Raw genomic sequence first — 124,010 nt, 5'->3', positions numbered from 1 at the left:
AAAACGGGGCACTTATCGGAGGGGAATAGGCCCTAGGACACCCATTACAAAGATGAGCATTTATCAGAGGTGAAAAGGAACACTTATGAGAAGATGGAAGAGATATGCATTATATGTTAAAGGACACCTATCTAGAGTAAAAAAGGGGCACTTTGAGACACTTGAAAAAGTGCCCTTTGCCATCCCGGGCGCGCCGCCCCTGCCCGGCTCATTCACACTGGTCCATAAAACGCCCCTGAATTCTTTCATCAGTCAATACTATCCTCAAGGAGAGCATCGTTTAATTTAAAAGCCATGGGCTGGATCATCAATTTAAAAATTCAATTTATTCACAAAATATTCACACAATGAAATATTAATAAAAAGAATCCCTAACATGAGACCGACCCGATGGAATATTCATCGCTGACAAAATAAAAGAAGAGCACAAGAAGAAAACGAAAGGATTGAATAATTGAAAAATGAATAGAAGAAGAATTGAAATGGGAAAGGGAGGAGGGGGCATCGACAACTACAAATTACACATTTTACATTAAACAAATAACGTTGCGGTATTTTACAATTCACGGTTGGATTATAAGCCCAAATATCGCCACTCATCAACTTCAAGACATAACTGTACTTCAAGATGTTGTGAACAAGAAGTTCTGCGAGTTATCAAAGGTTAATATTGTCATCAAGGTATCCAAATATATGATTTATTGTAGCTTAAGAAAATCATCATGATTATGAAGCTAATCCCATGAAAGCATTTAAGGTACTAATCAAATTACAATTAAAAAACATTTATACAAATATAAAAGAGATTAGAAAGAGTCTAAATCTAAAACCGGGGTCAAAGTTGAGTACCATAGCTTCCAGAACCCGGATGCACGCCAGGTTCGGATCGTGTGTACTGTAATGTGTATGAAGCGACGAGTCGAGTCCGGTCCGTCCTGCCGAATCTGCGATAGCAAAGTCCCCGAAATTGCTCGGCCGCGGCGCGGCATCATAGATCATGCATGCACCGTATACTATGCTAGCGCTATAGGCCTACACGTATCTTCTACCTGTTGTTGTTCAAATTCAATCGATCGTGTCATGGTCTTGAATTCAAGCCGTTTCACTCCATGACATGAGTCGTGTAAAGGAGCTGGAGGCAGACCCTAAATGACGCACGCAATGGGAAGGGTTCCCAATTAAATGGCAGCATCTTTTGGAATCCAAGAACAAAATTAAAATACCTGGGACTAGATTCTACGACGACTCACTTATGTTTATGAATATGGCTAGCTACGTGGATGTTGAGTGCCCGATAATGGAGTCAAACGCTTCCCTAGCCGCCGGGCCCCGACTGTAGTTAGCTGGCTGGCCGTTGGTGAAAGTTTTGCTGGAGTCTGACCAGTGGATTGCGGGCGCTGGATCTGGAGTCGATTAGGCCTAGAGGTCTATATCATTATCAAGTTGTTGAAAACACGGTAAATACTCTTTTGAGGTCTTCTTCAACTTACTTTACTTACTTTACTTTAATACACGATGTTGTAGGTCTAAGCCTGTTCATCGATCCAGGATTCTTCCATGATTAGGTCTAGATCTAGGCCTACTGCTATTTAATTTACTTTTACTTAGATGATGATGATGATGATGATGAACAGCATTTGTATAGCGCCATTTATCTAGTAGATCTAGATGTAGGTCTAGAGCTAGTCCTACTCTTTTCTATTCAATCATGGGCATTGCTTCATGCATGGTCATTTGTTTTTATAATTAATTTGTCTAGAAAGTGCGATATTGGATCTAGAAAAATTCTAGATTCTAGACCATGATTTCTCATAATTATTCTAGACCTAGGTCTACACAAAGTTTGGTCACACCGCCATACTAAGGAATTCATGGTCCCAGGCCAGGCCATACTGAATACTGATCTTGAGATAGTATTCTCTGTCATTCACTCTTGTTAATATCTGACTCTGACTTTTCTTAAACTTTTAAAATAGGAATTCGCAGAAGTTAAAGAAAATTCCAAATTACTTGCAAATCACATCAATAGGAATCCAGACGTTGTCTTAATTTCTAAACTCAAGTAGACTAGACGTCTAGATTCAGAGTAGAATTAGTGGAACGAAAACATGTATAAGTATGATTTATGAATAGGGGGGGGGGGGGTGTTGTCTAAATACATAACTTGCCTTTGGATTAGGTAAAAAAAAAAATATTCATCAAGAACACTAACTTTAACCATCATAAATATGTGTCCTCCATATACTTTAAATACTCTTTACTACTTAAGGAATAAGGTCCTGACTCCCAGAGAGCCAGAGAAGACGGGTGAATACAGGTGAAATGCAGCTTGTAAACTTCTGCAAATGTTTTTTCTTCTTTTTGAATGTTTTAAATTAACTGTCCAGATACACAACCTGTCCGGACACACATCATCTAGGTATAGAAGCTAAAAGACAAATTTCTAGTGACCTGGGTTGCAAGTATTACAGTAGATAAAAATGACCTTCTGATATGGGGAAATTCTTTAATAAAACTGGAAATTCAACATTTCTAAAGTTCATTTGTAAGAAAGGAGAAGCAAGGAGTGGCAAATATTTAAATAAATCTTACCAATAATTAGAGAGTTATGATTGTTTGAAATAACCAAGTCTATGCATGTTTCAAATTGTCAATTTAGTTTCATGCATGTCGTAATACTATATTAAAAATATGAGTTATAAAGAGATTTTGCAAGTTTGAATTCATTCTCAATTAAAAAAAACCCAACTGCTTTTTGAGTAGACTACTCAACGCATTCATATGCATTTGTATCAAATAGAGGTACAGAACCCACGTCTGAATTGGGTTCCATGTGCACCATTTTGTGTTCTTCTTTATTTTCTTCAAACTCCTTATCCGTTAGCCCATGCAGTAGATTGCGAGATGAAGTCTTTTGGGGTTGATTTTATACATTATAGCTGTTAATTTTTTAGGTGATTGATACTCTTTTAAATTTGGATTTTCAGAGTATGATATACATTTAGGAAGGCAATTTCAGGAAGCTGTGTGTTATAAAAGAGATCTATACATGTACATGTATGTAGTATATTAGTTGTATTGCAAACACAGGACAGGATATAATAAAGTAGATTAGAAGAGTGGGTCTTTGTTTTCCTGGTGGCAAAGTTGATGGATATAGTGATCTTCTTTATGAACACACCATATTCTTTTCAGCCACCACACCATATTCTTTACAGCCACCACACTGATCTTGAACAATCACTAAAGGATTGCATTTCAATGTATTTGTATTCTCTCCTTTAAAGATCACTTTTCACTTTAGAGACGGAATTGTAAGTGATTCTTCAACTTTCTTTGAGGTTTACAGACCTCTGACTCAAGTGTTGACTTAATGGTCACGCAGATTAAATATTTGGTTACTTGTCCAGTAAAAAGGGTGATCTAAAACCACTTTACGTTACTCCTCCACCAATCAAACAATCCAATTCAATTGATTGCGCTATCCTGGATTCCCATTCAATTCCCATTCAATTCCCAGCAATCTGAAGGACATGTGTTGTTTTTTAAAGCCAGCTGTGCATGCATGAATAGAGTCCATGGTTGCCAAGGTGACGATCAAGCTAGATATCGTAGTCTGAAAGGAATCCCTTTGTTTAGTTCGGTTACATTGTATTTATCTAGGGAGCTGGCAGGTTGTAGGTTTCCTTTTCAAAAAATTTCAGAGAAGTATTGACTTGCTGCCACTAATTTGTGTTTGATGAACTTCCCCGAAGGCATCTGACAAACTTTTACACTGTACTGTATTATTTGTCTCATTGCCTTTAAAATTTGAAAGAGCATATTATTAAAAAAAGAACAGGATCTTTTACTCAATATGTATTTGATTTAATGTATCTGTCATTACCCATCGTCATGTAGTTTCTTCGTGCATTGCAGAATCACTAGAGCTACATGTATAGGTCTTAATGAATAGTCGCTTTCCTCTGGAATCTTTTCTGTAAGATCTTAGAAATTGAGTATGTAATACCCCTTTCAAACTTGCCTGATTTTCATCGGATGCATCCGGATGCATCGGATGAAATAGCCACTATGAATGCTACAGAGAAAAAAAGCAGATTAAATAGCCACTGAAAAGAAGAGAAATAGGCGATTAAATTCTCATTCAATCGGTCAGACACCGATGAAACAGCTATTGTGAATGCGTTTGGGAGAAAACACCGATTAAAACACTGATTAAAATGGTCTAATGTCGCAGTGTACGTGAGCTTTATCGTAACCAGCTGTGTTTGTTGACTTTTTGTTGAACATGCTGCATGCCAGCTAGATGAGGCGTGGGCTTAATAATTTTGTAATAATTCTTCACTTCTGGCAAGGGGTCGCCACAGCGAGTGAATTTCACCGGCAGTATGAAAGCGACAGCAGGGAAAATGATGGTTTCACCTTTGTTTACATTTAAGGAAAATTCAATCGATATTTTCATCGGTGTAAATCCGAAAGAAGCCAGTTTGAAAGCAGTATAAGATAGATCTTAGTGGAAACTTCTGACAGATACCAGATGGAAAAGATGAGCTACATATACATTTTTGTAGATGCAATTTCTAGAATTCATCACCCAATATACAATCATCAAATTCTAAGTGTGCAGTATAGTTGTAGAAGAGCTAAGGGTTATAGAATTTAGAATCTATTTACCAATAGGATAGCATTGGAGAAAATTCTATCAGTTAAGCAAGGTCCTGGAATTGTGGAATAATTTGCCACATGCATTCAGAAATACAGAAACTCTTTCATCTTTGTTACATTAATTACATGTATGTACGCTACATCGGTTGGATGATAATCAGACTTTGTTTAGCGGATCTCATTATGCAACAACACCAGGCACTTTCAAATTATCATGGTGGAGCTTTTGCAGTTTTACCAACACATCTTTCAAGTATTTGATGAATTACAGTACACACATTGTATGTTAGTCTTTTCAGTGTACAATGAAACAGCGTATAAAGAATCATCATATAGTGTAAGGGGTGTACAGACTGGATAACAACATGAAACGTTGTATAAAGAAACTACCGGTAGTCTTTTCAGAGTACAATGAAACAGCGTTTAATAAAGAATCATCATATAGTGTAATCATTAGTGGACACTCATTTTAAGCCCTAACCAGTAAATAATATTTTTTTGTATGATACCAAGTCTAGAATTGAGTGAGAACCCAAGTCTTTATTGAGTTTTCGTTTGAAACGTTGCTCAAACGTGCGTTTCGCTACATGTACATGTATATGATGTTTCTGGCTGGTTCAAGTATCTACGATGTACATTGGTAAACATTAGTGAAATGTACAGTGTAAAATGTAAAATGAATAGTCCCCATCAGACCATCATGTAAAGCAGTCATTATCCCAGCCCCCAGGGCAGACAGGCACTCGATGTCCTCACTCATCCATTTATTCTTTGAATCACATTGTACTAGACTTGTAAAGTGTGCCTTCTAAGCCATACATTAGCTGGCCATTCTATTGATTATACCCACAATGATCAATGCTACGAGCCGAGCCACTAGCTCTTCTCATCTGCTCCATGTATTATTGAGCTAGCTCTGAAGGATATTGGACGATGAGGATTAATTTTGTTATTCACCTGAGCCTCAGAAGTCTACTACAATAGGGGAGGTGTCAGAGACAGACATGATATAACTGCATGTCCTGCCACAATGTACTTGTACATCTTGGCAATGCAGAGAAAATTGTCTACCGGTATTCGTTTTAATAATACTTTTTCAGATCATTACATGGATATCTTATATTATGAGTATTGTTACTTGTGAATGTTTTTGAGCCTCAGAAGTTGGCTAAAAAAGGGATGGTATCAGAGATAGACAAGATACCACTGTCTAGCCACAATATGCACACACATCTTGACAGTGCTGAGAATATGGACTTGAACATTTAGACTATTAGGAACTTGCATATATCTTGATTTTAAAGCAAAAGCTCTATATGCCTACAACAGTTCTTGGATCTTCACTTTTCCTGTCCATGAATTTTTATATATTACTTTTGACAATGAACCTGAATTTATGACTGATACAGATGTAATCAAAATGTATATGTTTCATTTGGAAATATGTTATGGTAGTCACATACTGTACACTATCTTAATGAAATAGATATACATTAGTACATCAACGAGCGATCTTAGAAATTGATGAAATTATGAAAATACAATGTAAAAGTAAGAGAAATTGAAAAGTAAAGTGAAAACAAACAAGTATTTATTGAAGTCACCCTCTTTCTGTTATCACCACCCTCTCTAATTTGTGTCATTTAGATCCGATTGTTATAAATATATTTAATACATGCACATATTAATGACTCATTTTTGTCCTTCTCTTTTCAGAAATGGAGTGATCATCTTTGGAGTTTCATCAAAGGGTGAAACCGTTTAACTCTGAAAGCTTCTCAACAACCGAGAATAAAGAAAGACACATCTGATAATCAAAGTATCCTCTAATATAGATGCAAACAATGATCCTGAGGCAGGAAACACTTCTTTAATCATTATATGAACAGTACAGTATCTTGAAACTACTTTTTAAAATGGAGGACAAGCAACAGCGCAATTTGCGCCACTACCACCACCAGGCACGGTTACTCTTGACCGAACGAGAGCGTGATCTCCTGCATGACATGCTGAAGGAGTACCAGAAGTACCACAATGCTCGGCAGTTCGTCTCCGATCTCCGCAGCATCCTCAACACGCCAGCCAAGATGGACCTACTCCGAGAGATCAGGAACCTGGTGCCTCCCACGTACCTGCAGGAGTTTGACACCTTGGCTCCGTACGATCGCATGGCCCATCCGATGGTCATGCATCTGATGCAGGATGCCCCTGTCTTTAAGAGGTCTCCTAGCTGGCATGGGAGAGCGTATGAAAGGACTTGTGATACGCAGAGTGAAGACTTGGGTAAGGAATCTTTGGTTTATAATGATAAAATGTCCATTTATTTAGCACAGAGCTTACAAATGTCTCTACTGCATTTAACATGGAGTATCATATTATTAGCCCAAATTTAGCAAAACTGCCTGGAGCTTCACTTGGGTGGCAATGGTAGATGAATGTCTTCCCAAAAGACATTTCTCCTGTGGCGAGACTCAAATCATGAACCTTTTGATCATACTGGTAGTTTGGTTATGCTGTGCTTGAAACTAACAGGTGACTAGTATAATTTCACCTGGGCGTCAAAATTCTAACTCCAGACCCCCAAATTCTAACTTCAGACTCCTAACTTTAAGAATGTTAACTTTGGGTCTATGATCCATACCAAGAAATTGTCAATTTGAACCCTCAGCCAAAGAAATACCTGTCTCAGTTTTGAGTTGCGATGTTCTGCTGTTTATATGAGTGTGGCCCAAAATTTGTTTCTTCCCAGAACACTAACGGTTGCAGTCAGTTGTAAAGATTGTTGCCAGAAAAGAAAGGTTGAATATTTAATGCAAAATTTAATGATTTTACTATAAAAAAATACCCCAAATTTTGTCTGTTTGGAGCTAGAAGGGCATTAATTCTGGCACCTATAAACATACTAGTAATATGGTAGGTGCATTAAAAATATACCTTATTATTATTATTGTTATTTTGTTATACAGTGTACTTAGATACATAAATGTATAGTCAATGCCCTGTAGGCTCCCTACAGTGTTAGGTGTTGGCTAATCGTTGCAGAAATTACAAATGTAAGAAAGCGTTTTAAGATTTGTTATGTCTTGTTGGTCTGACTTTAAAAAAAAAGTATTATAGAATCCGAAATCATCTTTCTTGGGCAGTGCAAAGACCCTCCCATTCGCTATTGATTTTTTACCAAATCCACCCAACCCAAACCAACAGAAGGTTATCGAACCAGAATGGACTCGCTTCTGTTTTTGTCTGAATTCTGATAATTTTCTTTTTTTACATCCTTACGCTGATATTCTTTAGAATCACTGGGGCATTAGCTCACCACAAGATATTGACTTCCAATAAAACCTTTGTTGCATTTGTGTAGTAATTGTTCTTAGATTGTACTATTTACGTCATTGAAGGGCTTGAAGGCTATCCATGCTACAAATGATTACATAAGGAGGGCCTGCTCATCAACTAATTACCGCATTCATGATCTGCTGAAGACATACATTTTAGCAACAAATTTCTAATGTGAATAGCATGAAGAATCACTGAAAAAATTAATTCATACATATTTTTCGGGGAAACAAAGTTTAGTGTTGTAATTATTGATGGAGTTGCAATGAGGGTGTGTTACGATATGGTTTTATTGAAATGGTGCATTTGAAAAAGTTCATTTTGTTGATGAAGTGTGGATTTAAATTTACATTTGATCAACTACATGTATGAGTAAATTACAACCCCAAATGAGCATGATGTACCTGAGTTGAGTCTGAAAGCCTCATTACAACACTCATACATGTACGATACTTATGGATAATGCCAGTTTTCAGGTCATGGCCTGATTTCAGGCCCTGACACATCTCTATTTCATTTTTTTTCTGACTTCATATTTTTTCTGGCTTCATATTGTACAGTACATATTGAACTCCAACATGTTTGGACCTCTTTTCTGGCTCATCGGGAAAAAAAAGTATTCCTTGAAAAAAGGATAGAAATTACAAGATACATGATGTAAACTCATGAAAGTAAACAATAAATGCGACGTACACTACAGTAGTTGCTTTGGTGACACTGCAACATGTCTACTAATAGTACATTTAGTTGATCAAATGTAAATTTGAATCCACTCTACGTCAACAAAATCGTCTCCTTCAGCTTTGCATAATAGCAATAACACCCTCATTGCTACCAAATCAATAATCAGTCTTTGCAGAGCGTTGCTTGCAAACAATAGCCGTTGTTAAGAGGTTAAAAGACATCCTGAAAAGGTTATCATTGTCAGTTCAATGAGGTTCATTAAGAGACCCTTCCAGGAGGGACATCTTGGGGTATTGTTGTCCTGTATCAAGAATGGCATTGACTTCCCATATGAGGGACAGGTCCTAATGTGCCTGGATCATTGTGTAGCTTAAATTGCAAAGATGATTTGTAGGGGGAATGACTGGTACAGACAGCCGGGTGATGAAATATTGACAGTTTTGGTCTTTAGGGTGCAGGGAGGATTCGTCTCGCCCATTGTCTTCAAGAATCTACTTTGCCTCAGGCTATGGTGTGGATGCACTTTGAAGTGGGTCTATGCCCTTATGTGCTATTGTTACAGGCTATTATGACTTGTTTTGCCAGTTAAGAGTTTTCTTAATGCCTACTTTGTTAAATGAGATCACGAATGCTTGAGCAGCCTTGAAGAAAATCATTTCTCACTTCCTCAAACTTACATGTACACTGTACAAATGTATATAAAGTTTGTGATCGGCTTAGCCACATGGCATACAATTGTTCAATTTCCAATTTTGTAAGCGCTTGCATTTAGAAGAAAGAAAGCATTGAGATCGAGAGAAATTAAGAGATACAAAAGATAGATAGATATAGATAGATAGATTGATAGAGTTAGTCGAGAGAGAGGTCGAGAGAGAGAGAGAGAGAGGTAGAGAGAGAGAAAGAACGAAAAAAGAGGGGTAGAGTGCCATGTCATAAAAGACTTCATTAATAATGATAGTATTCCACTTTTTATATAGTGCTTAACATTTACGATGTCTCTAAGCGCTTTACAGATATTATACCCCAGTCATTGCATTCAATACTTTTCCACTCCCTGGCGAGCATTCCAGCCAGGCGTTACTTGATGCTCAAAAACTGTTTGACCAACAATGACGGTCGCATCCTTTCATTGAGGAAATTAAGTTCACAGGGCATTAATAGTTAAAATCCTTCAGAGAGGACTAAATGGCATCAGTCCACTCACTTGCAAGATACTGTATGCAGGTTTTTTTCAATCGTCAAACCAAACCAAAAGTCTCCTCAGAAGATCCATCTCTCTTGATATTTTGACAGAATCATTTCTTATTCATCAGAGATTTTTGCACCTGCAAAGTCCTGTCTTTTGAAACTTGTTTTTCTTATTAATTGCTATAGAAGTACAGTATCTATGCCGCTATACATGCATGGGTGAACTCGCACCAAGTTGCCATTGAGGTGGGGGAAGTGAGCTCTGCATGTGAAGTCCGTTTTATTGATTTCTTTTGTATTGGGATTTTATAGGGTCTATGCAAGGTTACAGTTAGATGGTCATCAATTGGGTATTTAAAATAGCACCCTATAAAATATACTGTAGAATTGTGCACATCAGTAAAGTGTGTTTTATTTTCCCTTTTATTTTTTATTTTTGTATTATGATTACAGTTCAAATGTCATTTTATAGAAATTTTCTTGACTGTATGTAGCTAACTTTATGCATTCATAATTTCATACTACATAACAATGATTTTACACGTACAATGTATCTCAACTCTCACTGAAATATAATCCAGCCTCGGGCTTGTGTATGGATAGATTTATTTACTTAATGTCATGAATAGTTTGTACAAAATAGGGTGTTGCTATATATCCTAAAGGTTTATTAAAGTGCAACTAAAACAAAATAAACATTGTCTTTTGAAGTGAAAGTTTATAATAACTGTTTCTCTCTCTCTCTCTCTCTCTCTCTCTCTCTCTCTCTCTCTCTCTCTCTCTCTCTCATTTGGACCATGCAGATATGAATCACTATGTATCAACGGAACCCAGAGTTCTAAACATCACCAACAAGAATGAGGACCTGGGCTTCACTATCAAGGGAGGCTCAGAACAGGGTACTCCGGTCTCTGTGAGCAGGGTGGAGAAAGGATCAGAAGCAGGTTAGTGACTGAGAACAAACCTCTCTATAATGACCACACACCTCTATAGAGAACCGAAGCTGTGACAACATAAAAATCTATTTTGGGAATTTCTCAATTATTTCTTCATTTTCCCAAAGAGCATCAAAAATAATGTCCAAATGTCGAAAACCAATTGAATATGTTAAGTATTGGCTGAGATATGACCATCTGAATGAATATATTTCCAATATATAAAAACTCAGTGTTACATCGCTCTGGCTCGTAATGTTATGAACCAGAGCACTATAACACTGAGCTCCCATAGGAAATATGTTTATTCAGATGGTAATATTTCAGCCAATACTTAACCTATTCAATTGGTTTTCGACAATTGGACATTATTTTTTATGCTCTTTTGGAAAATGAAGAAAAAATTGGGAAATTCAATTTTTTTTTTTTTATGATGTCTCAGCTTTGGTACGCACCTCTTTAGAAAGGTCACCTGTCTTAGAAAGCAATGGAACAAGTGGCAGAAATGTTTCATTAACTTCCTAGGCAGTGTGTTCTAAGATAGTAATGATTTGATTACCTACAGTGTACATGTATTTTGATGTGAGGAGTCGTTTTAAATGGAATAATCGTGAAGTTTTGAGGGTCATTTACCTTTGAAGCCTGTTCATCCACATACGGTATCCCTTTTTTCTGTGTTTGGGGTTTTTAAAAGCTCCAAATAAGTGTTTGCTACTCTATAAATTCAATAGATTACATCTTTTTAATGCAATATTTAACAAATTAAATACACTAATGGGATGGGAAAAAATTTGTGTGATCCATTTTTGGTAAATAAAATACATGAAACCAAACAGACAAATGAATCTGTATAGCCCGATTTATACTATCACATTAACACTACAGTTCAATCAATGAAATAATTTCATATTCATTCATTACCATATTATTCTTCAAAAAGACTAATGAAGTATCATTGAAAGGGTGTACTCATTTCAATATGTGCAATACTTGTATTTTCCTCTTGATACAATTCACAGCATATTATACAAATGGAATAAACATATTGAAAAAGGCCTTGATAGACCATCGTATCATTAAGAACTGCATTTACGATACATCAATGCTACCATCTCTTTTAACTTAATTGGCTGCTGATATTGGAGCTTGTAATATGCCCAAACTCTATTAATAATCTCACATACTGTAGATATCAGTGCACGCCATTTACACTCTCCCTCTTCCTATATATATTTTAGCGCCCTTTCAATTTCAAAGGTACCAATTTACTGATTGACAAAGTGGAAAAGATAACGATGCTGCTACTGGTAGTACAATCTATTTTGACTGATACATGCCTAGAAAAGAGCCTGCTATTTTGACATCCTTAATTCATCTGCAGAAAGACCACCTGTCTATGAGTTCACTTTGTATGTGTCCATCGATACTACTTGTACACTGTTTATAGATTTTACTGAATTAAAAAAATTCACAGGAGCAGTGAGTTACATCACCTTCATGTATGTAGCTCTAGAATGCTCCAGATGAGCTTTGGAATATCAAAAAGGTGACAGTGCATTCACAGTTGCTGCTCCCAAACTTGAATAAACTACCCATATTTCTATGTAACTATCAATTTCTCAATCCTGAGAAAAAAAATCAATTAAAAAAATATTAATTAAAAAAAAATAAAAAAAATAAAATAAATCATCAAAGTCAAAATCAAAATCATCTTTTCTATAAATTGTAAAGCGCATTTGACCATGTACCGGTATACGGAAAGTGCGTTGTATACATTGTTTACAAATAATGTATTAATACATCAAGGTAACTGAGTAAATCTCAGTTTTGCGACAGTAAATCTCCTAAAGATCTCCTTCTAACCAATTTTTGTTTACACAATGTGACAAGTATGCATGTATGAACCCTTCTCAGTCACTACCGTATTTAGTCTGAATCAAACAATTAACATGAGTATTTTTCTCCATTTTCATTCAGAGAAAAATGGACTGGCAGTTGGGGATGAGATCTTAGAAGTGAACAACATTAATTTTGAGGAGATAGCCATCAGCAGTGCTATCCGAGTGTTACAGGGGTCTAAGAGGCTTCGAATGACAGTCCAGCACAACCCTGCACTAGCTCAACATTCACAAAGAAGACAATCAAAAGAGAAAACAAAATGGTGAGTAGCTAACCAGTGGGTGTTTCACGTAGACTAAGATCAACTTTAAGAGAGACCAAAGTGTGATGAAATGTGTGTGTTTGTATTTTTTCAAATTTTCTTTAGTCCTGAACCGTTTTTTCTCTTCCATTGCATTCCAACAGACTTGAAATTTGCTCATTTTGTATGTGCATGTTTTTATGTGATGGCTTTTAGTTGCAGTCTCCTTTTTAAAGGATGTACAGACAGACAGAATTAATTTTCCAAATTGCTAAAGCTTTGCAAGATAGGCCTTCATAAATTTGAGTTGTCAAACTCAGCATATTGTGCGACTATCTTATTCTTCAAAGGAAGACATAATGTGTACACCGTTGATCAAGCATCATTTACCCTCTAACCTGTCATGCACTTGTGGAGGCAGTCAAAATAAACACTGGAAATAATAATTTAGGTGTATTTCAGCAGAAAATAAACAGACATTTCTTAGAATGTAGATAAGGGTTATTTATTTGCCCCATCCCACAGGTTCCTGTCCCGGAAAAAAAGATTATTAATGAAAACACTGATAGTCTCTCTCTCTTTCTCTCTCTCTCTCTCTCTCTCTCTCTCTCTTTCTCTCTCTCTCTCTCTCTCTCTCTCTCTCTCTCTCTCTCTCTCTCTCTCTTTCTCTCTCTCTCTCTCTCTCTCTCTCTTTCTCTCTCTCTCTCTCTCTTTCTCTCTCTCTCTCTCTCTCTCTATTCCCTTTCATCGTCTCACTTTCTCTTTCTCTATAGGTAATTTGTCAATGAATGATAAAGAACATTTGTGCATAAAGTGAATCCTTTTACCTTAAATTAATTTTCAGATCTTTAATGATTACAATTTTTTTTTTTACTACGATCTCTCTTAATTTTGTAAAAATTAAGTATTCAAACATTTATAGACATGAATACATCTGGGACTCTAATCACCAGAGTATACAAAATGAGAAATTTCTTTGAAATTGTTACATTTTCCCATGTTATTTTCCCATGTGTTTAGGTTTGATACATACTCTCGATCAAGAGGCCCACCGGCAGGCCTCAATACATCTCCTCCTTCCTTGAACAGAGAGAGGAAAGTCATCATTCAGCTGGATGAAAAGCACAGGTTTATTGGCTTCAACATACGAGGGGGCAGCGAGTATGGTCTGGGAATATTTGTTTCCAAGTAAGTTTCTTGATTTATTTTCTCAGAGACGAGGATTCTGTCTCATCATTAAGGTGATAAGTTCATTCAAAGCAATTAGAGCTCCTTTTTCCATAATTTGTCAACATCAATAAGAAAAGAAATATAAAGGAAATTATCAAAAAGGAGTTGTCAAGGATTGCAAAAGTCTAGTGTTGTGATTCTATTATTATCGTTTATGAAACTTTTGTGAGTCTAGATCAATCTTCAAGGTTTCTGATAGTGTTACACTACAAGCCCTATTAAATCCTTTAAAGAAATGATCCAGTAAACCGCTTCTAAAAACAGCTGCAGCAAAATTTATAGTTTTATGTGTATAACAGGTTTATTTATGAATGGCAAGTTGGTTGAAAATAAAAGTACTTGTGCGCAACAAAGGGTTCCAAACCCATAGAGTCATTTTTACTTTCAAAGTCGTTTTTATTTTTCAAGGTTGTTAAAGGTATCATATTTGATCGACGCTTAATCATTCCATGTCTTTACTCTGACCTATTGCAGAGTACCAGAAGATATTAGTTTCTGGCTTTAAAGTGTTTCACTACAAACCCTATAATCATCTCTTGACTCCTTATCAACAGGACTGACAGGGGTGGTATGGCAGAGTACTACAAGATACAGGTTGGGGATCAGATCCTATCGGTGAACGGGACTAGCTGTGAGAACATCTCCCATGCTGCGGCCGTTGACCTCATCAGGGGTCAGAAGAGACTGGTCCTGATCGTACGTAGCATGGGACCAGACAATCTTAATCAAAGCCAAAACAGTAAGTCATGATGTGTTGGAGATCTTATATGTGCTATCATCTTTTTGATATATTGTCTGTTTGAACCCAGAAGGGCATTATAACTCCACCATATAGTCTAACACTTTATTCAATTCAATTCAAATTCAAATTCAATTTCGGTTTATTAATATCAACATATACAATGTACAATGCAGTAGTCCAGGGACCAATAATGCAATGTTTACATAAAATGTGCATAAAAACAGGAATGATCATATAAATGTATAATAAAAATGATAAAAGATAAAAAAAAAAAAAGTTAAAATCATTGTTCATACCTAAAGTTATATACATACATAAATGAATGATAATAGATGGATGATAATAAATGTTGAACCAGTTATTGCAAGTACAAATAATCTTTAAATTAAAAAATTATTAAAAAAAAAAAAAAAAAAAAAAAATATATATATATAGTGAGAGAGAGAGAGAGAGAGGAAATTATTATATTGCAATTATTTAATGCCCTTCTGGTTCTGAACAGATAATATGACAGATATTGTAACTCTGAAGTTGCCCTGTGATGGCTCAAAATAATATGTAGGTCTTGGAAAAAGTGCTACAAAGTATATAAATTATGACTAGCATCATTTTTCATGATTCCATTCAAATTCAATTCAATTCAATTCAATTCTGGTTTATTGTAAATAAAAACACAGAATAAAAAGTCTGGAGACTCATACAATGCAGTTTACAAATTATAAATACATACAAGAATAAAGAAATCAATACTTTTAGCAATATTTATATTAATTACTGATTCTAATGAACTAAACATGTAATATCAATCAATAGTTCTTGAAATCAGCTCTGATTAGTCCGAACATTGATAAACATATGAATCTGGGTAATATAGACACAGGCAGTAAACTTGCCCTGGGTCCTAAGATGTGGGATATGGGCGACTATTCAAGTGCACTTGAGTACACGTACTGCACACTAGGTCTACATGTAATACACAGAGAACTGTCATTTGTAGAACTTCAGCCCTGTCTTTTCATCCCCAAATCCTCTCATTGTGGTTGTTCTTACAAAATGTCTTTCCAGCATCTATTCAACCATTGAAAAAGAATCCCTTTGTTCTCTTGTTCTTTAACTACAGATACCCCTATCACTCCTTTCCACTTTTGTACTTGAGGCATCTCTTTGTTTTGTATTCAAGTATTTGATTGCCAACACATGTTAATCCTGCCTTCACAACCGTACCAATCACCAAAACATGTTTTGTTCTTGATGTACATGTAAAGGGTTCCCATTACTATACTGTAAAGATATTTCTTCTATAAAGAGACATTGCAGTTTAAATACACTCCCAATGTTTAACTATAAAACGTCTTGTTGCGTACGCACTTGCAAAGAATAGGGCAGGGCCGGAACCTTAGTCTGTGCGTGCCCTATATGCAGGGTTTTATGGGATCCTCAATTTTCTTCTTACTCCTCAACCGATTTTTATGCTCATTTTAAAGTGTTTAAAATAGAATGAATTAAATGTGTAGAACTTGATTATTTTGAGTTCTACAGGGTCAAAGAAAATATTGGCCTTTCCACATACGGTAGGAATTTCATAACTGAGTAAAGATCATTGATAAAATGTCCAAAATTCTTCATATCTTCCAATTATTGACATCCAATAATTGGAACTCACAGTGAGGGCTTTGATTTTCAGTTGCCATTTCTGTAAATGTACAAATGTACCAAGATGTAACTGATGTTTTTAGCATTCTTTGAGATATGTACAAAAATTGTACTTACTTCAGATGAGTAGAAACGACAAAAAAATCTTTCTCCAGCAATTTATGCCTCCTAGTTAATTTTGCATATCATTTGATCATCTCCTGCAAACGTGACACATGTTCCTTTCTTGGTGTGGAGATTGTTATCCCGAGTTCCACTTTATGAAGATTTAACAGCACAAAGCATTTTTCTTAAATACCACTGACAGCCTCGAAAGTCTCACACACTTCTTAAATATATCAGCTCATGACAGTTTCAAGATTCACAATTTTATTGTCCATATATAATATAGAAATTTGTTTTCCATTGGTGTAAAATGTAATATGTAAAACATAAGATGATTTGAATTATTAGAACATTTAAACGGAGAGTGTTTTCCTTCGTCACTGCCGTTAGGAGAGTTGCTTATATTCCGCTTATACAGGATTTGTATTTTCACCATGCTCCACATGCCCTCTCTTTATTATTCGATCGAAAAATCTTTTCTTACATTCTAAAACTTACCTTACGTTTGAAATCACACCGTGGTCATTTGTGCTTCCTGTTCTGTAAATCACAAAATTGATCATGAAGAGATCGAGGCAAAATGGCGATCCGTGTAGTCTTGTTATTTTAAGGAATATATGGTCATAGAGGAAGAGTCATGTCACATGCGAACATTACTATCGCCATTGCTATAATTTATATTAAAATGTAGGTCCCGATTGCGAGTTTGGTTTTCAAAGAATATCACAATATAGACGTTTTCAATATCATAACAGTGCAATGTACATGTAGTCTCTTTTCTCTATTCCTGGAAAAATGAGTTCTTCGTCGCAAGTTCTATTTTGAGTAAATGTTGCGAAATTATAAATAGTGAACATGATAATGGTTTACAGGAATTCCCCATCCGATAGTTCACCTCCTCTCCTTGAAATGTGAGGGCGGTAGATACCCAATCCACCTTTGATTTTTTAATGTGTAGGCGGAAGTGTGAATTATCTTTTCCTAATTATTGTATCATTCTTAGACAAAAAAATGCAACGTCGGAGATTGTACAAGCAATTTTCTACAGTATGGTAGTTACCTCTTTTATCGACGATACTGTGTCTGTGTTGTCAAACCTAGGTTTGCAAGAACTTAGAGCTAAAACATCTTAATTAGTCGTAGAGATTATCCCAGAAGATACTAAGTTTAAGCATTTTTGTCTTCTTCCTTCGAGTACAGGGTACAACCTAATATGTACTGTGTAATATTAATTTTAGTGGTCGTTTATGTTAATGTTAAAATCAAACATTCTTGAAACCAAGAGGATGGATCTATACTCAACACATGATACATCTAGACATAAATTTCAAATTGAAGGAAAACTCCTTTTACTCCGAACTTAATAAATTAAAAAAATGTTGTTCTCTCTAATTGAAACAGAATCACACAGGCCACAAAGCACCACTCCCTCCATGATTAGTGCAGATCAGCAACAACAGAAATCACCCCCATTTCCTAATGGACCGGTCCCTCCCATCCCTAAGCAGAACAAGGACTGGCTGACCAGAGCACCGGCTCACGGGGGTGTGCAACGTCTTGATGTGAAGGACATGAAAACCAAGCAATCTCTTGGAGAGAATGTTCCAGTTATAATGTCAGCAAGGCAGAATAACCAGGTTTGTTGACCTATCAAATATACATTCATTTTCCAGGAGTTTTCACATATGTTTGTCAGATTTGTTCTTATTTTCTTATCAAATGATTTGATTATAACAGGGCCCGTTGCACAAAACTTACCATTGATGGTAACTTTGCCATCAATGGCAACTACCATGGTTACAGGGCTCAACAGCCAATCAAAATCAAGGTTTCCATGGTGGTTACCATTGATGGCAAAGTTACCATCAATGGTAAGTTTTGTGCAACGAACCCCAGGTGTACAACTCAGAGAATATTTCTGTTCTGACCATCATTGTGTGATCAATGTTTTAGTATTTTGCTTGCATTATATCTTGACTGTATTACCAGACATTTATATATTTTCCAGACATTGCTTTACTATTTTATCCTCTTTAAAATTGTAATATATTCTCCTATGTTTCATGAGATAGATTCCTATTCCTTGTTAGTTCTTTACAAATCTTTTGTTGTTTCGAAGCTACATTTGTCATCTTATTCTGTCTTTCCCAATGCTCCTCTTTAATTTTCTCTCCCTCTGTAAAATTTTTAATAAATATTCTTTAATTATGAAATAGATTTAATCGTACCCTATGACATGATAGTTCTTCAAGAATCATTTGCTGATGTTTCAGAGCTAGATGTGCGATATTAATCTTTTCTACATCGTGGTATAGGCATCAACTACATGTACATTATCTCATTGCAAAGTGAACATGGCATGATACTACTGTGAACATTATTATATCTCTTGAACTGTTTACTTCCCATTACATCCAGGGAGGTCCTCATCTCAGTAACACCACAATCACGGACCATCTCCCCAGCCGCCCTCCCTCTGCCCAATCTCAGCAATCTACCCAGAGGACACAGCCATACCCCCAGCCACACCCCCAGGCACACCCCCAGGCACACCCCCAGGCACACCCCCAGGCACACCCCCAGCAGCAGCAGCAGCAGCAGCATCTCAGACAATCAACGCCCCGTCCACCCCAGCAGATGGTAGCGGGCAGGGGAGGGGACAGCGGGGGTAAGGAGAAGAAACGAGGCCTTGGCAGGTCTCTCAGTGTCAAACATCCAGGAGGTAAGAAATGAGATTGATCTTTGTTTGAATTCCATGCTGTTGGTTGAGATTCATATCTTTATACTTAGATTTACAGTTTTAAATTACAGTCATTTTTACAAAAGATAGTCTTTCAAGGGCGAGAAGTATAGAGAAAATAATACAATAGCCAATTTAGCTTGATGTTACCCAGTTTGTGTAGTAAAATATTCATGTGAACTACGAAGATACACCAAATAAAACAAACATTGAATTTAATTCAACACCACAATCTATCGTGTATTTTTTTTCAAATTTCAAAAAGCAACTCCTTATATGTGAATCTTTCAAGCTAATTGCTTGTATTTGAAGAAAAAAAGTGAAAGAATTGTGTATTTTTAAAAATCCCACATATAAAATTTTTGAATCATTTTTCATTTTTTGGTAACAGAGAGGAGACTTCCAGTGATGGAGCAGAGTCCCAAGTCCAAACAGGTCAAGGTCAAACGAAACAAGACATTCCGTGCCCTGTTTGGCCTCAAACCAAAGGTCAAAGGTCACGAGAAGGAGGAGCACCATGGAGGAGGAAACCGGAGGAGCCCTGAGAGGGAGATCCTTCCTCCTCCCTCACCGAAGAAGGTAATTGACCAGGAGATCCTGGCGGAGTCGTTTGAAGAGGATCTGGCTCGGGTGGATCCCATCGGCCAGGAGGCAGGAGCTAATGAAGAGGATCTAGGTGTGGTGGGGGTGGAGAAGGAGGGCAAGAGACATAGAAAAGGCAAGTTTATTTGGTTCACGTTATGACTGAAAAGTAATTGAAAACAAAATCTGTTTTTGTTTGTACCCAATTATGTGTACTGCGATTTGTTAGTGTATGTATTTACTATTTTACATTTTCAGGTAGAAAATAAGAAAAGAATTCAGTTGTATCATCAAAAAATAATCTACAAGATATACAAAACTAATTGTTGAGTTCTTAAAAAATCCTGATAACTTTCATTTCAGTTAAGTTATGGTTCTGATATCTCAGTAGCTATTACATGTAGGTATGCATCATAGTATTGATAAGTAGAATTGATAATGTACCATAGGTATAAAATTGCATTGAACTTCTTGGATTTAAAGCCCCACTGTACTACCTGTAGCTACTTGCTCCCTCTATATAGAAAACAATGCCTAAGCGGTGACCATTGGTCCCCAAAATCCTCTTTTTCTTATGTTAATTGAGAGATGAGTTGATGAGATAGCCACCTGTCAGTGACCACGCTAGGTGGTCTAATCCCTGTATGCCAAACTAGTATAGATGGGATTTAAATCTTGTTGATAAAGTGTATTAATAGAACTACCCACTGCAACGGATTTACAAAAAAGTGCCATTAGTCAAGAAACATCCTTCCTAAGCTTGTACATCTCTTGTTCTGTATTTCTCCAGGGAAGAGTAAGATGACCGGTATCATTGCAAGTTTCCGCAAGACCAGGCCGGAGGGCATCGTAAAGAAGCGTCACAACATTGCATTACCTCCTGATGAGGAACAAGAAAGACCGCCCTCTGCTGACCGTCCTGGATCAGCGACCAGCTGGGCTTCAAGGAAAGATAGTTTAGGGGAATCACTCAGTAATAGTAAGTCTTTGATATTTCTCATGTGTGCAGTACTAAAATGAAGTAGAGATTAAATTTCCTCCAGAATCATCTGAGAGAATCAAGTCTTAGTATTAAACTTGATTATACAGCAAAACGTGCTTTAGTAACCACCTGTATTGAAAGCCCACCAGCTTATAAATGTAATTTTTTTTGTTTTGCTTGAAATATGTTTCTCATTGAAACCTGTATTAAAGTTTACAGGAAACCTCCTCTTAGAGAGACAATATATTCATTTCTCTCCTTTAACTTGAGTAGTTTCACTGTCCATGTATGTAATTGGTGTCAAACATGTACATGTAATTATCTAATGGGGGAAACAGGCCTTTAACTCGAATTTAAATCGTGCAACTTTGACATTAATATTGATTTTACATCATAAATTTGAAGATACCATTATGTTTTTTAGCACTTCCATACCCCAACTTGTTATAGGGACTGTTGTTCGTTTTAATTTATTGATTTAAACTTGCCATAACCCCTCCTTTAAGCTTTGATGAGTCTCACAATTCACAATGTATATCGTCCTTTTTGCAGGCTCCCATGGCAGTCTTGGGAAGCAGAAGGGTGCTTTCATGGCCGGAGCAGGCACACAGATAATGCATGCCCATGCAGCCTCGGCTAGTCAGATGCCCATACTCTCAGAGGTTATCAAGAAAACACTCAATGAAGATGAGGCTGCTGCTGTTCACAGGCATATCAAAAGGGTGAGACATAATTTGGGCTGGAGTCTGTGTAAAATAAGTGTTGTATCACTATATTAATTGAGAGCTGAGTTGATGAGATAGCCACCTGTCAGTGGCCTCGCTGTGTGGTCTAATCCCTTCTGGCTGAACTAGTACAGATGGCCCTTAAAGGATGCTTGACCAGAAATTTCATGAATTTGTCAAGTGCAAGTACAGAGGGGGAAGTCTAAATACTATTCTACCAGCAAAATCCTTTTAAGAAGGGGGATATATCAGGGTAAGGAGCATATTTACAATGCAATGCTTTACATCCGATTAACATGATATTTTATTCGTTATCTTTAATTCTGTGTCATATGCACAAGTTAAGACACTGTATGACAGTTGATGCTTATAGAAGCAATCTACTTCCTACACAATTAAGGTTATTGTTCAAAGAAATTATGTAAGAGTGGGCAAGTTGGTATCCTAGTACCCAAAGACTCTACAAACTTATAGCTCGGGATATGATACATTTTGAAGAAAGGCAATTCATTTTCTAAATGTAGATGATGGAACTCTGGTAGGACAATTTTCAGATTCAGAATATTGAATGATAGCGATGTCTGTGCTGGTGTAATGCCCATTGCATTTGTGAAGAAGGGTACTGATAAGTCAAACAAAACTTGAATTAACGGTTATAGCGAAAGTCTCTTTCCGCTTTGAAAGTGCTTTGGAAACCAAGACTTCTTAATTTTCTTTATATTTTTTTAATTCACAGTATCATACAGAAGGTGATGTTGATTCTCTTGTCACTCCGCTGCTGGCAATCCTGGACAAACCAGAGAAGACGGTTCTCTTACGAGAAGTCAGGTCAGTAAACCAGTCTGTGTAAAAAATACTTCTGTGTATAATATTTGATTTTCTGTGTAAAATAGTCACAAAAGCGGATCCCAGGCCAAATTTGAAATGGATCTATAAAAGAGGCCTGGGTCAAATATTTCCTGGTACATACAAAGCTGAAAGCAAACCTGAAACCAATATATTAGAAAAAGCTTAATGTTCGAGGATGTTTTTCACGCTCTTGTACATATTGCTTTATATACAAATATAACTCACTTTCAGTATGGACTGGGTTAGTGGTTGCACAGTGCCACCCCTCCTAATGATAACTCTTAACTGCTTTTTGTTTGACAGGGGAGTGATAGCACCCTTAGACCTGGCTGTCTTTGACTCTATGGTGTCTAGGAGAGAGCTGGAAGCAAGGAATTACCTCAACGCCAAATCAGGTAGGTTAATTCACCTGATAGTCTAAATCTGCTTTAAAGATACTATGTCCCTTTTGCAGCCAGCATCAAATGCTGCAGAACTTTGCAGGAATTACGAATATGTCATGTATGTCCTTTCTGTAAAATTTAAACATTAGCAGTGTCCAAGTATTCAAATTATGCAAGGAAACCCGTTAACCTTCTAGACTTCACTGTCAGACACTATTAATGACTGACTGAAATATTTTTTTCTTTGGTAATAACATACATAAAATGAGCTGTTACAGGTACATGAGCATTTTTTTACATCAATAAAATTGAACTGATTGAATCTTTGTGCAGCACAAAACGTACGACCATTCGGTAAAAGGGTCTGAAAATCAGACTATTACTTAGATGATTGCAATCACTTAATTCGATTCGACAAAGACATTGCCAAACCCTTTCGTTTTGAGGGAAGTTCTAAGTTATTATTATCTTTCAAATGCAGGTGCAATTGAACTTTTCATTTTTTTGGGCTGGCAAATGGCAAATGGGACATAGTACCTTTAAATGACCACCTGTACAGAAAGGGCACCTGTCTGTGAGAAGAACATTCATAGTTTTTAAAATGAGACAAATCGATCAGATTGTGTGTAAAAGAAAGGGCAAGTGTCCATGATCAGGGAGTCACTTTACATGAAATTAAAGGTATTTCCATATTGTTATGGCCAAATCAGTGACTATTTTAACCTATTTTAGCTGTGAACTTAAAACCTGTTACTAGTATGCATCACTGTAGGGAGACAAATGATCATATTTTGAGAATGTTGGTTTAAATGTCAAGGGTTGTAGTGATCAATTGACATATGAGGCAAAGATACCCAATCCCTTTAAACATGTCTTCTTTATTTTCTTTTGATGTGCATTCTACAGGTTCTGTATCACCAAGGCTATCATACGACAGAAAGGCTGTCCATGATCAGCTTGATTCAAACCAAGCAGGTGAGAAAAGTACTTGAACACCACAAACTTTTACAACTTAAAATGTGAATGCACTACTTATAGCTACTTGCGCCCTCTATATAGCAAACCATGCCTAAGTGGTATCCGTTGGTCCCCCATGATCCCCTTTTTCTTATGTTTCTTGAGAGCTGATTTAATGAGATAACCACCTGTCAGTGACCATGCAGGGAGGTCTAATCCCTCCTGGTAAAACTAGTGCAGATAGGCTTTAAAACTTCTATGAAATTTATAGCATCTCGTCTTCTAGTAAAGAGGTCAAGAAATGCAATTTTTTTTCTGCACTATTCCTTTCTATATATAAATATATTCAATATTGTTAGGAAATAATAAAGGAACATAAAATACCTGAATGACAGAACTTATTTTTTATTGCTAAAGCCTCACCTTTATATACTTTGAGATACATTTTTGTTTAGAAAAAGACTTTGTGGCCCGAATTCACAAAGCAAGGTTTGAGCTCAGACCAAGGTTTGACCTCAAACCTCCTTTTGTTTCGCCAAACCTCCTTTTGTTATTTACAAACCTGGTTTGTAAATAACAAAGGGAGGTTTGGCGAAACAAAAGGAGGTTTGAGCTCAAACCTTGGTCTGAGCTCAAACCTTGCTTTGTGAATTCAGGGCCTATGAGATTAAAACAAAACAAACAAAAATCAGAAAAAAATCATCTTGAACAAGTTATATTGTTTAATATCAAGAACATTCATTTTTAAAGGTTGTATGAAAATCATCATTTATGTCTGAATTGAAGCAAATGTTTTGTGATTTTACAGGTCCCTCTAATAATAACGAAAGGAAAACAGATAAGCTGAAGAGACATCAAAATGAGTTAGACAGACTGAGAAAACAAAGACAGGAAGAGGTGAGACAGGCCAAGCTCACAGCCACCGGAAGATCCTTAGACGTTGACCCTTCACCCTACGGACAGATTGGTTACCCTGCGAACCAGAGTCGACATGGAAGCTTCGACACCTACTCCCAAGGAGAGAGGAGAGATCAAGCCCCATCCTCGTTCTCCACCTTCAAGGGGGGTGTGGCTAGTGGCAGTGGTTCTGGAGGGGGTAGTCCCGCAAGTAGCATCTCGGATGGAAGCCTCTCCAAGAAGACGGCCAAGAGGGTCCTCATCAACGCAGCTCCGCAGATCATCAGGACAAACTCCACCGGGGATGATGTCTCCCCGCGCAGTGACGAAGTAGACGGTGTCAAGGACAATGGGTTTGAAGATCGGTTCGGGAGGGGGAGAAATGATCATGGGTCTGGATGGGACCCCTATGAGACAATACCAATCGACAGGCTGGGTGATGAGAATGGTGAATCGCCAAAGATACAGAATAATGAGTTTGCGATGAGGGGACAGGTGGGTCAAGATCCCGGGGCGATGAATAGGGATGATTTTGATCCTCCATATGCGACTATCAAGACTAACCCATTGACTGGGCATGCTCATGATACTACCGATGCGAATGAGAGTGATCATGATAGCGTGGATTCCGATTACAGCGTTGGTAAGAAGAATGGAATGTACCGCATCATGGGCAGCGATACAGACGAGAACTGGGACGATCGGGGTTCACCATCAAGTCCTTCTAAATCTATGCCGCACAAGCTGAGCCCCATCCCTGCTTCCCCGCCCTCTCCCAGAATCATCGCCCCCACCCCGCCCTCGTCCCCTCTCGCAGCCAGCCAGAACCTTGACGTTCTCCTCCAAGTCCGGCGAGACCAGGTCTCGACCCCGAACCACCGTGACGGGACCAGCTCCAATCGCTCCAGCGGAAGTAGCTCTGATGATCCTATCTATGCCCAGGTCACTAAAGGTGCAGCTAAGACGCCTGCTAACTTCTTGGATGTGAGGGATTATGTGGACAGTGCCTCAGAGTCTGAGAGCGGTGGTAAGAGAGTGAGCTTCAGTGACTTCAATTGCTCACCAAAACCCCCAAGGAAAGGCATACTGTGAGTATCAATTATAACATTTGAGGATTGTTTATATCACCTTTAATGATCTCCCTCTCTGTTTGATTATTCTTTAGAGTGAAAGAGATGTGGACAGGTTTAGCGGTTAATATTGTACAAATTAATATAAAATCTCTTAAGTTTGTACTTTGTGCACCTGTAATTTTCTTGCTGTTATTACTTATTGGAATAATTTGATCAAACAAACTGGCCATTTTGCATCATCGTCTTAATCTGATCGGCGTGATGAGCGGACGTGTTATGACCTAGCTCTCTCCAACAATGAGCTAAACTGAGCTATACTGGAAATATTACCTCGAAAACCTCGAAAACAAGAACTGTTTATCGTTACATGGACTACCGCTTGTAGAAATTGGACCCAAAACCCTTGATTTACCAGCAAAACATCAGTAAAAATGCCTACAAGATCAGGAAAGCCAAGACGAGAAGCTGCAGCAAACAACGGGACACACCCAACCATTGTCCCTACCCAAGGTGCCGTGGAGAGCCCACCAGCTCCCGCTGATGTATCGGGCGGTACAAAGGAACCCGGTAAACCGGCGCCAATTCACGCATCGGGAGATCACGTGACCAAGCTACGAAGCCCCGCGGCGCCAGAATCTACTTCCGTAGAGCCCGATGCTGAACTCAATTTAGCCATTCGGCAAGTATTAGAAAGTCTTCTCAAAGACGACGAATTTGTGAATCAGCTCACTCGAACAATTCAAGGAAAGCTTCTGAATGATTTAAAGGAGTCAATTTGTCAAGAAGTTTTGGACTCGTTGGAATTTAATTCTGCAAATCAAGGGGATGTGATGGCGGCGATGAGAAAGGAAATAGACGAATTAAAGGAAGTTAATGATGATGCTGAGCAGTACTCCAGACGTACATGCCTTGTGATAAGTGGTGTACCTGAGAGGATGAATGAGAATACCGATTCCAGAATCATACAACTCTGCAAGGAGGACCTCGGTGTCGATATCAAGATGGATGACGTCGAACGTAGTCATCGACTTGGGCAGCAGAAACCCCAAAGCGACGGATCGACGAAACCGCGCATCGGGACGACCAACTATAGCCACACACCCAGGAATATCATCGTTAAATTCAATAGCTATCGCACCCGAGAGCAAGTCTACAGTGCACGATTCAAGCTAAAGAATCTTAGCGATGAGAATAATCACCATGTCTACATCAATGAAAGCCTCACTAAGAAGCGGAAAGAACTACTCTGGAAGGTTAGAAACAAATTCAAGAAAATCATTGATAAGACATGGACACAAGATGGACGTATCTGCATTAAACTGAAAGAAGGAAAAGGAAGAGTGAATGTCACAAGAGAGAGAGACTTAGACAAACTGAGCGTATATATGAGAAATTCTGCTATATAATTTGAACTGAGTGTTTGAGCCTCCACCCACAGATGGTGGTGCTGGAGAAATTATTCATGAACTTGTATGTACCTGTTTGCCATTTCGAAACAATTTACTCTTTGTAACAAAATGGAGGTATTATTAGAGATCAAAATTATCCCAAATTAATGCCAGCTTGGCTCATGTTGAGAATTTCAAGCGTTATATTCAATTTAATTGAGAAGGAGACGAACGTTATTTCAAATTAATTGTAATTATATTTCAAGTTTTTTTGTGTGTCCTATTTCATCATTTTAACCATGGTCAATGTCTTTCCTTGTAATATATGTGAGAAACCCGTAAAGTGTAATCAAAAAGCGCTACTTTGTACTAAATGTAACCAATGGATACATATTTCATGTGGAGATGTATCTTCCAAACAATATGATGATAAAACTGAACAGTTTCACAATTGGCAATGTACCAAATGTATTTTCCTAGAAATGCCGCTTTGGAATGTTGAGGATATAGTAAAAGATAGAAATGTGAGCTTGAACCATACAAATTCTGTTGATATAGACATTGACTTAAGTACGAATACCTGTACCTCTATAAATGACTTTCCAAAGGGTAAAGGATTGAAAATTGCACATTTAAATATTCGTAGTCTTAGAAATAAGGTGGATGATCTGCAATTATATTTGAAAGAAAATCCGTACGAAATTCTGACCTTGTCAGAAACATGGCTAAGTGAAAACATTTGTAATTCATTGTTACAAATTGATGGGTATCATTTTGAAAGACTAGATAGAGACGAAAAGGGAGGAGGAGTTGGATGTTTTATACAAAAAAATATATCATATATTAGACGACCTGATCTTGAAGACCGTGAGTTAGAAATTATGTGGCTAGAGATAAGACTACACAATCACAAACCAAAGTATCTTGGAGTTGTATATCGTCCACCTAACAGTAGAAGTGCTTTTTTCAATAACCTAGAAATTAATTTAGAAAATATATGTATGTTATCAAATGATATTGTAATATTAGGTGATTTAAATTGTAATATGTTAACTCAGAATAATCTTTCAAAGCAGATACATGATCTGAGTGACAATATGCATTTGTCTCAGCTGATAAGGACCCCGACACGTATAACCGTTAATAGTACAACCCTTATTGATCTAATTCTTGTGTCAAATAATTTGAAATCACTGGAGAGTGGCACACGGTCTATCGGTCTAAGTGATCATTTATTGATATACCTTGTATTGAAAGAAAAACCACCGCCCTCTATATGTTCTGTGAGTACCTACCGTTCATTTAGAAACTTTAATGAAATTTTTTTCAAAAATGATGTTAAAGATATAAACTGGGATAATTTGTACTTAAACAATCACAATGTTGAGAATATGTGGAATATTTTCAAATGTAAATTCAAAGACATTTGTGATCTTCATGCACCGTATGTCACAGTAAGAAAACGTTCTAGGGGGTCACCTTGGATTACCAACGAATATTTATGTATCGCAAGAGATAGGAATTATTTTAAATGCAAATTTGATAAACACAGAACTACAGACTACTGGGAAAAGTTTAAAGAATTCAGAAATAAGGCAAATGTACTGAACAAGAAGTTAAAGAAACAATATTATAAGAATCTTTGCATTGAAAATGGTAATGATATGAAAAAATCCTGGAAAGTACTCAAAGACTTACTCCCAAAGAAAGATGCCAATTCTGATCATAAAATTCTTGTAAATGACCAAATTGTAGTAGACAAAGAAAAAGTAGCAGAATTGTTTAATGAAAGTTTCAATAATATTCAAAGCCAACTAACAGGAGCGAATGATTCTCATCTCAATATAAATGCATTGCAAACATTACCGCAAACAGCACATGAATTCAAATTTACAGAGATCGAGGAATGTTTTGTATTAAAAGAACTACTCAAGCTTGATGTTTCAAAAGCAGTTGGTATTGATGATCTTCCTCCAAAGCTACTTAAAATAGCTGCCCCACATATTGTTAGAGTCTTAACAGTATTGTTCAATTGTTCATTGTCAAAAGGGTACGTTCCTCATGACTTCAAAGTTGCTAAAATAACCCCTATTCATAAAGGTGGAAACAAAATGGAATTAACTAACTACCGACCTATTTCCATTCTCCCCACAATGTCAAAGATATTTGAAAAAGCAGTGCACAATCAGATATACTCTTACTTAAACAAACATTCTTTGTTAAGTGAACGGCAATCAGGTTTTAGACCAGGGCATTCAACTCTAACATGCTTGACTGAAATAGTCGAAGGTATACTTGACAATATGGACAAAGGTCTGGTCACTGGAGCCATTTTTCTTGACCTGAAAAAGGCGTTCGACGTTATACCACATCCATTGATTATTAAGAAAATGTTATTGTATGGTATTGGGGGAGTTGAACTTGAGTGGTTCGAATCCTATCTATCTAATAGGCAACAATGTGTATTCTTGCAAGGGACTAAGAGTAATTTTCTAACTGTGAAATCAGGAATTCCACAAGGATCAATACTGGGGCCATTAATTTTCTGCCTCTATGTGAATGATATTTGTAACCTGCAACTCCATTCTAAGACAAAGATTTCCTTATATGCAGATGACACGGCAGTATTTCATCATGGAAAGGATTATAAAGTTTGTGAATACAATCTCCAAAAAGATTTTACCCGTATCTTGAAATGGCTAAAATACAATGGACTGTTTTTAAATGCAAATAAAACCAAAACAATACTATTTGGTTCCAAAAGAAAAATTCAAAATAATAATATTTGTATTCGTTACAGTGACAATGTACTCGACTCAGTCGAAAGTATGAAATATCTAGGTGTAACACTAGACAAAAGCTTAACATGGTCGTTACATGTAAACGAAGTTGTTAAGAAAGTATCGGGTACGATTGCCTGCATTAGACGTATACGCAATTATATTTCCCGTAAGAATCTTATTACATTATACTTTTCTCTTATCCTACCGCATTTAAACTACTGTAATTCAGTATGGGGAAATACTTCGAAACAAAATCTAACAAAGTTGCAAAAATTACAAAATAGATATGCACGATTAGTTCTTCGTGCCGAATATTTTACACCCCAAAATGTTTTAATGAGTAAATTGAAATGGCGGTCATTAGAGGAAAGAATTACATATCAGAAATGCATCTTGATTTTTAAAATCATAAACGACCTATCACCACCATATCTTAATCCATGTATAAGTAAAAGACCGATATTATATTCTACTCGTTATGCTTTAAACAGTCCATTATTCATTCCAAAGTGTAAAACAAATTTTAAAACGAAAACCTTAGCGGTTTCAGGAGCTAAAATATACAATAAATTACCCTATCATATTAAAAATTGTAAGTCGCTGCAAAGTTTTAAAAAGAATGTCAAAACCTTTCAGTTTCCCTTGTAAACATATTTTCACGTTAATTTGACCTTTATTTATTACATTTCATTCATCTAGTTTTTTCAATTTGATAGTTGTATTTTTTTTTCCTTATAATTTATTGTTAATGCGTGTTTTTCGTTACCTATGTTTAATTATTGTATATACCATGTATATTTTACCTTTGTATGTATGTTTTGAATTCATGTTATTATTGTACATGTTTTTTATGTGAATACAGGGCTCTCTGGGAGAGCAGGCTCAGAAATGAACTTGAATGAGACCACCCTGTTAAAATAAAACTATAATAAAAATAAAATAAATAATCATGTTAACTTTTTAACAATTTCTTTTATCATGTAAGAACTTCTCTCTATGTGTATTTTCTGTGAGATTTGCTAACTATAAATAAAATCGAAGCATAAGAAATCCCAAGCTGTAATGGCAAATAGTGTATATCAGTTCTAGTCGATACATCATTGAACTACACAATATATGTTTCCTTGCAATAACACCCGAGGGAACTGTTTCTCCCCCGACCAACTTACAATGTATGATAAAATTAAACTGTATGAAATGGACTGTAAAATATGTGTTCTATTTGATTCCCTACTTAAACGATAGACAAGTTTTGGAAATGCCCCCTCTCAAAAAATGAAATGGAAGCTCTTATTACCAATCATGTGAAAGAATATGTTTTGACTATTAAATATGTGATGATACAAATTTTGCCAGGAAACCGCCCACTTATTGATTTATTTGGTAAATTATCATATCTATCCGGCCTAGACAGATATCGCGAATGCACTTTAACATTGAACATTTGGGCATATATTTCTGCTTTTTTGCAAATTTAGGTTGAAGTATTGCCATCTAAACCCCTTACAACAATCTTTAAACAATATTGAATGGATATTTTGCACCCAAAACCCTTTAACCGCAATTTTACCACTACCGGTCTTTATCTTTAACAGTAAGAACAGCTTCAACCGTGATGAGCGTCCCTCTGTACCCATCAGGAATCCTCAGCTCTACCTGGACGATGACGACGACGACGAGCCTTCTCCCCTCAAGGAAATCATCAAGAGCAGGCGAGGCAAGTCACCCATCAAGCCTGCAGCTAGGAGAAGGATCGACGGCTTCCCGGGGAGGGAGATCTTTGAATTTGAGCTCTCCAAATCACAGTCCTCACTAGGTAGTTTACCATTTCATCATGTACTTTTAACTTCTTCATTTTATTGACAATTTATTTAATTTTTCTGACTGTTTTTGTACTCTTTAGAGGTGCTGTGGTTTTTCTTTAATTTAGTCTGGGTCTGTATAGGGCAGGGATAGCAGTTTTCAGGCAATAGCCTGAATTCAGGACCTGGTGAATTATTTTCAGACCATAGTTAAGGGTTATTTGTGTACAAAGTAGATCATTCTAGGTGATTTTCTGGCCCTCTGATCAATTCTAACTGGCATCCCTGATAGGGGTATCACTAAAGTACTAGGGTAATGGGGGGAGTGATTCCTTAGAAACGTAAATTGGCACAAATCAATTTTTCACATAATTAAACAATTACAAAACTTGATAAGGGTATGAATAATTTAGGTGTTAACTGTAGATATATTTGTGCACCGTATCTTGAACCTTGAAAGTGGTAATCCCTGTCAGCAGCTCCTAGAAAGTATTGCAGGATGAAGCCATTTCCATGCATGTTGATATCATCATCGCTTTAGAGAAGTAAAGTTTAAGTATTGCTCCAATTTTTAATGAAACATTGGTGTGATAGGTTTGTCCATCTATTTATTCAAGCCCTCCGAATAAAAGATATATATTGATAGGATCAGAAAGAATTTTTTTTGTCCTTTATCACAGTAAAATGTAATCTTCTGTGTTTCTATGATTTGTATTCTAGGACTAAGCTTGACCGGAGGAAAGGACTATAAGAACCAGCCGTATGTGAAGGTAGACAGGATATACCCAGGAGGTGCTGTGGCAGATGATGGCAATCTTACTGTAAGCTTTATAATATACAAAAGTAAAGTAAAGTAAAGTACATCTGAAAATATATACCCCTACCATTCTTCATAATTGTTTTTATAGCAGCGTTTTCCAACCTTTATTTTTAGTCACGGCTCCCTTTTAAGAAATACAAAGTTTCGCATCACCCAATCTTAAATTCATCATAGAAGATTCGCTTGCGTCACTCTGGCACCAGACGAGTGCCATGTATACACTTAAGGACACATTTGTTTTTAAATTTTGCGAGCGCGTAAAGCGAGCGAAACTGACATTTTTACAAAATGAAATTTAATATAACTAAATTTCTCTCGAGGCATGCTTAGAGATGTCTTGCAGCACCATGGTTGAGAAATGCTGTTTTATAGACTTATAAGGCACTATATAAATCAAATTATTACTATAAAATATCAATTCCAATTAATATAGGAACTTTCGATTAATGGCATCTCTTTGCAAGTCAGGGCTTACAATAGGTTTGAAAGTTGTGTGGATTAAGCTTTATGGACCTATGTCAACAGAATATTCCATTTGATGACTCATTACTGACTCCATTTTATTTTTCAGTCTGGTTGTGTGTTGGTTGGAGTGGACGGAGTATCCCTACTGGACGTCAGCCACCATCAAGCCATGGAGATCATCCGGTCAGCGTATAAGGATAAGAGCAAGAAAACCATGCAGATTGAGTTCATGGATGTCCTTTAACCCTATACCTGCCTTGGTAGACTAATGAAGCAGACAATCGACTGCCACTATAGACATTTGTCCTAACTTTATATCGGTCACCATCAGGCAATGGAGATCATACGGTCAGCGTATGAAATAAACAATGGACTGCCACGGTTAACTTTTGTCACACTTATATTATATAGGTATCATTTTACTCAAAACAATGTTCTTTAAGTCTTTAGCAGCTTCCGTCAACAAATGAAATAAACAATGGACTGCCACGGTTAACTTTTGTCACATGTACAATGCATATATTCCATCTACTTAAAACATTGTGGCAGTCTTGGTTTTTTTTCCACAGTGAATAAAGAGTAAAAGATCCATCTCCATCCCCTTATATCTTAACAACTTCATGAAACTTCCAAGATGCTAAATTAAGACAATCATGTGCGTGAATTTTTAGAGTGATTTTATAATTTTTTTAAAAACTTTAGAGAAAGACCTGATCATTTTTGTTTTTTGTACAGTGATGCTAAAGTTTCGCATCAACTTTGTACGTGAAAATAAATCAAGTGCTTTCTAATGTGTCATATGACTCTTTATTGCAATGAATTGTTTCACAATGAAAAAGGTCTGAATATCATGTGAGTAGTGGATTTTTTTACAATTCTAAATTCATCACTGAAACGGTGACAACGCATGCAGTTTTGTCAGAGGGTACGTTGACTAGGGAGTCGATATTAGTTTGTTGTACTTCAAACTCGACTGATAATCACTTCAATTTTTAGTGAATCATGTCAAAAGTGATTTAATCATACAATACAAAAGACACAATTATGGCACCTTGATTGAATTTGTTATCGTAGTCATATATATGCGTCATATATGTAGTCTATATGTTATGACTTCCAAAATAAGATCTAAAAAGAAAAGACATGCCAAAATGAGTTACATAGATTATACCAACAACTTGGCATTGTATGTGAAAGGTTTCTTTAGTTTTCCCCAAAGTATTACAGTATCTAAAGCCTTGAAGTATCTGACGTATTATTAAAGGCAATTGGAATTAGTCTATCTGGACAATTGCTAAGGGAAATTGTCTTTACCAGAGACGAAAAATGATAGTATTTGTTCAACTAAGCAGGTTGTAAAGTTCATATCTTTTAACAGCTGACTTTCGAAATCACCTCGCGTATCTATATTTAAGTATTATAATCATTCAATTGAACACCTTGAAGTAAACACCTTGTATATATATATTTATGATTGAATGGCTGTAAAATATGTACAAAAAGTTGATGTGTTTTTGTATCACCTTGAGCTATCATTACCTTGAGGCGTTATTCTTTCTTCATTTTCGTCCAGAATATGGTAGATCTTTTTCATTCTATGCCAAAAGTGTGATTTTGTATTTGAAATATCAACAATCCGTCTTCTTCTTCTTCAGCTCTTTCAAAAGCAGATTTTATATGAAAATTGAGAAATGTAGTTTTTGTACTCCTTTTTGTTATGAATTACTGAACATTTGTGTGTGTTTTGTAGTCAGATTTTTGATGTGCTGGATAATAGAGGCTTTGATGTTTTATACAAATTTTGTTAGTCACATTTATTCTCTATTTTTACTCTGTGTATAATCATTTGTATAATGTATTACATTTATCATGTCAAGTGGGATGGTCATTGATAATGATCATGTGCAAATATATCTTACCTGAAAACGTAAAATTATGTAAATTGAATGCGAGGTAGTGATTCTTTGCAGGAAATAATGAAGGCAATATTGACTATTAGTCCAAATAGGAAATGCTGTAGAAAAGCTACATGTAGGAGATCATGAATTCATGAGCAAATTATAGAAAAGGCAAAACTAACTGTTGATTTTTGTGTTTAACTGATGATATATGTGTTTTCCCCTCTAATCTATATCCTTCGAACTCCTTTTCCTAATGTATTTTATCAAACCTACATGTTGGTGTTTCTTTCGCCTTAATTTCCTAAGACTGTTACAATAACTGGCAGCCTCCAGGTGTTGAAATTGCATAGAAATACATGTAGCATCATTAAAAAATAGAATTGTATGGTAGCGAGTTTGGAATTCTACTCAAATGGTTACTCAATGGTACAAAAGAGTATTTTTTTTTTCTTAACTGAAATTTAGAAATAATAAAGGCCTCGTATAAAATATTCCATGTTTAAATATCCAAATACTCTACTGATATGAGTAATACAAATTCCCTCAAAATAACACTCATTTTCTGCCTTTGGAATTCTGAAATATTTAATTGAAACTTGGGAGCTGTAGTATCAGGTTATGTAAAGTGAACCAACATATTTGGTGGTACAGAAATCCCCTTTTTTAACAAGGATAGGCAAAGAGTACTGCTCATCAATAGCATGTTTGATTGTGAATTTAGTCAGGATTTTTTATTCTATTTATCAAATAGTGAGTTAATTGTATTAAGTCCTGTTAGTTTTAATGTGTGTATACTTGTCTATCCTTGCCTTAGAGCGTCATGTATAGTTAAGTTGTGAATGTTACCAATCATGTATGTTTCGAAGTGACTCTTAATTAATCTTTGTATTGTTATATTTATATATTAGATCATGTTTAGGCTGCTGTCAGTTTTTAATTCATAATCAGTTGATAACTTCATTTAATCGGTTTGCTTTTTATTTGTTACTGGATGTTTTACATATATTGGATTTGATTATCAGAGCGGACCAAGACACATTATTGAATCGAGTATGAATAACATACTAGTACACTTTAAAATAATAAAACACCATGAGAAGGGAGAGAATAGATACATTTAAGTTTCTATGAATATTTCCAATGAATGTACATTCTTGATAAAAACAAAACTTCAGTCTTTCAAAATTATCCTATGCCACTATATTTCAGTTTCAAATTAACTGAGTCTTATGGATAAGCATAAATTAATTGTTCATCAATAGTAATGAAATTAATATGGAAATTAAAAAGAATGGCTTTGCTTTGAATTATTGAAATGCCTTTAGATTTAATATTTAGATATTTCACTTACAGATTAAAAAAAAAACAACAACTAAGAAATAGGATGGGTATGATTTGGACAATCGTTATACAAACTAAAAGTAGACTAATACCCCATTCACAGTGGTTTTGAAATTTGTAGCGGCGTTGTAGCGGAGCGGCGACACCGCCATAACACCGCTACAAATGCATTCACAGTAGAAAAGTTATCCCGCTGCAGCAGCGGGATAAATATCATGTACCGATTCACGCTGCAGCAGGTGAATTTTATTACCTCCGTAACAAACACGTGTATGAATGGCTCATGACCCGCGAGTGACCCCGATATGACCGGAAATACTTCAGCGCGGGGTTTTCGATTGCTTGAAATTGCGCGCGCTAGCTGTACTTTACACACTCTTCCTCATGTAGCTAGCTCGATATTACTTTTTAAAAAACTAGCATTTTTATTGCTTCCAGTCAGAATATTTTAATTTTTTGAAGTGTGAAATATTTTTATTTGGATAATTATAATATCTACATAATAATAAAATCAATTTGAATCCACTGGTTACTTTATTTCTATTTCACTTTATGTTCCCCATTGCTGGAGAAAAGAGGTCAGTGATAGGTAAGTAAACAAATCACACGTGTTTGTCGCGGTGTTATAGCGGAGAGCCTTCACACTGAGTAAACACCGCGACAGCAGCGGGACTGTCCCGCTGCTGTAGCTAGGCGAACCTAGCGATAGTTTGTCGCGGCGTTATCGCGAGGCGGTGTTATCCCACGATAGTTTATAACGGGTCCGAGCCTTCACACTGAAGACAACACCGTGACAGCAGCGGGACAGTCCCGCTGCTGTCGGGGTGTTTGAGGCCACTGTGAATGGGGTATTAGACTATGTGCAGGTACAGTGTGTATCTTTAAGGACATTAAGGACATTCTGCTGTAAGCTGTGTGCACCTTGGCTGCACAGGGCCAGCCGGTTATGTTTTTACCATACACAATACATAGTGCATACAGTAGTAAATACATGATCAGCTGGGGCTGCTCAGCTAAGGTGCACACACAAACATAACGGCAGAACTTCCTTAGATGCGGTCAGAGGTTATTTATTTATGTTTTCATAGATGGGGTTAGAGGTATCTCAAATTCTTCCGTCCATATTCCGATACCTGCCTCTTCCTCTGCAATACAATGACCTCGTCTTATATTTTTCAGCATTAGAATTGGACGACTTAACACCTTGTATGGTCTGTGATGTAAGCATAATTGTCATTTTATTTCATCTATTATATCTCTTATTATACATGCATTTTCCATGTATTCATACATTACTGAAAGGCTGCATTTTTAAAGCACAATAATCAATCAGTATTTGAAACTCTTTAAGCTTTTAGTTCAAGAAGAAAAGTCAGATGTGTGCTATACACCACATTAATAAAGCCATTCTAAATATAATTACAAAATGAAATTGTCCTAAAGCATATTATTGGAAGTTTAAAATGGGTCAATTTCAAAAAATCATATTCTAGGATTCTACAACTTTTACAATGGCAATACAAGAGACATACATTGTAGTTTGCATGTATTCCAAGAAACCTTGAATATTAATTTATGTTATACTTGTACAAATACTATACATCAAGCTTGTTAGTGTAGCCTTTGATAAGGTAAATGTGAGTAAATCTTTCCTACTCTTATTTGGTAGATCATCCATTTCATCTGTTATCGTTTTATTTAGGCTGACTTTGTAGAAGACGTGTATCTTGTTGAGATTTGAATTATCTATCAACTATTTATCATTTGTGTAATATGCTGAAGGAATAAACAGCTATGTGCTTTTGAGGCTTTCATAGATAAATGTGTTTTGTCTTTAATGGTTTGTTATAATAGTTTTATTCACAATTTTACTGTCCCTTTAACACAACTTCTTATTTATATTTGGAAACAAAAAATGGGTTGTACCTTACTTTTGACAATTACTGGAAATTTACTTGTTTTGCATGTTGATATAATGAATGGTTATTTCTAGTTTCTTTCACTCTCTCTCTCTTTCATTTTCTTTATCATATTTCCCTCTTTTGCCATTTTACTTCTCTTGCTTTCTCACTTAAAAAAAAATCAACCTCTGTCTAGTAATCACTCTTTTTCTCCTCCTTTTTTTGGCCTTATTTACCTTCCTTTTTCTCTCTCTACTTTCTTTCTTTTTGGTGCATCTACGTATACTTTGCTACAAATTGGGCATGTTATGCTTGATATACTCAAAATGTTTTTCATCTTTTGCAATGCAAATACAAAAAAAAACTCACATTAGAGGATGCATAGATATACATACATATTTCATACAATAGACTTTATTTCATTCAAAATCTTCTTTTTCACGTCATTTTGACATAGTGCAATATGCTGTCATACATGTACAGTACAATTCTCGGTACTTTTGCCCTCAGCTAGTATAGTAGAGCGACAACAATACACAATACAGTGATAGAAATCAATCAACGCATGACATTTGTAGAGGAAGGGAAACGGGAGGGAAAAACACACCTGCTCAACCCCCTTGGTGTCTTTTGAATACAAACGTACACAGAAAAAAAAATCTGATGAATAATCTCCTTGACAGTATTGTGAAGAAATTTGTTGATTCAATAAGAAGGAGATTGAGGAGGAGGGTGTATTTTCAGGAAGAGATATTTATCTGATGGACTACACATGCTTTGCTTCATGATTTCTTTTCACCATGACATCATAGTGCTGACATCAAAGGTGGTTGCTGAATAGACCCCACAGAGGGGGCATGTCAATTGTCCATTTCATTTCCTTCCTCCATCAATATTGGTGACGAGTCCTCTGAGATATGGTCTACTTCACCATTCTTTCAGTACCAAACTGTGAGTTTGTCGTTCATCCATTCATTCTCTTTCGCCGTATTGAGTAGGAGGACAAATCCTCATATCACTCACGTACTGTGAAAGTGTTTTGAAATGGGGGATGTCAATTATCTGTTCCATTCCACTCTTCCTCCACCACCACCACCACTGAAGTGTCCTCCAGCTGGGTCTCCTCATCATCATCATCATCATATTCATCCTCTCCCTCATTAAGGGTGCGTTTATCATGCCTTGCCACTCAGAATCAGCGTTTCTATATGTACATATCGAACCCCACTATACGAACGTGATTTGCGTGATGTCGCCTTTATCGTCTCTTCACGATTCAAAATAAAGGCCTTTTCTCTGGGCAGCTGCTTCGCGCCGTTTGACCCGGGAAGCAGACGGTATCTCGGGGGTCAAATAGAGCGAGTACACACACATGTTTGTACAACAACATGACATTTCAACGAACCAGAAATTAGCCTGGGAAGGTCCGATTTCTATGTGGGGTTCAGAACAGCTTTGCGTTTATCACCTCTCAGAAACATGATTCTGGCTGTACGTCACATTCAAAACGCACTTTTTTCTGCGTTAAAATATGCCCATATCTAAAGACGTTTGAAAAAGGCTTTGCGTTTGTCACCTTAAAAATTTGCCTGAAAAACGTTTGAAAACGCTGATTCTAGGCAAAAAGATTGACAATAAACGCTCCCTAAGATAAGGTATGTCAATTATCTGTTCCACTCCCCTCCTCTGCCACCACCATTGAGGAATCTTCCAGCTGGTTCTCTTCATCATCTTCTTCATCTTCACCCTCGTCCTCTGCATCCATGTCGAAGAGACGCACCCTCCTCTGGTTAGAGAACAGCTGTAGGATCAGGGAAGATAGGGCAAGAATTAAGGACTGTAACATGTTAAGCCCACCCCACACTTTATGAGCGTCCTGCGATCTGATTAAATTAGATAGGACATCTAAACAAACACCATCTTTTGCTTCTAAATCAAGATAAGAATACTAACAATAGAAATGTTAAAGCCTATCTGCACTAGTTTGGCCAGGATAGATTAGACCTCCCTGCACAGTCACTGACAGGTGGTTATCTCATCAAATCAGCTCTCAATTGACATAAGAAAAAGGGTACCATGGGGGACCAAGGGTCACCGCTAAGGCATTGTTTGCTATATAGAGGGCGCAAGTAGCTATAAGTAGTGCAGTGGGGCTTTAACTCTTCTAGTCAGAATAAAAGCTGAATTGGCTACATATTGTAGACACTAGCACTACTGGGACCCATTTCACAAAGCCTTTTTTCAATGACAAATTACAAATATCAGTGACAAATCTGCTGATAACCAATCAGAAACAAGGATTTCAGTAGCTTACAACAAAAACTGTCATTTGACACTGATGACAAGTTCTGTGAAACGCCCCCCTGGTCTGACGTTACTATGATTCTGAGCCGATTTATTATCATTATTTATATTCAACTCTCGCAAATTGTTAATAATGCCAGTCTCATGGAAAGAAACTTACAAAAAAACAAAACAACTATAATATTAATAAATCATTTCACAGATTTTGCAATTTGCAAAAGTTTACAGTGATGAAACAAGAGCACTTAAAGTATTCACAAGTTTCTAGACACAGAAGTTTCTGATTTTATTATTCATTAAGAATTGGCGAGAGTTATATCATTAGTTGTGAAGCAACCTAAAAATTCAACACCAAACCTAAATTTCAGAGTACACATTTAGCTATTTTATCAACAAACTGATCAAGCAGAGAAAGTACTCAAACCCACTCTCTTATCTCGAATAAGCTCTGGCTACTTACCACACAGGCAACCTTTCTTGACCCACTGACGGCTAGCCTACCAGCTCTCATGTTGTCCATCCGTCTGGATGTTACTAATGGGCCTGCGTCAATCGATCTGTAAAAGAAAATATCACGTACCAGTTTATATGAAGTAGTTCCCTTCTTCTTCTTCCTTTTGAGTACAGACCTCTTTACAGAGTATTATCGTACTATACTGGGGGTGTGCAGGTGGACCACTACACCGGGGTTTCCCCCTACTCTTATACGATATATACATCAAATAAATCCCATACATGTAATATATTATTATTATTATTATTATCATTATTATTATTATAATAATTATTTTTTTAAATATTATTTTTATCATCATTATATCATCATTATTATTTTTTCATCATTATATCATCATTATTATGATTTAATTTTAATTTTAATTTTTTTATTTTTTATTATTACTACTATTATCATCATTATTAATTATTCTTTCAAGATTACAGAACTGCAAAACACAATTTATGGAAGGCATTGCTATTGCAATGACCAACTGCTGTTAAACTAGCACTGCTGTTACTGCTACCATTACACCTTCAACACAGTTCTATAACTATCTCTACCATTACTGGTTACCATTACAAAATAAATTTCGCTCAGCGAAACAATTACTATTATATGGAAATCACAATAAATAGGACTACTAAATGTACTATCATAATTTTAACTTGAAATTGAACTACTACACTACCTGTTAAAAAATAACTAGCAGGGCAATCCAACATGTGCTCCAGGCTTTATTTTGTCAAACATATGAGGTTAGAATTAGCGTTTGAATTTAGTTTTAGGTAAGGGTTAAAGTTATGGTTAGGGCTGGTGTTAGGAATTTTGTTAGTGTAGGAAAGTACAGTGGAGCAATTGTTGTAGGAGCATTTGTTGGACAGCCGCTAGCAGTATTACATGTCGAGGGGTCAGTGACACAAAGACATAACTCCATTTTGGCCATTCTGAGAAAAAGTGGTTTATGTGTCACTGAGCACTTGGGCCTTAAAGTGTGGAGTCTATGTTTCACTAGCCATTGACTTCAATGTGGTGTTGGGTGGAGTTAAGTCTGTGTTTCCTGGAAAGTCCACATTTTTCTGAACATTTTGATATCAAATACTCATTTTGGCAAAATATGGAGTTACTGGTACGTCTTTGTGTCACTGGACCCTCGATGTACTTCACACATATACTCCACAGAGGATGCAGAACAGGACAGACTTACATATGTTGCCCTGATGATAGATGACCTTTGACCTGTGACATGGGGGTGAACTCCACCTCTGCTTGGAGTGATTCTAGAGAGAGCTGACATAGGACAGGCTTGCCGTTGTTTATACTGCCCTCATCTTTCACCTCTTGTAGGAGGAGTGAGAGGGAGTGATCGCCGTAGAAGGCAGCATCCAGCACTAGATGACTGTGGAAGGGATGCATTTTAGGATGGAAAGCAACATTGCCGATCAATAGTCAAATGATACTTGGAATTAAATTCAACAAGTCTATTACAGAATCTTAATCACACTCCTTACAGATATCCTTGTAACACATTTTGACCAAATATGTATGCTTGTAAATCATAGCATACATGTACAATTTCAGTGTATAAGGTGCACTTTTTCCATGTCGCCGCAGCAACAAACAGAGTTGACAAAAGACTTAACTCTGTTTCGTTGACGATCACCATGCACAAGTCTTTCGTCTTCTTTGTGCATGGCTGATTGTCAAGCTTTGCAAATATGTGTCATTTTTTAATTATAATTGTGATTAAGTTTTAGATAAAACATTGATAATTCTTGATTTCGTTTTTTCTTTATATGTGCCGAATTATAACAATGTTACAATTTTAACAAATTTACTCAATCTAATGTAACTGATCTACCAAATGGATATTATGTTTATTTACAAATACAATTTTTAAATTTAAAAGCACTCTCTTGCATGATAGTGTATGCTGAGAGCTATAGTGACACAAACTCTTATGCTTTCACACATATTGAACACCTTTCATTCTTTCACCACATGTTATGAGCTAGGCTGACATTTTATTGGTCATCAGAATAATCATCATGAAATACGGTACCTTTCAGCTGCTAATGAGACTATGCTTTCATCTGGGTCTGACCTGCCGAGGGTTCCAAACGTTAGACAAACCATCTCTGTTTCATTCTGGCTACTTCTGAAATGGTTTCAATCAACAAAAACAAGAAAATGTAAGGAACTACAGTCAAACCTGCTTTAGTGACCACCTGTTTATAAAGACCACATTTTTTATTTCCCTTGAAAAGGGTTTCTTATTGAAACATGTACTATTAAAGGCACCTGTACATAAAGACCGCCTGCCTATAAAGACCATTTTTCTTGTCTCCCTTGGGTCATCTTTATAGACAGGTTTCACTGTATCACATGTGATCAGCAGTGGCAGCTCGCTCTCTTGAAATAAATATTCAGTGAAAGGAAATAAGCGAATAATGGCACTCAGTTTTTTTAAACATTTATAATAAAAGTTTCTTGTGATGACATGGACAATATAAATAAAACAAATCCCATGCAAATACAATTCAATTCACAGGGATTTACAAGACAATCTTCACAAGATTAATTCACAGTAAATAGCAATCATTGAAAGAAAAAAAAAGTACATTATTGATGAACAAGCAGAATTACGGTCTCATTGAAATGTGAAAACAACATACTGGGGGGTGTTTCACAAAGACTAAGATTAACTTTAAGTTGGACTTAACTATGATGGGCCGTTCATGCCACTGATTGCTCTAACCATTATGATCTTAAAATAATAATTTTCCCTTCAATAATGAATTATCAAATAATGTAAATTCTGTAGATTTGTGACCATGATTTACACGTCCTTTGAGAGAACAATGCCAGTAAACGGTGAGAGCAAACAGTGGCATAAAGGACCTGCCATAGTTAAGTTCAACTTAAAGTTGATTATAGTCTTTGTGAAACACTCTCCAGGTCTCTTGATGCAATGATTACATACCGGTACTTTAAAGATATCTCTTAAAAGAAACAGATACATCAATAAAATGACACGGTCATTCTAACACTGCTTTTACCTGTCCGGTTTGGTGTGTTGTCTGGTCATGTATATACACTGCGCAGGGGAAGGTTCTGTCATAAACACTGTCAAGAGTTTGCTCTGATCCTGTAGGCTTTGTCTGAATAAAGACAGATGCAATGAATATTAGAAGTAGATAAAGAGATGGGAGGGGTTTCAAACTAAAAGTGATGATGTAGATATATGTTAAGCAGGCGAAGGTTCTGTCATAAAGACAGTTAACATTCAGCTCCTGCTTCTGTATGCTTTATCTAAAAGTATAAAGATAGATCTATTTTCACTATTTAAGAGTGACTGAGAGAAATTGAAAGAAGAGGGGGAGAGGGGAAGAAAGCTCCTGCAAAAGTTGGATAATTTCCTAACTTCAATTCTTCACCTAGTTGTATACCTAAACCTATCCCAAACCCAACCAAAACCCTACTCACACACTTTGGACAAAATAAAGCATGGAACACATGCCAGACCAATAATGATAATCTAGGGTTTCCTCATATGAATTCAAGCCTCAGAGACAGGTCTCTTTCTTACACTAAAGGAGGAGATACAGTGCAATATAATTGGTTATTACTTTTTTTACTACGAAAGCTTCTGAACAATATAAGAGGTCGACAGCTGAGCTTCTTGGGTCATGTAATTCAAAAGAATGGTTTGGAAAATCTTGCACTGACTGGAAGAATCGAGGGGAGGAGGAGTAGTGGTCGAAGGAGGATTCTGTGGATGAGTAGCTTAAGAAGTGGGATTTCTGAAAGTGGAATTGACCTCGGGGAGAATGAATTACTTCATAGAATATGGGACAGAGAGTTGTGGTATTCCATGGCACGTAAAGAGAGAGAGATTACTTACTGTGAGAGAGTTCTGTACTCAGGATGATCAGTTTCGGATCTTTTGTCTAATGTGAAACTCTCCCTGCAGCTGAGAGACTCCCCTCCAACACTCTGGTGCAAAATGAAGAATTAAACATGGTGTCATTTACATTCACACTTTTCCAATCCTCTTGTATTAAATGTATCTCAAATTAGACTTGATAAGAAATCAATTAATGAGTGAAGATTATCCAAATATTCATCTATCGGTTTAACATGATGAGGCACCAATTGGTAACTTTTCCATAACAAAAATGCAGAACTTCTAGAGTACATAATGTCTATTTGGAGCATTAAGTGTGTACAATGAGTTAATCTTATGAGTTAATGCCCTTCTGGCTCCAAACAGATGATTTACAAAATATATTATACAACATTTACCTTGAGCTATCAAAATATCCAATATTATTACATCATTATTAGTTAGTCAGGAAAACCCCCAAAACTAGAAAGCCTTAATCACTCCCTTCCCACCACACTCCTGGAAACCCCTTCAACTATTATACCTGGGGTCGACTCAGGGCATGATCTACCGCATCTTTCACAACATCATGAAGCTGGCTCAGTGACCTCTCTCGTTGCCATGGGAACAAGAGGTCACTGCCACGCAAGCTTGGCGAGGAGGCTACGAAGTCCTGCCAGGAGTTTGGAGCTGTACTGACGGGGAACTGTAGATCCTCTTTCCTGAGGTACTGCCCTACTCTTTCCAACGTGAAGCCGGACTTGGTGACATCTAAGCTGGGTTCCTGGTTGGAGTCAGAGTTTAAAATTGATGTTATTTTTTTTACACTATAACACATCCGACTTGTTTTGATTTATTCAACATTGAATTGATAGACAAGAGTGATGAAACAGAAAGTGTAATTAGGTAAGCAGCCTTCACAAATTTGTTGAGGATCTTTGTGTGGGTAATTAAAACATAAAGACTGGAGAATTAGATTCACTTTTTCAGCTCATCTATTATTTTTCATGGTAATTTGACAAACAAAGTAATAATGCTAATATTAGTAAAGTCGATAGCACGAGAACCGGGTTTTTTGGTAATCCTAATGGCTAGAAAAGTGATCTAGTTATTGAAACATTAGTGGCAACAAAAATCTTTTCTTTATACAATAACACTCTATTTTATATCCCTTCTTTAGGCTGTTCATATCTTCCTTCTATGAATTACCAACATTAAATATATCTCCTCTATTTATTATCAGATATTCTACATGAATACAGAGGAATATGTCAATGGATTCTATATCAAAATCCTGAAATTTCTTGAAATATTGAATTATAAACAAACAAATCATAAGTAGTGAGATAATGAGAAACTAAACTATAGATTGGAAACAGTGAAAAACAACGATATAATTTGGGGTACTTACATCCGTGAAGTTTTCAGCAAGGAAGTCTGCAACAAAATTGATGTCTCTTTGATACATCTGTGACAGAACAAAGATATATATACTAAGTACCAACTAAATTGAGAGCATGATAAATATATTACATGCGAGTAACTGAGACAATTGGCACAAATACATTTCTGTATTTCATTAGTCTGTGATATTGTCATGTCAAATCCTACATGTTTGTAACTGATAATAATACATGTACCATTTCTTACCCTTTCCTTCTCGACCTATGCCAGAAAGTCCCTTTCAATACAAAATAAAGGCAAGGTTAAGAATACACGTCATCCGAGGTTTATTTTCACAGGATTTTTTATGGTTCTATAGAATCAAAGGAAATGTATGTTGAATACCGGTGATGATCTCTGATAGGTATGGCTGGATTGACTGCCAATTCATTTAAATCAGGCAATGTAAGGATAGCTAATATTACGGTCACAAAACTTTGTACGAACGATAATCTCGTACGAATCTCCGTTTTTCCATTGTCTTCCCGAATTTCCATTGTATGAAAATCGTAATGGCATTTGTGAATGAAGCTTAACCGGCATATACATCTTTACAATGATTGCCTTTATTTCTGAGCTTGGTGTTAAAGCCTATCTACACTAGTTTGGCCAGGGAGGATTAGACCTCCCTGCAAGGTCACTGACAGGTGGTTATCTCATCAAAACAGCTCTCAATTAACATAAGAAAAAGATGATCATGGGGATCAACAGGCACCAATTAGGCATTGTTTCCTATATAGAGGGCGCAAGTAGCTATAAGTAGTGCAGTGGGGCTTTAAACAGACCTTGCTAATGTTTTGTTGAATAGGCTCCTCCATGAGTTGCATAACAATAACATAGAGGGGATCATGGGGGACCAACAGGCACTGATATAAGCATTGTTTGCTATAAAGAGGGCACAAGTAGCTATAAGTAGTGCGGTGGGGCTTTAAACTGACCTTGCTAACGCTTTGTTGGATATGTTCCTCCATGAGTTGCATAACAATGATATAGAGGGGATCATGGTGGACCAACAGGCACCGATTAGGCATTGTTTGCTATAAAGAGGGCGCAAGTAGCTATAAGTAGTGCGGTGGGGCTTTAAACAGACCTTGCTAATGCTTTGTTGAATCGGTTCCTCCATGAGTTGCATAACAATGACATAGAGCCATCTGAAGAAGGCCTTGAAGTTCTTCAGACTGCTCTCGATTACTCTGTAAGAAAAATCAAATCATAACGTATCGGGATAGTGGGATAGATGGCCAAACCGCATATCTGGTACCATCTCCAGTTATGCAGAGGCATGAATACAATACTGTCATGTTCTTCTTAGATTCAGAAGGATGTTAACAAAATGTTGAGGATTGTGATAAAATTTCAGGTTATTGGCAGAAAATATTTGTCTCCTCAAAAGTGAATGCTCTACCCTAGCAGAAGTTAAATTTATAAAATCAAACAAAGCTACATTTTGAATATTGTGATTCAATATTTATTAAACAATTCAAGAAATATTACAATAAGCAATAGTGACCAAGCAACACAAAAAGAAAGGAAAAAATAAACAAAAACAAGCACCAGATAATGTATAATTATTTTTACTGTCTGTTTTCAGAAATTGGATCTCCCTTTCCCATCAAAAAAAGTTGGACCGATGAATTCCTGAAAATGCTTTTTTTCTTCAGATTTTCTGATATATAGTATGGCATCTAATGAAGCACTATAGTTTTTGTACGTCAGGAAAGTATGAATGATCATGATGAGAAAAATCATGGTGCAGTATATGGTTTATGACATCTTTCCAGTTTGAAGGGGAAAAAATGAATTGAATTCAGAATAGAATGAACTCTTGAACTTTCATTGGCCTCATTTTAAAAGCGCACCAATATAGTAAATAACACATTCCTCCTTGTTTACAAATTTTGGCCCCAAAATTACTCCAATGTTGATTTTGTGTAAATTTCATGTAAACTACTAGCAGGTAGCAATTTTTAAGATGCCAAGCTTGTATGTTACACAGCTGTCTGTGTACATTTCACTCTGCTATTTCCTGTGTAATATACAAGCTGTCAATCAAATGTCCATGTACCTGTCGATTTATATGACCTACTTCTTATCAATAATAAGTTACAATAACTGTTATAAACTATTGAAATTGTGGCATTTGATCTGCAGAGAGCAAATTTGTTATATAATTTTTTTGTTTACTTGTTATTGATTACAAGTTTTACAAAACAAGGCCCAGGTGAAGTTCGATCATATTGTAATAGTTAAGTCTGCAAACTTTAAGATATTTAAAACTATTAAAAAGTAAATATCCAGCCAAGCAAAGTCATACTTACTGTAACAGTTCATTTGCTTTCAGCATGAAGGAACCAACTGCACTGATGGCATCTGCAAAAAAGAAGAAAAATAAGCTTTAAAAGAAAATTAAAAATCTCCAAGATATATGAGATTATTCCCTACTTGGAAAAAGTACAGAATACTGTTGAACATAAACTGGGAATTGGATAAAATGCCCAGTATGAGTGAAGTTTTCATCAGCAACAAATTGAAAAGGCCAATTTGCGACATTAATATGTAGTGGAATATTTAAAAAATAAGGATTTTCAACAGAAAACCATCTTTAGTTAACGCAAAATGAAAGTAACTAGATGGAACTTCGACTGCGCGCAGTCGAAAATGTGCCTCCGTCATAGAGCAATTTTACAAACCAAAACAGAAGAAATTTTTCGAATTCAAGTTCAATTGTAATCCATTAACAGGTTCTCAGAATATTGTGATTACGAGCTATTTTTGCATACATGAGCCAATGACCTTTGACCTTATGAACCAAGAATCTACTCAGTTCATTGGCTCTGCAAGAAACATACATGACCTAAGTTGGCAGGAATCCATCAATCGGTTCTTGAGATAACGCGATCACGAGCTGTTTTTTCATACATAATGTGCCCTGTGGCCTTTGACCTTTGATCTTGTGACCCCTACATCTAATCAGTTCATCGGCTCTGCAAGTAACATACATGACCTAAGTTTGGCAGCAATCTATCAATCGGTTCTTCAGATAACGCGATCACAAGCTCGTTTTGCATACATAATGAGCCCTGTGGCCTTTGACCTTTGACCTCGTGACCTCAAAATCTAATCAGTTTTTCGGCTTTGCAAGTAACATACATGACCAAAGTTTGGCAGCAATCCATCAATCGGTTCTTCAGATAACGCGATCACGAGCTCGTTTTGCATACATAATGAGCCCTGTGACCTTTGACCTTTGACCTCGTGACCCCAAAATCTAATCAGTTCATCGGCTCTACAAGATACATACATGACCAAAGTTTGGCAGGAATCCATCAATCGGTTCTTCAGATAACGCGATCATGAGCTCGTTTTGCATACATAATGAGCCCTGTGACCTTTGACCTTTGACCTCGTGACCCCAAAATCTAATCAGTTCATCGGCTCTACAAGATACATACATGATCAAAGTTTGGCAGGAATCCATCAACCAGTTCTTCAGATAACGCGATCACGAGCTCGTTTTGCATACATAATGAGCCCTGTGACCTTTGACCTTTGACCTCGTAACCCCAAAATCTAATCAGTTCATCGGCTCTACAAGATACATACATGACCAAAGTTTGGCAGGAATCCATCAACCAGTTCTTCAGATAACGCGATCACGAGAACGGGACGTACGTACGTACAGACGTACGTACGTACGTACGTACGGACGTACGGACGGACGGACGTACGGACGGACGGACAACCCGAAAACATAATGCCTCCGGCTACTTCGTAACGGAGGCATAAAAATTTAAAAAGGACAATTGTAGTGACTTCTGTATTGAAATGACTACATCTGTTACACAAAAGCTTAGTGAAGAACTGTGAAGAGAATTGTAAATGTATGCAGAAATCTATGAGGTTTGCAACATCTAGGGACTTACCTTTATATCTAATATTTCGAACTAGTTTTATTAGTTATCTCAACTTTAGCATTCGACAAGTTAGAAAACAGAATGTTCTCTAGCAATTTTAAAGATGAAATTGAGAAAGAATTCAAACCAAGAGAGAAGAAAACAAATATACGAACCTTGAATAGCTGTTGCATTGAGTCCTAGCATTCCATACTTGTCGTACCACAAGGCCATGCCTTTCAATTCACTCAACTGGAACAAGAGCGATCGTCCAACGCTGAAAAAAACAAAAAGAAAGTTAAGCAAAAGATTCATGAAAACATAAATTCTAAACACTACATTTGTTGATGATGAATACATTTTTGAAAGTTTCTATAAACATAAAGAATCAGTATGTATCACGTCTTACATTTTTGCTGTTTGGCAAAAGTAAAAATTGTCAAAAATGTTATGAACAGAAAGATAACCCAGTAAAACAAACAATTTTCTGAAACATGCGTAAAGAAGATCATGACACATGTTATTTTTTTTCTCTAGATGCATGTATCAAGGAATGCAGGAAACAAGGAAAAGATGTGAAATAAATTCAAATTTGAACAAAGTGAAGGAAATTAATTTTGCTTAATATTTTCTGTTATAATCATTGTAACTGACGAAAACAGTAACTATAATTCTGCTTAGGAAGATCGTGTAGTCACCTGTGAATGTGTTTGAGGACAAGTTTCTGAATGCTGACGTAGGAGTTCTCTACCGACTGGTCCAACTTCTTTAGGCCTTTCTCAGTGAGATCGTGGACCAGGAACTGCTGTAGTTCTGGACTAGCCTTCCCCCATAGGAGCAACTGAAGGAACTCATCACTCAGAGATTCCTCCGTCGGCTTTTGCTAAAATGGAAATTAGATGAATATGAATGCTTTTTCAGACAATGAACATAGTTGAAATTAATGAATAATATGAACATCATAAAAAAAAGATGACTCTGGTACATTAAAAAAGTATACAGACGATGTCACAAAGCCTATCCACAGCGGTCAATTGCTCGTGAATCTTATCTACAATTGTTGACACGTCTAAGGAAAATTTCTGATCTGTGAAACAAATCCTGCAAAAGTTATCATAATTGTCCATCTGACTCTTTACCTCTGTATGAAAGTTAAACAAGATAATTGTATTATTGAAGTATTCTGAATTCTACACCCATAATGATGACAACAAAATAATAGATTAAGAAATAGAGTTGTTCTCAAACAAAGATCTAAGATCTCAGGTATCCTTTCCAGCATTACAGGTGTAATACTGATATTATTTATTAGGATAATTGTTAATATGGATATATTTACCACTTCACTCTGATCTACATATGATCTGTGAATCTTAATGTACACCCCCCTCTTTCCCCCTTTTACCAATATTTGTTTCTCCATATTCATATTATTATATATCCATTTAAGGATAGTCATGCTATCAAGCTTTGCTTATTTTGTCAATCCTCCTGTTTGATTTTTTTCCGATTAGTTACAGCCAGCCTTATTTTGTTCGACATTATATTTTGAAATGTGTAAAATTTGCAATGGTTTGTCTGTTATATATTTGTAAAAATGCAAGTGAAAAAAGAAAATCAAACAGAAATAAATGAATCAAAATTGTGTAACCATTACCTGTGCATATTTGGTGAGTTTATTTTCCATTTCAATGAGAATGTCTTCCTTCGCCTCAGTCACAGCTTTCAGAGTTGCTTCTAAATACTAACAAAAAAATACATGAAATAATAATAATAATGACTAACTGTAACACGCCATATCCATTTAATAGAAATGCTCAAGGTGCTGTGAGTATACATGAAAAATTTATACTCTACAGACTACAGAGGACATGAAAAATACATTTAAGAGTACATCAAAGAAATAAGTTGACACAAATATACATTAAGGAAATATACATGAATGACAAAGACGAAATGTGGAAAAAATGAATTAATCAAAAGCAGCTTTGAACCGGTGAGATTTAAGACTTGAATAAGTTTAAGGTTGCATATGATACATGTATGTTATGAATGGTCGCTGTCTCAGAAGGATTTCTTCCTTCATATGGAGATCATTTTACTCATCTCTAGTATATGGAGTACAAAATAGCCTCGGAAAACGAAACGTTGTCATAGGGCAAGCATGAACAAAGGTTATTATTACATCTAATTAGATTTGATGAGGATCCACATTTTGAAAATGCGGAACTAGGTTTGTAAATAAAGAGTGGAAGATAGTAACAATTTATTAAAAAAATGGAAAAACTAAAATTATTTTTCTTTTGGAAACGCATAGAGATATTTTGATCATAATGTGATATGCGCTATACAAGAATGGCATATTATTAACACATAATATGGCATACATACCTCCATTAGGGTTCGTATCTTGCCAAACTTTTTAGCATATCTAGAGATTTCTTGATGCCTCGATGCTAGCAGGATACAGTCAAGCTATCAGAAAGAAAGATGGGGTAGGTAATAAGAATTATGATAGAGTTAGACAGTGAATGAGTTCAATACCAACAATTACCAATGAGAGAAATTTTGCGATTGGTCGGTAGATGCAAAGAAATCACAATTATATGATGAGCAGAATCTTGTTTTTCACTCAACATCAACAGTAATGTAGAGGTGTCTTGGTTGAGTGGATATGTCACTGGACTGTCGATCACAAGGTCCGCGGTTCGAGTCCCGTCGCGGCACTAATGTCCTTTGGCAAGACATTGATCTACATTTGCCACACTTAACCCAGGTAATGTAAATGGGTTGCCCACCTGGCAGGAATTAATTCCTTGAAATGCTAGAGCGCCGTAATGGCAGCCATGCTAAAGTCAGGGTAATAATCGGGAGCACCAGGAGTTTCAAACCTGACAGACATGAGCGCTATACAAGAACCCACTATTATTATTATTATACCATTTCATTCAACTTGACTACAGCACTCGATATCAATGATACGCATTTAATTTCCTTTATTTTAATGACAAAAATATTCTGCATTCTGAAGTACTTCATTAAACATTTTCCACTCACTGTCAGTAAAGAGTTGTAAATCTCAGTTACGTCTTCTTCATTGGAATACTCCACAATAACACAGATGGTGTGAAGATCTGAGGACAGAGAAGCGCCCAGGAAGTCGCCACACTGCAGGCAGAACAAGAGCAATTGTTTGAATTTAGGAATGCCCAACAGTCAAACTTTAAAATAAAAAATCTGTAAAGCACTCAGAGATATCTGTGATGTATTAAGCACGAAATAAACCCATAATATTTAATAAATCTCCCAAGCCCAAAACACAACGAGGATAGGCACGAATGGGACTAGTGATCAAATTTAATTGAAGACAGTCTACATGGATGTTGGCAAGATGTCATTAAGAAATTGGTACTCATCAAAAATACAACAAATATAGGATGATTTCCAGATTACTTTATTGATAGCTTGCCAATTAAAAGGCTCTCCTGGGGGGGGGGGGGGGGAGGGGGAAGAAAAAGAAACAAACCAGTAAACAACATAGTTTATTCGCATTGAGGCGCGATTGGCTATTAAGTGGTAGAGCAGTGGTCTTGTAACCAAGAGGGCCCCAGGTTCTAAACCAAGATAATGCGCTCCTGCCCTTTGCTATGGCTTTAATCCTCATTGCCAAGCCCCTCGGAGAGGACTGAAAGCCGTCTGTCCCCTGGTTGCCTACTTACCTTGGTTGTTGGTATGAACTGTGACATGTCCACATTGACGATGGGGGCAACTCCAAATGCTAGTAGTATCAGGGTTCCACCATTACAACCAACAGCCAGCATGTTCAGTCTGTTCATGAAGTAAAAACAAATCAGTAAATACAGTCAAACCTGTCTATAGCGACCGTCCAAGGGAAACACAAAAGTGGTCTTTGTAGATAGGTCCCTATGGTACATGTTTCAATGAGAAACCATTTTCAAGGGAAACAAAAAAATGTGGTCCTTGTAGACAGGTGGTCACTAACGCAGGTTTGACTGAACATACTCCAATTTCAAAATGTTTCAGACAGTTTGCAAAAACCAAACCAGGATACCCTTTAAAGAGAAGGTTGAGTTTTGGGAAGAGATGAAAAAAATGTTGTGAGCATTATCATTCTTATTATGCAAGTGTGGAAGAACATCAGATAAGACATGTTCCCTGAAAAGCATGGCTCTTCAAATGCCTTCATATTCTAAATATGTCATGTAACATCATGCAAATCCAGGGTAGGATTTTTATGCCATCCATGTGTTCGTGTAGTCCCATATACATCTTTCTGTGTACAGTGTTTGTAACTTTACCAAGACTTGGCCAGATTTCTTATCATGTTGATGATTCCAGAACCTTGCAATACACACAAATTCTTAGATGATCAACCTTTTCTGGTCGATTCCACACCGTTTCTTTCACAATGCAATCGCATGAACAGAACTCAACTTCATCTGCCAAGTTGCTGTAAGAAAAAATGGTGATGGACTTTGTAACCTTTTGGGAGAAAAAAAAATGCCAAAATTTGACCGTCCACCTCTTGTAGACCACAAGATGTGTTTAACAGTTGGCTAACAACATTTGTCCACAGCATATTCATCTTAATCATCATCATCATTTATCAAAGTCACTATTTTCCCTCTCTTTAATGTTACAACTTGAATGCTGATCCAGCGATGGTATCTCAAAGCCAACATAAAACATGCAAAACATAAATTGCTATTGATATCACGTAAATGTTTACTCTGGTTGCAGACAGAGTAACACTAAATGCCAGGAAAATGTTTTTATCGTCCTGTACAAGAAGATGACATACCTCTTTTGTTCCTTCAGCTTCTTAGCATCTTCTACATTGTCATCAATGTAACTCTTGATCGATGAACTACACGACAAAAAAGAAAAAAATGAGAGAAGTCTTTACATCAAGTCACAATCCACCAACATTGTCATCCCTGAAGAAAGGGCAGGCCCCAAAAATGTTGGAAATAGAATTAGGTAGTTGGCATAAAATATATCTCTTCAAAGTGTGATCTCTATTCATTTACATTTATACATCACCACAGCGTACATAACACTATTACATTGTCTATATCAAATTCTTTTCTCCCCCCCCCCTTCATAACTCGTCACAGACAGTGGCGTAGCATGGGTCTTAGCCAAGAAAAGGGCACGGGTGCCAGTTTCTCTACACCGTCATAAGTCTAAGTTAGTGGACATCCCATAGAAACGTGTGTTAATTCTATAACGCACGTTTGAATGGGATGTCGAAGAAGTTAGAGTTATGACAGTTTTGAGAAACAGCCCCCTGGTTTCAGGAGGGGCCATCAGACTTTATACAACGTGAATGTAATTTGAGAGAACAAAATCATTAAGTAGGGGAAAAGTTTTGAAGAAGATAATATCATCTTTTCATCACAATGCCTTCTTTTTGCCTTTCCATTTAATACTTTTTAAACTACTTCACAAGGGATGAGAGCATGAATATGAGGAGGTGCGATAGCTCAGTCGGTAGAGCAGTGTTCTCTTGTAATCCGGTGACCCAGGTTTCAAATCAAGTCGATGCGCTAGTGCCCTTTGGTAAGGCATTAATCCTCGTTACCAGGTCCCTCGGAGAGGACCTAAAACTGTCGGCCGTCTGTTTGCTTACTTACAAGCATTTATGTTTTCTTAGCAGTCAGGTAAAAAAAACACACCACCAATATGAAATCCTGAATAATCAAATGGTCCATCGTTTAAAAGTAAAGTCTTCACCACGCTATTTCAATCAAAAACATTTAGTAAAACTCACATTTTTGATAGAGACGGGAGCTTAGGCAGAAACTTCTCGGAGCTGTTCTCATCGGGGGCATCCCCGGCAGCGCCCAGGTCTGCCTTGACCGATGACTGGCCATTGGCTTCACTATCCAAACCCTTGTCCAGTGCTGCTGACCACTGCATGCATGTGATTGGCTGGTCAACATGTGTGGTGTGGATGACCTCTGCTTTCTCTACTCTGCATAGGAGTAACCGTCCAGATTGGTATCCAACTGCTAACACTGTAAAGAGATGTGTGGAGTATGGGTTACTATGTTTGATATTCTCATCATGGATGCTGCTAAAGGTGAGTTCTGGTAATGCGATTGCATTGTGAAAGAAAAGGTGTGAAATGGATCAGAAAAAGTTGATCATGTAGCATGTAAGTGTTGGTGTGTATATGTACTGCAAGGTTCTGGAGTCATCAAAATGATAATAAATTTGGCCCAGTCTTTGTAAAGTAACAAGCACTGTACACAGAAAGATGTGCATGGGACTACACAAATTGTGTCGGGATTACCTACCTTGATTTCCTTATCTTTCTATGCTCATTACTCAGCCAGTACACATTTTCTACCAAAATTGTTTGGCAAATGACATTTATTTGTAATCTTGAACATCCAGTGCAAGTTTTGTTTGATTCTGTGAGAATTCATTTTCTTTTTTTACCAGAACTCAAGTTTATCTTTAAAATTGGATTAAGGGGAGGAAACAAAACACAAAATACCAAATGACTTAAATTACAACACAGTTCTTAAACCATTAAATCTTGAAATGTAGCAAAGTCTGTTTAATCTGATAATTTGTTTTCTATTTATTTAGGAGTTCACTCATGAACTCTTGATAATGCAAGTAGTAACCATGACCTGAAAGTGATCTTGTGCTGCTTTCCTTTGTGCTACAAAACTGACACGACTGCTTGTCATTGTAATTTCTTTTGGTTTGCAATTACAAAGCTCTGCAAATTTTGTTTACATTACTGCTGGTCTCAACATTCAAATTCATCAAAAAAGAATCCTTTCTTTTAATGACTAACCATTCAGAATATATTTTTAAGCCTTTTCCCTTGATAGAGTAAACTTACCTTTCCCATCTGGTCTCCAAGCCAGAGCTCTTACTTCTTTACCTTCATCTTCACTTGGAGGACTGAGGGTCCAGATAGGTTGACGCTGCCAGGTCAACCTCTGTAATAATACCTGGACATAGGATAAGAAACCCCCTTGTCATATTGATCATCTACTGATCTTCGAAGACTAACAAATATACCTATTTCATTAAATAGCTTATCAGTTACCCCCCCCCCCCCCTCGATTCTACAGGAAATACTTCATGTATCAAAGAAGATGCTCAGGCATTTAAAAACAATCATGTATCAAAGTAAAGTATGTCCAAAAGTAAAAAGATTTTTTCTTTAAGTCATCCCCTGACATTTGATTGATCTCCACTGACAAAAAAAATACCTTACTCTCCATATGCATATCCATAAACATTAATCTAAAAATAGGAAATTGATTTTAAGTGAAAATGATTAAACTTTTTGAAATTGCATGAAATGTCAGTCATCACAGCCTTTAGCTACAACAAGTACAATATCAATTTTGATGATCCTACTACATTAATGCACATCAGTGTGATTAATTATGCAAACTCACCTCTCCATTTTCGTTTGCTAGAGCAATGAGATCCATCTTGGGGGACCACTGCATGAGGGTCACCTCTACAGAGAGGTTCCTCTCCTCTAGCTGGCGGAACGACTGCTGCATTGTGGATGGTGCTGCAACTTTCTTGGACCATGTGACAGTGTCTTAGTAAGTAGTCTGAGAAGCCGAGGACATCTGTTCAATCAAACCTTAAAAACAATGACAGACAGCAGATTTAATTTCACCCGAGTGCTAATGACAAGCTAGACAGAAATCACCCTCTGGTATTGGTACGGGAATTCTTAATAGAACTTACATTTGTCAATCTTCCCCATATGTAGTTAAGACTAGAGTCGAGACTCGAGAAAGAGGTGATCAGTAGAGCCAGACAACGGACATAGTCTAGGCGGACCAAACGTCGATATCAGATTCAGAGACTGAAGCTTTCGGTCTTCTGTTTAGCCAATGAACTTTATGAATTAGATCTAGTCTAGGCCTATGTTCATAAAATTTGTGTGTGTATTATTCTAAATCTAACCAAGTCGTGAAATTAAAGTTTCAAGTAGGCCAAGATGATCTACGCGACTAGCTAGGCCACCCCCCCCCCTCCCTCTAACAAAATAATTGAATTGTAAAAAAATTGGAACCACACCCAATCTACTGCAAAACGCAAAAGTTTATTTGGCTGTGAAAATCGCTGTCGTTTATCAATTGCAAACATTTCTCATTTTACAGTACATTTAGCACGATCGAGATCGAGAGGGGGAAGGGCCGGGCCAGGCCACTCCAGCAAAGCATAGAGAGTCAATGCTAAAGCGTATCTGCCCCTTCCCTGGGCCAGGCCAGGGAAGGGGCAGAGAGCAGAGCCTAGGCTGGTCATCACGTGAAATATGCCACCTGCCAAATTCTTCTAGCGGCGCCGCGCGATCGGGAGCCGCAGCGGGGCGGCGGAAGGACGAAGGCTCTACACCGTATACACGTTGGATCACGCACTGATATCAGTGATAAGTAAGTGTTACATTTAAAGTAAATCTCACTATGTAGACCAGAAATTTGATAGTTTTAAACAGTTCGAATCACGGCTAGGGGTAAAAATAAATGTAAAAGTATATGGGGCCTGTGAAATACCGTAGATCTAACTTTAGAGGTCTACTCACGGGCAAATCATCTGACAGTCAACCTCCGCGCCAGTCAGCTCAATCGCCAAAGATTACTGTAATGATCTAAACAAGAGATGGCGCTAAACAAGACTCGATCGAACGAATTCCCCTTCTGAAGGGAATCTTACAAAATCCATTCACAAATTAAATCTTATAAAGTGCTTGAACCTTGTCCGTCTTACAAGACAGCGTACTATTCACTCCCTCTCTCCATTAAAACGAATAATCGACATTTGTGTAGCTCAAAACCTGTAAATCAACACCAGTTCCCATATCTTTACATAACAAATGCAACAGCAATCATTGCTATCTACACTGTCGCTCATAAAGGTGGAATATTTTAGTTTTACCCCAATTCATGTAATTATTTTAAAAATTATTTAAAAATAATAGATCTAGATAATAGTATACATTCTCAGAGTTTATTGAATACTAATATGCCAATGTGTGTTTTGCGTGACTGCTAAAGAATGTGTATGCTACTATGCTTATTATCTAGGGGACCTGCGCCCTCAAGTCATAAATGACAGTAATGAGGATTAGTGCCCCACAAAAGGGGACTAATATAGTACATCGACACGGTTTTGTTCCTGGGGCCTCACAGTTACGAGGCCATTGTTTTGTCACTGAACCATGACTGTACGCAGCGGGGGCTAGGGTAGGGGGCAACTTTCCATAAATAAAAAAAAAACGAAAATGCAATAAACTTTCAAAAATTTATTGCATTTTACCCCGGTCCCCAACATAAAAAAATTCTCTAGACGGCTATGCATTATCGCTCAAGGCATGGGCACACAGAAGATTTTGTTATGTTGGGAACCGGGGTAAAATGCAATAAATTATTGAAAATTTATTGCATTTTTTTTTTTTTTTAAATTTATGGAAACTACCCCCTACCCTAGCCCCCGCTGCGTACAGTCATGGTTCAGTGACAACGCAATGGCCTCGTAACTGTGAGGCCCCAGGATCAAAACCGTATGGATGTGCTATATTAGTGCCCTTTTGTGGGGCATTAATCCTCATTACTGTCATTTATGACTTAAGGGCATAGGTCCCCTAGTTGATAAGCATAGTAACATACACATGCTTTAGCAGTCACGCAAAACATACATTGGCAAATTATTATTCAATAAAATCTGAGAATGTATACTATTATCTAGATCTATTATTTTTAAATTATTTTTTAAATAATTCCATAAGTTGGGATAAAAAACAATATTCCACCTTTATGAGCGACAGTGTATATGGATGCAGAGAGAATAGAAGGAGTGTGAGACACATATAAATAAAGAAAATATCAGCAAACCAGATGATGTATATAATTAAATGCAAATGGTGATAAAGAAATGCTATTTAAATAAAATTCTGAACATTGCTTCTAAAGAATTCAAGCGGGCAGCTGCACTTTCAATCATATATCATTTCCATATTCATTCATTTTTAAAGACATGTTGTGCGATGATTACCTTGGAAGATCGACATCTTCAACATAAATACAGTTTTCTTCATTTACCATATCCCTATACCTCTGCCAAAAAAAAAAAAATGGAGAAGAGAAAATAACCCGTGATGCTATAATAATAATAATGATCTTTTAAAGTCCACTCCAAATTTTATTAAACCGAAACGGAAATTATTTTTGCCCTATCAGGGGCGGATCTAGCTTTTTGCTCAGGGGGGGGTTGACCAATAATGACGTTTATTTGAACCCCGTAAGTGATGTTTTCCTGGCATCTATTAACACAATGGAGACCATAAAAAGCAGTGCATGATAACGTCTTTTTAAATCAAGTAACAGTTAAATACACAGTTATATCCAGAGTTATCATGTGTTTGGTTAAGTTACCAGATGAGTTGAATATCTTCTCACAATATTTGCACTTGAAAGGGTTTCTCTCCAGCGTGCGTTCTTTTTTCTTTTTCTTTTTTTTTCTTTTTTTTTTTCTTTTTTTTTTTTTTTTTTTTTTTTTTTTTTTTTTAATGTGGGGATTTTGGGGATGAGAATCGGCAACGCTGGCCTAGCTTGTCACTTCGGTGGTGGCCCGTGTCCTCAAAAAAGCTGATGGGGGGGGGGGGGGGCAAGGGACTCTGTGATATTTGTTCGCCCAACCCCCCCCTCCCCCCAAAAAGAAATAATAATAATAATAATAATAATAATAATAATAATAATAATAATAATAATAATAATAATAATAATAAATGAAATAAATACATAGAAATAGAATAAAATAAAATTACAAGTTTAAAAAAAAAGATAAGATTTAAAAAAATGGTCCCCGGATTTTTTTTTTGGGGGGTTGCAACCCCCCCAACCCCCCCTCTAGATCCGCTTCTGCCTATTGATCGTGAGCCCGGCAGCCACTGAGCAGCGCCAGATCGACACAGTAACGGGCAAAGTAACAGTTTCAGTCAAATGTACTTTGTACACCCTCGCCAATATTGATTAAAATTTATTCTCATTCATGTTCTCTTCGTATAGATAACATTAATTTAGGCCCCATTTATTTTAGTATAATTTGTTCTAGTTATTTTCCTCTTATAATGAAATCATTATGATTATCATTATACTATTTCTATCTTTTTATCATCATCATCATTATTGTTATTAATATTATTATTACTAATAATTTTCGGTTACCTCCCGGTATGAATATTTTGGCCGTTTCCCCGAATGCAAGAAATCTGAACATCCATTGGGGCGGGGGGGGGGGGGCTGTAGCCCCCTAACTCTGCCTTTTACGCTTTAACATGGTTGATCGTTTTTAATAAAATTTGAGTTTTCGTATAATAAAAAAGAACGAATGTTTTGAATTTAAGTTTCAAGTTAAAAGGGGCCTATACTATATTTTGCTAGCAGTCTTTGCATTTCACAGATATTTCAAGCATTCTAATCCATGCCCCCCCGTTTTGAAACCCAGTTTACAAAGCCTAACTAAGTATACAACCCCCGGGTGGTTCTTTAAATACTCTTCATGGATCATATTTTTCGCCAGTGCCAATTGTATGTATTCTTATTTTCATTCTCGAAAGGACGTCACTTCAGGCCTATGCTTAAGACGACCCCATTGTTGTATATACCTTGTCATTATCATACATGTAAATGTAATTATGTTGATATATATCGAATCGAACTTAAAATTAATAGTTAATGAAATACAAATACAAGCTAATATTTGTTTTCCTAATCAAGTGCTCACACTGTACCTCGGCTGATAATGGGATATATTTAGCGCGACTGGTTTCCTCCACTATCTGTTATTTCTCCTATAATGTAACTAACTGCCTATCAATTAGACATTTTAGTGTAAATACCCTACAGGCGTATGTCAGTGTTATAGTCAACGCCATAGTTATTTCCCGCAAATCAACTGGATAAAACGACGATTGACATGGCCATGGCTCAAGTAAGTTGATCAGGTTGTACTTTTGTACTCAATCGACTTTTTCATTAAAAACCAGTCAATAATTACTAAGTAAGGCACGTTGTTCCTTTTTTCACCAATTTAAAGAGAGGTTTGCAGAAATTATCTTTGTCTGAGCTGCATGCAAACACACTATTATAAAAGTGGGCAAAATTCACTGGGTATTAGACATTTTTTTAGAGGGGAGAGGGAAAAAATAAATCAAGTTTCATGCATGAGAAAAAAGTCGGGAAAAGAATAAGTTAAAGATAGAAAGTATAAGAGGGAGAGAGGGAGGGAGAGAGAGAGAGAGAGAGAGAGATAAAGATAGAGAAAGAGAGAGAGAGAGAGGGAGGTGGAGAGAGAGAGAGAGAGAGAGAGGGGGGGGGGGGGGGGGGGGGGGGGGGAGAGAGAGAGAGAGAGAGAAGGGAGGGGGAGGGGGATAATCAAAGGACATAAAGAGGACCAGAACGAAAGAGAAACAAATCAGGGTGTAGGCGGATGAACACTGAACATTTTATTTTCCTCAAGGAAGAGGTTGGGGAAGGAGGTTCGATCCACCCCTTGATCCGCCTGATAAGTTATCTACATGTATAGTGGTACAAAGGGGGGGGGGGGGGGGAGGGGGAGGGTTCCGGCTATAAGAGGCAAGAAGGGAGATGAGTCAATGATTCTAAAGCTCACGGCCCCGTTTCCTGGGTTCCCACTACTCACTCATCCCTTTAAGAAAGGTTGGGTGCTTATTATGTATTCATGATATATTTCACTCTCTACCTTTCTTTTTACTCTCAGTAACTTTTTTTAACTGCTCTAATTATTAAATGCTATTATTTTTGTCATAAAATGTTATTATGTATTTAATGCATTAATTGACTAAAACATCGGCGTTTTAACAAAAATATACTTAATTCAGTTTCTGTATAATCATTTTATAATTCACATACTCAAGTGGAATACAATTTATGTTGAATGGAATCGAATAAAAATGACGGAAAAGGAAAGAAAGATATATATATATATATATATAATTAATATTAATTCTATTGCACACAATGTGTCATCTTACGTCTGACGTAAGACAGCGTCAATGACAATGGTATTGTATTTTGACGCACAAAAAGAGAGAGTGACAAGGTACACGTAGTGATTGGAGTTTGATTGGCGCAATGGTAATAAATTAATACACCTCGCGTGCAAGAAAGACATGTTTATCGATATTTTTTTTCATTGGAATGACATCGTTACGGAAGCTTGTAAGTGCCAACCAGACGACGAAATAAGAAGACAAGAAGACAAGTTAAATGACGAGAAGTCCAGTTGTTGGAACTCGGCAAGTCGACTTGTTTGGGACAAGAAGACAAGATGACGAGTTGTTGAAACTCGAAACTTGATTAAGCACTCGTTGATGTATAGGCTATACCGGTAAACCATTTTCAAGGGGGCATATGACTTATTTGTATATAATTGATGTTTGCGCCCAGATTTGATTTGATCCCAAACAAGTCGACTTGCCGAGTTTCAACAACTCGTCATCTTGCCTTCTTGTCCCAAACAAGACGACTTGCCGAGTTTCAACAACTCGTCACCTTGTCTTCTCGTCCCAAACAAGTCGACTTCCCGAGCTTCAAAAACTCGTGATCTTGTCTTCTTGTCCCAAACAAGACGACTTGCCGAGTTTCAACAACTCGTCACCTTGTCTTCTCGTCCCAAATAAGTCGACTTCCCGAGCTTCAAAAACTCGTGATCTTGTCTTCTTGTCCCAAACAAGTCGACTTGCCGAGTTTCAACAACTCGTCATCTTGTCTTCTTGTCCCAAACAAGTCGACTTGCCGAGTTCAACAACTCGTCGTCTTGTGTTCTTGTCCCAAACAAGTCGACTTGCCGAGTTTTAACAACTCGTCGTCTCGTGTTCTTATCCCAAACAAGTCGACTTGCTGAGTTTCAACAATTCGTCATCTTGTGTTCTTGTCCCAAACAAGTCGACTTGCCGAGTTTCAACAACTCCACTTCTCCTCATTTAACTTGTCTTCCTGGCTTCTTATCTCATCTTTTCATTATTTAACCCGTCTTCCAGTCTCCTTATCTCGTCATCTACTTGGGACTTATATTTTTTTAAAGCTTCCATACATCGTACTTTCTTTTTGACGCTCCCGACAACCCATCTCCTCTTTTTCCAATACCACACGTCCTGAGTTGCTCAATGTAAACAAATATTTCTCGACAGGATGACGTCCGTATAGACGGACACAGAATAATTGGCACTTATTCGTCTACCGTTGAGGCGGACTATGTCAATGATGATCGAAACAGACGTTTTTATTTGGATCCCGGCAATGCGTTCAACTTCAATTATGAGGAGGCCTTTGAGGGTTACACGACCAGCAGAGAGAGGACTAATGTAGAACTACCAAGAGTCGGAGAAAAATACAAGTGGATGCGAGATCATCGGCAGGTACTGATAGACAATGGTATTTTGGATCCAGACCAATCAAGGTTAGATTCATGTTATGATCCATAATCTTTGACATGCACGTTTCAATATTTTTAGGTTAAGTTAGAAAATAACGGATACCCGGCACATTTCCCTGATCCATTTTCTGATTATGAACCTCTGGTATGAAGTAACAAACATTAGGAACAATGACCTCTTCTTAATTTTCGGAATTATTAACCTTCTGGAATGGGAAATTTGTGTTTTGAAATAACGAAACCTTGGAAGTATAAACCTCCGGAAGAACGAACCTTCTGAAGAAAAAAACCCTCACAAAGCTGTCTTAATTTTTACCCCTTATTTCTAAATATAGCTTAAACTCCGTCTTAACTGGAATATAAAGTCGCGGTGACGTCCGGACGACGACATTAGGGACTTTTAGATTTGCGTGGACTGATACGTTTGACGTCCATTCAAGGCAGCGCATTAAAAGGACGTCAATCGTAGCAATCCCCATTGTCTTCGTGCGAATCTAAAAATCCTTATTTACCCCCTTCCAAACCACAAAGAAATGATACATTAACAACAAAAAACTTTTGTTTTCGGGGTCAGATTGAACGTGGATTTTGTTTCAGATCGGAATGTGCTTTGCGCCATTTTGAAATCGGGAGGACAACAATACTGGCACATTGAACTTGCCGTCACTCTCTACAAAGGTACCTACCACTTCTGTAAAACGAAGGATAAAGCAGAACTAGAAGAAGAAGACGCTCGGCTGAGAGCAGCATCCTCCAGGCTCCTTCTTAACTATGTGACGAGCAGTAAGTATGTTTTTCTTTCACTTACATTTATTTATGCATCCAACATTGTGATTCATAACATCATGAATTCACTTTTTCGGACATTTCGTTCGTTCTTCCATTCATAATAATAGTATGTAATATATAAATTCATGATAATATATATATAGCGCTTAATACATTGACGATGCCTGTAAACGCTTAAAAGTAAATACCCCTGTCGTCGGATTTGGGCTTGCCCGCACACAAAGTATGCATAATCTCCACTCCCTGGGGAACATTTCAGCCAGTGACCATCTTACAGACACTTACAATGCTGAGCAAACTACATTAACGTTCGCATTCTACCTGTACCCATATAACATCTGGGTGGAGAGTGGCAAATGTAGATCAACGTTTTGCCCAAGAAAGTTAGTGCATATTGCTCCGGTTGTCTCATTTTCGCTTGCTGGACGTATATAGCAGACGACAATCGGCGGATTAGACGACACTTGGTAGTGAATTCGTATGTGAGATTGCTTTGCTCAATATAAAATACAAGAACATTTTCCATATCTTTAAACTATCATTGATATCTGATAATTAAACAGTTATTAGAATAAACCTACCAAACTACATAGTACAATGAAATACTTGACTTAAAGTAGGGGAGTTTGATGTGGTGCACAATTTCACCCCTCTGTAAATAATCGAATAGTCCATGGCGATCATTAATATTCATGTTTTTGCTTACCTCGGCAAAATGTTCGCTTATCTTCAATGGACAAATTACGGTGGGGGTTGGATGAAATGGACATAGTGAACCGATCAGAACTGATCTATTAATAATTCATGCTTCTTATCCTTCGTGTGCTTGACCTAAAACCTTACAATCGCTTGGAAAACTGAGTCCAAAGTTCGACTTGTTTCACATGGCGAGCTTGCAACCTATTTTGATCAAATTACGGTGGGTGAACTTTCAAAAGTCAATGGGACATGAGGGCTCCAATGAAAGAGCTAGTGATAACGTACGTCGGGGTGGATGTGCTTTTCGTAAAAAAAAAAAAAAGAAGAATTTTTAACGATTTTTGGGGTAAAATTCCGTAGGCTAACATGTTAGGCTGCTGACTCAAATGAGACTAAAAAGAGCTATATGCCGGGCGAAAATTTGAACCCTGTACCTTGTGATCCAAAGTCCGGTGACTTATCCACTACACTTCTCATTACCTCGTACACTTGTATGTTCATTCATTATAATCTTCACCCATACTTATTCATCATTCGCTTCTTTATTCCCTTACTTCTTATTTATCTACACTCTATAAAATGAGAGTGCACCAATTCTAACATTTTCTGACAAGCTAAAAAAAAAAAGGTTCATTAGCATTTTTTATTTTGCCGTTTTGCCCAAAGAGGGGGGGGGGGCACTAAAGCCAGCCTCAACAAAGCTGAGTTCTTGTTTAAAGGTACTATGTCCCTTTTGCAGCCAACCTCAAATACTGTAGAACTTTGCAGGAATTATGAATATGTCATGTATGTCCTATCTGTGAAATTTAAACGTTAGCAGTGTCCTCATATTAAAATTATGCAAGGAAACCCGTTTACTTGCTAGACTTCACTGTCAGACACTATTGAGTAACTGACTGGCCTTTTTTCTTCTTTGGTAATAACATACATGAAAAGAGTTGTAAAGGGTACCTGAGCATTTGTCTACATCAATAACCCACTTCTTGTGATGGCCAAGATTAAACTGATTGAATCTTTGCGCAGCATAAAACGTATGACCATTCGGTACAATTGTTTGAAAATCAAGACTATTACTTTTGGGCTCTATAGCCCTAAAGTCGATTTGACAATTAATAGTCATTAATTTCCCACTTGAAGACATTTTCAAGCCCCACCTTTTTTAGGGAAGTTCTAAATTAGTATTATCTTTCAAATGCTGTTGGAATTTAACTTTTTCATTTTTTTGGCCTGCAAATGGGACATAGTACCTTTAAGACGGAAAATGCCTTCAAAGTGCATGGTTATTGCTCTTATTCTTATTCATGCCATTTCTAGTGCCCTTTTAGAACCTAAAATTGCCACAGGTATGAAGGTAATTTTAGACCCCCCAAATGTGTGAATTTAGATTTAATACGATCATACCAAGTCAGCTCCACTTAAAAAAAATACGGGGACCGTTTTTTCAACGGCTGGTTCAAAATAACAGAATATTTGTGGGGCACCACAAATATTAGAGATGATTATATTTATGGATATTTCAGCCGTATCTGAACCGATTTTGATCAAACAAAAATGATTTCGTCATTCGAATTGTACATTCTTTCAAATTTGACACTCATCTTTTTCATTTGTGTTTTGTGTAGCGCCCTCTGCAACAAAACTCAACTATCCCTTTAACACATGATTATGTTCTTTTTGTGGTAAATATGAAGAAACTTACGAGCATTTATTTTGTCTTTGTGAGAAAATAAAACCAATTTGGGAAGAGTGTGGGAATTTATTTAATTTAGTAGAGATTACAAATATAAATTGGAAAGGTATCCATGTAGGGAAAGTTGAGTTAAACATAGGGAAGGAACAGTTATTAAATCATATTATAATTTTGATAAAATATATGATATTTATAGATAGTGAAAATAGAAAAAAACCACCAACTTATTTGGAGATTAAGAAAAGATTATTAGAAAATAGAAAGGAGGAGAAGAAATTAGCTGTGGACCGAGGTACACTCACATATCATTTTAGAAAGTGGGACAATTTAGAATAGCTTCTTGCAGAATAAATAAAAAAAAGAAGGCGAATAGAAGCAATGAAATGGACATGGCTGATATAGTGGTCGAGATTCTCACAAAATGTAGGCATGTTTTCAGTGGGTGTTTGTGTGTGAGTACGTGTGTATGTAAGTGTTTGTATGGGTGAGTGTGTTTTTTGTTTAATATCTTTTTATATTCATGCCTTTTAGTTCATGCATGCATGTTTCATGCTTAATTTGATGTAAATAGTAAAAGTTCATTTGTCTTATTTAGATGTGAATGTAAAATCATATTCTATATAATAATATTAACATGCAGATTATTTTATGTATTGATTTTGTTATTGTTTGTTATTGTTATTTTGTTATTGTTTGTGAAAAGCAATGGAGAAAAAAATAAAATATCGCTGAAAAAGAAGAAGAAAAAAGAGATCAGGATCTAGCCAATCAATTTAGTGACCATGGTCGTAAGATTACGACAATATTCCACAAGAGTTAGACAGCTAAATGGGTGTAATGACGATTTCTTGGAAGTAATTCTTATTATCTCTAATGGCATGGCAGGATTTCTTCTTGCCACAACTTCCGAAATCAGACAAAATCATATGAATTGGATCCTATTAGTCTTTAGATTACAATCTTGAAGGTTCTGAATTGCTAAAACTCGAGAGCGTATGGGGGCTCTGCCCCTGAACCCCATCGGGAATGGTTCGCGCTTATGGGCACGCTCTCGCAGTGTACTAAGAATTAGAAGCTGGTGAGTTTCAAGGGGAACATTACATAAAGGCCATCTTGAAAGTTTTTCTTAATTGCTAAAAAGAGTGACCGAGGGCTTCGCCCCTGGACCCCGCCGTGTGCTCTGTCCATGCTACCCGCTAGGAGCCCTTAAGCGGGACCCTTGACCACCCCCATCTTTTGGATCCGCCGCTGATATGAATCATTCGATTTAACTAATAAACGGATTGTATTGATGTCATTTTGCAGAAATAATGAAAACAATGAAATATTTCGTGTTTTTGTCCTATATCAGAGGATGGGCTAACCCCAGACAAGGCGCCTGTCCCCGCAAACGAGAATGAAAGATTCCTTGCTTTGACGACGGTCAACTGCGGGAAGCACCGCTTGCTTGTGCGTGGTGAGATACAGGCAGAAAAGAGAATCACCCCTGATGAGCCACCTCCAGCATTGCCAAGCCCAAGAAACTGTCTGAATGTCCGCTCGAGGGAGAAAGATCAACATATAAAATCGTAAGATAATTACGGAGCCCCAGGAGGGACATAACAAATAAAACTAATGAATTCATGACGAAAACAAAAAAATAATTATAATTATAATCGAATTCAAATATTTTTTTTCTCGAATTGTAAAGTTTTGGTTATTTGTCCTCGCCTGATTTTCTTTTAAAATGTCCCTTCCGGGGCCTTTTGGATAAAAGTCCATTTTCGTAATTTAATTAAATAGACAGGTTTCGTAACATATTGACATTTTATGCATAAGGTTTAAACATATCCTTTTCCTGACAACCTGAAAGCTTGTCCGAGGCTTTCCCGACTTAGCAACATACAATGTATGCAGACTGAATTCCAGGTATTATAGTTCATTTATTAATAACAGGATAATGAAATTACTCGTCACGAGGTCCCCGGGAAAAAATTACATGAGTTTAATTGTAATTAGTAAACCGGTTTATTTAAAGAAGGGGAACATTACATAAAGGCCATCTTGAAAGTTTTTCTTAATTGCTAAAAAGAGTGACCGAGGGCTTCGCCCCTGGACCCCGCCGTGTGCTCTGTCCATGCTACCCGCTAGGAGCCCTTAAGCGGGACCCCTGACCACCCCCCATCTTTTGGATCCGCCGCTGATATGAATCATTCGTTTTAACTAATAAACGGATTGTATTGATGTCATTTTGCAGAAATAATGAAAACAATGAAATATTTCGTGTTCTTGTCCTATATCAGAGGATGGGCTAACCCCAGACGAGGCGCCTGTCCCCGCAAACGAGAATGAAAGATTCTTTGCTTTGACGACGAATCGAATTCAAATATTTTTTTTTCTCGAATTTTAAAGTTTTGGTTATTTGTCCTCGCCTGATTTTCTTTTAAAATGTCCCTTCCGGGATTTTTTGGATAAAAGTCCATTTTCGTAATTTAATTAAATAGACAGGTTTCGTAACATATTGACATTTTATGCATAAGGTTTAAACATATCTTTTTCCTGAAAACCTGAAAGCTTGTCCGAGGCTTTCACGACTTAGCAACATACAATGTATGCAGACTGAATTCCAGGTATTATAGTTCATTATTAATAACAGGATAATGAAATTACTCGTCACGAGGTCCCCGGGAAAAAAATTACATGAGTTTAATTGTAATTAGTAAACCGGTTTATTTAAAGAAAACTTCACATGAAGTTGAGCGGGTCCTTATGAAACGTAATAAGTTTGATTTATCTCTGGATAATTTGACATAATAATGTAAATGTACAACTGCCGTAGTCAGTTACAACAGATGAACAGTGGTCCTAATTGGCCCCTGGACCTTATCATTAAAAAGAGGGGTGGTTCCCGAGACAACTCTTTGTTGTATGAATTTGTCCTTTGGAGGGAGGGAGTGTGTGTGGGGGAGAGAAAAGATTTCCAGCGAAATAAACCAATAAAGTGCAAATTTCATGGAAGGAGTTTCCTACCACCCAAGGCGGATATCTTGAAGAGCGTCCGTGGACTTCTCCCCAAGACCTCCAAAAGGGTTCTGCCTCTTCATCACAGAGGCCTGTTCTCTAGGGGCTTTAGGGTAAAAATTAAGAGTTCAAGATTTCAGATCAGGCGCGCAAAGAAAATTGTAAAACATTAAAAAAAACTCTCTCTCTCTTTCCTTCCCATTGTCTTTCTCTCCCACCCCCTCTCTCTCTTTCCGTCCCTTTCTCTCCCCATCCCTCTCTCCCTCCCTATCTCTTGTTCTCTTTCACTTACACCACCATCGAAACTCGTTGACTACAATCAACACCAATCTCTTTTTATATTCTCAAAACTGTCCCGTTCTCCTCTCTCCCTCTCCACCCCTTCTCCGCCCCCGTTTCACCGTCTTTCTGTCCTCTCTCTCCCCTTCTGTCTCTCTTTCGTCTCGTACCGCTATTCTCTCGCCCGGCCTCCACCCTTTTAAATGTCTTGATCGTTCTATCTTCCCTGTTAAATCATCTAAGTATGAAGGCCTTAGCCTGGTGGGCACCGAATAAGATTGCGGGCATTCCCGAAACCCGTTATGGGTTGCGAGACGACGAACGCAGAACCATCCAGAGAATCGCTAGCATACAAACCGACAGACTGGCGACGTCTAGATTTACTGAGGTGAATTTTCGTAATAACTAGTTGCGTACGAGGAGAGTGGGCTGGGGGGGGGGGGGTATTTATAAGTGGGTAGTTATCGTTCAAAGCAATACTGGTTAAGGTAACAAGAGCTGATTTTTTTATTTGCATGTAGAAGGTCATTGTACATGTAGAGTAGCAATGAGGGAATAAGTTTATTTATTCAGCAATAGATACATTTCGTTGATATAGCTCAGAGATTCAAGTCACGTGTTTGTGTTTTCTCATTAATTTATAATCAATTATGAGTGCATAGCTTTTCAGTATCTGGTATATTCAGCAAGATTTAGGTTTCTCTGGTTTCAAAGTATCATGACACAATTATGTCCAATACTATGTTTTGGAATGCAATTAGTGAAGTGTTAAAGTTGTGTGCTGACCAACATTTAAAAAAAGGAGACAATACTACATTCCTTGATTAATTTTTTGTAGAACCGTTGGGATCCTGGAGTTTGCATCCGAACAATGGACGCTCTGCTTTCTCAGATACAAGAACTGGTACCAGAAGATGAACCAAAGTAAGGGCTTACTTTGAATCACCGGGTCACCGCGTCCGGTCGGGTAGTCATGTTACACGGACCAACCATTTGTAGATGAGTGGGGTTTATTTCATAAACTTTACCCCCCGACATTTTACGAATAAAAGGGCATAATTTCACCAAAGGTCGAGTAATTAACGCGACCACCCGACCCGACGTGATGATCCGATGATTCGAAGTAAGCCAAAGTAAGCCTTTATTTAGATCTGTGGGGGTGTCATGGTTTATATAGTGGTTATTACTTGGAAGTGGGGGGGGGGGGGTAGGGGTAGGGCTTCAGTCTTGACCACTAAGTTGCATAGAAAAACTTTTAACCCTTCCTAATGGATTAACAGATGATGTCATGGCCCCATGTGCCCTCAGGCAGGTTACGCCTATGACCATGCCACTATAATCATTGACGGATGCATGTAGTGGGTCGGGGGAAGAGGTATATGTAGGAGAAAACAACTATGCCCATGTGCCTCAGTTATCATCAGTTGTTGATTCTTGGGGGGGGGGGGGGGGGTGGGGGGGGGGGGGTGGGGGGGGGGGGAGGGGTGAACACGTATTAGCCTATCTCAAGTTTCATACTAGCATTCATTATAAGGCAAAACGCATTCCGATGACGTCATTCTCTCGCTATATTTTGACCCCACCCCCTCCTCTCTTTATCAGTTCTTTCAAGCGAGCCGTTCTCACAGTCGGGCCGAACCGAACATTCGAAATCCGGGAGCGGCAGGAGGAAGATCGGTTTGTACGGGATCACGAAATCCGGTGCATCTTCGAGGGCAATGAATAATAAGAGGAGTTAAAAATTATGTATTTGGTATCACTCCCACCATTAAAGGGTAACTCTTTCTTTTAATCTCATCCAACAAATTTTTCAAATAGAAAATACATAATAGGGCTATAGTAAAATTGGTTCCATTTGTAAACGTTTCAATGATTAATATTGCCAGAGAAATGAATGATAGAGTCTTATACGTGTATAATGTAACTTATATGTAGTCTTTACAAACAAGTAGTTTTTCTGTATAGGAGATTGCTAAAGCAGATTTCACTGCACATGGCAAAAGAAAAATAGGAAGAAAGAAAGAACTATAAATGGTCTCACGACTCAGAACGTTCAACATTATTGTATTGAGAACAAATTCTAGATCGCCATGCAAGATTTCGATAAAATATCGCCATAGTGTGATGACCGAAGCTTAAAATCTACGCTTTTTGTCGTTGTAGACTTGTGTAGAAACTTTGAAAATTCATTTGCTGCAATTTTTTTTCTTGGTCATATAGAGCTGTAATTATGCACGAAATAGATGTCCGCCTATCTCTGCATGTGCCCGAGGAGAGGGGAAGGTAATAAGCCATACAGCTAGTGTTGTCAATTGACAAAAATATACCAAATAATACTTTTCATTGCTCAATATTGATGTATCTCAAATAAATGAATGCAATCTGACATTTAATTTCTTACAACATCTGCCGGAGTTTCTTTGTCTGCTTAGCACACACCTTAAAGCAGGAGTGGAGATCAATTTACCATAAAACAACAATAACACATGAGCAATAACCCCATTCTTTCTGTTCCTATGTTATGGTGAAATAATGTTTTCTATTTAAAGGCCTGCACAAATTAATCATGATATGAAAACACACAGTTTATCATTCTTTTGGTTGGTTGTAGCTTCACACACTTCAACATTTTTTGTTTCTTCCAATTAAAAATAATTAGAAGAAAACAGGCCTTTTCTTCTGTAGGATATTATGCCAGTTTTATTTCTCTCTGATTACGTAGAGAAAACCTTTCTGGGTTTCTTCTTTGCTTCACATATACATCAAAAGTAAACATCTTTCAAGAACTACTTTCCATTACACTTTTATGACCTTATTTTTAAATATTTGTGAATATAATATGTATAACTAAAACCAGAATGACTACGTTCAATAACAATCAATTATTATAATTGTTATTATTATTAACCTTTTATTATTATCATAATGGTTATTAATATTATTATTATCATTAATTGTTATCATTTTCAATGTTATTATTGCTAATATTAATTTTCGGTTGCCTCCCCGTCTGAATATGATGTCCGCTTCACAGAATACAATATACAGTTCCATTGGGGCAGAATAAAGGGAGGAGGTGTAGACCCTACCCCTGCCTCGTATGCCTTAACATGGTTGTTCCCCTTTAATATACATGGGCTTCCATATAATACAAAAGAATGATAATGTTTTAAAGTTAAGGTTCAAGTTTAAAGGAGCATTTATTTTTTAGCAGTCTTTGCATTTCCCAGATATTTCAAACATTTTAATCAGTGCCCCCCCATTTAAACCCAGCTACCCAATATGCACCTGACAATAATTATTATGATAACTTATTTTGCTCCTCAAAGACCATGTTTTTTGCCAATGCCAATTGTGTGTATTCTTTTTTAAATTTTCTAGGGGGACGTCACTTATCCTTAAGAAGACCCCATTTCTGTATATACCTTGTCATTATCATACATCTAAATGTTAATATGTTGATGTAATATGGATATCGAATCAAATCAACTTAATAAAATTTGGAGTGGACTTTAAAAGATTAAATCAAATAACATAAGGATAATTAATAGTTAATGAATACAACTAAAGCTAATATTTGTTATCCTAATCAAGAGCTCATGTGATCAAACTGTACCTGATAATTATAACGAGGATATATTTAGCGCGACTGGTTTTCCCCAATATCTGTTATTTCTCCTATACGTAACTATCTGCCTATCAATTAGGCATTTTAGTCTCAATATCCTACGGGCGTCACATGTCAGTGTTGTGATCGACGCCATAGTTATTTCTGCAAATCAATTGGATAAAACGACGATTGACGTGGCCATGGCTCACGTAAGTTGATCAGGTTGTACTTTTGTACTCAATCGACTTTTTCAATAAAAACCAGTCAATAATTACTAAGCAAGGCACGTTGTTTTTTTTCTTCACCAATTTAAGGAGAGGTTTGCAGAAATTATCTTTGTCTGAGCTGCATGCAAACACACTATTATAAAAGTGGGCAAAATTTACTGGGTATTAGACTTTTTTTTAGAGGGGAGAGGGAAAAAATAAATCAAGTTTCATGCATGAGAAAAAAGTCGGGGAAAAAATAAGTTAAAGATAGAAAGTATAAGAGGGAGAGAGGGAGGGAGAGAGAGAGAGAGAGAGAGATAAAGATAGAGAAAGAGAGAGAGGGAGAGAGGGAGGGAGAGAGAGAGAGAGAGAGAGAGAGGGGAGGGGGAGGGGGGGGGGGGGGGGAGAGAGAGAGAGAGAGAGAAAGGGAGGGGGAGGGGGATAATCGAAGGACATAAAGAGGATCAGAGCAAAAGAGAAACAAATCAGGGTGTAGGCGGATGAACACTGAACATTTTATTTACCTCAAGGAAGAGGTTGGGGAAGGAGGTTCGATCCACCCCTTGATCCGCCTGATAAGTTATCTACATGTATAGTGGTACGAAGGGGAGGGAGGGGGAGGGTTCCGGCTTCTAAGAGGCAAGAAGGGAGATGAGTCAATGATTCTAAAGCTCACGGCCCCGTTTTCTGGTTTCCCACTACTCAATCATCCCTTTAAGAAAAGTTGGGGGCTCATTATATATTTACGATATATTTCACTCTCTACCTTTCTTTTTACTCTCAGTAACTTTTTTTAACTGCTCTAATTATTAAATGCTATTATTTTTGTCATAAAATGTTATTATGTATTTAATGCATTAATTGACTAAAACATCGGCGTTTTAACAACAATATACTTAATTCAGTTTCTGTATAATCATTTTATAATTCACATATTCAAGTGGAATACAATTTATGTTGAATGGAATCGAATAAAGATGACGGAAAAGGAAAGAAAGATATATATATATATATATATATATATAATTAATATTAATTCTATTGCACACAATGTGTCATCTTACGTCTGACGTAGGACAGCGTCAATGACAATGGTAGTGTATTTTGACGCACCAAAAGAGAGAGTGACAAGGCACACGTAGTGATTGGAGTTTGATTGGCGCAAGGGTAATAAATTAATACACCTCGCGTGCAAGAAAGACATATTTTTTTCATTGGAATGACATCGTTACGGAAGCTTATAAGTGCCAACCAGATGACGAGATGAGAAGACAAGAAGACAAGTTAAATGACGAGAAGTCGAGTTGTTGGAACTCGGCAAGTCGACTTGTTTGGGACAAGAAGACAAGATGACGAGTTGTTGAAACTCGAAACTTGATTAAGCACTCGTTGATGTATAGGCTATACCGGTAAACCATTTTCAAGGGGGCATATGACTCATTTGTATATAATTGATGTTTGCACCCAGATTTGATTTGATCCCAAACAAGACGACTTGCCGAGTTTCAACAACTCGTCATCTTGCCTTCTTGTCCCAAACAAGACGACTTGCCGAGTTTCAACAACTCGTCACCTTGTCTTCTCGTCCCAAACAAGTCGACTTGCCGAGTTTCAACAACTCGTCGTCTTGTGTTCTTGTCCCAAACAAGTCGACTCTCCGAGTTTCAACAACTCGTCAACTTGCCTTCTTGTCCCAAACAAGTCGACTTGCCGAGTTTCAACAGTTCGTCATCTTGTCTTCTTGTCCCAAACAAGTCGACTTGCCGAGTTTCAACAGCTCGTCATCTTGTCTTCTTGTCCCAAACAAGTCGACTTGCCGAGTTTCAACAACTCGTCGTCTTGTGTTCTTGTCCCAAACAAGTCGACTTGCCGAGTTTCAACTACTCGTCGTCTTGTGTTCTTGTCCCAAACAAGTCGACTCTCCGAGTTTCAACAACTCGTCATCTTGTCTTCTTGTCCCAAACAAGTCGACTTGCCGAGTTTCAACAGCTCGTCATCTTGTCTTCTTGTCCCAAACAAGGCGACTTGCCGAGTTTCAACAACTCGTCATCTTGTGTTCTTGTCCCAAACAAGTCGACTTGCCGAGTTTTAACAACTCGTCATCTTGTGTTCTTGTCCCAAACAAGTCAACTTGCCGAGTTCCAACATCTCGACTTCTCGTCATTTAACTTGTCTTCCCGTCTTCTTATCTCGTCATTTGCTCGGCACTTATAAGCTTCGGTACATCGTACTTTCTTTTTGACGCTCCCGACAACCCATCTCCTCTTTTTCCAATATCACACGTCCTGAGTTGCTCAATGTAAACAAATATTTCTCGACAGGATGACGTCCGTATAGACGGACACAGAATAATTGGCACCTATTCGTCTACCGTTGAGGCGGACTATGTCAATGATGATCGAAACAGACGTTTTTATTTGGATCCCGGCAATGAGTTCAACTTAGATTATGGGAAGGCCTTTAGGAGTTACACGGACAGAGAGAGGGCTAACGTAGGACCGATCGGAGGAAAATACAAGTGGATGCGAGATAATCGGCAGGTACTGATAGACAATGGAATTTTGGATAGAGACCAATCAAGGTTAGATTCATGTTATGATTCATAATCTTTGACATGTAAGTTTCAATTATTTGAAGGTTAGTTACAATTAACGGGTTTAAGTTATGATTCATAATCTTTGTCATGCAAGTTTCAATTATTTGAAGGTTAGTTACAAATAACGGGTTTAAGTTATGATTCATAATCTTTGCCATGCAAGTTTCAATCATTTGAATTATTGGAATAACGGGTACCAGTAACCAGGCACAAGTCCCCATTTCGCTTTCTGATGATGAACCGTTGGAATAGCGCAACAAACATTAGGAATAATGATCTATTCTTAATTTTCGGAATTATGAACCTTCTGGAATGGGAAATTTGTATTTCGAAATTACGAAACCTCGAAATTATAAACCTCCGGAAGAACGAACCTTCGGAAAAAACAACAACTCACGAAGCTGTCCTCATTTTTTACCCCTTACTTCTAATTACAACTTATCCCCACAGATTGAACGTGGATTTTGTTTCACGTCGAGGGTTACTTAAAAGCATTTTGAAAATGGGAGGACGAAATGACTGGGACATGGACCTTGCCGTCACTCTCTACAAAGGTACCTATCACCTCCGTCAGATGAGTAGAGCACATCTAAATCCTCAAAATGAAAACGATCAGCTGATATTAGCATCCTCCAAGCTCCTTCTTAACTTTTTGACGAGCAGTAAGTATGTTGTTCTTTCACTTCCATGTAAATTATGCATTCAAAATTGTAATTCACAACATCATGAATTCACTCTTTTGACTAATTGTTCGTTCATTCATTAATTCTTTCATTCATGATAATAGTATGTTATGTATCAATTCATGCTGAGCAAACTTCGTTAACATTCGTATTCTACCGGGTACCCATATAACACCTGGGTTGAGAGTGGCAAATATAGATTAACGTCCTGCCCAAGAACGTTAGTGCCGGGCTGGAATTTGAACCCCATACCTTTTGATCCACAGTCCGATGGCCCTATACAATGTCTAGGCATATCTTGTGTAGGGAAATATATTTTCGACGTACAAAATTTAAATGGGGAAAGGAAAGTTGAGAAAATAAAAAATTCACTGTATTAATGGAAATGAGAGGCCTAACACTATATCTAACACTATATATAAAATGTTGTACTTAAACGTTGACGCCATTATGCAGAGCTAATGATAACAATGACTATTTCGTGCTTTTGTCCTTTATCAGAGGATGGGCTAATCCCAGACGAGCCTGCCCCCGTAAACGAGAATGAAATCTTCTATGGTTTGATGACGGTCAACTGCGGGAATCACCGCTTGCTTGTGCGTGGTGAGATACAGACAGAAAAGAGAATCACCGCTGATGAGCCACCTCCAGCATTGCCAAGCCCAAGAAACTGTCTGAATGTCCGATCGAGGGAGAGCTCTCAATATATAAATCCGTAAGAAAATAGTCCGTAATAATTATAATAATGATTATATAATAATAATTATGATAATTTTCGTAATGTAATCAAATAGACAGGCTTTCTAACATTTTGAAATTGTATGCATAAGTTTTAAACATGTGTTTTTTCTTGATAAGCTGAAAGCATTTCCGAGGCTTTCCCGGCTTAGCAAAATATAATGTATGCAGACTGAATTCCAGGTATTGTAGTTCATTCATTAATAACAGAATAATGAAATTACTCGCCATGCGGTTCCCATAAATAGGCAGTACAGGAATTTAATTATAATTCGTAAACCGGTCTATTAAAAGAAACCCCTACATGAAGTTGAGCGAGTTATTTATAGGAAACAAAATAAGTTTGATTTATCTCATAATGCACAACTGCCGTAATCAGTTACAGACTTACAGCAGTGGTCCTAAGGCGGGCGGGCCCCTGGACCTTATCCGTAAAGAAAGGAGAGGTTCCCGAGACAACTCTTTGTTCCATAAATTTGTCCATTTTAGAGACTATGTGTGGAAGAGAAAATTTATTCCAACAAATTTAACCAATAGGGGCAGTGGAAATTGAGTTTTTGAAATTAAGAAATGAGTCTAATTTGGAAGAGCGTCCGGGGACTTCTCCCCCAAGACCTCCGAAAGGGTTCTGCCCCTGCATCACAGGGGCCCGTTCTCCAGGGCTTTAGGGTAAAAATAAAAAAAGAATCAAAGAAAATTGTATTTATTTTTCGAACCAAAACTTTCTGATTGCTGTAGTAAAAAAGTAATGTTCTCTTGTTCAACCGTATACAATTCTCTCTCTTTCCCTCCCAATCTCCTTTTCTCCCTCCCCCCTCCCTCCCTAACTCTCTCCTTCCTTCTCTCCTTCCTCTCTCCCACTCGCGCTCTCTCTCTCTTTCACTCCCCGTCTCTCCCAATTCCTCCTTTCCTCCCTCCCTGTTGTTCTCTATCACATATACCACCATCGTGACTCGTTTACTAACATTCAATCACCAATCTCTTTCTATATTCTATAAACTTTCCCCTTTTTCCTCTTTCCCGATAAACAGAACACCAAAAAGTAACCTCTTTTGGGAGTGTATTTTAAGTGATTTTAAAGTATAGTGCCTTTTGAACCAGATTTAAACGTTATCGACACGTGCCTTCATTTAAACAAAAAAAGGTACTCCTGTTCACGTTTTCATCTAACCTAAAAACCACCAGTTTATCACGCGACTGGAGTAACGTGATTCCACTTACCTCTGTAAATCAAGTGTTTATGACCAAATAACCACTTGACCAAGCAACGAGTTTTTGTCAGTTAACCGATGGTGGCGATAAATACGTCATTATTTGGTCTTGTAAGCACCTTTATTGATTGGTTTCACAGGTTATCTAAGGTTGATGGTAATAATCACGTTATTTACACCGGCTAATCGTCTTATTGTTCTGTCCGTGAATCTCTGGTTATATTCAACTAGTAATTCTGAGGTGTTTTACACACCTCTTTAAAAGGTTTCAAAGTTACCATAAATTTCTTGGTTATGATCACGTGGCTCAAGCTGATTACTAATCTAAGCTGTGAAAACGTGATATGTAGGTGTGAAAATTAGTAATTATTAAGTGTTTTAAAACACCTTTTTAAATGGTAGTCAAAGTAGCCATAAGTTCCGCGGTGATGATCTCGTGACTCTAACGGATTATTGATCTAAGCTTGTCATACGTGACGTTTAGGTGTGAAAAATTAGTCATTATTAGGTGTCTTAAAACACCTATTTAAATGGTTTCAAAGTTACCATAACTTTCTTGGTGATGATCACGTAGTTAAAACTGATTACTAATCTAAGCTGTGAATCCGTGATATTTAGGTGTGAAAAATTAGTCATTATTAGGTGTATTAAAACACCTATTTAAATGGAAGTCAAAGTTGCCATAAGTTCCGCGGTGATGATCTCGTGACTCAAACGGATTATTAATCTAAGCTGGGCATACGTGACTTTTAGGTGTGAAAAATTAGTCATGATTAGGTGTCTTAAAACCCCTATTTAAATCGTAGTCAAAGTTGCCAGCAGTTCCGTGGTGATGATCGCGTGACTCAAACGGATTATTAATATAAGCTGGGTATTCCGTGTTTTCCATGTGTGAAAATGAGTTATTCTTGGGTGTCTTGATGGTTTCACAGTTACCATTTAAGTTCCGTGGTTATAATCCCGTGACTGTTGGCATATTTCTTTGTGCACCAGTGGATGACTGAGCGTTGGCATATTTCGAGTTGACCCAGCTGACACCAATTCATTTGCATATTGAATATGGGGTGCGTGCAGATCTATGTTTTTTAAACAATTTATCTGAATTTACAGCATATTTCTTAATTACTGATGATTTAGTTATATGCAATTTATTTCGAAAATACTACAAATATAAATGACCAGTTATTAGGACATTTCGCTACTTCGTATAAATAGTTAAACATGAATAAGGGAAACATTAACTGTGAACTAAAATAATTTCAATAAAGTACAAGTATACGAATTTTGTTCGTTTAATTCAATTATGTATGTCTACTTATTACCAATGCCCTTACATTGGAAATACAGACGTACCAGTATTGAAGTATTGTTGCTGTTCAACTGGTTGGAAGTTTTACCAAATGGTTCTAATGGCTCAGCTAGACCAGTTGAATTATAACTGGCCTGGATCAACTGGATCATTTAGCCCATTTCAATTTCCAGGGTTACCAGTTGGCATTAAGTGGTTCATCAACTGGACCAGTTGCAACTAGCTTTCTCTTCTGGGATGTTTGCACCCCCCCCCCCCCACCCAACCCCCTGTAATCCCAAACTGCTTCCGGCGCGACTGGACGTAATTATGGAAGATCCAAAACACGATGTTCAGAAACGGGATGAGAACGTCATTATTTTGGTTCATCTATTGTGTAACATTTGCGTAATTATTGGGATGAACGCGGGTTACAGTAACATATTTCCTCTTCGACGTAAATTTCACGTGAATGAAGAACATGGTTCATCTCAAGTCAGCCTCGTAATATTCACGTGAATTTCACGCAGATATTTTGACTAAAACTATCACTAACGCTTCACGTGTTTCTGTGCCGCGATAATTTCGTGTATGAAGATGTAATTTCATAACCAAACAAACACGGGAGTATTAGGTTTACAAGCCATGGTCTCCAAGGTAGGGATAATCACGTTATTATAATGGTGATATTGCAGTGACAATTGCGTGATTTAGTGTACGTGTGTTTTAAGTTACCTAATGCAAAAAACGTATTAACACATTTACGTAAATGTCCGGTGTTTGAAGAACGTAACTCTCATCAAGTCGATACCTTGATATTGACGTGATTTTCACGTGATTTTGTTTATTGGGTTCCCTTTCCACCCCAGGGTCCTACCCTGTTCCGCCGTCTTACTGTCCCCTCTCACTTCTTTCTCTCTTTCGTCTCATACCGCTACTCTCTCGCCGGGCCTCCACCCATATCAATTTTTGTTATTGTTCTATCTTCTCTTTTACATCATCCTTGGCTCTACGGCAGTATGAAGGCCTTAAACTGGTGGGCAGCGAATAAGATTGCGGGCATTCCCGAAACCCGTTATGGGTTGCGAGACGACGAACGCAGAACCATCGAGAGAATCGGTACCATACAAACCGACAGGCTGGCGACGTCTAGATTTACTGAGGTGATTTATTGCAATGACGAACCTTCGTCATTGCCTTGTTTTCGTTCACATTCTTCTTATTAATATTCTTACTTCTTTGCAATGACGACCCTTCGTCATTGCCTTGTTTTCGTTCACATTCTTCTTATTAATATTCTTAGTTCTTCTTGTCGTCCGGAATCCCATTCATTTTGCACGTAGTGCTTGTTATTCCTAGTTAGGTGCTTTCCTCATGTCCTTTTCCTTTCAAATTTCATAGGCATAGTCTCTAACATCTTATCAAGGTCACTACATTTTTCGATTCTCGAAATCACTCATGCATAACCGTCCAGGCGCCATTTTGTCCGTGTCTGGTCCATTTTAAGGCCTTTCTTTCTTCCTTCCTATCTCAACTATCCTAGATCCTACAACCTTCTAACAAATTCCTCTAGATAGTCTAAGAGATGTTCTTTCATCTGCGACGTATAACCTGACCTTCAAAATGCCATCTTCGTACTCAAAATTCAAATCTGAAACCGACTCCATCAAAATCTCTCAAATTCTCGAAAATTTGACCCCTAAATAATCTAAAACTGCCATAACTTTCTCATATAAATTTCGTTTTGTTTTTAAATCTCACAGTATCTTTATCTCATAATTGCACATAGCCATGCCAAATTTCACGCTCCAATGGCTATGCAAAACATAAATAGCGCCCTCTAAAGTTCTGGGAATTGGCTTTCTCTCTGTGGCCGTATCTCCATAATGGCTTGGCAAACCCGTACCCTTTTTTGGATTTAGATACTTGAAGATATGCCCTTTCCAGCCATATACAAAATTATATACCCTATAACTGACCAAATATGAGAAAATTGCCCTCCAAATTCTCCATTTTCAAGAAAATTGAGAAATAACTTCAGCTTGCTCTAAACCGGCGATCTTTATACCTACATCAATGAAACTTGGCAGACACATGTATCCATATACGTGACAACTGTCTGCTAAGTTTGGTAAATTGTAATGCCCTATTCGCCAAGTTATCGCCAAAAATGATGAATTTACTATGCTTTACGTATTAGCGCGTTTGATGCGTGCAGTACGTTTTGCGCAGATGACAATGGTGTCAAACTGACCGCACTGAAGTGCCCTTTCGAATGATACCAAGTATGGTATATGTTCACGCACAAAATTGTGAGTAAATCACATTTGAACAAGTACGAATTCCGCCGAGTTTCCATGACGTCATTTGTTAAGACTGTTATTCGGTTGTGTTAGTATGGGCGGCCGTTCGTGCCAAAGCACGCGTCGTAACATGTTCATCATGCACCAAGTCATATTGGTTTTGCACGCAGTGCTTGCGAGCCCTTTCTAGATCCCTTCCTCTACTCCAATTCCCTTCAAAATTCGTAGGCGTAGTCTCTAGCATTCCTTCAAGGTCACTAAATTCTTCGTTCTCCGGAAACCCTCATGCGTGACCGTCCAGGCACCAATTTTTCCGTTTCGGGCCGTTTTGGTGACCTTTCTTTCGCCCTAACTATCTCCACTATCACAGAAGCTACAGACTTCTTTCATATTGCTCTGGATAGTCCGAGAGTAGCTCCTTCGTTTGACACGTAGAAACACGGCGTCATTGCACGCACATCGTTGTGACACGATTGCATTTCTAGTCTTCCTCCTCTTCTTCTTGTCGTCCGGAATCCCATTCGTTTTGCACGTAGTGCTTGTTATTCCTAGTTAGGTGCTTTCCTCATGTCCTTTTCCTTTCAAATTTCATAGGCATAGTCTCTAACATCTCATCAAGGTCACTACATTCTTCGATTCTCGAAATCACTCATGCATAACCGTCCAGGCGCCATTTTGTCCGTTTCTGGTCCATTTTAAGGCCTTTCTTTCTTTCTTCCTGTCTCCACTATCCTTCATCCTACAAACTTCTAACAAATTCCTCTAGATAGTCTGAGAGATGTTCTTTCATCTGCGACACATGACTTGACCTTCAAAATGCCATCTTCATACTCGAAATTCAAATCTAAAACCGACTCCGTCAAAAATCTCTCAAGTTCTTGAAAAATGGACCCCTAAATAATCTAAAACTGCCATAACTTTCTCATATAAATTCCGTTTTGTATTTAAATCTCACAGTATCTTTATCTCATAATTGCACATAGCCATGCTAAATTTCACGCTCCAATGGGCTTGCACAACATAAATAGCGCCCTCTAAAGTTCTGGGAATTGGCTTTCTCTCTGTGGCCGTATCTCCATAATGGCTTAGCAAACCCGTACCCTTTTTTGGATTTAGATACTTGAAGATATGCCCTTTCCAGCCATATACAAAATTATATACCCTATCACTGACCAACTTTGCGAAAATTGCCCTCCAAATTCGCCATTTTCAAGAAAATTCTGAAATAACTTCAACTTGCTCTAAAATGACGATCTTTATACCTACGTCGTTGAAACTTGGCAGACACATGTATCCATATACGTGACAACTGTCTGTCAAGTTTGGTAAATTTTAATAACGTCAGCGCAAAGTTATCGCCAAAAATGATGAATTTGCTATGCATTACGTAATAGCGCCTTTAATGCGTGCAGTACATTGCGTGCAGATGACAATGGTGTCAAACTGACCGCAATGAAGTGCCCTTTCGAATGATACCAAGTATGGTATATGTTTACACAGAAAATTGTGAGTAAATCGCATTTGAACAAGGGTCACTATACGAATTCCGCCCGATTATAACACTTATCGGCGATGACGTCATTTTTTCAGACTACTTTTCGCCCCCTAAACATCCTTTTTTTTCGTTGAAAATTTGCAATGACATTCCGAGATGCAATACGCAGGGCACCTCGTGGCCGGATTTTTGAAAGTAGTCAAGGGGGCCATTTAAGACGCCATTTTGTCCTTTAAATCTATTTTACATCACATGTTTCGATAGGATTATCATAGAAAAAAAGAGAGTAGTTTACAATAACGACCATGAAATTCTCTTTCCAATGATACCATATACGGCCCATAAAGAGACATAAAGAGAGAGAGAAAAAACAATTTAACTCCGGTCATAATACAGATCCTGTACGTTTTCCGCCCATGCATTACACGCATTGTCTATGGGGCAAATCGGGTTCACGCTTTTGACCCCTAGAACGAGCTTGATTGATTTGACGAACGTGCAACTAATCCCATTTGTTTTTGCACGCAGTGCTTGCGAGCCCTTTCTAGGTTCTTTCCCCTATCCCAATTTCTTTCAAACATCGTAGGCATAGTCACTACCATCCAATCAAGGTCACTATTGAGGCCTTTCTTTCGCCCTACCTGTCTCCAATATTACAGAAGCTAAAGACTTCGTACAAATTGCTCTGGATAGTCCGAGAGAAGCTCTTTCGTTCGACACGTAGAAACACGGCGTCATTGCACGCACATCGTTGTGACACGATTGCATTTCTAGTATTGATACTACGACTGTAGGCTTGCAGTCGATCGAGAGAGGCGAATTTTCGTAATAACTAGTTGCGTACGAGGGGAGTGTGCTGGGGGGGGGGGGAGATATTCTAAACTTGGTAGTTATCGTCAAAGCAATCCTATCACAATGAATACTGGTTAAGGTAACAAGAGCTGATTTTTCATTTGCATGTAAAGGGTCATTATACATGTAGATTAGCAATAAGCAGGGGCGGCCGAGCGACTTTCAAAGTGTGGGGGGGGGGGGGGCACCAACAAAAAAGGGCACTTTCTGGAAAAAAGGGCACCTACAGTGGGAAATCTCAAAGCGAAAATATACCATTTTTAGACATTGGTATATACCCCTACATTGTGATTACATTATCAGGGATGATTTCAATATTTGTTTCTCTTCATACATCATACAAGATATCGCTTAAGCATCAAACTTTACAGTTGGGTGTGATGTCTGAATATGCATTTACGAGCGAGCGAAGCGAGCGAGAAATTTTTTAAAGATCTTTGAGGTCGCAGTGCGAAAAATTACATCTTATAAAAAGGAAAAAAGCCAATCGTGATAGGGTTATAAGCACATTCTCATAACGGAAGACTGAAAAGACCTTTGATAAGTAATATAATTATATAATCTTTAAATGCGAGCGAGCGCAGCGAGCGAACTTTGGGGGAAACTGCTCTTAGTCGCTTTAAATAAGGGGCACGTTTAATGATTACATGAAAAGGGGACAATTATCGAAAGGGATAAGACACTTATTAGAAAAGAAAAGGAGCACGTGTATAAGTACAAAGGATAATTATAAGAGGTGAAAATGAGGCATTTTTTCACTTGAAAAGAGGCACTCACCAGTGACGAAAATGGGAAATAGGCATTTGTTGATGGAAAAGGGGCACCCATCAGATTTTAATAGGGTAATTTATAAGAGGTGAAAAGGGGATAGGTCCCTTATTAGAAAGGAAAAGGGGCATGTATCATTAAAATGGGAATTATCAGAGTTGCAAAGGGGCACTGACCAGATATGAAAAGGGGCACTTATGAAAATGTAAAAGGGGCACTTATAATAAAGGAAAATGTGCATTTGTTGAATAAAAAGGGGGCACCGTTCAGATGTTTAAAAGGGGCAGTTATGAGAAGGGGAAGGAGCTCTCTCTTTTTAATGGGGGCACTTATCATAAGGAAAAGGGGCACTTATTAGAAAATAAGAGGGGCACATGTTAAATGAAAGGTGCGCTCATCCGAGTTTAAAAAAGGGGTAGTTATTAAAAGGAGAAGGGGCACTTCTTACAAAGAAAAAAAGGGGAAGTTGTCAAAGTAAAAAGAGCACCTCTCAGTTTTGAATAGGGCAATCATCAGAGGTGAAGGGGGCACTTATTAAAAGTGAAAAGGGGCACTTCTCGTACCTGAAAAGAGGCACTTACTAGAGATTAAAAAGGACACTTATTCAAGATAATTTCAAGATTCATGAGAATGGAAAATGAACATTTATTGCAAAGGAAAATGGGAACATGTCGAAGGAAAAGGGGCACGTGTCAAAAATAAAAAGGGCACTCGTCAGAGGTGAAAAGGGGAAAGGGGCATTTTTACTAAGTAATAGGGGCACTTGTCAAAGTAAAAGGGGCACCTTTCATATGTAAAAGGGGCACTTCTTACAAAATAAAAGGGGCACTTTTCCTATGTAAAAAGGGGCATTTTGGGGTATCTGGAAAAGTGGGAGGGGGGGCACTGTGCCCCCTGCCCCCCGGGAGGGCCGCCTCTGGCACTGAGGGAATAAGTTTATTTATACAGCTAGATACATTTCGTTGATATAGCTCAGAGATTCAAGTCACGTGTTTGTGTTTTCTCATTAATTTATAATCATATGAGTGCATAGCTTTTCAGTATCTGTTATATTCAGCAAGATTTAGGTTTCTTTGGTTTCAAAGTATCATAACATAATATGTCCAACGCAATGTTTTGGAATGCAATTAGTGAAGTGTACAAAAAGTACGATTCCCCCACCAGTACACCTACCAAACATCGTAATTGAGGAAATGATTTGTAGGCAAAGTCCGAATGTTTATAATTTGTCCAGTAAATTATATTTAATTACCAATAATTATGTGTAATCGACTTGCACCTATTGTGCCTTATTTTCATTATGGTGATACAGATGGACATCAGGATAATCAGTTCTACTTATTTGCATCTTTTTTTTTTGGGGGGGGAATGTACATTTGCCGACCAAGATTTTTGTGCTGACTAACCTTTAAAAAAAGGTGACATCATTAAATTCCTTGATTTATTTTTTGTAGAACCGTTGGGATCCTGGAGTTTGCATCCGAACAATGGACGCTCTGCTTTCTAAGATAAAGGAACTGGTCCCAGAAGATGATCCAAGGTAAGGGCTTACTTTGAATCACCGGGTCATTGCGTTACATGTACCACACCATTTGTAGATGAGTGGGGTTTATTTTAGAAAGATAACCCCCGACATTTCATGAATAAAGGGGGCAAGTTTTCACCGTAAATTCGGGTAACGCGACGACCCGACCCGATGCGATGACCCGATGATTCGAAGTAAGGTGAATCATCGGGTCATCGCGTCCGGTCGGGTGGTCGTGTTACACGGACCAGACCATTTTGTAGATGAGTGGGTTTATTTTTATAAAGATAACCCCCGACATTTCATGAATAAAGGGGGCATGTTTTCACCGTAGATTCGGGTAACGCGACGACCCGACCCAACGCGATGACCCGATGATTCGAAGTAAGCCAAAGTGAGCCTTTATTTAGATCTGTGGGGGTGTCGTGGTATATAGTGGTTATTCCTTAACTCTCATTTCTAGTGATCAGGACTTGAATCCTAGCCCGCCACTAACGTCCTTTGGCAAGACATGTCGTGGTATATAGTGGTTAGTTACTTAACTCTCATTTCTAGTGTTCAGGACTCGAATCCTAGCCCGTCACTAACGTCCTTTGGCAAGACATGTCGCGGTATATAGTGGTTAGTTACTTGACTCTCAATCCTGGTTATCGGGATTCGTCCTTTGGCAAGACATGTCGTGGTATATAGTGGTTAGTTACTTGACTCTCAATCCTGGTTATCGGGATTCGTCCTTTGGCAAGACATCTCGAGGTATATAGTGGTTAGTTACTTGACTCTCAATCCTGGTTATCGGGATTCGTCCTTTGGCAAGACATGTCGTGGTATATAGTGGTTAGTTACTTGACTCTCAATCCTGGTTATCGGGATTCGTCCTTTGGCAAGACATTAGTCCACATTTGCCAATCTCTATCCAGGTGTAAGGTAATTGCTGGGGCTGTAATAATTGCAGAGCCATTAAGAAGGACGAACATCATTGATGCTTATTAGGTTTCTTTGGGTTAACAAACTTACTATATTATCTTTGCCTTTCAAGACGACTACCCCCCCCCCCCTATTTCATCCCCGGAATTCTTTCCCTCGCGCAAACCTATAACTGTTGACACTTATTTTGGGGTACGCAGGATTTTATTCGAGGGGGGGGGGGGGGGGGGGGGTTAAAATTAGAAATTGGAAAATTATGCCGACCGATATTTCGTTCAGTAGGGGGGGGGGGTAAGGTTGTTTTATTTTTGTTTTTGTTGAGGGGGGGGGGGGTTCCTCCAAAACACACACATACAACAAATTGAGGGGGTTTTATTTTCCGTATACAAATTCAAATACATACCAGAATACAGTTTACAAATATAATACAAATCAAGAATTAAAAACGGCTGGATGGCTCTGTTCTTCCTAGATGTTCAGATAGCACATGGTGACACACATCGACATGGGGGGGGGGGGGTAGGGATAGGGTTAAAGTCTTGACCACTTAGTTCCGTAAAGACCATTTTAACCTTCCTGATGTATTATCAGAGGGTATAATCAGTGACGGATACGTGGAGGGGTTGGGGCACACGAATATGTAGGGCAAAACAACTTTGTCCTGTGCCTCAGATGTCATCAGTTGTTGATTCCTGGGGGGGGGGGGGGGTAACTCAGATTAGCCTATCTGATAGGCATCAGCAGAGGGCATCTCAAACTTCATACTAGCCTTCATTATAAAACAAAACGCAATTCCGATTACGTCATTCTCTCAATATCTTTCGGTCCTCCTCCTCTCTTTCTCAGTTCTAGCAAGCAAAGAGTTCTCATAATCAGCTCTGTAGACGGGGGCCCAGGAGTGGAACATCGCCTGTGGAACCTAACATTCAAAATCCGGGACCGGCTGCCGGAAGATCGGTTTGTAGAGGAAGACGAGCTTCAGTGCATCTTCGGGGGGCAATGAATAAAAAGCGGTGATAACAAAATTATTTGGTATTACTCCAACCATTAAAGGGTGACTCTTTCATTTATCTAATCCAACAAAATATACAAATGTAAAATGTATAATAGGCCTAGAGTAAAGCCTGTGTTTATAGACCACCCAAGGGGGACAAGAAAAGTATCAAATGGTCTTCGTGTTCAAGTTCCATTTGTAAACGTTTCATTTATTCATAGTGCATGGGAAATGAGATATGAGACTAGGCTCTTCAATGGACACTCTACAAGTGCCCGAGGAGAGGGGAAGGTAATAAGCCATACAGCTAGTGTTGTAAATTGACAAAAATACACAAAATAATACTTTTCATTGCTCAGTATTGATGTATCTCAAATAAATAAGTGCAATCTGACATTCAATTTCTTACAACATCTGTCGGAGTTACTTTGTCTACTTAGCATACTCCTTAAAGCAGGAGTGGAGATCAATTTACCATAAAACAACAATAACACATGAGCAATAACTCAATTCTTTCTGTTCATATGTTATTGTGAAATAATGTTCTTTATTTAGGTTCGCACAAATTAATAATGACATGAAAACACACAGTTTATCATTCTTTTGGTTGTTTCTAGCTTCACACACTTCAACATTTTTTGTTTCTTCCAATTAAAAATAATTAGAAGAAAAAAAGACCCTTTCTTCTGTTGTATATATGCCAGCTTTATTTCTCTCTGATTACGTAGAGAAAAACCTTTCTGGGTTTTGTCTTTGCTTCACATATACGTAAAAAGTAAACTTCTTTCAAGAACTACTTGCCATTTAACTGTCATGACCTTAATTTTAAATATTTGTGAATATAATATGTATAATTAAAACCACAATAACTATTTCCAATAAAAATCGATTATGATAATTGTTATTATTAACTTTTTATTAATATCATTTTGGTTATTAATATTATTATTATCATTAATTGTCATTATTTTCAATGTTATTATTACTAATATTATTTTTCGGTTTCCTCCCTGTCTGAATATGGAGGCCGCTTCCCCGAGTACAAGAAATCTATAGTCCCATTGGGGCAGAATAAAGGGAGGAGGTGTAGCCCCTACCCCTGTATCGTATTCCTTAACATGGTTGTTCTCTTTTAACAAACATGAGCCTTCATATCATACACAAGAATGATAATGTTTTAAATTTAAGGTTCAAGTTTAAAGGAGCATATATTGTCTAGCAGTCTTTGCATTTCACAGATATTTCAAACATTTTAATCAGTGCCTCCCCCGTTTAAAACCCAGCTACTCAATATGCACCTGACAATAATTATTGTGATAACTTATTTTGCTCGTCAAAGACCATATTTTTCGGCAATGCCAATAATGTATTCTTATTTTTATTCTCGAAAGGACGTCACTTCAGGCATGCTTAAGACGACCCCATTGTTGTATATACCTTGTCATTATCATACATCTAAATGTAATATGTTGATGTATATCGAATCGAACTTAAAATTAATATTTAATGAAATACAACTAAAGCTAATATTTGTTCTCCTAATCAAGCGCTCACTCTGTACCTCGGCTGATAATGGGATATATTTAGCGCGACTGTTTTTCCCCACTATCTGTTATTTCTCCTATAATGTAACTAATTGCCTATCAATTAGACATTTTAGTCTAAATACCCTACGGGCGTATGTCAGTGTTATAGTCAACGCCATAGTTATTTCCCGCAAATCAACTGGATAAAACGACGATTGACATGGCCATGGCTCAAGTAAGTTGATCAGGTTGTACTTTTGTACTCAATCGACTTTTCATTAAAAAACAGTCAATAATTACTAAGTAAGGCACGTTGTTCCTTTTTTCACCAATTTAAGGAGAGGTTTGCAGACATTATCTTTGTTTCATGCATGAGAAACAATTAGGGAAAAAATAAGTTAAAAATAGAAAATATAATAGTAGGAGAGAGAGAAAGAAAGAGAGAGAAAGAGAAAGAGAGAGAGAGAGAAAGAGAGAGAGAGAGAAAGAGAGAGAGAAAGAAAGAAAGAGAGAGAGAGAGAGAGAGAGCGAGAGAAGGGGGGGGGAATCGAAGGACATAGAGGAACAGAGCGAAAGAGAAGCAAAACAGGGTGTAGGGGGATGATACACTTAACATATTATTTTCCTCCTTGATCCGCCTGATAATCTTTTTTTTTATGGTATAGTGGTACGAAGGGGAGGGAGGGGGAGGGTTTCGGCTATAAGAGGCAAGAAGGGAGATGATTCAATGATTCTAAAGCTCATGGCCCCGTTTTCTGGGTTCCACTACTCACTCATCCCTTTAAGAAAGGTTGGGGGCTCATTATATATTCATGATAAATTTCATTCTGTACCTTTCTTTTTACTCTCAATAACTTTTTTTTAAACTGCTTTAATTATTAAATGCTATTATTTTGTCATAAAATGTTATTATGCATTTAATGCATTAATTGACTAAAACATCGGTGCTTTAACAAAAATATACTTATTTCAGTTTCTGTGTAATCATTTCATAATTCACATATTCAAGTGGAATACAAATTATGTTGAATGGAATCGAATAAAGATGACGGAAATAGAAAGAAATACATATATATATATATATATATAATTAATATTTATTCTATAGCACACAAGGCGTTATTTTATGTCTGACGTAGGACAGCGTCAATAAAAATGATAGTGTATTTTGACGCACCACAAGAGAGAGCGACATGGAACACGTATAGTGATTGGAGTTTGATTGGCGCAAGGGTAATAAATCAATCGAAATTACACCTCGCGTGCAAGAAAGACATGTTTATCGATTTTATCATTGGAATGAAATCGTTACGGAAGCTTATAAGTGCCAACCAGATGACGAGATGAGAAGACAAGAAGACAGGAAGACAAGTTAATGACGAGAAGTCGTGATGTTGGAACTCGGCAAGTCGACTTGTTTAGGACAAGAAGACAAGATGACGAGTTGTCGAAACTCGAAACTTGATTAAGCACTCGTTGATGTATAGGCTACCGGTAAAACGTTTTCAAGGGGGGCATATGACTTATTTGTATATAAGTTAAAATATTTGATGTTTGCGCCCAGATTTGATTTGATCCCAAACAAGCCGACTCGCCGGGTTTCAACAACTCGTCATCTTGTCTTCTTGTCCAACAAGTCGACTTGCCGAGTTTCAACAACTCGTCACCTTGTCTTCTTGTCCCAAACAAGTCGACTTGCCGAGTTTCAAAAACTCGTGATCTTGCCTTCTTGTCCCAAACAAGTCGACTTGCCGAGTTTTAACAACTCGTCATCTTGCCTTCTTGTCCCAAACAAGTCGACTTGCCGAGTTTCAACAACTCGTCATCTTATGTTCTGGTCCCAAACAAGTCGACATGCCGAGTTTCAACAATTAGTCATCTTGCCTTCTTATCCCAAACAAGTCGACTTGCCGAGTTTCAACAACTCGTCATCTTGCCTTCTTGTCCCAAACAAGTCGACTCGTCGAGTTTCAACAACTCGTCATCTTATGTTCTTGTCCCAAACAAGTCGACTTGCCGAGTTTCAACAACTCATCATCTTGTGTTCTTGTCCCAAACAAGTCGACTTGCCGAGTTTCAACAACTCGTCATCTTATGTTCTTGTCCCAAACAAGTCGACTTGCCGAGTTTCAACAACTCGTCATCTTGTGTTCTTGTCCCAAACAAGTCGACTTGCCGAGTTTCAACAACTCGTCATCTTGTGTTCTTGTCCCAAATAAGTCGACTTGCCGAGTTTCAACAACTCGTCGTCTTGCCTTCTTGTCCCAAAGAAGTCGACTTGCCGAGTTTCAACAACTCGTCATCTTGTGTTCTTGTCCCAAACAAGTCGACTTGCCGAGTTTCAACAATTAGTCATCTTGCCTTCTTATCCCAAACAAGTCGACTTGCCGAGTTTCAATCTTGCCTTCTTGTCCCAAACAAGTCGACTTGCCGAGTTTCAACAATTCGACTTCTCGTCATTTAACTTGTCTTCCCGTCTTCTTATCTCGTCATCTGCTTGGCACTTATAAGCTCCCGTATATCGTGCTTTCTTTTTGACGCTCCCGACAACACATCTCTCTCCAATATCACACGTCCTGAGTTGATAATGCTCAATGTAAACAAATATTTTTCGACAGGATGACGTCCGTATAGACGGACACAGAATAATTGGCACCTATTCGTCTACCGATGAGGTGGACTATGTCAATGATGATCGAAACAGACGTTTTTATTTGGATCCCGGTAATGAGTTCAACTTCAATTATGAGGAGGCCTTTGAGGGTTACACGACCAGCAGAGAGAGGGCTAACGTAGAACTACCAAAAGTCGGAGAAAAATACAAGTGGATGCGAGATCATCGGCAGGTACTGATAGACAATGGAATTTTGGACACAGACCAATCAAGGTTAGATTCATGTTATGATTCATAATCTTTGTCATGCACGCTTAAATATTTTTAGGTTCAATTAGAAAATAAAGGATACCCGGCACATTTCCCTAATTCATTTTCTGATTATGAACCTCTGGAATAATGTAACAAACATTAGGAATAATGATCTCTTCTTAATTTTTGGAATTATTTACCTTCTGGAATGGGAAATTTGTGTTTTGAAATAACGAAACCTCGGAATTATAAACCTCCGGAAGAACGAACCTTCGGAAAAAACAACAACTTTATACAAAGCTGTCTTCATTTTCACCCCTTCTAAATATAGCTTATCCCACAAAGGAATGATACAGAAACAATAAAAAACTGTCTTTTTTTCGGGGTCAGATTGAACGTGGATTTTGTTTCAGATCGGAATGTGCTTTGCGGCATTTTGAAATTTGGAGGACAACAATACTGGCACATTGAACTTGCCGTCACTCTCTACAAAGGTACCTACCACTTCTGTAAAACGAAGGATAAAGCAGAACGTCAAGATGAAGGCGCTCGGCTGAGAGCAGCATCATCCAGGCTCCTTCTTAAGTATGTGACGAGCAGTAAGTATGTTTTTCTTTCACTTACATTTATTTATGCATCCAACATTGTGATTCATAACATCATGAATTCACTTTTTCGGACATTTCGTTCGTTCTTCCATTCATAATAATAGTATGTAATATATAAATTCATGATAATATATATATATAGCGCTTAATACATTGACGATGCCTGTAAACGCTTAAAAGTAAATACCCCTGTCGTCGGATTTGGGCTTGCCCGCACACAAAGTATGCATATTCTCCACTCCCTGGGGAACATTTCAGCCAGCGACCATCTTACAGACACTTACAATGCTGAGCAAACTACACACTACTACAAATTAACGTTCGCATTCTACCTGTACCCATATAACATCTGGGTGGAGAGTGGCAAATGTAGATCAACGTTTTGCCCAAGAACGTTGGTGCATATTGCTCCGGTTGTCTCATTTTCGCTCGCTGGACGTATATAGCAGACGACAATCGGCGGATTAGACGACACTTGGTAGTGAATTCGTATGTGAGATTGCTTTGCTCAATATAAAATACAAGAACATTTTCCATATCTTTAAACTATCATTGATATCTGATAATTTACAGTTATTAAAATAAACCTACCAAACTACATAATACAATGAAATACTTGACTTAAAGTAGGGGAGTTTGATGTGGTGCACAATTTCACCCCTCTGTAAATAATCGAATAGTCCATGGCGATCATGAATATTCATGTTTTTGCTTACCTCGGCAAAATGTTTGCTTATCTCAATGGACAAATTACGGTGGGGGGGGGGGGGGGGGGGGGGTTGGATGAAATGGACACAGTGAACCGATCAGAACTGATCTATTAATAATTCATGCTTCTTATCCTTCGTGTGCTTGACCTAAAACCTTACAATCGCTTGGAAAACTGAGTCCAAAGTTCGACTTGTTTCACATGGCGAGCTTGCAACCTATTTTGATCAAATTACGGTGGGTGAACTTTCAAAAGTCAATGGGACATGAGGGCTCCAATGAAAGAGCTAGTGATAACGTACGTCGGGGTGGATGTGCTTTTCGTTAAAAAAAAAAGAAAGAAAGAATTTTAAACGATTTTTTGGGTAAAATTCCATAGGCTAACATGTTAGGCTGCTGACTCAAATGAGACTAAACGAAGCTATATGCCGGGCGAAAATTTGAACCCTGTACCTTGTGATCCACAGTCCGGTGACTTATCCACTACACTTCTCATTACCTCGTACACTTGTATGTTCATTCATTATAATCTTCATCCATACTCATTCATCATTCGCTTCTTTATTCCCTTACTTCTTATTTATTCTACACTCTATAAAATGAGAGTGCACAATTCTAACATTTTCTGACAAGCTAAAAAAAAAAGGTTCATTAGCATTTTTTATTTTGCCGTTTGCCCAAAGAGGGGGGGGGGGGGCACTAAAGCCAGCCTCAACAAAGCTGAGTTCTTGTTTAAAGGTACTATGTCCCTTTTGCAGCCCACCTCAAATTCTGTAGAACTTTGCAGGAATTATGAATATGTCATGTATGTCCTATCTGTAAAATGTAAACGTTAGCAGTGTCCTCATATTCAAATTATGCAAGGAAAACCGTTTACTTGCTAGACTTCACTGTCAGACACTATTGAGTAACTGACTGGCCTTTTTTCTTCTTTGGTAATAACATACATGAAAAGAGTTGTAAAGGGTACATGAGCATTTGTCTACATCAATAACCCACTTCTTGTGATGGCCAAGATTAAACTGATTGAATCTTTGCGCAGCATAAAACGTATGACCATTCGGTACAATTGTTTGAAAATCAAGACTATTACTTTTGGGCTCTATAGCCCTAAAGTCGATTTGACAATTAATAGTCATTATTTTCCCACTTGAAGACATTTTCAAGCCCCACCTTTTTTAGGGAAGTTCTAAATTAGTATTATCTTTCAAATGCTGTTGGAATTTAACTTTTTCATTTTTTTGGCCTGCAAATGGGACATAGTACCTTTAAGACGGAAAATGCCTTCAAGTGCATGGTTATTGCTCTTATTCTTATTCATGCCATTTCTAGTGCCCTTTTAGAACCTAAAGTTGCCACAGGTATGAAGGTAATTTTAGACCCCCAATTGTGTGAATTTAGATTGAATACGATCATACCAAGTCAGCTCCACTTAAAAAAAATACGGGGACCGTTTTTTGAACGGCTGGTTCAAAATAACAGAATATTTGTGGGGCACCACAAATATTAGAGATGATTATATTTATGGATATTTCAGCCGTCTCTGAACCGATTTTGATCAAACAAAGATGATTTCGTCATTCGAATTGTACATTCTTTCAAATTTGACACTCACCTTTTTCATTTGTGTTTTGTGTAGCGCCCTCTGCAACAAAACTCAACTATCCCTTTAACACATGATTATGTTCTTTTTGTAGTAAATATGAAGAAACTTACGAGCATTTTATTTTGTCTTTGTGAGAAAATAAAACCAATTTGGGAAGAGTGAGGGAATTTATTTAATTTAGTAGAGATTACAAATATAAATTGGAAAGGTATCCATGTAGGGAAAGTTGAGTTAAACATAGGGAAGGAACAGTTATTAAATCATATATATTTTGATAAAATATATGATATTTATAGATAGTGAAAATAGAAAAAAAACACCAACTTATTTGGAGATTAAGAAAAGATTATTAGAAAATAGAAAGGAGGAGAAGAAATTAGCTGGGGACCGAGGTACACTCACATATCATTTTAGAAAGTGTTAGACAGCTGAATGGGTGTAATGACGATTTCTTGGAAGTAATTCTTATTATCTCTAATGGCATGGCAGGATTTCTTCTTGCCACAACTCCGAAATCAGAAAAAATCATATGAATTGGATCCTATTAGTCTTTAGATTACAATCTTGAAGGTTCTGAATTGCTAAAACTCGAGAGCGTATGGGGGCTCTTCCCCTGAACCCCATCGGGAATGGTTCGCGCTTATGGGCACGCTCTCGCAGTGTACTAAGAATTAGAAGCTGGTGAGTTTCAAGGAGAACATTACATAAAGGCCATCTTGAAATTTTTTCTTAATTGCTAAAAAGAGTAACCGAGGGCTTCGCCCCTGGACCCCGCCGTGGGCTCTGTCCATGCTACCCGCTAGGAGCCCTTAAGCGGGACCCTTGACCACCCCCTATCTTTTGGATCCGCCGCTGATATGAATCATTCGATTTAACTAATAAACGGATTGTATTGATGTCATTTTGCAGAAATAATGATAACAAAGAAATATTTCGTGTTCTTGTCCTATATCAGTGGATGGGCTAACCCCAGACGAGGCGCCTGTCCCCGCAAACGAGAATGAAAGATTCTTTGCTTTGACGACGGTCAACTGCGGGAATCACAGCTTGCTTGTGCGTGGTGAGATACAGGCAGAAAAGAGAATCACCCCTGATGAGCCACCTCCAGCATTGCCAAGCCCAAGAAACTGTCTGAATGTCCGCTCGAGGGAGAAAGATCAACATATAAAATCGTAAGATAATTACGGAGCCCCAGGAGGGACATAACAAATAAAACTAATGAATTCATGACGAAACAAAAAAATAATATAATTATAATCGAATTCAATTTTTTTTTCTCGAATTTTAAAGTTTTTGTTATTTGTCCTCGCCTGATTTTCTTTTAAAATGTCCCTTCCGGGGCCTTTTGGATAAAAGTCTATTTTCGTAATTTAATTAAATAGACAGGTTTCGTAACATATTGACATTTTATGCATAAGGTTTAAACATATCTTTTTCCTGACAACCTGAAAGCTAGTCCGAGGCTTTCCCTACTTAGCAACATAAAATGTATGCAGACTGAATTCCAGGTATTATAGTTCATTTATTAATAACAGGATAATGAAATTACTCGTCACGAGGTCCCCAGGAAAAAAATTACATGAGTTTAATTATAATTAGAAAACCGTTTTATTTAACGAAAACTTCACATGAAGTTGAGCGGGTCTTTATGAAACGTAATAAGTTTGATTTATCTCTGGATAATTTGACATAATAATGTAAATGTACAACTGCCGTAATCAGTTACAACAGATGAACAGTGGTCCTAATTGGTCCCTGGACCTTATCATTAAAAAGAGGATGGTTCCTGAGACAACTCTTTGTTGTATGAATTTGTCCTTTGGAGGGAGGGAGTGTGTGTGGGGGAGAGAAAAGATTTCCAGCGAAATAAACCAATAAAGTGCAAATTTCATGGAAGGAGTTTCCTACCACCCAAGGCGGATATCTTGAAGAGCGTCCGTGGACTTCTCCCCAAGACCTCCAAAAGGGTTCTGCCTCTTCATCACAGAGGCCTGTTCTCTAGGGGCTTTAGGGTAAAAATTAAGAGTTCAAGATTTCAGATCAGGCGCGCAAAGAAAATTGTAAAACATTAAAAAAAAAACTCTCTCTCTTTCCTTCCCATTGTCTTTCTCTCCCAACCCCTCTCTCTCTTTCCGCCCTTTCTCTCCCCATCCCTCTCTCCCTCCCTATCTCTTGTTTTCTTTCACTTACACCACCATCGAAACTCGTTAACTGCAATCAACACCATTTTTTTTTAATGAAATAAAAACTGTCCCGTTCTCCTCTCTCCCTCTCCACCCCTTCTCCGCCCCCGCTTCGCCGTCTTTCTGTCCTCTCTCCCTTCTGTCTCTCTTCGTCTCGTACCGCTATTCTCTCGCCCGGCCTCCACCCTTTTAAATGTCTTGATCGTTCTATCTTCCCTGTTAAATCATCTTAGTATGAAGGCCTTAGCCTGGTGGGCACCGAATAAGATTGCGGGCATTCCTGAAACCCGTTATGGGTTGCGAGACGACGAACGCAGAACCATCCAGAGAATCGCTACCATACAAACCGACAGACTGGCGACGTCTAGATTTACTGAGGTGAATTTTCGTAATAACTAGTTGCGTACGGGGAGAGTGGGCTTGGGGGGGGGGGGGTGGGGGGGGGGGGGGGGTATTCATAAGTGGGTAGTTATCGTCAAAGCAATACTGGTTAAGGTAACAAGAGCTGATTTTTTTATTTGCATGTAGAAGGTCATTATACATGTAGAGTAGCAATGAGGAATAAGTTTATTTATTCAGCTATAGGTACATTTCGTTGACATAGCTAACAGATTCGAGTCACGTATTTGTGTTTTCCCATTCGTTCATATTCATATAAGTGCATAGATTTTCATAATTTGTTATATTCAGCAAGATTTAGGTTTATTTGGTTTCAAAGTATCATGACATAATTATGTCCAATACTATGTTTTGGAATGCAATTAGTGAAGTGTAAAAGTTGTGTGCTGACCAACATTTAAAAAAAGGAGACAATACTACATTCCTTGATTAATTTTTTGTAGAACCGTTGGGATCCTGGAGTTTGCATCCGAACAATGGACGCTCTGCTTTCTCAGATAAAAGAACTGGTACCAGAAGATGATCCAAAGTAAGGGCTTACTTTGAATCACCGGGTCACCGCGTCCGGTCGGGTAGTCGTGTTACACGGACCAACCATTTGTAGATGAGTGGGTTTATTTCATAAACATTACCCCCGACAGTTCACGAATAAAAGGGCATAATTTCACCAAAGGTCGGGTAATTAACGCGACCACCCGACCCGACGTGATGATCCGATGATTCGAAGTAAGCCAAAGTAAGCCTTTATTTAGATCTGTTGGGGTGTCATGGTTTATATAGTGGTTATTACTTGGGGGTGGGGGGGGGGGGGGGGGGGGGGAGGGGGGGGGGGGGGGTGGGGGGGGGGGTAGGGGTAGGGCTTCAGTCTTGACCACTAAATTGCATAGAAAAACTTTTAACCCTTCCTAATGGATTAACAGATGATGTCATGGCCCCATGTGCCCTCAGGCAGGTTACGCCTATGACCATGCCACTATAATCATTGACGGATGCATGTAGTGGGTCGGGGAAGAGGTATATGTTAGAAAAACAACTATGCCCATGTGCCTCAGTTATCATCAGTTGTTGATTCTTGGGGGGGGGGGGGAGGGGTGAACACGTATTAGCCTATCTCAAGTTCCATACTAGCCTTCCTTATAAGGCAAAACGCATTCCGATGACGTCATTCTCTCGCTATATTTTGACCCCCCCCTCTCTTTCTCAGTTCTTTCAAGCGAGCCGTTCTCACAGTCGGGCCGAACCGAACATTCGAAATCCGGGACCGGCTGGAACGAGATCTGTTTGTTGAGGAACACGAAATCCGAAGCATCTACGAGGGCAATGAGTAATAAGCGGAGTTAAACAAAAATGTATTTGGTATCACCCCCACCCAGGCGCGTACACAGGGGGGGGGGGGGTTGGGGGGGGTAATTTTTTGTGTGTAAACCCCCCCCCCCCTTAACCACCCTAAACCCCCCCTTTTGGATATTTTTTTTTTATAAAAAAAAAAAAAAAAAAAAAAAAATTCCCATGGCTGACCTAAAAAAGGTGACCTTACCCCCCCCCCAAGGGAGCAAAATGTCAATTTTTCAAATTTCGAGACCCCCCCTAAAAAAAATTGTCCTCTTACCCCCCCCCCCCCCCTCCCTCCCCCGCTTATTCAGCGGTCGGCTGAGTCGTTGCAATTTTTTTGGGACCCCCCCCCAAAAAAAAAAGTGACCTCTTACCCCCACCCCCCCCCCGCTTATTCAGCGGCTGGCTGAGTCGTTGCGAAATTTTCGACGCCATTTATAATGTTAACCCCCCCCCCCCTTGAAAAAATTCTGCGTACGCGCCTGGCTGGCTATAATGACTGCCATGCTGAATTGTCTTCATTACACTGATATATTACATTCTCCTCTATCATGTTTTGGAAAACAGGTGAAGATAGTCAATGGACGGATCCAGGGGGGGGGGGGTGGGCACAGTGCGCACTACCTCCCCCCCCCCCACTTAGCGAATTTGCGGCCGGCGCGATTTCCAAGTTTTCGGGAGCAAAAAAAAAATTACTCCCCCCCCCCCCCCCCCGCTTATTCAGCGGCTGGCTTAGTCGTTGCGATTTTTTGGGACCAAAAAAATAATATATAAGTCCTCTTACCTCCCCCCCCCCCCCCACGGGAAGAAATTCCTGGATCCGCCCCTGTTTATATAATTTTGACAATATTTTTAAGCTACTTCTGATAAATCAATACAATGTGCAAATTTAACAAGTTATTAATTAATCCTTTGACACTAAATTACACGTGAAATTCCTTATACAAATTTAACTTTGTACACTTTAAATTAAATGATGTGAATTAACCGATTAGAATTATTAATTTATGCTTTTTCTTTTGCGATATTTGTTTAGGGGCGTTAAAACATTTCCTCCCTGAATGAAAATGTTGTCAGTTTTTACAGCAATGTTTCTTCCGAGAAAATTTGGTCCATGGATTATAAAGGGAAAAATTGACCAAACCTTTAAGTGGGCGTCTTACAACCCATTTCGATTGACATTTTTTGCAATGTTTGTGTTTGTCCAGTCATACTCATTTTTACTAACAGTGTTTTGCGCATAAGGTAGATGGGGTGGAAATCGACCCGACTTTGGGTCTGAGGCTGAACTCGACGGGTATGTTCAGGCTGATAACCCTTTCAGGCACTTACTCTAACCCGATCAATTCCTAGCCGTTGGAGGTAATGTAATAGGGACTTTTAGATTTGCGTGGACTGATACGTGTGACGTCCATTCAAGGCAGTGCATTACAAGACGTCGATCGTAGCACAGACCTATTGGCCCGAATTCACAAAGCAAGGTTGAGCTCAGACCAAGGTTTGACCTCAAACCTCCTTTTGTTTCGCCAAACCTCCTTTTGTTATTTACAAACCTGGTTTGTAAATAACAAAGGGAGGTTTGGCGAAACAAAAGGAGGTTTGAGGTCAAACCTTGGTCTGAGCTCAAACCTTGCTTTGTGAATTCGGGCCATTGTCTTCGTGCGAGTCTAAAAGTCCCTAATATCGCCCTGTAGCCGGTCTGGTGTCGGTCTCCTTGGTGTGACTGAGATATTTGGGGGCAAATGAAGCGATTATTTTGGGACAGCCTCCTAGCCTATATGCATTGCTCCAGACAGAGTTTGTCATTTCGTAAATACGTAATAAATACATAACCGGACTGTAGATGCAATGGTTCGCGATTCGAGTCCATGACAATGCGGTTTAGTAAAGTACTAAAAACAAACTTTGTATTCGGATGATTTTTGGATTCATATGAATGTAGTTTTCATTATTCATCATCACCCTCATTCTCATCATGAACACCATAATTCTCATTTTTTCCCTCTTGTTCGTTTAATTATCAGTAATTTCATCGTCATAATCATCATCATCATTGTTATTTAATCCCTTATCTGCAAGGCTGCATACCCGAGCATCGGGCAGCAGTTCGTCCTCGCCAGAACCTGAAAGTATTGCCTTGCCCACATCAGATGATCGAAGCCTTCAAAGCTGGAAGGTTACAGAAGAGACTACCTTGCCATGCAGTTCACCATCGTTGCCAGACGATACAGAGCCAGAATTTCCAGACAAGCTTTCCAGTTCCTTCAAGGAAGATATGCCAGGTACTAGAGATCCTACCAAATTGAAGGGAACCCCAAAAGTAGCATGCCTTGAATATTTTCATATTTGTATGATAGATTTCATGATGAATTCTACTATCACTGCTATTGCGTCTTCTAGTACTTCTACTATTGCTTCTGCTACTACTATTACTACTACTATTACTACTACTACTACTACTACTACTACTACTACTACTACTATCACTACTAGGCATAATCATATCATTTTAAAGAGCATACTGTACTCCTGTGTGAAGCATTCCAGCCAGTCGTCGCCAGTCGGGGGGTAAGCGGACACTTTTTTTTTTGGTCTCAAATTTCAAAATTTGACATTTTTTTTCGTTTGGGGGGGGGGGGGGGTAAGGTCACCTTATTTAGGTTAGCCGTGGGTATAATTTTTTATTTTTTTTTATTAATTTTTTATAATAAAAAAAAAAAAAAAAAAAAAAGCCAAAGGGGGGGTTTTTAGGTTTTTTTTAGGGGGGTTTACATACATTAAAATACCAAAGGGGGGGGGGGGGGTTTGAACCCCCAAGGGGGGGTTTTTAGTTTTTTTTAGGGGGGTTTACATACATTAAAATACCAAAGGGGGGGGGGGGTTTGAACCCCCAAACCCCCCCCCCCCCCTGCGTACGCCCCTGGTTCCGGTAGTAGGTGAAATCTCTGAGAGCAATAGAATTAGAATTTCCTCATGACGGCGATCCTATATCAATCAATCATTTATTTCGAATGTTGGTTTTCGTGGTTCTAGGACAATAACCCCCAGGACAATCACCCCCTGCAAATTACCAACGGGACATTTACCCCCTAGGACAATAACCCCCGAGTATCCCCCCCCCCCCCGTAGGTGTAAACATGGAGTTTGGCCATATGCATCAAAAAGTGAAAAGGTTCAGTTATAATTAATGTTCATATCTATTTCGTCAAAGATGGATACTTTTGCGAAGGCGAATTCGACAGCAAAGGTGGAGTGATGACAGTTTCGTCCCATACGATGACCATCCCTCCAGGAGCGCTGGACACGCAGACCCCGGTAAAGATCACAATGAAAGTTCTGAGAGACGTACCAAGTGACATCCTTCTGCAGGATGACGAGACGGTTGTTACTTATGGTTTCTGGTGCCTACCCTGCGGATTGCGATTCGCAGCTGACAAACCGGTTACGTTGACGATACCTCACTGTGCCAAACTAATCGATCCTCATAGCATACAGACTGTATTGTACTCCTGGAGTCATAATGAAAAAGGTGAATGAGAATGAAGCATAATTTCATTTTCTTTTCATTACTACTATTAGATGATGAGTAAGAAGTATGTGAAGAGATAAGGAAAAACGATCGGAAGGTAGATGTCAAGGGTCTTTTCACGAACTCCACGATGGAATCTAATACGCCCTTTGCATTAGGGAAAGAGTCTTAAGTATACTATCGCAAAAGAACAAATCTTCTTGATAACAAGAATATTAGTAATTGCTATTACTTGATCAAAACTTGATTTGTTTCAAATAATATTTTACTGGAGGCGTCAGACCATTTATCTAATGTTGAAGATCAAGAAATACTTTTCAGTAAAATCTGCAATAACCTCTAGCCCCACAGGGAATTAATAGTAACACACAAATCAATCGGGACGTTGATTTTTTTTTCAAGAAGTTTAAAAACATCAAAAGCTACGTTTCTTACTTCTTACTGGTCTCAGTGAGGAAACTGCATAAGAGCAATACAGAAATTCCTCTAATTTTATTGAGATTTTCTCCACGACTGCCACATCGCGATGGTTATAACGGGCATAGTTAATTCAATAAAACCAAAGTCTCTATCTCTTCTTATCGGAGCTTAATTCACGTCTTCATCATTTTTCGTTGATGTCTTTTGAACAGAAGGAGATGAAACCGTAAAACCTGAACGCATACAAACACCACGGACCTGTCGGGTAACACCTCACAACATAGAGATCTCACTGGAACATTTTTCAGGAGGTTTTTTTGCCTTCTTACGGAGTTGGTTGTATATGGATGGAAAGGTAATGTCTGTTATGCCTTTTCTACCGAAGATGATGCCAATTTCCCGCAAATTGATGATGGAGCTACGAATGGTGAACAAACCACATGGAACATCTTGGGTAAATATCTGAATTCCAACTAAATGATTTTATTCCAATATTCATAGCTTTATTATATTTAAAGTTTTATTTCATTTCCGGAACACAAAATAAAAAATATAACAAAAACAAAGCTCAAACAAAAATAGCCGTGGTTTCGAACCCAGGTCACCGGATTACGAGACCACTGCTCTACCGACTGAGCTATCGCGCCTCCTACAATTCAATACAGAAAACAAAATCAAATCCATTTCATAACGATGCATGGAAAGAAAGGGACACTGATAATATACACTGTTCGTCATAATGGTGGAATAATTTTGACAATGATTTATTCCTAATAGATCTAGATAAAAGTATACATTCTCAGATTGTATGAATAATAATGTGCGAGTGCTTGTTTTTCGTGACTGCTAAAGCATGTGTGTATGCTAATCAACTAGGGGGCCTATACGTCCTTAAGTCATAACTGACTGTAATGAGGATTACTGCCTCATAAAAGGGCACTAATATAGCTGATCGACACGGTTTTTATTCTGGGGCATCAAGTTACGAGGCCATTGCTTAGCCACTGAATCATGACTGTACGCAGCGGGGGCTAGGGTACGTCGCCGCCCCACAAATACAAAAAAACTAAGAAAATGCAATAATTATCAATAATTTATTGCATTGCATTTGCAACATTTGCAATATTTATGTACTTATGTTTAATAATTTCATACCAATTAGTCTTTCCAGCAAATTTTGTCTTAATTCTGCATTACATTCATATAATACTCGAAGTTCTTCTAATTTTCATTTAAATAAAATAAGACTAAATATAACTAAGAAATCATTATATCTTAAAGGGCCACAATTGTGGAATAATATACCTCCATATATAAAATCTAGTCCATCAATTAACGTTTTTAAAAGGAGATATAAATCATTTTTAATCCAACAAAATAAATAAAGATTGATTATGTACACGGTCTGTTGTTGTTGTTGTTGTTGTTGTTTTTTCTTTCTTTCTCCCCCCTTCTTTAATCACATTCTCAAACAACAATATAATACTGCATTATACTTTATTACTGTTTAGGTGGCAGCACCAATAAAGCCCTTTGGCTTTCCTAGCTGTCTCCACATTCATATATATTTTTGTTGTTGTATTGTATTGTAAATGTTTCTCTTTAACTTGTACGCTATGTTTTGTATTTTATATGTTTGTTATGATGTTTTTATGATGAATGAAATAAAGTTCAATTCAATTCAATTCAATTCAATTTCCCCCCGGTCCCCAACATTAAAAATTCCTCTGTAGGGCAATGCATTATGGGTCAAGGCATGCCCATATTGAGGATTTTTTATCTTAGGGGTCGGGGAAAAATGCAATGAATTATTGAACATTTATTTCATTTTCTGTATTTTGTATTTGTGGGGGCGGCGACGTACCCTAGCCCCCGCTGCGGTACAGTCATGATTCAGTGGCTTAGCAATGGCCTCGTTACTGTAAGCTCCCAGGATAAAAACCGTGTCGATATGCTTCGTAAGTGCCCTTTTATGAGGCATTATTCCTCATTACTGTCAGTTATGGCTTAAGAACGTAGGTCCCCTAGTAGATTAGCATAGTAGCATACACATGTTTTAGCAGTCACGCAAAACAAACACTCACAAATTATTATTCAATAAAATCTGAGAATGTATACTATTATCTAGATCTAGTAGGAACAAATCATTGTTAAAATCTTTCCATAAATCGGGTAAAACAAAATTATTCCACCATTATGACCACAGTGTACAAATAGTCAAGGAATGGAACAATATTATGAATGGAACAATATTATATATAATATAATATTTCCATTCCTTGACTATTTTATAATAACATAAAATTAAAGAAAACATAATAGAATCCATCATACAATACTTTAAGTTCTATATCTTTCTTCTTTCTTCGACCACCCAAATAGCCTCAACTTAGGAACATCTACCCAACCCCTCCCCTAAGGACCCCTGACCACCCCATCTCTCCCATACATTCAAAGAAAGAGCAGAAACTGAACTTATTAGAATTGTGAATTTTTCTTCAAAGTTCAGATACTGCCCGCCAAATGACTTTTGGATTTTCTTCCTTCAAATTGTTTTTAACCACTCATGCGTGAAATATGCATCATATGAGTTTCGTCAAATAAAAGAGGAGGATCTAAGCTTTAAAATATATGAAATTTATTCATTATAATTATGATTAAGTTATGACAAAACATCGATAATTCTCGGTTTCGATTTTTCTGGGTCGCACTGTATATATAATTATATAAGTACAGAACTTATGCTCTACTCTTAATGTTTTCACAGAAAGATTTGCATGTTCTGGACAAGACTGCTAGGTATCAACCTGCGAAAGATGATGACGATGAGATGGTTGTCGAGGATGAAGATCTTCAAGTCAGTTTGAAACTTGAAGACAACATTCCTATTAACAAGGTGAGGTATAAACACTGCCAATAAATATCCAAGTAGCACCCAAGGCACACCTTAAAAAAAAATGCACACCGACTTTAAACCGCTTAATTCTTGGTCATTAGGGTAATGTGGTAAGTGTCGGTCTGGTGTCAGTCTTTTGTTGGTCTGGTGTTGGTCTGGTGTCGGTCTGGTGTCGTCTGTTGTCGGTCTGGTGTCGTTCTGGTGTTTGGGTTAAACCCCCCCTTTGGTATTTTTGTTTGTGTAAACCCCCCCCCATAACCCCCCCCTTTGGATTTTTTTATTTTATTTATTTATTTATTAATTAAAAAAAAAAATATATATATATTCCCATGGCTGACCTAAAAAAGCCGACCTTACCCCCCCCCCCAACGGAGCAAAATGTCAAATTTTCAAATTTCGAGACCAAAAAAAAAAAAAAAATGTCCTCTTACCCCCATCCACTTGACAATCAAATGCTCAAGGCGGAGCTTGTGCAAAAGAAGAAATACATGATAAATAATTATATACAAAAGTGCAATAGAAAAGGTACAGACATGAAAGGTAATGGTAATCAATTATAAGCTAAAATTAAACAGATATTTCTTAAGATTGTTTTTAACACTGACTTAAGTGCACAGGACGGAGTGTCCCCTTGCGCTCCTACGGGTGGTCTGCCTCCATTCATTTCTGTCCTGGGCTTGGTGTTGGGCAGCCTCCAGGCTTAATCCAGAGTCTTGGCGGATTTGGTCTTTCCACCTCAGGGGAGGACGTCCTGGTGGCCGTGGCACAGTAAAGTCATTGGTGTGGACTTGTATTGGTAGGCGTTCCTGTGGCATACGTACCACATGTCCAAACCATTTCAGGCGGCGGTTGGATTTTTCCTCATTTATTGTCTTGGAGATTTTCAATGACTTTCTGATGTCTACGCTTCTAATTTTATCTAGAAGATGGACTCCTGCTATTGTCCGCAGACATCTCATCTCAAAGGTCTCCAGTTTATCCCGGTCAGTTTTCCTTAGCGTCCACGTCTCAGACCCGTAGGTGGCTATAGGACGAATGAGGGCATTATAAATCCTGACCTTCAGGGCTCTTGAAATATCTTGGTTGGTCCATATATTGTTTCTCAGTCTGCCAAATGCCCAGGAAGCTAGATTTGTGCGTCTCTTGACATCTTTGGTAACCGAGGGGACTACACTTCCAAGGAAGACAAAGTCTTCTACCTTCTCTATAGGGTTGCCATCTATTGAAGTCTCCTCATCATCGGTTGTCATGATTCTGCATTTAGCTGTGTTGATTTTCATTCCCCATTCACCACAAACTTCCACCAGCTTGTTTGTTGATATTTGGAGTTTATCATAGATGAGTTCGAGTAGAGTGGTGTCATCTGCATAGCGGATGTTGTTAATGCGTATGCCACCCATCTGTACTCCACTGTCTAGGTTTTTGACATCTGCCATCACGAACTCTAGGAAGATGTTGAACAGACTTGGGGAAAGAAGACAGCCTTGCCTGACGCCTGTCTTAACTTGGAACCATTCCGTAACTTTACCATTTACGATGACAGCACATTTGGTCTGATCATACATATACTTGATGAGGTCAATCAGGTTCTTCTCAACTCCTATTGAAAGAAGGCACTTCCATAAAGCATCCCTCCAGACAGTATCGAATGCTGCTTTGAAGTCCACAAAATTCCAATGGATGGGGATGTGTCTCTCTTTGGCCTTCTCCAGCACTTGCCTGACAATGAAAATAGCATCAGTGGTTCCTCTGGAGCTCCGGAATCCACACTGCTCTTCCGATAAATGCTCTTCAATTGTTCCTTGAATCCTACTGAGCACCATCCTGCAGAAAACTTTAGCCGGCACTGATAGCAGTGTTATGGCTCGGTAGTTAGCTGGGTCAAGTTTATCCCCCTTTTTGTGCACAGGGGTAATAAGGCCTTTGCTCCACTCAACTGGTGTCTTGCCTTGCGTAAAAGCAGTGTTGATGATCTTCAGCAAGATCTGTGCCATTGCTGGACCACCAGCTTTCAGTGTTTCAGCTGCTATGTTATCAAATCCAGTTGCTTTGTTATTCTTTAGAGCCTTGATTGCAGCTTTAACCTCTTCCATGGTAAAATGAGAAGTCTGGTTTTCAGTAGGGGGAGGTTCAGGTATATTGCGAAGTCTGTTGGTGTCTCTCGGGAACTCTGTATTAAGATGGGTGCTGAAATGTTTTTAACACTAATTCGGCAGAACTGCTATCTTTAACTGTAATTCTACAGACCACGCTACCTCTGTAGACGTCTACTATTTTGTTTGAATAACTTTTTATTGAAAACTCAAGTGTGTTTGATCCTATTTAATCACAGGATGTCAAGTCGGAGCTACTCAACAGAACAAACAAGCACACTGAGTATTTTGACTTAGATCTAAACGACAGACCAGACGACTCATTGGTGATTCTCAAATTGAAGCAGAGTACATTGGAAATGGATATACAATTCAGGACACAGTTCTCGGAAGGTAATGGATATATACAAACCTCATTGGTTTCTAAAATGCCCATTTGTATATATGCCTACACAAGTCATAATAGACATAATTACCCACTGAAAGCCGCATTCAAGATTTTATGAAAGTTTGTTGTTCAACTACAAAAAGGGAATGTAATTTGTAATTTGTACTTTGCATTTTTCTTCATTTTAAATCCTCTAAATAACATTGGATCTCTCATTAAGCTTATCCTCACATTTAAGAGAGAAAGTCGGAGCAACTTATAATTCATTTCAATTACAAAGCAGATTAAAGAGATAACAAGAATATTATTTTGAGTATTCAATACTGTGAGGTGTTTCGTGTCTTATAAATCCTTATTCTTTCTGCATAGAACGCGATCATTCAGCATCGGAAAGTGCTTTACCATATCAAATATCAACGATCGGCTCATTAGATACAACAACATCCGATTCGGTGGACGAAGCAAGGTAACGATATCACGCTTATATATCAATTTCCTTACATTATGTGGATGAGAGGTGCAAATATTTCAATTTGGGGTGGGTGGGCGTCGGACTATTGTCTCGTAGAGGACAGGTGTCTCAGAAATTTCTTACAAGAATAATCATGTTTCCCCAAGCTTTTGATAAGAAAAGAAAATTGTCATCTGAACAGTCTTCCACATTTATCTGAGGGAGGGGGGGGGGGGCATGCTTATTTCAAGTGCATACTTAGGGCAATTTCTTACCATTCCTCGGTAGTGTCAATCTTGACTGGGTTTAACTATTTGTGATTCATGTCGTTACTGTCTCTGCTCCCTTTTGGAAGTTCCATTTCTTTATTCCGAAGGTTCGTTACTCTGAAGGTTGACAATTCCAAATATTCGTAATTAAAAAAACTGGAAAAGGGTTCGTTATTCCGAAAAGTGAAATAGTGTTCATATTTCTGAAGGTTCATAATTCCGAGAATAATATAGAACCCTGTATCTTTTTTCCGAATTACGAACCTTCTGAATGACGAACCCTGTTTCTTTTCCAGAGTTTGGGAAAACGGGTGCCTCCCCATTTAGTCCGTGATAGGCATATAGCATATAGCCAATCAAATTGCATGTCAATCTTTGTTTTATAGTGAAAACCTGAACGAAATAAGCGACTTGGATCTTGTAGAGTTAGCACAGCAACTAGGAAACCACGTCACAAGAGTTGCCCTTAATCTTGGGTTCAGTCATGATCGATGGAAGCAATTCAGCGACATGAACAGAGATGGCAGCTTAACCGGAACTATGAACATGCTCTTCGATTGGAAAAGGGACACGCTAAGAGAACTGCAGAGGCCGTCTCTAAGGGAAGCGTTAAAAAATTCAAAGTGTTTAGCACTTGCCGAAACCATATAAATATAAGTAGCCAAGCATTCTTCCACTCGAGAGTTTTAGAACTGAAAAGTTAAATGCCAAATTTAGAGTTTTAAACTTTGCTCAAGTTGTTAAGTTTGGTTATGATAGTTTTCACATGCAAACACCCTTGTTAAATATACGGTTACCATATCATAAGCCTCGCGATTTCTCCTCTTTCCCCGTCTAAGTAATTGTTCAACTCATTTTGTATTCATTTGATTAAAACAAAGAAATAGATGTTTGTTGAATCTGTATCTTTTGAAAGAATCTATTTCAACCCGAGCTGAGAGTAGGACAATAATATTTCGGAGCAAGATTTTCTCTCGTGATATAGAATCAGCTGATTTTTGAGTGAAAACGGATCATTATTCATGGTACAAATTGGGAAAAACTGATCTGATCGATTCCTTAATTCTCCCAACTATATTATTACAATTTAATTACATTTTAGGTGAATGGAAATCGTCACAAAGCAATAAAATGGCTCTACATTCCATTCCAGACATTTGAGTGTTGAAAAAAAAAATTATAGCCTGTTTTATGTCTTTTTTTCATGGAAAAACAGTTGGGAAATTCAAAAATGGTTGGGAGAATTGACTGTTAATCACTGTTAGAGGGTGTCATACATCGACTCCTTCAAAGAAAACCATAGATATCTTCGTGGTTTGAGAATTTTTTCAGGATTGTTTGCATGTCAGAGGGTTAGTACAGTAGAAGGAATATAGTAAGTAACATTTTATACAGAAATTAAGCAATTTTATCATCAACCTTCGACAATGTAACCAAGTCACTTTAACATATCTGCTTAAGAAACCAAGCAAAATAGTAGATCGCAGGGAGGGAGCTCACGGATAATTATTTATGGAAGAAAACTTCAAGTCTTTCGTCTTCTTTGTGCATCGCTGATCGTCAACGAAACGGAGTTAAGTCTTTTGTCAACCCTGTTTGTTGCTATGACAGGCATCCAGTGAAAAGGAGTTCGTTTAATAAAATTATGGAAATGTACATTTAATTTAAAAAAAAAAGAACTTTGTCATGAAAGGGCAGAAAAATGAATTTTCTGGAAGGTGTTGTTTTCTCTTTGAAATTCAGATATCGCCCGCCAAGTGACTTCTTGGTAACCTCTCTTCAAATTGTTTTTAAAGGTAAAGACCAGTAATGGTCATGCGATTGCATTGTGAAAGAAACGCTGTGGAATCGATCACAAAAGGTTGATCATCTAGCATCTAGCATCTGCAAGGTTCTGGAATCATCAAAATGATAAGAAATTTGGCCCATTCTTCGTAAACTTACAAGCACTATACACAGAAAGATGTATATGGGACTACCCTATATCTCTCACACGACCATGAGAGAAACAAATTTACCAAATATATGAATTAGTAGGCGGTTTCCCGGCAAATTTTTTATCATCATGTATTAGTCAAAACATATTTTTTCACATAATTGGTATTGAGAGCTTCCATTTCATTTTTTGAAATTGGGGCGTTTCCAATACTGGTCTTTACCTTTAATCACTCCTGCGTGAAATATGCATCATATGAGTTGCATCAAATAAAAGAGGAGGATCTAAGCTTTACAAATATGTGTCATTTACATTATTCTCGGTTTCGTTTTTTTTTCTGGGACGCACTGTATATACCGGCTATCATCGTGTTTAACATGTGTATGTTTATCAATCGGAAAATAAATTCTCTTTGAAATGTCAAAATATGAAGTATTGAGATGTATTCTGTTTTGTGATTTAATATCCTAAATTTGGAAAGATCAATCAGTTTATTATTCTTGTCATTTGTTATGTAACCGTTATGCTTGTCTGCCGGACCAAACTTCGCCAAGCTTGACTACAATAATACAATAATCCACGTAACGCGGGTCACCTGAAAAACTTCCTAAGTGTTAAAAGTTGGAAATCGGTTCAAGTATATACATATATTATGTATGATTTTTTTGTATGATAATAACAATGTCTTTGTTCTCTTTTGTTGAGCAAGGGATATCGCATTTTGGTCAGGTTCTCCTTCCTTTGCGTTATCAGCACTTATGCATTGTAAAAATGAATTCTGCGATGTACATTTTGATGTTCATGGTTTATGATATATAAACAGCGGTTTAATGATAACTTGCCAATCGTACTTAATCTTGTTTTTGTTTTCAATTTTTAGCTGGAATTTTGACAGGGGAGGTAAGAGGACATATATATATTTTTTTTTGGTCTTTGGTCCCCCAAAAATCGCAACGACTCAGCCAATCGCTAAATAAGCGGGGGGAGGGGGGGGGCACTTTTTTTTTTTGGGGGGGGGGGGGGGGGGGGAGGTCCCAAAATTTGAAAATTGACCGATCGTCATTTTTTTTCCGTTGGGGGAGGGTAAGGTCACCTTTTTTAGGTCACCCATTAGCATAATTTTTTATTTTTTATTTTTTTATTCAAAAAAAAAAAGGGGGGGGGGGTTCCCTCAAAAACACATACATTAAAAAAATGAAGGGTGGATCATTCGATAAATGAGACCGGACGCCGCTTGTAAATTGCATAACTGTTTTATTCAATCTGTAATCAAAAAGAAGATACAGATAGAAAATCCGGTGTTAGCATTCAGATATTCAGTCATAGAGTTACACACAAGATATTTCATTGAATGGTTCACTGTATGTCTTGCCAAAAATCTCAACCAAAAATTAACTCCATGATGATCAGAGCACAAGCATGTGCATATACATGCAACGCCTTAATCCAATAGCTTGTCACATACACCTGTCAAAGTGACTTTCACAACTGACCTAAATAATTATGCGCAGAAGCAAACATGACTTCCTTTGCATTCAATCCACCTTGCTAAATAACTGTTGCTGATTTTCAAACTCAGCCAAAATGAGAATTTATCAAACTTGTAAATCTCCTTTCCTTTTGATACAACCAAATGACCAAATTATTCTTTAGAAATTTGCATACAATTTATGCGCATTCATTAAGTGTTTTCTTTTATGAATTTATACAAATAGCATGGCATTCTTTAATTTGCCAAGACTAAACCTTTTAATTCATACACTTGCATAAATTGCCTGTTATACGTACATGTTTACTTTCTCCAAATAAACCAAATTCTTTGTTCATATGAGCAACCAAAGTTCAATATGCATGCAGTATTTTTACAAACTAAATATCAGGTCCTAGACACTTCACTTTGTGAATGACCCTAATAGCAGTGACCTACTTTTTGCAAGCCAGATTTCATGCATGGCCTGGTGAAATTAACTCTTACTCTTAAAACCAATCTTGGTTTTCATCATTTTTATGTAAATAAGCTATAATCAAATATCTCACTCCATTTACACTCACTTCTAACTATATCTGTGCAATACTTTGTGTCTCTGCGTTAAATTACAATTTCCACTGAATTTACGGCTTTTCGAAATAAACAACACCTTTCACTTGACCGATAGACGTAAAGTCTTAACAGTGCGCACAATGCCCTATTTGAAACTGTACGCACATACCAAATTAATCTGACACGTTGACACAAAATCTTGCACAGTTTATATCTCAACATTGAATTAATCTACACCTTTTTATCCTTCATTAAACAAGTATTGAGTATTTCATGATTTAAACTTACTCTATGGGCGGCGGTAAACTCTACGTAAAAGGACAAATTTGGGGACTTTCCGTCCCACCGGAATACTCGTACTTTGACTTTCTCTGGAACGTAATGTGTCTGCAAAAAAAAACTCATGTTACGGTGTCTTCAAGTTTCAAACAACATTTAAAAAACAGATCAAGAAAAATGATTAAAGAAACTGCTGTTTCAATGAAACAAAGGGGTTTAGGCCCAACGCCCCCCCCCCCCCCCTGCGTACGCGCCTGAATGAGAGTATGGATGTATGTAGCGTCTGTGATGTCTCTAAAGCAATGTATACAAATAATGAAATGTTACCCCAGTCATGGATTGCAGGCTTGTTCTAGTCAGGCACCTTTTCAGAGACGCTCACAATGCTGAACAAACTATCGCATCCTACCAGGTGCAACAAGATTTAGCACTAGGCTGGAGATAAGATGTGTAAATAATTAATGTTTCAGGATTGCCGTACCGGGATCAAACCCACAACCTTCGCAACTCCTAGTCGAGTGTTTAAACCTCTGGTCTACTACGCCTCTACTTGAAAGGGAAAGAGCAGCTATTTTGTAGATCCATGCTTTTTTGCCGATACAATCATTGAAATGAAAAATAAACCTTTGCCTCAACTGCACTTGCCCATAATCATTTATTTTATTTCTTTCTCCTAAAAATAAACCTCGAAATTTCTATTGCACTGAACAGGTGGTTTGTGGCGAGTAAATAAAAAAGACAATAACATATCACATCATTTAACATAGTAAATCCCCCCTCCCCTCCCCCCCAGCCAAACGAAGGTAAGGGGATTAATATGACTTTGTTTTTCAATGTGTTTAATCGAGAAAATTATGCCCTCTCACCAAAAATAAGTGAAACTAATACAAATATAAAATAGAATTTAGAAAAATGGCAATGAATAAAAATAATGCAATTACCATTTCCTTCTCCCCACATGCACTCTGCATTAATCCTGGTTGTGCCACTTGACGGAGGTTTAATGTGACCTATTATGTAGAAGGGATAGGCCCATATATGGCAGCGAGAGGGCTAAATTACAAGGCATGTTCAAATTGGATTAAATGTCCCGCCAAAAAATGATTGATTATTTGGTACGCGTAAAAATGAAAGTCACAATGTAATATGAAAGTAAATAATGTTTTCATGCAACACTCTTCTTTTTTTCAAACTTTTATTAATGGTTACACATTCATGTATTTTTGTCTTAAAGCACCACTGAAATACTTATAGCTACTTGCGCCCCATAGCAAACAATGCCCAATTGGTGACCATTGGTCCCTCAGATCCTCTTTTTCTTATGTTAGTTGAGAGCTGATTTGATGAGATAACTACTTGTAAATGACCATGAAGGGAGGTCTAATTCCTCCTGGCCAAACTAGTGCAGTGGGACATTCTTTGTAAGTTTTGTGTAAGATTGAAAATATCGAATCCTATGCAGGCATGCATTTCTATATTTTTGTATTACTTTGATATGTGTTTCATGATGGGAATATAATGAAGAAAAAACTAAATTAAATTAATGCTGAGTCTGACAATGCAAAGGGAGAGTGGGAATGAGAGAGAGAGAGAGAGAGAGAGAGAGATAGAGATAGAGTCTAATGTAGAATATAAAAAGGGAGACATCAAGCAGTCATGCAATATTGAGTCCTGTATACATTTTCTAGAATCTCGTTTAAGTTCCGAATTAAAGTGTTTTAGATCAAGATAAGTTCGGCACGTCTCATTGTCTGCTTTAAGTTTTATTACAAATTGAAAGTAAAATTTCTTTCTTGAAGCGTATTTCCGGATTTAATAAACTAACTCGTCATGAGTATGTTTTTTTTTCATTACTTGCTTTGAAGTCATAAATACGTGCAGGCAATGCATTTTCATTATCCTGCTAGCAATTTTTTAGAAGAATCCCTAGTTTTTATTACAAATTTAAAAAAAACTCAGCAATTATAAAACAACATCTAAATCCTTAAAAAAAAACATTTGATTGTCAATCAACTCTCGAATAAAAAACAACGATGTTATTGCCAACTTTTACTTTAATTTGAAGAAAAAACAAAATCAGGCAGGCACATCAATAGTTTACTAGAAGGGTTATAGTTTTATCATCTAATTCCATTTCATTGTATCAAGTGAGACCAGTATAGTATAATGACAACTGTATCAAAAATCTACAAAACGTGAAAATGGGGCGCAACGGATGCAAAACAAACGAGACAAAAATTAAAAGAAATCCCCCAGATGGCCTTCCTCAATTTAAAGAATCCATGCGATTTATTCTGACTTAGCATGATTTAATAAACAATTTTGATTGACAAGCACAGTATTGTGCTTGTTGGCTGATCCCCTACACACCTTCTCAGTTGGTGGAAGTGGGTTTTGCCCATGTACAATACTTTACAAATACAAATCACATAAATCCATACTAACAATTAAATCTTCAAACCAAGAGCGATTGTACAAGTGGGACTAATATTATACAGACACGTGAACTTTTATTTCGCATACTTGAAATCGTGGCTGTAGTTCATCATCTCCGCGAGGCATTTATGATTGCACTAGTTTCTTCTAATTGTGGAGAGCAATGAGTCCAAAGTCTGACAGACAGGAGCGCTATAGAAGAACCCTTTATAAGTATTATTATTATTTCCACAATGGTTTGTGAGAGTAACGTCTAACAAATCTAGATGAAATAAAATATTGTCCCACTGTTTAATATTTGTCCAGTATTTGTGTTTCTTGCGAAGCTACTGAGATCCTGATGATATGGTTGTGATACAAAGAGAGAGAGAGAGAGAGAGAGAGAGTAATCATGTTTTTACGGCGTCATTTGTTTACATTAGTTTTTATTGAAGAGACCAAAACGAAATTTAATTCTGCAGAAATGAGGAGGTAGAGAACATGGGCATTTTCTGAATGCCATTCCAATCATTTCAAAGGGTTTCTTTTTAGAACGCACTTGAAATGATACAGGTTGTTTAATATACAATACTGTCATTTTGGGAAGTTCATACAACAAGAAGAAATACAGGATTACGAGGCATTTTGGAAAAAGCCCTACTTCATGATAAAACATAGTACCGAGTGCAAAGTGTGTGCAAATATTCAAATACTGAATCGTATTTATTGACTTAAAGCAGGAAGTCAAGATTTGTATAAGGGGGAAAATGCTATATAGAAATGAACTAAAAATAAGACAAATCAGTTAAAACGGTAATGATAAGGGGATGGCCCTTTTTGCAAACATGTACAGCTTGCTGTCAATGTTCTACTTTGCAATATTTTGTATGATTTAACCCAAGGTTTTGTTTTAAAGGATCCTCATTCCGAAGGTTCGTATTTGAAAAATGAGAAACGTAAAATGAAATAGAAATTTGTGTCATTTTCGAAATAACAAGCCTTCAGGATAATGAATTTTATCATTTCGGAACTATGAACCCTTTTTTCTACGAAAATTGTCTACGAACCTTCAGATTAATGTAACTTCGTAGTAACAAAATACGTTCTGAATTTCTGAACTATGAATTATAGTATGAGAAATTGGTGTTTCGGAATTATGAACCTTCGGGTAAAAAAAAATCTTCTAATAAACGAGCCACTTTATCTTGTTTAATAACTTTCATATTAAATATGTTATGAATAAACTTTTTATGTCATATGAGTTTATCATTTTTCATGATTTTGAAGTTAGTAGCGTGATTTTTGTTTGTTTGTATCAATAAATTTACCATAGCGTTAATCCCACGTGCCTCTTATTGAAGCGTGAATTATAAAGAGGATTTGCATGGAATTTGCACTTGCACGGTGGTCTTGTAAACGATAAAGGCATGGATCATGCTGATTAGGGGAGGGGGTGTGGAAGGACCGTATAGTCCTTTTTTCACGTTCACCTCTCCCCTCTCTCTCTTACAAATTTCGCCATAATAAGGCGCTAAAACGTTCCAAAAATGTGTTACTACCGTGTACTCATTTACTTTACTTGGGTGGAGATGGGCAAATGTAGATTTATATCTTGTCAAAGTACATTAATGCCCGCGGCGGGACTCGCACCGCGAACAATTGGATCCACAGTTGGGGGACGTATCCACCAGACCACGACTACTCAAAAACATTTTATCTTGATCAATATTTATCCATCCCACCCCTTTAATATTTGGCTGAATACCAGAAACAGTGACAATATTTACCCCAGGCCATTTCCATATTATGCAAACAATAAATTCCCGTTGACATCGATTTTATGACGTCAATTAGATAAAGCAATCTAAAGATTATGTGATCTATTTAGTGTTTACCTTTAAACAAAGTCACTAGATCGGTACCGATAGTACACAGCATAGTAGGCAATCACAATATCCGGGTTCACAAGTTCTTTCTATATCGATAATATCTCTAACCAGGGATATGCTTTTTTTTTTTTGCCTTGATCAATAATACAATTCTTTTAATAGTGTGTACAATCATTTTAAGCATCATTTTACGCACCATGCGGACGCGCTCATGGTCACAAAACTGTAAGTTTACTCGTCATAAACCACGAGCGATATAAGGTTAGCGCAAAAAACGGTTTGCGGAAATCCTCACTTAAAGCTATTTTCCGTGCGGGCGCAATCGACTTTGAAGTTACGCTAGCTTGTAGCTTGCCCGGGTTGCAGATTAAAACTTTGAATACTTTTTGTTCCTGTCACGTGTGAACGGTCGTTAATGATCGCTATTTATGTCATCGTATTTTCTCCAACTTACAGTTAAAGTTAAACTTAATGTTCACACGATCCGTGTCAACATTGCTGAAATGCTGGTCGGACACATTATACCTTCAGTGATTTGGGACAATAATCACCCATTCATTCATTAATTAGAGGTCATAAACTTTGCATGTCCTTTGATCATTAACCGAATACCGTTAATGTGTTGCATATTCTACCTTATTTACACTTCACTTTCACCTTCATCACTTCATCATAATTCAAGCCAACGATATCACGGTCGTGCAGGCGCGTACACAGGGGGGGGGGGGGGGGGGGGGGGGGGGGGGGGGGGGGGGGGGTGTGTTTGGGGTTAAACCCCCCCCTTTGGTATTTTTATGTGTGTTAACCCCCCATCACCCCCTAAACCCCCACCCCCCCCCCCTTTGGATTTTTTTTTTAAATTATAAAAAAAAAAAAAAAAAAAAAAAAATATTCCCATGGCTGACCTAAAAGGTGACCTTACCCCCCCCCCCCCAAGTGGAGCGAAATGTCAAATTTTCAAATTTCGAGACCAAAAAAAAAAAAAAAAGTGTCCTCTTCCCCCCCCCCCCCCCCCGCTTATTCATTGCGATTTTTTTGGGACCAAATAAAAAGAAAAAAGTGTCCGTTTACACCCCCCTCCCCGCTTATTCAGCGGCTGGCTGAGTCGTTGCGAAATTTTCGGCCCGATTTATTAATGTTAAACCCCCCCCCCCTTGAAAAAATCCTGCGTACGCGCCTGCCCCCACCATTAAAGGTATTACAAAGTTTTGGTATGGGGTCATGAATTTGGTTCAAATTAACATATTGGAAGCATATGCGTTCCTACAATATACATTGATCGTTGTCGCGGTTGAAATCGAGTCTAAAGTTATGAAATTATAAATAATAAACTCTTTATGTTGTATAGCTCCCTCTCAAGGTCAAGATATTAATATACCTATGAAACAATGTTTCTTGACTAAAATCGAGCGATTAGATATTCCCGTTTGGAAATTATATATCCCAACTTCATATTCTGAGATTTTCATGGTCGCAGCTACCAATGTACGGCCATAGGCGCTATTTGAAATTTATCAAAATTTACCGGGAGCACCGGTAAATTTTTATATTCAATTTTTCTCGAAAACAGAAATTTTTTAGGGGCTAATTTTTTTAGTGCTTATAATACATCCACAGAGGCATCCAAATATATCAAAATTGTAAAGATTCACTACCCACCAAATTTCCCAAATTTCCCAAAACTTTGTATTACCTTTAAAGGGAGACCATTTCTTTTAACCTAATCCAACAAAATATACAAATAGAAAGAAAAAAATAATTGGGCTACAGTAAAACCTGTGTATAAAGATCACCTAAGGAGGACAAGAAAAGTGTTCTTAATATTAGGCAGATGGTCTTTGTGTTCAATGTTTCAATGTTTCAATGATGTAAGGGGAATGCATGATGAAGTCTTATATAATGTGATATGCAGTCTTTACAAATAAGTAGTCTTTCTGTACAGGTGGTAGCTAGAGCAGATTTCACAGCACATAGCTAAAAGAAAAACAGAAAGAAAGAACTAAAAGGGCTCGCGAAGTCGCAATTCAGAACGTTCAACATTATTGTATTGAGAACGAATTCCAGATCTTCATGCAAGATTTCTTTAGAATATTACCATAGTCTCATGACCGAAGCTTAATATCTACGCTTTTTGTCGTTGTAGACTTGCGTAGAAACTATGAAAATTTAGTTGCTGCTATTTTTTTTCTTGGTCATGTAGAGCTGTAATTATGCACGAAATAGATGTCCGTCTAGCTCTACATGTGCCCGAGGAGAGGGGAGGGTAATGAGCCATACAGCTAGTGTTGTAAATTGCCAAAAATACATCAAATAATAGTTTTCATTGCTTAGTATTGATGTATCTCAAATAAATAAGTGCGATCTGACATTCAAATTCTTACAACATCTTTCGGAGTTTCTTTGTCTACTTAGCATACTCCTTAAAGCATGGGTGGAGATGAATTCACCATAAAACATTAACACATGAGTAATAACCCAGTTCTTTCTGTTCATATGATATGGCAGGAAGCTGTCATGAATGGAGATTCAGTCCAAGAGGCCCCTTAGAAGTCATCCGTGGCACCGCGCGTCTTTTGTTTCTCCTACCTCAATCCCCTTAATCAAGGGGATTAATAAAGTGGGGATGAATTGACAACGTCTAACCCTTATCCAACGAATGCGCAAACACAACACAATTTCATGTAGTTCTTTTGGGAGATAAACATTTGGACTACCTTCCTAGCTCTGTACAAATTTCGGAAATTTTCGGAAAATTTCAATATGTCTTCAGAGAGCTATCAGGGCACGATAAAAAGCATTTGATATCCAATAAAAAGTTGCATTGGTCATATGTTGTGAATTCTTTATTTTCTGTTATAGCTAAATACATCTTCACTGAACATGACATAATTTTTGCGGTGCCACGCATGACTTTTAAGCTCGATGCCTGCATATATTTACGACCGAATGAATAGAGAACTTAGGGAAGCAGACAGCATTGCGTGACATTTTGTAATATTCGGAATGCCAGAGGGGATATGTGTATTGATAAGGACAGCTGTCGATGGATTTGATGGCTGGGGAGGTCTACATTTTCACTTTGTAAAGCCAATTTAATCTTGAATATTTTTCCCTCGAGAAATTCTTTTGGGACGGTATCTCCATTCATTACAGCTTCCTGGTTATGATGAAACAATGTTTTCTATTTAGGTCTGCACAAATTAATCATGATATGAAAACACACAGTTTATCATTCTTTTGGTTGTTTCTAGCTTCACACGCTTCAACCTTTTTTGTTTCTTCCAATTAAAAATAATTCGAAGAAAAAAAAGGCCTTTTCTTCTGTAGTATATATGCCAGCTTTATTTATCTCTGATTACGTAGAGAAAACCTTTCTGGGTTTCGTCTTTGCTTCTACTACTTTCTATTACACTTTCATGACCTTAATTTTATATTTTTGAATATAGTATGTATAACTAAAACCACAATGACTATGTCCAATAAAAATCGATTATTTTAATTATTATTATCAACTTTTTATTATTACTATCATTTTTCTTTTTAATATTATTATTATCATTAATTGTCATCATTTTCAATGTTATTATTACTAATATTATTTTTCGGTTTCCTCCCTGTCTGAATATGGAGGCCGCTTCCCCGAGTTACAAGAAATTTACAGTCCCATTGGGGCAGAATAAAGGGAGGAGGTGTAGCCCCTACCCCTGCATCGTATTCCTTAACAGGGTTGTTCCCTTTTAATAAATATGAGCTTTTATATAATAC

At 37.7% G+C, this 124,010-nt stretch overlaps 6 protein-coding genes across 6 annotated transcripts; 5 read left to right on the top strand and 1 right to left on the bottom strand.

Annotated features, from left to right (window-relative positions):
* Positions 1-6,539: 6,539 nt before the first annotated feature.
* Positions 6,540-33,916, top strand: LOC575423 (PDZ domain-containing protein 7). The gene is made up of 17 exons (XM_030986158.1): positions 6,540-6,948; positions 10,677-10,817; positions 12,786-12,969; positions 13,969-14,136; positions 14,733-14,917; positions 18,080-18,315; positions 19,097-19,400; positions 19,810-20,136; positions 20,791-20,979; positions 21,535-21,704; positions 22,444-22,535; positions 22,860-22,951; positions 23,846-23,914; positions 24,705-25,881; positions 31,633-31,853; positions 32,560-32,660; positions 33,231-33,916. Exons 1-17 carry the CDS (start codon positions 6,582-6,584, stop codon positions 33,366-33,368), a joined length of 4,161 nt encoding a protein of 1,386 aa, XP_030842018.1. The 5' UTR covers positions 6,540-6,581; the 3' UTR covers positions 33,369-33,916.
* Positions 33,917-38,655: 4,739 nt separating this feature from the next.
* Positions 38,656-58,995, bottom strand: LOC575488 (anaphase-promoting complex subunit 4). The gene is made up of 21 exons (XM_030986157.1): positions 58,886-58,995; positions 57,741-57,937; positions 57,173-57,284; positions 56,084-56,330; positions 55,112-55,177; positions 54,009-54,117; positions 53,347-53,457; positions 52,681-52,764; positions 51,947-52,033; positions 50,988-51,172; positions 50,466-50,566; positions 48,715-48,766; positions 47,487-47,589; positions 46,365-46,421; positions 45,498-45,737; positions 44,972-45,063; positions 44,127-44,228; positions 43,130-43,225; positions 42,275-42,466; positions 41,032-41,128; positions 38,656-40,068 (listed from the first exon to the last, which is right to left on the bottom strand). The coding sequence occupies exons 2-21, from the start codon at positions 57,849-57,851 to the stop codon at positions 39,928-39,930; spliced, it is 2,385 nt and encodes a 794-aa protein (XP_030842017.1). The 5' UTR covers positions 57,852-57,937; positions 58,886-58,995; the 3' UTR covers positions 38,656-39,927.
* An 18,323-nt stretch (positions 58,996-77,318) lies between these two features.
* Positions 77,319-79,032, top strand: LOC105437832. Its single transcript, XM_011664901.2, has 3 exons — positions 77,319-77,615; positions 78,081-78,292; positions 78,815-79,032. The coding sequence occupies exons 1-3, from the start codon at positions 77,557-77,559 to the stop codon at positions 79,030-79,032; spliced, it is 489 nt and encodes a 162-aa protein (XP_011663203.1). The 5' UTR covers positions 77,319-77,556.
* A 3,396-nt stretch (positions 79,033-82,428) lies between these two features.
* On the top strand, positions 82,429-91,294 carry LOC105442185 (decapping and exoribonuclease protein-like). Its single transcript, XM_030986156.1, has 3 exons — positions 82,429-82,713; positions 88,423-88,508; positions 90,264-91,294. The coding sequence occupies exons 1-3, from the start codon at positions 82,570-82,572 to the stop codon at positions 90,418-90,420; spliced, it is 387 nt and encodes a 128-aa protein (XP_030842016.1). The 5' UTR covers positions 82,429-82,569; the 3' UTR covers positions 90,421-91,294.
* Positions 91,295-98,323: 7,029 nt separating this feature from the next.
* LOC762469 (decapping and exoribonuclease protein-like) lies at positions 98,324-101,635 on the top strand. The gene is made up of 5 exons (XM_030986055.1): positions 98,324-98,357; positions 98,681-98,897; positions 100,142-100,286; positions 100,751-100,836; positions 101,512-101,635. The coding sequence occupies exons 1-5, from the start codon at positions 98,324-98,326 to the stop codon at positions 101,633-101,635; spliced, it is 606 nt and encodes a 201-aa protein (XP_030841915.1).
* Positions 101,636-103,714: 2,079 nt separating this feature from the next.
* LOC105437830 lies at positions 103,715-112,391 on the top strand. Its single transcript, XM_030986155.1, has 7 exons — positions 103,715-103,921; positions 104,851-105,168; positions 105,801-106,042; positions 108,356-108,484; positions 110,817-110,970; positions 111,335-111,431; positions 112,072-112,391. The coding sequence occupies exons 1-7, from the start codon at positions 103,915-103,917 to the stop codon at positions 112,334-112,336; spliced, it is 1,212 nt and encodes a 403-aa protein (XP_030842015.1). The 5' UTR covers positions 103,715-103,914; the 3' UTR covers positions 112,337-112,391.
* Positions 112,392-124,010: the final 11,619 nt, after the last annotated feature.

The sequence above is a fragment of the Strongylocentrotus purpuratus genome, unplaced genomic scaffold (genome assembly GCF_000002235.5).
Source record: "Strongylocentrotus purpuratus isolate Spur 01 unplaced genomic scaffold, Spur_5.0 spur5_scaffold_15, whole genome shotgun sequence".
In the NCBI taxonomy this organism is placed as follows: Eukaryota; Metazoa; Echinodermata; class Echinoidea; order Camarodonta; family Strongylocentrotidae; genus Strongylocentrotus; species Strongylocentrotus purpuratus.
The sequence above is the reverse complement of the archived record's forward strand: the minus strand, read 5'-3'. Positions and strand labels throughout refer to the sequence as shown.

What these genes read in the sequence shown, in the direction of transcription:
- LOC575423 (XM_030986158.1), top strand. Translation starts at nt 6,582, where the DNA reads ATGGAGGACAAGCAACAGCGCAATTTGCGCCACTACCACCACCAGGCA. An exon ending in CAGTGTCAAACATCCAGGAG is followed by an intron (nt 19,401 to 19,809) that starts GTAAGAAATGAG and finishes TTTTGGTAACAG; the next exon opens with AGAGGAGACTTCCAGTGATG. An exon ending in TTACCTCAACGCCAAATCAG is followed by an intron (nt 22,952 to 23,845) that starts GTAGGTTAATTC and finishes TGCATTCTACAG; the next exon opens with GTTCTGTATCACCAAGGCTA.
- LOC575488 (XM_030986157.1), bottom strand. Translation starts at nt 57,851, where the DNA reads ATGCAGCAGTCGTTCCGCCAGCTAGAGGAGAGGAACCTCTCTGTAGAG. An exon ending in TTGCTGAAAACTTCACGGAT is followed by an intron (nt 45,738 to 46,364) that starts GTAAGTACCCCA and finishes GACTCCAACCAG; the next exon opens with GAACCCAGCTTAGATGTCAC. An exon ending in ATGCCCTGAGTCGACCCCAG is followed by an intron (nt 45,064 to 45,497) that starts GTATAATAGTTG and finishes ATTTTGCACCAG; the next exon opens with AGTGTTGGAGGGGAGTCTCT.
- LOC105437832 (XM_011664901.2), top strand. Translation starts at nt 77,557, where the DNA reads ATGCGAGATAATCGGCAGGTACTGATAGACAATGGAATTTTGGATAGA. An exon ending in TTGGATAGAGACCAATCAAG is followed by an intron (nt 77,616 to 78,080) that starts GTTAGATTCATG and finishes TTATCCCCACAG; the next exon opens with ATTGAACGTGGATTTTGTTT. An exon ending in TCTTAACTTTTTGACGAGCA is followed by an intron (nt 78,293 to 78,814) that starts GTAAGTATGTTG and finishes GTCCTTTATCAG; the next exon opens with AGGATGGGCTAATCCCAGAC.
- LOC105442185 (XM_030986156.1), top strand. Translation starts at nt 82,570, where the DNA reads ATGAAGGCCTTAAACTGGTGGGCAGCGAATAAGATTGCGGGCATTCCC. An exon ending in CGACGTCTAGATTTACTGAG is followed by an intron (nt 82,714 to 88,422) that starts GTGATTTATTGC and finishes TATTTTTTGTAG; the next exon opens with AACCGTTGGGATCCTGGAGT. An exon ending in GTCCCAGAAGATGATCCAAG is followed by an intron (nt 88,509 to 90,263) that starts GTAAGGGCTTAC and finishes TCTCTTTCTCAG; the next exon opens with TTCTAGCAAGCAAAGAGTTC.
- LOC762469 (XM_030986055.1), top strand. Translation starts at nt 98,324, where the DNA reads ATGGGGGCTCTTCCCCTGAACCCCATCGGGAATG. An exon ending in CCTGAACCCCATCGGGAATG is followed by an intron (nt 98,358 to 98,680) that starts GTTCGCGCTTAT and finishes GTCCTATATCAG; the next exon opens with TGGATGGGCTAACCCCAGAC. An exon ending in CGACGTCTAGATTTACTGAG is followed by an intron (nt 100,287 to 100,750) that starts GTGAATTTTCGT and finishes AATTTTTTGTAG; the next exon opens with AACCGTTGGGATCCTGGAGT.
- LOC105437830 (XM_030986155.1), top strand. An exon ending in ACAACATTCCTATTAACAAG is followed by an intron (nt 108,485 to 110,816) that starts GTGAGGTATAAA and finishes ATTTAATCACAG; the next exon opens with GATGTCAAGTCGGAGCTACT. An exon ending in CAGGACACAGTTCTCGGAAG is followed by an intron (nt 110,971 to 111,334) that starts GTAATGGATATA and finishes CTTTCTGCATAG; the next exon opens with AACGCGATCATTCAGCATCG.